At 32.8% G+C, this 105793-nt stretch overlaps 17 protein-coding genes, 2 long non-coding RNA genes and 1 pseudogene across 27 annotated transcripts; 8 read left to right on the top strand and 12 right to left on the bottom strand.

Annotated features, from left to right (window-relative positions):
• LOC109343837 (homeobox protein knotted-1-like 2) lies at window positions 780-2470 on the bottom strand. Its single transcript, XM_019582322.1, has 3 exons — window positions 1565-2470; window positions 1309-1434; window positions 780-1180 (listed from the first exon to the last, which is right to left on the bottom strand). The coding sequence occupies exons 1-3, from the start codon at window positions 1979-1981 to the stop codon at window positions 908-910; spliced, it is 816 nt and encodes a 271-aa protein (XP_019437867.1). The 5' UTR covers window positions 1982-2470; the 3' UTR covers window positions 780-907.
• LOC109343830 (protein EARLY FLOWERING 3-like) lies at window positions 8817-12367 on the top strand. Of its 2 annotated transcripts, XM_019582312.1 has the most exons (5): window positions 8817-9115; window positions 9431-10236; window positions 10810-10861; window positions 10981-11665; window positions 11725-11841. In XM_019582312.1, the coding sequence occupies exons 1-5, from the start codon at window positions 8897-8899 to the stop codon at window positions 11733-11735; spliced, it is 1773 nt and encodes a 590-aa protein (XP_019437857.1). In that variant the 5' UTR covers window positions 8817-8896; the 3' UTR covers window positions 11736-11841. The 2 variants fall into 2 exon arrangements, with proteins under 2 accessions (XP_019437857.1, XP_019437856.1); XM_019582311.1 differs by having other exon boundaries at window positions 10981-12367.
• Window positions 12481-13797, bottom strand: LOC109343835 (diphthamide biosynthesis protein 4). The gene is made up of 2 exons (XM_019582319.1): window positions 13696-13797; window positions 12481-13103 (listed from the first exon to the last, which is right to left on the bottom strand). The coding sequence occupies exon 2, from the start codon at window positions 13060-13062 to the stop codon at window positions 12544-12546; it is 519 nt and encodes a 172-aa protein (XP_019437864.1). The 5' UTR covers window positions 13063-13103; window positions 13696-13797; the 3' UTR covers window positions 12481-12543.
• On the bottom strand, window positions 14479-19742 carry LOC109343833 (vacuolar-processing enzyme-like). Its single transcript, XM_019582316.1, has 9 exons — window positions 19496-19742; window positions 18529-18693; window positions 18304-18460; window positions 17313-17398; window positions 17021-17220; window positions 16454-16502; window positions 16053-16262; window positions 15123-15329; window positions 14479-14973 (listed from the first exon to the last, which is right to left on the bottom strand). The coding sequence occupies exons 1-9, from the start codon at window positions 19697-19699 to the stop codon at window positions 14791-14793; spliced, it is 1461 nt and encodes a 486-aa protein (XP_019437861.1). The 5' UTR covers window positions 19700-19742; the 3' UTR covers window positions 14479-14790.
• Window positions 21762-25113, top strand: LOC109343834 (ferrochelatase-1, chloroplastic/mitochondrial-like). Its single transcript, XM_019582318.1, has 9 exons — window positions 21762-21933; window positions 22559-22895; window positions 23027-23170; window positions 23351-23452; window positions 23605-23708; window positions 23792-23918; window positions 24086-24238; window positions 24329-24429; window positions 24568-25113. Exons 1-9 carry the CDS (start codon window positions 21863-21865, stop codon window positions 24881-24883), a joined length of 1455 nt encoding a protein of 484 aa, XP_019437863.1. The 5' UTR covers window positions 21762-21862; the 3' UTR covers window positions 24884-25113.
• Window positions 25752-29154, bottom strand: LOC109343832 (homeobox protein ATH1-like). Of its 3 annotated transcripts, none has more exons than XM_019582314.1 (6): window positions 28654-29153; window positions 28319-28423; window positions 27000-28131; window positions 26419-26777; window positions 26252-26312; window positions 25752-26097 (listed from the first exon to the last, which is right to left on the bottom strand). In XM_019582314.1, exons 3-6 carry the CDS (start codon window positions 28062-28064, stop codon window positions 25942-25944), a joined length of 1641 nt encoding a protein of 546 aa, XP_019437859.1. In that variant the 5' UTR covers window positions 28065-28131; window positions 28319-28423; window positions 28654-29153; the 3' UTR covers window positions 25752-25941. The 3 variants fall into 3 exon arrangements, with proteins under 3 accessions (XP_019437859.1, XP_019437858.1, XP_019437860.1); XM_019582313.1 differs by having other exon boundaries at window positions 28876-29153; XM_019582315.1 differs by having other exon boundaries at window positions 27000-28075; window positions 28319-29154.
• On the bottom strand, window positions 28365-36546 carry LOC109343829 (glycine dehydrogenase (decarboxylating), mitochondrial-like). Of its 2 annotated transcripts, XM_019582309.1 has the most exons (16): window positions 35844-36540; window positions 34734-35399; window positions 33970-34215; window positions 33812-33889; window positions 33619-33719; window positions 33337-33532; window positions 33094-33219; window positions 32610-32795; window positions 32374-32487; window positions 31913-32065; window positions 31509-31697; window positions 31353-31430; window positions 31135-31260; window positions 30934-31032; window positions 30547-30664; window positions 30199-30438 (listed from the first exon to the last, which is right to left on the bottom strand). In XM_019582309.1, the coding sequence occupies exons 1-16, from the start codon at window positions 36417-36419 to the stop codon at window positions 30344-30346; spliced, it is 3147 nt and encodes a 1048-aa protein (XP_019437854.1). In that variant the 5' UTR covers window positions 36420-36540; the 3' UTR covers window positions 30199-30343. The 2 variants fall into 2 exon arrangements, with proteins under 2 accessions (XP_019437855.1, XP_019437854.1); XM_019582310.1 differs by lacking the exons at window positions 30199-30438; window positions 30547-30664; window positions 30934-31032 and adding an exon at window positions 28365-28375 and having other exon boundaries at window positions 31098-31260; window positions 35844-36546.
• LOC109343828 lies at window positions 41705-42942 on the top strand. Its single transcript, XM_019582308.1, has one exon. The coding sequence runs from the start codon at window positions 41876-41878 to the stop codon at window positions 42665-42667; it is 792 nt and encodes a 263-aa protein (XP_019437853.1). The 5' UTR covers window positions 41705-41875; the 3' UTR covers window positions 42668-42942.
• On the bottom strand, window positions 48145-50024 carry LOC109343827 (acyl-lipid (9-3)-desaturase-like). The gene has a single exon (XM_019582307.1). The coding sequence runs from the start codon at window positions 49851-49853 to the stop codon at window positions 48489-48491; it is 1365 nt and encodes a 454-aa protein (XP_019437852.1). The 5' UTR covers window positions 49854-50024; the 3' UTR covers window positions 48145-48488.
• LOC109343826 (ATP-dependent zinc metalloprotease FTSH 4, mitochondrial-like) lies at window positions 55226-64106 on the bottom strand. 2 transcript variants are annotated; one of them, XM_019582306.1, is made up of 8 exons: window positions 63905-64106; window positions 63033-63120; window positions 62514-62777; window positions 61149-61385; window positions 60925-61049; window positions 60244-60720; window positions 58879-59623; window positions 55226-55622 (listed from the first exon to the last, which is right to left on the bottom strand). In XM_019582306.1, the coding sequence occupies exons 1-8, from the start codon at window positions 63929-63931 to the stop codon at window positions 55486-55488; spliced, it is 2100 nt and encodes a 699-aa protein (XP_019437851.1). In that variant the 5' UTR covers window positions 63932-64106; the 3' UTR covers window positions 55226-55485. The 2 variants fall into 2 exon arrangements, with proteins under 2 accessions (XP_019437851.1, XP_019437850.1); XM_019582305.1 differs by lacking the exon at window positions 55226-55622 and having other exon boundaries at window positions 58482-59623.
• On the bottom strand, window positions 65675-69657 carry LOC109343824 (ATP-dependent zinc metalloprotease FTSH 4, mitochondrial-like). Its single transcript, XM_019582303.1, has 6 exons — window positions 69455-69657; window positions 68583-68670; window positions 68064-68327; window positions 66699-66935; window positions 66475-66599; window positions 65675-66270 (listed from the first exon to the last, which is right to left on the bottom strand). The coding sequence occupies exons 1-6, from the start codon at window positions 69479-69481 to the stop codon at window positions 65752-65754; spliced, it is 1260 nt and encodes a 419-aa protein (XP_019437848.1). The 5' UTR covers window positions 69482-69657; the 3' UTR covers window positions 65675-65751.
• Window positions 72628-76785, top strand: LOC109343819 (probable ADP,ATP carrier protein At5g56450). The gene is made up of 2 exons (XM_019582300.1): window positions 72628-73362; window positions 76008-76785. The coding sequence occupies exons 1-2, from the start codon at window positions 73033-73035 to the stop codon at window positions 76638-76640; spliced, it is 963 nt and encodes a 320-aa protein (XP_019437845.1). The 5' UTR covers window positions 72628-73032; the 3' UTR covers window positions 76641-76785.
• On the top strand, window positions 78579-82896 carry LOC109343817 (cytochrome P450 711A1). Its single transcript, XM_019582298.1, has 5 exons — window positions 78579-78894; window positions 80283-80435; window positions 81340-82135; window positions 82264-82359; window positions 82453-82896. Exons 1-5 carry the CDS (start codon window positions 78653-78655, stop codon window positions 82780-82782), a joined length of 1617 nt encoding a protein of 538 aa, XP_019437843.1. The 5' UTR covers window positions 78579-78652; the 3' UTR covers window positions 82783-82896.
• On the bottom strand, window positions 83454-87573 carry LOC109343818 (mitochondrial substrate carrier family protein P). The gene is made up of 7 exons (XM_019582299.1): window positions 87119-87573; window positions 86090-86175; window positions 85801-86008; window positions 84980-85109; window positions 84601-84785; window positions 84355-84483; window positions 83454-83915 (listed from the first exon to the last, which is right to left on the bottom strand). Exons 1-7 carry the CDS (start codon window positions 87317-87319, stop codon window positions 83814-83816), a joined length of 1041 nt encoding a protein of 346 aa, XP_019437844.1. The 5' UTR covers window positions 87320-87573; the 3' UTR covers window positions 83454-83813.
• LOC109343823 lies at window positions 86090-86334 on the top strand. The gene is made up of 2 exons (XR_002107263.1): window positions 86090-86200; window positions 86253-86334. It is a non-coding gene; the product is annotated as an uncharacterized LOC109343823 (long non-coding RNA).
• On the top strand, window positions 88962-93460 carry LOC109343822. Its single transcript, XR_002107262.1, has 3 exons — window positions 88962-88974; window positions 92392-92395; window positions 93089-93460. It is a non-coding gene; the product is annotated as an uncharacterized LOC109343822 (long non-coding RNA).
• LOC109343820 lies at window positions 92462-94641 on the bottom strand. Of its 2 annotated transcripts, none has more exons than XM_019582301.1 (3): window positions 94453-94641; window positions 93829-93920; window positions 92462-93012 (listed from the first exon to the last, which is right to left on the bottom strand). In XM_019582301.1, exons 2-3 carry the CDS (start codon window positions 93909-93911, stop codon window positions 92706-92708), a joined length of 390 nt encoding a protein of 129 aa, XP_019437846.1. In that variant the 5' UTR covers window positions 93912-93920; window positions 94453-94641; the 3' UTR covers window positions 92462-92705. The 2 variants fall into 2 exon arrangements, with proteins under 2 accessions (XP_019437846.1, XP_019437847.1); XM_019582302.1 differs by having other exon boundaries at window positions 93829-93915; window positions 94454-94640.
• LOC109342448 lies at window positions 95228-96696 on the top strand (annotated as a pseudogene).
• LOC109342623 (leucine-rich repeat extensin-like protein 5) lies at window positions 96873-97561 on the bottom strand. Its single transcript, XM_019580565.1, has one exon. It carries the CDS (start codon window positions 97490-97492, stop codon window positions 96950-96952), a length of 543 nt encoding a protein of 180 aa, XP_019436110.1. The 5' UTR covers window positions 97493-97561; the 3' UTR covers window positions 96873-96949.
• LOC109343816 (U-box domain-containing protein 34-like) lies at window positions 98241-103228 on the bottom strand. 3 transcript variants are annotated; one of them, XR_002107261.1, is made up of 10 exons: window positions 102913-103228; window positions 102683-102768; window positions 102469-102587; window positions 102132-102329; window positions 101768-102005; window positions 101517-101618; window positions 100593-101021; window positions 98889-99686; window positions 98638-98718; window positions 98241-98527 (listed from the first exon to the last, which is right to left on the bottom strand). XR_002107261.1 is itself a non-coding variant. In XM_019582297.1 (9 exons), the coding sequence occupies exons 1-8, from the start codon at window positions 103033-103035 to the stop codon at window positions 98889-98891; spliced, it is 2097 nt and encodes a 698-aa protein (XP_019437842.1). In that variant the 5' UTR covers window positions 103036-103228; the 3' UTR covers window positions 98241-98718. The 3 variants fall into 3 exon arrangements, 2 of the variants coding, with proteins under 2 accessions (XP_019437842.1, XP_019437841.1); XM_019582297.1 differs by having other exon boundaries at window positions 98241-98718; window positions 102909-103228; XM_019582296.1 differs by having other exon boundaries at window positions 98241-98718.

Here is a 105793-nt window from a genome sequence, read left to right as displayed (position 1 = left end):
ATCCAATCAGAAAATCTTATTTAATTAAAAAGAAAAATTATAATAACAAAAATAATATTTATACATTATTATCCTATGTAATTTGATTGATTTGATACATGCAGACAAGATCTTTTTGGGACAAAAGATTCTTATCCGTGTTGAGATATTCAATAGATTATTATATCACTAGACTAATGTCTTCGTGGATGAGTAATATATGCAAAAAAATAATATTACACTACAAAAACCCAATGATTCAGCTTAAAGCATAATCATACATGGACTAATATGTTTTAATTATCAGAATACATAATGTATTAACTAGGAAGCCCTAGATAAATAATTTCGTCCATACTCAGAAGTTTATTTAGGAAAAAGGAAAAGAAGGAGCTGAGTGGGGACCCGAACAACGTGTGTAATTTGCAAAGAATTGACCGTACTAGTAAAATATAATAATATAGAAATAGAATTATACACTAGCTGAGTGGTGCTACATATTTTGTATATTCCTTCTTTTAAAAGGTAAATTAAGAAAATAAATGATATGTAGGTACTAACTACTAGGCAAGTAGTTAGGGTTGTGTGTTTGCACAAATCTTCTCTCTATTTCTATCCCAAAATCTTCCCGTCTCTATGTCTCAAGTCAATCATATTTCACTAAATCACATAAAAATGTTATATTATATTTTTTTAATTTTATTTTTTAGTATGTGTCAAATTTTCATTGGATTGGGACACAATAAGACACAGAAAAGTGAATAGATGATCCCTATTCCCTACCCCAAGATAAATGGAATTTGGTCAAAATTTCCTGGACCTGAGTGCAGAAAAACTCAAGTTTCCTAATACCAGTAATCACAGACAATACAGACCAAATTTTATTAGTGCAGTGTCATATAATACCTACAGGCTATAGATTATTATCCTACATTATAGACTTAATTAATTTGAACTCAAAGGAAATTTCTGTAGCAGAAATTAAAGATGATGAGTTTGGAGAAGGTATAAGAGAGAATAAAAGGGTTCTCAACTTCAACAAAGAGAGAAAGATGAAAATACCAGAGAAGATCCTAAGGGGTCCATTGCCATTGCAAAGCGTATTGAGCTGAGTTTCTATCTTCTGCATGAAATCCATGGCCTCTTGAATAGGCCTTGTTAATTCATCTCTATACTTCACAAGCATGTCATAGTAAGCTTCCTGTTTTCACCCCACACCATATAATATATATAAATATATATCAAATTATCAAACACTTCACAGTTAGCAAATAAAAATTGTAAAGGACTAAAGGGTTTGAAGGAAATAAGAGTGAACAAAATCCTAACCATGAATTGGTCAAGTTCAGGGTCCTTGGAACCTTCCAGATTAGACCTAACTGAAGATCGTTGTCGTGCCTCAAAATCTTGTTGAGCTGCAGCCATACGCGCCACCACTTCCGGCGGAGCTCCTACCTTCAAATATTCAGCCACTGTCAGAGATACATTTATTAATGGAACCCATATACAAAAAGCAAACAGTTAGATATAGAATTAAAAAGGGATTTAGGCAGGAACAAATATGAGTTAATTAATAATTCAAGACCTTTTGGCAATCCATGTAAACTTGTAAAAGATTAGAGTACTGAGGATGAGCAATGATTTTGGCTTTTATATCTTCTTCAACTTCGTTAGAGCTATGGCTCCCTCCATGTTGAGTTTGATGAGGTTGTAGAATACTTCCTCTCAATAAGGGATAGTGGAAAATCGGAGTTTGTAGCTGCTGCGAGGTGTTGTTGTTGGATTCAGTTTTCACATTAGAGTCATATCGTACCTGATCGGGTTGAAAACTGTGACCCGATCCACCCGATTGAAGATGAAAAGTGTTGATAGGAAATTGATTATGATGATGATGGTTTCCACCGCTTGAATCACCAACTGCAGTGGTGTATAAGAAATTTTCCCTTGGAACTTGACCTGTGTTTTCTCTTATATGATTATTGTTGTTAGTGTATTCCTCCATTTATTCACTAGAAGTGTCAAAACTCTCTCACTAATACTCAAACATCATGAGGACCAAGCCATGGACACAAACCCTACGTTATTATAAGTTCATGGAAAGTTCTACAACTTCAAACCCTAAGAAATAAGTACAAGTTTGCTAGTGAATAATTTAGTATGGACTATGTACCACAACTTCATCAGCATAAGTGAGGTTTAATTTAGGTATATATAGGTGTTATTATAGTTAGAAGGGTGTGGTTTGAGGATTTTAAAGGAAAAGTAGAGGTTTTTATGGGTGTCCCTTAGAATTAGGGTGATGATTGCAAAATCAGATTTTGGGTGTGGACTAGGTAGTGATTAGAGAAGAGAAAGGAGTAGAATAGAGAGAAGGGTGGTGAAGTCTAAACTAGCAATAGCTCCTTGTTATGGTGGTTGACAAGACTCTTGTTCATTTGAGAAAAAGAATCATTTGAAAATTATGAAAAAACCTAGTATAGTCTAGAAGATAAGCCCAACGATTGCTATTGATTTTCTTGCTTCTTTTTCTGTCTCTCTCAATTTATTTTCTTGATTTATCGTTTTTTTATGGAAACTGTAATGATAATAACGTCGTTGTTTAATAATTATGATGTAATGAATTCAGATCTTATTAAGAATTTTTTGTTTGTGGAGTAATGTTATATCTATTCTTCTCATATTTCACTAATTAAGAGGGTCATTTTTCAATATATGAAACTTCTTTTGTTTATATGGTAAATTATAAATTCTCATGGGTTAAGAAGTGAAATCAAAAGTATATATACTTGAATACCATGAATTCTAAATTATCATGATATTTCAGACAAACAAAAGCAAAATCCCAAACTATAGTTTTACTAGTCATTCTCCCCTCCAAAAACTTAAGTTCCTAATAGATTTTTGGTCTGTGGATTAATACACAGGCTCCAACTTTTCTTGTGTTTGCTAATTGGTGTAACGATCCAAAAACTTGTATTATATTAACTTCTAAAAAAAATTAATATTTGATCTTTGTCTTGTATTGGGTTAGCACCCCTTGTACTGCTTTTAATACAATTTACTTAACAAAAAAAACATTGTCAAGTTTTAAAACTATTATTATTTTTTATGACTTGATGGGCTAACACTCAAAAAGCAACAACAAACTAAGAGCCTCTATCAAAGAAGGTAGGAGCAGTATCCACAAGCAAATATACAGAAAGAAAGAAAAAAAGAGTTACATCAATAAGATATTCTCATATCATAAATTCACAATTCAATGAATGACCAAATTTAGCTAGAGCATCAACAACTAGATTTGTCTCCCTTAAGATATGCATCCACACATGCATTTCATTCTCATTTTCCTCATTACATTGAAACCATGATCTTCTATTCCAAAAAATTTATCATCATATCTCAAACTAATCATATGCTAACTTTCAATTTATCATCATATCTTAAACAATATCAAAATATTATTTTTATTTTTCTTTTCAAATATATGCTAACTTTCAATTTATTTAAAACACAAAAATAGAACAGCTTGATCCACATTCTACTAAAGGGATGGTCTCTCACTTTTATTTAGATTATGAGAGAAAATGGGACCCACATGCCATACCCATTTCATCTTATTTCCCAAACACCCCCGAGAGTTCCGCGCTGCACTCTGTGCTAGTGAGGGCCAAAACTTCACCCCTTTTCTTTTTGTCATATACTTTTCATGTTCGATTTTTTATGATATTATTCTAAATAAATTTTGATAATTTTAAAATTCGATGTATATTTATATTTATTTTTAACTATACCATTATTTATTAATTATTCATATCTCCATTATTTTTTAATTTAATTTTTAATATTGACTAAATAAAATAATTTTAGTCAAAATGAGTTGTATTAATTTCCTCTCTGTTGAGTGATTCTTTGTGATGAGACAGATTGGACATCTCCAAAGTTTGAATGTAAAAGCAGTGTGTGTATTTGGTTGAGATACTCTTCTTCCATCCTCATTTGTCATTCAACCTCACTATTCTTCTCCATTTCCCTATGCTACCTCTTCTACAACCAAGGGCCTTATCCTCACACCCACCAATTATATGTATTTGGTTCAGAAATGAATGAGTTGAGGCCAGTACTAGGGTTAAATTAATCTCTCTAAATTAAACCTAGAATCACGGGGAATGAGTTGATTGTAGTAAATAATGATTATGATACTTAAGGTTCCTCACTTGAAACAGTGATGATTCTATTATTGGAGCCTTTGCCTTTTGCCAATCACTTCACCATCTACATCATATCATATGAATGACCTGTTCTTGTCACGTCACTCACAAATAATACACTATTCTTCTAATTATTTATCATAAAGATAATTGTTACTAAATATCTCAGTGTTAAAATATCATCATTTGTAAGTACAAAATGACATGGTGTTAAATATATTTAAATAATAAAAAGTTGTAGAAATGTGAGATAATATAAGCTTAAATTTGTATAAATGTTAATGTTAATTAAGTAAGAGAAGTGGTGAGAGTAGGAATGGAGATTTTTAACTTCAGAGATATAAGTATTTATATAGGTAGTTAAGGTTGAAATAGAATTACAGAAATTACCTAATTTTAAACTCAATGGTTCTAATTAAACTTATATCGTGCCACAACTCATCTATTGATTCTTCACCATCACATGGTTTGGACTTCCACTTGGTTTCACTACCCAAGCGTGTCTCATCTTTCTTGGAGAAAGCATAAACGTTGTGCTTAGAGTTAGTCTAATGTTTTAAGAATTGTTCTACCATTATTTACATGAGGTTTTGAGATGAAACTTTAATATGATATCAGAGCTAAAGTCCAACTTCTTCTCAGTTGCCATATGTCCAAAGATGTCGTTTAGTTATGGGTCAAAGATAACCATTTGCCTAGTCTGACAGACTTGCATGGAGGGAGCATGTTGGAAAATAAGTCTCATATCTACCTCATTGTCTCGAGAATAGTTTAAATATCTGTTGGATTATTTCTCTCATGGACAATTGGTTTTGAGATTAAATCTTAACTTGGTATCAGAGCCAGAACCCAACTTATTTCCGGTTGTCATAAGCCAAAAGATGCTCTTTAGTTATGGGTCAAAGGTAATCTTTTCGCCTGGTTCGACAAACTTATGTGGAGATGACATGTTGAAAAGTAAGTCTCACATCGCCCAACTCAATGTCACGAGAATGATTTAAATACTTGTCTCATAAACACTTGGTTTTGAGATAGAACTTTAACAGTCCAGAGTGAGTTATAAGGTGGTATGATAGTGGAGATGAAGTGCTTAAGGAATGGAAAGTATGAGGTTGTGGATTCGAGTTCCACCAACAACAAAAAATGGAATAATAAGATGCTTTAATGGTGCGAAGGAGGTTGTTAATTCAAGTCTCACCCACAACAAAAATACTAACATACTAATAATTTTCGATAAAGAAATATGAGCTAGATAGTATGGATTTGGCCGGAATATATGAGAGATATAAGTTTTGGGACTAGATATAGTGAATCCTTAATTATTTTGGTAAAATAATTAAGAATTAGTCAATAGTATATGTTGAACAGAAAATAGTCACCTAGGACCCATGTCTGCCATTAAATCCTATCAATATGTTTAAAAGTATAGCAGCCACCTTTTTATATTAATTAATGTTAATATTGCGTAAGAAACACAAAGTTGAAGAAGTAATATCCATTTTAACCATTTATTAGGTAAGAATCGGTGGGTAAATAATGTTTAGCTTTTGATTCACAAATTGATCAACAACATGCCCCACTGATAAGGAACAATAATATATGATTTACTCTCAAGGCATGTTCCCATAAAATCTTACAAAAATATGTTCCTATAATTGTAATTATTACTTAGAAATATGAAAGACAAATTGAACAAAAAAGGAGAAGAATTGGCTTACTTTAACAGGTAAGTTATTCTGTTTTGCTGTCAAACAATGAACAAAAAGGAGGGTCAAGTGTCCTAATTAAGCAACTTAATTAGTCAATAAAGGTTTCATTTTCGATCATATTAATTATGAAAAAGAAAGTTATTGTGTGTTTAATCACGTAAGTTGACAATAGTATAGCAGCCATCACCATCTTCAATAATTCTAGCTAGATACAATTGCACATACTTCTATTCACATTTGTATCATTCTAATTTAGGATTACATTTTATATTTCTTTATTTTCTACTTATTTTCTCAAATTTTGGATCTTCTTAATTGTTTTATTCTTTTTTTCTCAATTGTTTTGTGGAGAAAATAAATAAACATAAAAAAATTGTGTCCAATTAAGGTTTATGATTTTTTATTATCATTTTTTTGTTTATATCTTCCATTCACTTAATAAGAAAATATAATTGAGAAATCCAAATCTTACCAAATGCACATCATTTGAAAATGTGATATGTAACTCACATTTTTCCTTGCTAACTAAAATATAAATATATAAATGGCAAAAAAAAAATCTTTACATCAATACTAGATATAGAGATAATATTACTCATATATTTTATTTAGTATAGTGGAGGAGAAGAATAAGTATTTTTTTCATCAATGAAGAGAGACAGATACATGTTTCTCATTTTATTTTTAATGACATAAATGTAGTTTCATTATAATTAGAATGAGTCATTAAAATTTGCATTTCCTTTTATTTTTTGAAGTCTCTCCATTAATATAAAGAATTGAATCTTACGGTAGAAGCATTGAAATAACCTTGTCCCTTTCCCTCCTTAAATATCTAAACCTTGTTGTCTACGAACATGAAAAAATTGAAGTCCAGCAAATAACACATAATCATTAAGTCAATACTAGAAGCAGACCCTAGATAAAAGAGGAAAGAAATATTTGCACTCATATGATAATTTATGACTTCTATATATTATTATTGTATCATTTATTATTCACATTTAATCATTATTAACTTTTAAAAAATAATTCAAATAAATAGTAATTAATATAATGATCGTATATAAATCTTTACACTGATTATGATTATGCATAAATATGACACTCTAGAACATAACTTATGATGGCTGCTTTTCAATTCTAAAGGACCCTCCAATTCATCCATTGACCCAGTGATTATGAACACTAAGAGCATTATTCACATTTTAAGGCCCACTGGATCCTGAACCAATTCAAACCCAAGCAGATACTTGATAAGTTAAGAGCAGTTTCAGTTTCTCTTTTATCATTTGAGCTTGTAACAAGAATGTAAAGCCCACTTAAGGATTCATGAGGCCAAGAGAGTCTTTTGCCATTGGTGGAATTAGACATGGTCAACCATTTCCAACACTCAATGTACAATAAAACCAATATGAAACCATGTATTTGTCCCCTTAGCCAAATCCCTGATCTCTATTGTACTACGAGTTTAAATCTGTGTATTGACAGTGTAAACTTTTTTACATTATTAGTACATCATCTATCGTTGATAAATAATTTGATGAAACTATCTAGTACATCATCCACTATTGATGAATAATTTGCTAACAGTGTAAAAAACACTTACACTGTCAATGTATATATATTAAATCGTTATACTAACCCCAACTACAAAGCAAAATCAATTTTAGGCCCTTGAAACATACACAATTGACCATACAAATAATCATAACAAGGTAATAGTTATGTATTAAATATTAACAATGATTATGTAAAATGAAATTCAAGGGATTGCTATATAAAGTAATTTAAGGAAACATTTTGAAAGTCCAACCTCAAAATCTGGGGGTGTTGAAGGCTGTGTGTTTAGGAGCATGTTTTATGACCAAATCTTTAACTGTTGTCTGCACACTAAGTACACAGAAACAGCAATTAATGTTAATGGAGCTTTCTAATATAAACTTATTCACTATTTCTAGAGAATTCAATCTTACAGTACTAATCCTTGTTTCTTTTCTTTTGTATATATTTACCTAGAACAAAAGCCAGTGGTCTCTAACTCTCTATGTGAAAGTTAGTATATATTTACCTTGACAACTTTGATTTTATTTATAATACAAAGTGGTACTTTGTGTTACATGATATAAAGTTGTTAGATTTTATGGTGCGAAAGAAAGATTGCTGATAAAGAATAATAAAGACAGTAACTTAGCTAATAATAATTACAGAAAACAAAGTCCTGTGTTATAAAATTCAACTACTTGTGTGATAACCCTTTCATAAAATAAAAAAAACGTTTGAAAAGTTAAAAGATTATGTATCTTAAATAAGTACTGTTTGAGTACTTAGTACCCTTAAAAAGATTATCCATATAATAAAATTTGAGTGCTAAAAAAGCAGCTTCTAGTTCCAGTTCTATCCAAAAAAGGACCCACTTTTCTCTTTTCCTTTTGTGATTGTAAGATCACTGTCTCTTCTTTGCTTTTAGGATTCTCTCTCTTTACCTCATCTCTTCACTTTTATATCCCTTTTCCTTTTTCCTTCGAATTTGTTCTTACTCCTATGTCCCACCAAAACAGCCTAAACTCTCTTTTTGCTCTGAAATTCTCTTCTTTTTTCATTATAATTTTTGCCGTTGTAAACTGACCCTGTCTGCTTCATTTTCTTCTTGTAAATCCCCTATTCCACATAGCTCTATTTGGATTTCGTAGCTGTGATAATTTTAGCTGAGTACAATTTTTTATCTTAAAAAAATATTTTTGGTACTTTGATCAGATTTTGAGTTGTTGCAAGTTGTGAGAAAGATCAAGGGTGTATTCATAGGTGTATCTATCACCCAATTGGAAAAGTTTAAATTTTTTATCATATTGAGATACTGGGTTGCATTTATTCATTTGGGTTTGTTAAACAATTGAAGTTTTCAGGATTATGATTTGATTGTGTTTGCTTCATGGGGTTATGATTTAACATAGAAATAGAAAAGTTTTTGTTTTGCTATATTAAGAAGAGAGTTATAGAATGAAGAAAGGTAAGGATGATGAGAAGATTGTGGGGCCCATGTTCCCTAGACTCCATGTGAATGATAAGGAAGATAAGGGAGGGCCAAGAGCACCACCAAGGAATAAGATGGCCCTTTATGAACAGCTTAGTATTCCTTCTCAGAGATTCAACCATGGTGTTCTGCTACAAAATCCAGATACTTCTAGTAATAATGTTCCCCCAACATCCACAAGCCAGGTAATGTTTCTATTCCATGGCTAAGCTTGGTTATAGTCCCAAACTCCCAATTGTTGTTGTTGTTGTTGCTGTTGTTGTTAGTTTGTAATGTTGCAAGTGTTTCACTTTGTTTAGTTCCTTTTGAGTTTGGTAATTTTTTATCCTTTTACCTCTAGGGAAGTTAAACTAAGTTTAACCTCTGAGGAGGTTGTTGTAATTTACGCTCAACTATGTGTACCAACTACTAATAGTTTGTAATTTCTAATTTTGTGTGTACTGTGTACATTAAGAAATAGTTGTTATCCCTTCTGATTGTATGGATCAACATATTTTCAGGGTGCTGGCCTTGAGAGGAATTATGGCTTCCCGGCTTATTTGCCTTCACAAACATCTACTCGACGAGCTGAAAAATATACGTCTCGCTCGTATGGGGCAAATCTGAATGCTTCTCCTGTACAATTTCAGAAGAGAAAGAAGGTAGATGAAGATGACCTTAGGGTTCCTGTATACATTCATTCAAGGACTGGTCAATCTAATAGTAAGAATCTCGAGAGTTTCGATTGGAAAAAACTCACTCTTGCTCCTAAGGGCTGTAGGTATATTGGTTGTTCAACAGCAGGACAAAATGATTTTGAAAGGGATCCAAAACAATTTGGCTCCCTTTTTGTCAATATGAGAAAAGATGTGAGAAGTGAGACTAAGGGTCTTGTACAAGTCACCCCAAGTAAGGAACAGCCAATAAAATCTGTCAGAGACTTATCATCAACTGGAGAAAATGTTGACACATTAGTGAGGCAAGCCAAGGTGACTCCAAATCAAGAGTTTCGAGATTCTCCTGCGTCCAAACATAACATGTTACACCAGGGTGATGATACTTTCTTACAACGCGAGCGTGAATATGGGTCACAATTCAATGACACTAGACAGGGTGATGGTCTTGTTGAGCCTACAAGGGAGACAGACAATGGAAATGCTGCTGTATCAAACCAAACTACTCCTACTGTGGCTATCAATGACACTGAATATCATGTCATTAGGGCTGGCAAGTTGGAAAGTGTTTCAACTCTGAAAGTTTCTCCTGATGATGTTGTTGAGATAATAGGTCAAAAACGTTTCTGGAAAGCAAGAAAAGCAATTGCCAGGTAAGTTTATTGCTTTTCAGTAGCATCCGTTCCAAGTGTGACCGAAAAATGCGTAAGTGTTTGCTTGTGAATTCTTTTTCTGATGAGTAATGGACTTTTTTATATGCTTCAACCTGATGTTGGTATCTTTATTGCTGAGTTTTGTGAATTTATATTCTTTGCTTGAAAAAAGCCTTGATTTGTTTTCCATGGACATGCATAAAGAGTTAAAATATTATACCTAAGCTGCTATTTTATGATGGAATTTTATTTGTTCACTGATTTGATTATCCTTGCATTTGGTGGAATGGTGATATTTCCTTACATTCTTTACTATTTTTGCCTGCATGTTTGGTTAGCTTGAAAGAGTCATGTTAAGATTTCAATGAAGATATGATATATTTGAGTTATAGACTAGAAGATATTTTGCTTAATTTGGTTTGGGTTGTTGACAGTTTACATATACCAGTGCTTTGAACATGATCATATCTAGTTCCAAATACTTAATTTTCCATTTTTATTGTGCCTGTTTCAAGTCCTCATTGGATGAGTATTGTGCAATTTTATTGATCCATCTCATATTCCTCTCTACAGTCAACAGAGATTGTTTGCAGTCCAAGTGTTTGAGTTGCACAGACTGATAAAGGTAAATTGTGACCCTATTCAGTGGCTTGTGCTAGTCCAAAATGGGAAGCATGTTAGCTTTTCTTGCACACACACCTTTGGAAACTATCCACACGGATTAATTTCTATTTATTTTAACAGGTCCAAAAGCTGATTGCTGGATCACCTGATCTCTTACTCGAACATGCAGCTTTTCTGGGAAAGTCTCCCCTGAAAGGGTCCACTCCCAAAAAACCTGCACTGGAGTTTGTTGTAAAACCGCAGCCACAAACTCTTAAGCGCAAACATGAATCTGAAAAGGCGAATCATAAAATGGAATGTTCAGCAGAGAATGCAGTTGGGAAAACATCTCTTTCGCCCATGAAAAATGGTAGCCATCATTCAAATTACACTCCTTTTTCTCGAAACCAACACACTGCAAATGTGCCTGCTGATAGTGGAATGCCCCCTTGGTGTTTCCAACAATCACCTGGGCATCAATGGTTAATTCCTATTATGTCTCCTTCTGAGGGGCTTGTCTACAAGCCATATCCCGGACCCGGATTTACAGGAACAACTTGCGAAGGAGGATACGGGCCTACTCCTTTAGGTGGTACTTTCATGAATGCTGCCTATGTAATCCCAGCTTCTCATCAAGAAAATGGGGTTCCAAAAAACACTCCTCCAAGCAGCCATGCTTACTACCCTCCTTATCGCATGCCTGTTGTGAATGCAGCAATGTCAGAATCCGCTGTTGAACAGGTGAAACAGTTCTCCGAACACGCTTCTCATGGGCAAAATGGTCATTTAAATGGACGAGAAACTGATATTAATACAAATAATCAAAGCTCATGTGATTTGCCAGTTCAGAGAAATAGAGCAATATCACATGCCATGAAAAAATATCAGACATCTAAAGAGGTCGAGTTACAAGGGAGTACAGCAAGTAGTCCTAGTGAAATGGCACAAGGAATCAGCACAAGGCAGATTGCTGAAGGAAGAGATGCACTTCCTCTTTTCCCTATGGCGCCAGTAGCAGCACCGGAGGAAGTTCCTCAGTCTCTAGAAACTGGACAGCAACCTCGGGCAATCAAAGTGGTGCCTCATAACCCAAGATCTGCAAGTGAATCAGCTGCTAGAATTTTTCAATCGATTCAAAATGAGAGAAAACAGCATGACTTAGTATAATGCTGTTTATTGATATGGATCATTCAAGTAGTTAAGGAAATATTATGTATAGTACTGTACTTTCTCTGGAATATGGCATTGTGTAAAATGAGCTAGCTATTGTATTTTATATTTTAGTTTTAATCTAACTACAGTAGAAGGTGAGCTTTGACCGTGTGCCTTGCGACATGGAGGTAATGATTTCAAATCCTGGAGTAGACTTGAACTCAAATTACTCGATAACTTTTCCTTTGGCTAGAGTTGCAACTTGACTGAGATTTCCTGACTGAAAATGTGTATATGATTGCTACATGAACTATAAGGTGCTTCTGTCGACTACCAAGATTGAATCTACATTGACCAAATTTGCTGTTAGGTATCCTATAACATTTATATGGTTACCTTGAAAATTGTACTTTCTGCTAATACTAAACAGCATTATAACCACATTCAGATTCCTGCCACATGGTTTTTCATAATCATTACCACACTATCTTCATAAAAAAGATATTAATAATCATAATCATCAGTATTCATTACAAAATTGTTGTATTAATTTCAATTGTGATCAATACTGATTACAAGACGAGCTTTAAGTGAACAAGATCCACAGGGAAGAATCACTGATCCTGGTAAAGTATCAGCATTGAGTGCCGATATACTAATTCCTTCCCTCAATAAGGAATACCCCATTTGTTGCAATTCGAATGAGTCTACAGAGAAATAATCACCACATCTGCACTGATAAAACAGTTCCAATGCTTCTCCATCATCTTCAACTGTCATATCATCTAAGCTTAAATCTTCTGCAACATCAGCAGCCAAGATATCCCGCCTCGAATTTCGCAGCTCCTTGTCATAAGATAACCGAGAGCTCGAATTGCTGAGAATTTCCCATGCCTTCTGTACCTTTAGAAATCTGTCTCCACTTCTTTGATTGACACTGGATGTCTCAGATGTCCTCAATAGCTTATCAGGATGTAAGCTAAGTACAGCGCTACGGTAGCTAGTACGAATTTCGTCATAGCTTGCATCTTCCTTGACATTGAGAACTTCATAATGGGTTTCTTGAACCATTGCTGGATGCTGCTTGTTCTCAGAATAGAGTTCAAGCTTGTCTTTATTCAGCAGAGCAAACAAACATCATAAACAAGCAAAATGTCATAACATCATCATCACACAAAAAAACACTACTCTAATTATAACTACTTAAACCAAATTTCGTGAACTCTCATATTTGGAGCAAATCTTAAAAAACAATGTTGAATTCAATTACTCTATAGTTTGGAGTGCATTTTAGTCATTTTAAAATATATGAAATTGTTATAAGGCATGAGAAGGTTGCTTACATAAGATCTACCCCTCCCGACTCGTGCACTAAACCGCCATTTTTTTTTTTTGCGAGATTTAGTAACTAAGTACAAACCAGAAAACAACTTATACAGGCATACATGTGAGTTAAATATTAACCATGTATGACATTTTCAAAACTTCCATCAACTATAACTCAAAATGACAATCCTATGATATAAGATTCCAGAAGCACAAAACCAATACAGCATTAAAATGAGTGAAATAATAGTTTTCTGAGACCGTAGTGGGTATGAAGAAGAAAGACATATAATTACAAAATACAGAGCAATAATTGGAATCCAAACATATTAACGAAAAAGACACTTAGAATTGAATTGGTTGGTTTGCAAATCATACATAGTGATGGAAACGTCTTCAATTGCGCACGAATTCCAGGAGCAATAGAAGAACGCCTTAATTGGGGAGGAAAGGGATTACACGAAGGGTGGGTTAGGGTTTTATTTTTATTTTTTAAAACAGCGATAATTATTTAAATATTTTTCATTTTTTATCTATGGATCTAATCCCTCTTTAATATGTGATTTATGCATTCAAATCACAAATTTATCCAAACTAGTGAATATCGTCCAAATTAAATTTAAATTTAAGAAGGGAAATCTGGGTTTATGTTTCCGTAATTTCAAATATTCGGTTTGGGTTTGATATATATGATAATCATGTCGAACCGACAATAAATACGGGTAAAGATATTATCCACATAATTCTATATGTATCTATGAGATTGAATATGAAATTTTATTTACTCACTTGAAATTGAGCATCTGTTTCCCCCTTTTCCTACTAAGATAGGAAATCCTGTATTTTACATATCCATGCGATTGAGTCCAGCTTTTTGCTATTCTAGATTGTGTTATGCTTTGGGGCTGCCTCCTTTCTTTTTTGTGGTTTATATTTTAAACTATTTTTTTATAGTTATAATTAGAGTTAGTTTTAGTTAATAAAATTTTGTTTTCATGTATATAAAGTTTATTTTCATAGTAAACTATCATTCAGTTCCCTCAATTCATTCATTCATTCAATATTCATTAGGTGAATAAAATTCACATCCATATTTCTTGCTATTTGATTTCTAACAACAAATTTTACTGTGTTCATAATTGATATTAGATTAAACAATTGGAACAACATAATTTTACCATATACATTCTACTAAAAAGCACAACTGGATTACTATAAACAAAGCATTGGCATACATATATTCATGATCTTCTGCCCTATCATATTAGACATTCCAAGGCACTATCCCTTCTTTAAGAATGCCTTTGTTAACAGCATCTGTTTGCAAATTACAATGTAAGAGGTCCCCCAAGAATCCCATTTGTATTTACAAAGTGTATATATAAGAAATCATAACCAATATATATTCACATAATTATGAAGCATAATGCTAGTACTATTATACATGTGTCTTTAATGTGCGCATTCTAGGAATTATGCACTGAAACCCTGGTGCAGCGAACTCCACGGATTGGCGGGAATGGTGGTGCATGCTTGTGCTGAGGCCTCAGCCATTTGCTCATTCAGAAGTCCTGCATTGCAGAAGTTTGCAAAAGACCTCATGTGTTTCATTCCATACTGAGACAAGGACCCACAATGCATTTCAAATGTCCTAACCTGCATCAACAATAGTTCAACTTGTTCTCAGAAGTCGAAATTATAATATGTAAACTTGAGAATTGATAGCGAACAGAAAGCTACTGTTCAATTATATTCTTTAAGTATCAGAGAATAAACTCAACAAAGTAAATCGTGGGAAATGGTACCAATGTTTTGAGGCAGTTCCAGTCATCAACAAGTGGTTGCCCGGCAGGTCTAACACTGCTGATCAATTCTGTACCCTTCTCAACGCCAAATAAGAGTTTTCCAATAAGTTTAACGCTGCTGTCTACATGCATTCTGTGAGACATTACATCCAGGATCTGTTTCTCGGCTGCAGCTTTCCTAGGGGAACCCTGAGGGGCTTTGCGGAACTGACAAAGAACAGTGAAGGTGAAGTCAAGGAGAAGGAATAAGATAAGCAAATATTATTGGCTAATAGGCGAAAATAAGTGCTAGCAGTTAACATCCCTTATTTTCTTGTAGTTTTGAGATTAAATTAATGCCAATATTTCAAGAAATGAAAAAATTACTGGCTATTCACTTGTGTTTTCATAAAGGCATGGGATTCAGACAACTTTTCCAGATCTGTCCATTTTGTTTCATTACTATTTCTCTCTCTGTTTTATAAAAGTTTTACATCCAAATAGCTAAAATATCTGTTTAGTGGAATCCAGTGCATATACTCATGACACATTTTGTAAAAGGAATGGATGATTCCATGGAATGTGTTAAAAAGAAATGGTAATTCCCAGTCTAAGGCTTGGTAGCTTTCAGGAATGGAGTGGCATTATATTATTTGGTACATGGAATAAATGTGGAATGGATGGGATCTTCATTCGACGAAATGGAGAATCACCATCCCATATACCAAACATGAAGTTAGATTTAAACTCTCAATACTGAATGGTGAGTACTGAGTAGTATGGCATGTTCCCCTTATCACGTATCTTCATTGTTCTGTTGTTCCCTATAAGAAGAAATATAACTCAACCATGTCTATAGTCTATACCACTCAAAATTTAAACTGGGAATAAAATCATGATGAAGACATGATTATCCAATTATTTCATTAAATTGACTAAAACATACAATACCTTGTCCCAGAAATGGATAAGATCTGCATCACGTTGGTTGACAGCTTTAGAAGAGGGCCTCAAGGAGTTTTTGCCCAAAAAGGTAAAATTATTGTTAGCAGGATTTGTCCCCAAATAGAGAAAGAGATTATTCTTGCTAAGCCCTATGTCACCATATTGCATCACGTGAGAGCCATATATTGAATTTCCATTGACAGTCCTTTGTTTAACCTGTGAGCATAAGAGTAAGAAGACATACACAATTCAAACACATCTTCTACCGTGTTTAATCCATAAAACTGTAGACCTATCAAAAACACACAAAATTTACTCCTATGTACTTTGCAACCAAGACATCAAACAACACTACAGTTTATATAAGTTGATTGTTTAAAATAACCAAGTCAGTAACAGGATCTTACCGACTCGTATTGTTGGTGCAAAGTTTCTGCTCGCAAATTGTGTATGTCACTGTTCAAGATTTTAGAGGGATGAAAAATCAGTCCACAATAGAACTTGTGACAATTTATATATGAAAAAAAAAGAACTTAAAACATTACTCATTAAATAAATAAATTAAAAAACTTTCTTTTAATAAAAAAGGTGCAGGTGCAAGAAACAGAGGATAATAACTTTTCAGAACAAAAGGACAAATAATAGGTAGCACCCAAAAGGGCACAAATAATAGCTATACAATTCTCATAGTGATATGCTCCTACCACAACAATCACAAGCTTTCAACTACTTTATGTTGAATGCCAGTGCATAAGGCTCCAACCTAGTGGAGTCTGGGGAGGGTAGACGTACATAGCCTTACCCATGTAGGCGAAAAGGTTGTTTTCAAGATTTGAACTCATGATCTTCATGTCACAAGGCAAACAACCTTATCATTGCGCCAAGGTTCACTGTCTGGTGAATGGCATTGCACCTGGTGAATCTTATTTATGACCAGCTAACAAGTTTTTTTTATTATGCTCATATGGCCTTACCTGTCTTCCATCCAAGCAACACTGTACAAGTCACCCAGACAGGTTTCATATTCTGGAGGAGGACTAGGAATGTCCCCAGGGCAATATGTTCCCCAACTGCTTTCTTCTGCATTTGAAGCTGTTGTTGCATATATATTTAGACCTTCGGGAAGAAGACCTTCAAAAATACTCCCAGACTCACATGCCTCAAGATAAAATACCTGAACCATCATTATATAAATTTTGGGAATTAGTAAATAATTTTGACAGATTGATACAAACACTAAGCAAGTGATAAATAGTGGAAACTTACAAGGCTTTTATACGTCCCAGAAGCATGCTTCTTCTTCAAGACCTCAATCAGATCAATTGCATATAAGTAAGGATTAGTAGGCATCCCTGAAATCCAACCCAATCCCCCACCCCCAACAAAAAAAGACCACATCAGAAATAGAAAAGGGCAGATGTTATTGGTGTGAAGAACACTTTGTCGTGCAAAGATGTAAAACAAAATATTAAGAGAAAAATCACACACAAAAAAATGTTAATAGAAGAGATAGTCACCACAATGATCTAGACAAACTTAAGGACACTGACATTGATTACCATGTATTACATCTCTCTCGATCTTTTTGTTTTCCTTTTTCCTCCGGTTCTTCCTATTTCTTTTGGGTACAATTTACTCTGGTTTTAATAATCACCCTTCATGTATTGCATCAGACATGGTAAATTTATAGTATAATTATTTGTTTAAATAGGTGTTTAGGACATAAGATAACATAGCATGAAACCAATCAACAAATTTGTTACATTGTCCAGCTAAGCTCATGATAGCAGCTTCCCCATTTCCCACTTACAATAACAATCCAAATTAAGATCCAATTCCAATTTGGTCAGCATTGGAATTGGTTCAGAATCATAAACCCTATATTTATATTGTGCATAGAATTAGAGCGAAGAATATAATTCTAAGTTCCATTCCATCCTTACCACCATTTATCAGTTCAAAGTTGTTAGTTTATTGTGCTTATCTTGATCAAAAAATACAGTATTGATTGGACAGCATCTAAACCAACAAAAAATACAGTATTGATTAGACACTAAAATGTTTTAAGTGTTCAATTCTACTCACATGACCAAGCAAATAAACACAAGACGAACAAAAATATAACAGGAAAAACACCATTTTCCTGTAATAATTTCTAAAACCAGAAGACCCATACCACACGGAAATGCATATAAACCACATACAAATCAATGATTTTAATTAGAACTTTTTTGCTCAAGAGTACAGATCTACTAACCAAGCATCCCTGGACCCCCATGATCACTGTAATAAATGAATATATGATCATTGGGACCACTATCCACAACCTTCCCACTGCCACCTGTCAGAGCTGACTTGTTTCCAAGTAAAGCAGCAAAGAAGTTGTTGACAGTAACATCTTCGCCAGTGTAATCCTGCCAAAATGAAGTTCATATCAGGAGACTATAAAGGTTGAGGGATACGAAAATCTAGTATATCAGACCTTTGAAACTCCTTTGTAAACATCATCTCCATGAGGGCTATTAATGATCACTCCAGGCCGGGGGTTCTCTTCATCGAAAGCAATGTCATCATACATAAAAACAATTATATTTTCTTCTTTCAGGCCACCTTTTCTCAGTATTTGATGCGCATGACAAACATCAGCCTGATCCAATGATGAAGGCTCATCAATCATCATTGAAATTAACCAAGTAATACAAATCGAAAAGGTGTATTAGATACAAGATAAATTCAACAAGATATATAGAGCAGAGAATAAGTTGTTGCCCCAATTGAACAACTTAAGCAGAAACATATAACTACACAGTATACATTGGTCAATAAAAGAACATGTTTGCCATCATAAGTTCATAACTACAGACACTATGACAATGGTAAATAATTTGTGATCCTCACACTGCATAAAAAGCTATTTGCTATAAATAAAGCAACTATATTTTCTTCTTTTAATGTACATACCAACTACATACTAATTGAAGAAAAAACCAGTACTAACAATCTATACACATATAAACCCGAAATTTAAAAAAAAAAACAGCAATATTTTGTGATGGTGCAGCATCTTGTATAGAGTTTTGCATTTAACCATGAAGAGTTCTTCAAATATCAAATTTAACATCTTCTTAATCCAAGGTTCACAACACAGCTCACAAATTACCTTAAAATCCAATGGCTGAAAAATTAATCTATGTGAGTTCAGAATCTTCATCAAACACATTCAAATTAAGCTTATGACTGGTAAAAAACATAAAAGCAAGAAAATATTGAGCAGAAAAATAAAACACGAAAACAACATGACAAGGATGAATAATAATTCAATTTCCTACTAAAGACAACATAAATAAAAGAATTTAATATCAATAACAACAAAAGTGTTTCTTAAAGAGAAAGAAAATGAATTAATCCGAAGAGAATGAAGAAAAAAATGAAAGGAAGTGAATGAGTACTTGATGCCTATAATTCCAGTAACCATTGGAACCAGCGATTAAGATGGCCCATCTTGTACCTTCCTCGTTCTCATCGCCATTACGTGCTTGGAAGAATCTGGAAGCTTCTTCGGAGGGTAATCGGAGAACATCGCCGGTTAAGTCACGGCCACCGGAGACGGCGGCGATGAGGGAAACGATGAGAAAGAGGAGAAAGCGATCCATGGAGGATAGAGCAGAATACAGCTACAACATATTTATCAAGGAATAGCTTCTAATTAAGCCAACACTTTATTCAAATTAGAATATATATATATAAAATAAGAGGATCTCATAACACTACACCAATATCTTTTGATATAATAAGTGCATTAGTTAATATGATTATAGTGTAAAAAATTGTTATAGCATTCATTTTTTCTCATATAAATAATCTACATGCGACTTTAAGTGATTTAATCTAGTTGGGACTGACTAGCTCTCCCAAATATAATGATCTTAATAATAGGACACTATATTTAAAAAAAAACTTAAGTTTTTAAGTAAATAATTATTTATTTTGATAGCTTAATTATTACCCAAGAACAATGGATTAAAATATTATAATATCCTTAAGTCTTATGCTATGGAATGTGACGGGTAATTGCTTGGATTAAAAAAACACTTAATTTCTTAGAGAGAAAAAATATATGATAAAGTAAAAGTTTTGTAACATAACTATCTGTCGGATTAAACCATTGAAATTTTCGTTTTTCTATCTTCTGTTTTTCTTATAAGCAATCTCCACTTTTTTATTAATTGATTTTTCTTAGCTTTTACATCACTTACCTTTATCTGTTTTCGAGATCATCACCATATCACTAAAAAATGATATATATTTTTGACCAAAATTCCAACAAATATCTAAAACACAATTATAACATTTCTCTACAAGAGCTTCATAAAATACTTGGTTACAATCATTTTCCTTCCAACAAAAGATATTGAATTTATTGTTTTAAATTATCTCTTTTGCCGGAAAGCTAATGAATAATTAATGAAATTGAATGTGTCATGAGCCACTTGTCCAACATGGTGGCAAGCATTAGGTTTCACTCAAATAATATACTTTTACCATATTTTATCCACCAATAACTATCATTTCCATTATTGAAAAAACATGTATTTTCTATTTTTTATTTTCAATTATAAAAATGTTATTTCATTATATTAAAAAATAAATATACTATAAAAATTATTTTTTTGAAGTACTTGTTTCTTCATAAGTAAAAAATATCGAACTCTTTATCTAAAAGATTTAACCTCCTTCCGACTAACTTTTTAGGCAACTCCCAATTAATGGATCTTAAGCACAATAACCCAAATGAATGGACCCATAAAGAAATACAAATAAAGACAAAAATATCTACTTATTGGACTCTAACTTTAATTTTGGACCCCAATAATCTTGGTAATTTCAAAATTCCAATAATAGTTCATTCTCATTTTCAGCATCATCATGTCTACTTTTTATGCTCACCATATTCACTCCTCCTCTTACAAATCATTCACTATTCATTTTTCATAATTTTATGTTTGTTTGTTTTTGTTCATTTTTAGTTTTTTAGTATTTTCTACCAATGTTAAAAATTATTTTAAACTTATTCTAATACATCAAAATTGATGAGATAATCTTATAAATGAGTGGGGATTCACGTATTCCAAGAGTAAATTTTTTAAACTTACTCTCCGTCATAGCTATCAATTCTATGGACATCTAATGGTTTAGATATACTTACTAATTTCAACGATTGGATTTTCCTATAATTGAGGGTTAGGATGAGAAATAAGTTTAAAAAACTTAGTCTTAGAGTAAATGGACCCTCCTCTTTATAAATTTTGTTGTCTAAGAAATTTATACATTTTAACATATGATTTTCTGAAAAGGAATAAAAAACGAAACAATTGAGAATATGATAGCAAGAAGACTATGTATCATCAAGGTTTTAAATAATGATTTTTAAAAATAACAAAAACTTTAACATTTCAGATAATTATAAATATTTGTACTCAATAAAGCTATAACAACAAAAACATTGAGTCATAAGAATGGTAAAGTATAATTGGAAATCCCCAAAATAAAAAAACTCGTCTTGCCAAAAAAGTCATAAAAGAATAAAGAAGCCCTTTCTCGAATTCAATAATCTATTCTTCTAATTCAATGATTATTATTAATCCAACGCGATGAAATTAAAAACTGTTTCCAAAAGAGTTTCTGTGGCCAAAAAATCATAAAATATAATAAATAAACCCTTTCTCAGATTCAATTCAATATTCCATTATTCTAATTTCTTTCTTCACCGTTTCTTTGTTACTGCGTCGAGTTCAAGGAGTTTCGATCCCGCCACCATGATCGCACCGTCGTATAATGGTGTTTTGTCCAATCCTAGGGTTCAAACTTTTCATTCCAAATTTTCACCGTAAGATCGCACTTTTCATCTTTTAATCATTCAATTAATATTTCCTCGCGTTTGTGTTTCTTCATTTTCAATTTTTACTTCACCAACCGATTTTTGTAAGTTTCGTTTGTTGATTTTGTAGTTTGATCAATTCAATCATAAACCACAACCAAACCCTATTTATTTTCTGCACGTGTCAAATTCCAGTATTTTATATTTCATTTCTCAAGTCCGGTTGGAAATAATCTAATTAATTACAGGGATGCCATTTTTCCGTAAATTTCATAGCTTCAGCATTAGACAAGTGTCACGCGCCGGCTGCAGGACTTTCTTATAGCCCTACATTTTTTGCCATAAAAAATGTAATGGCGATTCTAAGAAAGTCGTGCAGCCGAAAATCGGGGACGCGACAATAAGTTTTTGTATAGGCTTAATCATATGGGTTATTTCTTGCTGAATTATTTGAAAATCCTTCATTCCTTTTGATACAAAATGGAATTATGGAAACATCAACACTGCAGTGGCACTACTGATAGAGTTAGATTTCATATTAATTTAAAGTAGTCCTTGGGAGGCAAATGTAGGATTTTTTATTTATTTTTGTGAATATTTTCAAGCAATGGATCAATTTTGTTCATATTTGCAGGTTAAGTTCTGAAATCAGAAATCTTACTTATGTCACCTGCCACTCAGATTCTAACAAGTTTACATCTCAAGCATCCTTGTTTTTGTGTCCTGCTTCCATGAATAGAGCAAATGGCGTGCTTCGGGGCGCTTTTTGTTGGGATCGGAGAAACTTGATTGGTCAAGCATCTTATTCTGTGGGTATGACCACTTTGGATGGGGTTCATTTAGAAAATCCTTCCCATGTTGGAGAAGAAAAGGTTGGAGAAGAAAAGGTTGGAGTGCTGCTTCTCAATCTAGGAGGACCAGAGACACTGAATGATGTTCAACCTTTTTTGTTCAATCTTTTCGCTGATCCTGTATGTTAGTTTATTATTGTACTTTTTTACTGTTTCAGTGTAGAGTTTATTTCTAGTGGCCAATATTCTATATTAGCATGAATACATTTTCATATAATTTATATGCTAAGATATTTCTTGTACTGAGATAGGATATCATTCGTCTCCCAAGGTTGTTTCAGTTTCTCCAGCAACCATTGGCAAAATTGATTTCTGTGCTTCGGGCTCCCAAGTCCAAGGAAGGGTATGCTGCTATAGGAGGTGGCTCTCCTTTGCGCAAAATTACTGATGATCAGGTGGACTTTTAATTCTCTTTTATTCTTTTTTCTTTTGATTGTTCCATTATATGTTTTTTGGTGTTTTTACTCTTCTGCAAGATGAACACCTTTTTGGCTTTTTTCTGACATGTTCGGTAACAATTTTGTCTACTTGTGGTTTAGACCAGAACTAATAGTGCTTTTGTGGTGCTTGTGCAGGCACTTGCACTTAAAAAGGCTTTGGAAGCAAAGGGCCTCTCTTCAAATGTCTATGTTGGGATGCGATACTGGTACCCATTCACTGAAGAAGCCGTTGAGCAAGTAAATCCTTGTACATTTTGGTTGAATGTTACCATTTTGAATTGTCAATATTATTCTCATCACTCATCTATGTTTTCATTTCATAATTAAATGACATACCGTGTTTAATCATGAGTTGAATCTAAAACTAAAAGTTTGTTATGCCGTGATAGATTAAGAGGGATGGAGTAACAAGGCTTGTGGTGCTTCCTCTTTATCCCCAGTTTTCTATATCCACAACTGGGTCAAGCATTCGTGTTCTTCAGCAGATGTTCAGGTACTTTTTGGTGGCACTTTGTGATAGCTTTCAAGTAATTTAAAGATCATTACGAGTTGTGAATAGATATTGTTAATTTTCAGGGAAGATGAGTATTTGTCCAGCCTTCCTGTTTCTGTTATAAACTCTTGGTACCAACGAGAAGGTTATCTTAAGTCTATGGCTGACTTAATTGAGAAAGAGCTCACGAGCTTTTCTGAGCCAGAGGAGGTGGGTTTTGTTCTTGTGTTTACTACTTTCAGTATGATTCTTTTAATACGGTAGAAGAAACTTATTTTACCATGGAGCCTGTTATCAGAGCTTGAAAAATTTGAAGGTTATATATAACGTTTTATTGCAACATTAACCATGGCATAGCTTTTTCCCCTATATTTCAGGCAATGATATTTTTCAGTGCCCACGGTGTGCCTGTCAGTTATGTTGAGGATGCGGGGGATCCATACCGAGATCAAATGGAGGAGTGCATTTTCTTGATCATGCAGGAGTTGAAAGCTAGAGGAATTAATAATAAGCACACTCTTGCTTATCAGGTTTGTTTTGTGTTTAAATAATGGTTTGTGCTTTCCTTGGTTTCATTTTATTTTTCCTATATCTTACATTTTTGTTGGATGATTTTCTAGAGTCGAGTGGGTCCTGTACAGTGGCTGAAACCGTATACAGATAAAGTTCTCGTTGAGCTCGGCCAAAAAGGTGTTAAGAATCTATTAGCTGTTCCAGTGAGGTACATACTTATCGGCCTTCTACTCTATGTTTGCTGATTTTGGTTCAAGAGAGTACCATATGGAATTTAAAGTATGATAATCATAACTGTTGAAAATTGTATATAGCCTAAGTGAAAGTCCTTTCTTCTTGTATCCAGCTTTGTGAGTGAGCATATTGAGACACTTGAAGAAATTGACATGGAGTACAAGGAATTGGCTCTTGAGTCTGGCATCGAGAATTGGGCACGCGTCCCTGCCCTTGGTCTAACCCCTTCCTTCATCACAGATCTTGCAGATGCAGTAATAGAAGCTCTCCCATCGGCAACAGCGTTGTATGCTCCAACTAGCACCTCTGAAGATGTTGATGATGACCCAGTTACATATTTCATCAAGATTTTCTTTGGTTCAATCTTGGCATTCTTCTTGTTGTTGTCACCAAAGATAATAACGTCATTCAAAAATCACGTCTTCTAGAAGAATTAAAAAGTGCTTGCTGCAAGCATAGTAGTTTAAACAATTGATAACAACCTTATTATACACTTGGTTTTCTCTTTCTCTTTGGTCCTTTCAGTCTCTAATCAGTCTAATGTATATACATATGAAGAAGAGAGATTTGTGTGCTTGACCCCATAATGGGAAGCTGGAACAAAAGGTTCCCATGATTGTTATAAGTTTTTTTAAATACAATAAAATAACTTTAGCAGTGATATTGTTATTGTCAGGAAAATAATATACTCATGTTTGTTATTATAATTTGATAGCATCACTCTGCTTGCACATAATTTATCATTGCTATAGCAAAATTACTATCTTTTTATCCACACACCAGACTTATCAAAACCCAATTTTCAAAATTGCAACTAAGCATTATTGTTTTATTTTGAGAGCCTAAGAAACTCGTTATTAATACATAAAATAGGAGCCATTTGATTGAGAGAGAAAAAAATATGAAGTGTGAGGATTTGGAGCGAGTTTTCCCACTTACTTGGAGTCTATATATCCCAACTATATATACTTATATAGAGTTTAGAAGTTATGACATTGTAAGGTATCATCAACCAAACAAGCTGCAGAATATTCTAAGATTCTTGTTAATATTAAATATTAAAACATGTTTTCCACAACAGTAATGACATTCATGCTAATAATATTCCTGTATTTCCAAATAAAAGTTTAAACCTTGAAATGTCCCTGCATGATTGGTACAACACCCTAATACTTGAAGAGATCAGACCCCAAGTTTTTCCACTTATTCTTGGAGTCTATATATGCATGATAGGTGCTATAGTCATTAATACAACATTATGGCATCATTCGATCCATAGTCGATCACACATAATGGGATAAATGTTTGATTGTTGTTGTTGTATGGCTACAATTACATTCCGTGTTATTTACTGAGAATTCTATATATTGTTCAATGAGATATCCTTATATAATATCCAAATATGCGCAAATTGTGCTTTGAGTTGTGCTGTATTTTCTACTTCAAAAGAAACAAGTTATGCAACTTTCTTCATCACTTTGAGGCTTCAATTCAGATGGGTCATGCTTATTCTCCTGTTGCCATGGCTGCTCTCCATTCCTTGTTCATTTCGACAAGCCTTTCTTTGACTCATTTCGGCGTACATCTCGTCAATCATGGGTTTCCACAGCCGAACTCGAGCATTTATAAACCAATTAGATACCTATTCAACCAGCAATAAGTAAACCAAAATGTTTTATGAACAATAATTCTCAACCACTTTCAGACAACTTTTGATTTTTCACACCACCTTTGAGTTATAAATTATGAAGTTGTCTAAATTCTTCTCTAAACAAGGATCGAAAGGTTGTAGTTACCTGGCTTCTTGACAATCCACTTTTTACTGCAAGTAAATGCTTCTCTGCATCTTTAGGATACCTGAAAATCCATAACATTATATTTATACATTTCTTAAGTTCACTGATCATGACTGCATGATTAGAGCCAGGCCGAGAAATAAAGATACGCTTGAATTGAAACTCACGGATGGAGGAAATTCTGAAACATCCAATCCCTTAGAACTGAGACAGATCTTTCTGGCAACCCTCTTTGGGGTCTCCATAACTGATGATTTTTTCTTTTCAACTGCTGGAGAGCCCATTGCTTTTGAATGAATGAAGTTTCAACACACCGGTCATTATTCTCGTCTGAGCAAGACTTGTTAAAATCTGATCCCATCCCGAGTATATGACTGCTAATCCTTTCTTGCATCTCCTTGTATAGGATAGAGATCATTCGAAGAGCAAAATGAGCATGTATTTGAGGGTCTAGTTCTGTAGCAGCATGGAATGCGGACACAACAGTATGTATCTCATCCAAACACTGGCTATATCGATCATCAACCTGAGTAAAACAGTTGCTAAAACTATGTCAACAATTTAGGACGAAAACTTTTATGTGCTACAGTTCAACTTCGATGTCAATTTTAGAAACTTACCTACCATCTATGAATTTTAATATGAAAGAGTGAAATGCAATTAATTAAATCTCCCTACTATCTCTAGGACCATAATTGATACCACAACAAAATGAGGTAATTGAAGGTGTACTGATGTAGAATCATACCAGCTGTAGAAGTACCAGCAGTTGGGATTTCTTTGATTCAGCCGCATGCCGTTGCAAAGGAGATTCTGCATGAGGTTCTTCAAACTTCGAATTTTCCTTGTCATTTACCAACACACTTCTCATGGTTGGGAAAGCCGAGCTTGAACCATTCATCTGTTCTACATCTTCAAATGAATATCTCGCAATTTGAGCAAGTATCTGTTGGATTCCAACAAGATATCTTGATCCCAATACTAACGGTGAAAACTGCACATATTTCGTAGAACCCATAGCAAGTTCTCTATTGCTGCTGACATCAGGGAAACTGGCCTCGGAGCACTGTCCTGCGGTTCGTGATGTTGTGAGACTTAAGGAGAGTTCGTTACTAAAGTTAGAGGAGTTGTAAGCATGATTGGTCAAGTTAGAAATATTTGATGTCCATCCATTTGGATCCATGTTTCCTATGGATGAATAAGGCTGGCACACAGTTTCAACAATCTCTGTTGCTTTAGGAAACTTGTTGACATTGTTCCACATATTACCACCCGTTACTTCATCATAACCACGATGCGGTACTTTCTCGTAAACGTGATTCTGGAAAGTTTCAGACAAAGGGTCTGAAGTAGCTTGCCAATTATTGAAGACATATGGCTCCAATGCCCCCATTGAAGGAGGCAAAACTGTTGAATTATCTAAACTTTCATCAAGATCAATTCTAGCAGCAAGTGAAACAGGAGTGATATGCATTCCTGCAGCTAAATGCTCTTGATACTCAGTGTTGTTTATCCGATTCGAGGAATCTCCGACAACATTCTTTCCTTGTGATGTGACTAATGAACTAGAGTTAGCAATACTTGCATGATTTATGAAGGGAACATCAGAAATGATATTACTTATAGGTTGTTCACCATGTTCTCCAGCAAGGATTGAAATTCCATTTATGATATGAGTTTGGTTATTAAGATCAACAAATGAATAGGATTGAATGAGTGGATTTGAGGTGGAATGTTGTGATATTTCATCTATTACAGAAGAATCTCTGACATAAATGTTCATTGGAGCATTGTACATAATAACAGTCTCCATTGGTATAACAACTAGCAAATGTAACAAGGGACTCTTGGTACCTCAGTGTTCTTTTAGAGAAGCTTTCCTTCAAGAAAATTGGAAAGAGAAATAGAGCAAAATGAATAGATAATTATGCAGCATATATGAATTAATTAAATATCCTTTCAAAAACTCAAAAGTAGATTATATACTCAGAAATTTCAGGTGAAAATTGATTGATCAAGAGTGTTCTTTTAGACTAGCTACAAGGATGCAAGTTAGCTTCAACTAACCTTCCAAGTTGAAGTGTTAAATCATAACATGAGACTTTACTTTTACACACCATAAATCTTCCAAATATTTGAACTCCTTGCCAAGTTATCTTATCCTCCAAGACCCTACAAAAATGAAAATCAAAATGAAAAGAATATGCAGAGTGCAGTGTAAATATCAAGGCTGTTTTTTTGAAAACAAGAAATCTTGCTCAAAGCCTAAAACCATGCAAAATAAAAGACCACTACCAAAGTGTGTTAATTTCTTTAGCATGAAAAGAAGCCTTTTTTACCATTTCAAGTACCCAAAACCTTAAAAACTAGTTTCATTTTCAGCATTCAATGTATCACCTTACCTCTAGCAAAACCTTAACACTCAAAATATCATCTGGTCTTGCAAATAAAAGACAACAATCTCATGAAAACCATTTAATGGAAGAAAGTGTTTGCTTAAAAAGCCAAAGGAGAAAATAGCCATGAGACAAAAACTAAGGTTTAAACATAGTCAAAAAGTGTGGTAGAAAAGAAGATGCACAAAAGGGTAAAAACAATAAAAGGAAAGGAAGGAAACACATTACTCTTTGGTGCAGTGCCACTCATTTATGTTGCAGGCTTTACTGGCCCCATTCTCTCTCTCTCTCTCTGATCTCTTTTGCCTCATCACCACCTCTTATTATCTGTTCCTCTGCAATCATCATAATCAAAATATCTGCATTCTCTGTTGAAACTCTTGTTCATTGCAGAGTGCCTCAGAAACATTTTCAGAAAAAGCACTTTTCTTTTTAGCTATTTTTAAAAACCAACAAAGCTAATGTGATGAGAATTGAGAAAGAAGAGTAAATGGAGTAAAAAAGTCTTTGGCTTTTCCTTCAGAATGTAACAACTAAAGCAAAGAATGTTGGCATTAGCTAGTTAAGTAGGTTACACTTTACATAATCTAGTATCAAGTGCCCTTGGTTTGTCTTTGTGTGCATCAACAAATCCTATATGAGTTCCTAAAACATTACTAGCGGATAATCATCATAACTATAACCATGACCTCTCTATGTTCTTTGTGGAAATAGTGCCACTATGAGGGTTCTTTATCATGTCTCATTTTTATCTATTTCATTCTCATTTTCATAGGATGTTTGGTATGAGTACAAGGTTCATTGGAGAAGAGTCATTGCTATTTAGATTTAATTAAATATTGTGGATTCAATATTTCTAAAATGTTCTTCCTCATTAGGATTTTGGCATTGTATGACTATCCATAGTATTAAAATTTATTATTCTATCAATGTTCATTCAATATCAAGCAATATGAATAAGAATTTAGTTTTTAATCTAGTTTATTTATTTTTAGCAGTTGAATAATTTTAAAGTATTTTGATATACTATCACTCTATCACCATATAAATGCAAGGTATTCATATAAAAAGTGCTTCATTTTTTGGGTCAAAATCTGCTATATCAAAAAAATGTGTCACTTCCTCTAATTCGTCGAAAACATAAATTTAAGTTTAAAATTTAATAATAAAGTAATTTTCTACACACATTTTGGGTGCCTCATTTTTTATGCTTTCGATTTTCCTTACCCTGGATGTATTTTCGACAATTCGATGTTGAAACTTATGTTTAATGTATTCTTATTATAAACCTCAATCGGAATTTAAAAAAGTTGGCCCTCATAGTTTTGTAAAGAACCCAACATCAGATTGTTGAAAAATTATACATTCCAACATATGATTGCTAGAATGTACAAGTTAATGAATGGGATCTAAAATAATGTATTTCCACAAACTTGTTACAGTATATAGTTTCTTAAAAAGAGAAAATATGCATCCCAATACTTAATCATCACAATTTATAATTTAATATAAATATATATATATATATATATATATATATATAATATTAAATTTAGGAGGGGAGTTTATTGATTTTAGGTAATTGTGGATGAATGAAACATAAGATTGTCATCATTATGATATGATGATGAAGAAGCAAAGTAGCGATTGTATAGTAGGAAGAGAGTTTTATGTACAAATTATAAATGAAAGAAGATTAGGCTGTAGCTGCAGCTTGTTCTTCTACAACTTGTGATGTTTGTTGAAGGGTGCATATCAGGTTGCGGTCACCATACACATTATCCACACGTCCTGTTACATCACCAACAAAGGTACATCAAAATCAGTGTAATATATATGCACGGTCGGCATAAACATTTATACCATTCATTTATAACAGTGTATAAAACTCATATATACCTGTGGTAGGCCAGAACTTAGAAACACGGAGCCACGAAGCAGGGAAGGCTGCATAATCTCGAGTGTATGGTTTTGTCCATGCATCTCCCATCAGAAGTGATGGTGGGTGAGGTGCTCCCTGCAGTGCAAAATGTTTTAGACTATATTCACTATAAACTGCATGAATTATATTGAAATTGTAATTTTTAAGTATTGAATATAATGATACGTGTCCAACGGTATATGCGCTAAAACTTGAAACTAATACAAGACACGTGTCAAATACTATATGGATTTAAGGAGATAAGCTATCTCTTGATATGAGGAGATTTTTTATTCTCTTTTCTTATTATAGAGAAAGTAGATGGAGAATGGTGCTACATAGTCAAAAACAATAATGTCTTTTACCTTGAGTACATTGTTGTTGATGTCAGCTTTTCCTTTCTCAATCTCAGCAATTTCTTCTCGGATGGAAATAAGTGCATCACAAAACCTGTCTAACTCAGCCTGCAATGATGTAAATTTAGTTGAATTAGGGACAGAAAAATTACACTATATACTAGTCGTGCAACCGAAAATCGGGAAAGAGGCTGGAAAGTTCACTCATACCTTGCTTTCACTTTCAGTAGGCTCAATCATGAGTGTGCCAGGCACAGGCCATGACATTGTTGGTCCATGAAACCCGTAGTCGATAAGGCGCTTCGCGACATCTTCGGGTTCTATACCAGCAGTATTCTATAATGGAAATATTTAGTATTTAAGCATGTGCATAGAAATGAATAATGCTGATATATTGAAAAACAACTGCAATGATCAAATGGACTTACCTTAAAGCCTCTTAAGTCAATAATGAATTCATGAGCACATGTTCCGTTGACTCCCCGGAAAAGAACAGGGTAATGATTCTGTAAAACATACAAGTATAAGTTTTAAGCGAACGAAAGACATGTAGTCATGTAAGAAATCTATGATATTGCACAAACCTCCAATCGTTTTGCCATGTAATTTGCATTCAAAATGGCTATCTTTGATGCTTCAGTGAGTCCTTTTGAACCCATCATGGCTATATACGCGTAAGAGATCGGCAATATCAGTGCTGAGCCCCATGGTGCAGCAGAAATTGTACCAAGTGGCTGAGATTCCTCAGGTGCAGGAATGCCCCCAGTAGCAATCTTCAAATATAGTAACAGAATAATTAAATACAAAGAAAACAAAGATATTACAAAAAAACAGTTTGTTTATTTTTCCAAGGATCTCAGTTCAAGCATACAAAATATGGAGGAACAGCACGTTCAGTTTGAATCACGTTAAAGACGAACTTTTTCTGTGGAAACAATGTGCTTATATGTATCTTGAACATAATGTCGAACAAAAACAAAAACATTACCACCGGATGTGAAGGTAGAAATGGCGCCAAGTGCTTCTTTACACCAATAGGACCCATGCCAGGGCCACCTCCTCCATGAGGGATGCAAAATGTCTTATGGAGATTCAGATGACAGACATCGGCTCCGATCCAACCTGGGCTTGTAAGTCCCACCTGTAAACATGAACCGAATACCAAATATAATTTAGAACAAACTTCGTATAAAAAGGCATGAAATGTTAAATTCGGAACCATCATGATGCAGAGTTGTAAGAACAAAATCATTTATTGTGTATTGCCTAACATTAGATGACAATATGATTGAACAATTTGGATTGAGTCACAGAAAGATCTCAATAACATAACCACTCTAGCAAAAAATTAGATTCTGGAACATATATCTCATCCAAACCTACTAACTTACTAGAGTGTTGGTCTAACATGAAGTACATGAATGTAAAGAAGTGCATCGAAAAACAAACCTGTGCATTCATGTTAGCCCCATCCATGTATACTTGGCCTCCATTATCGTGAATGATCTTGCATATCTCATCAATACCCTCTTCATAAACACCATGTGTTGAAGGATATGTAACCTGTAATTGAAATCAAAACCGTCGAGTCGAATGTATTAAAAAAATGTTCAGGATCCTACCAATCCATGGTATAGTTTTCTGAAAGTGGCAAGTCAACATCCAATGTGGAAAGCAAATTGTACCATAAATGCAGATAAGTTGTCCTTATTTGTTTCAGCAGCCTTCCTCAACTCTTCAATATTAATGTTTCCCTTGGCATCGGTTCCAATAGTTACAATTTTCATTCCACACATAGCAGCACTAGCAGGATTTGTACCGTGCGCAGAAACAGGTATGATGCAAACATTGCGGTGGTGATCGCCTCTTGCCTAGTGTCGATTTTCCAAAATAAGTAAGCATAACAGAAATTTAAGAATATTTATCAAATGCAGATGTACTAGAAGGCTCTACATCTCTTCTAGAACAAAGGAGAGAATAAAACACAATTGAGCTAGTAGTTGAACTGCAAAATTCAATCATTAAAATTGAATAGCAACCGAAAAACTTCAATATCTTTGAAGTAATTAGGAAGAAACCATTAAGGCCCCGGTACATCAACTCAGTAATTAATAACAACATTGTCCATAAAATTAACCAAACATGTCCATAATAACTAGAATAACATACCTTATGATATGCACGAATAACCATCAACCCGGCATATTCTCCAGAAGCACCAGCATTAGGTTGCAGAGAGAAGGAGTCAAAACCAGTGATGGTACACAGCAGGTTACCCATATTATGGAACATTTCCTGATACCAAATTTGCTTGTTTAGACACAAAAACAACTTCTATCGCATACTTTACATGATGGAAAATATCCTCTTTTGTATCGTTATTGTTGTAATTTTATTTAACCATGCAAGTACCTGATAACCTTCAGCCTGTTCAATTGGTGCAAAAGGGTGAATGGCTGCAAAGCTAGGCCATGTAACTGGCATCATTTCAGTTGTTGCATTCAACTTCATTGTACAAGATCCCAACGGTATCATACTGTGACACAGCGAGAGATCTTTCGATTCCAGCCTATGAATGTACCTAAGCAACTCATGCTCAGTGTGGTACCTATTATTAAGAGCAAGTGAAATTCAAGTAAACATTCTTAATGCAATCACATCAATTCAAATATTGTCGAAAGGGATAGGATATACGTGTTAAAGATCGGGTGTGTCAAATAAGGGCTCTTCCTAATAAGTCCGGAAGGAAGTGCAGTCTGAAACTCTGGTGCAAGGGATGCAGCAGTGAAGGAAACCTGCATACAAGTTAACGTTTTAGATGGACGTATATTGCATGATGAGTAATATAGTATGTATCGATGAAAAAGACATATATAATAATGCGTACAGGCTTTCCACCAGCAAAAACTTTGAAAAGCTCATCAACATCTTCCAAGGTGGTGGTTTCATCAAAGGCAACAGTGATCTGAAAAGCAACCAAGCTTCATAATCCAAAGACATGAAAATAAAGTAAACTGAGTTAATGGAATAAGAAGCAAAACTCACAGTGTTCCCATCGACAACTCGCAAATTAATTTCACTTTTGCGAGCAGCATCAGCAATCGCATGGGCATTGGAAGTCTTAACCTTCACAGTGTCAAAGAAGGGAAGATCCGGAACTTCCACATTTCCAAGCTTCTTCAATCCTAGGGCAAACACCCCAGCAAGACCATGAACCCTTTCCGCAATGATTTTAAGGCCTTCAGGTCCATGATACACAGCATACATAGCAGCCATGTTTGCAAGCAGTGCCTGAACAGAATCAATAAGGACTAAATAAAACCAACCAGGAATACACTTATACCAGGATTAGTCCATTATAAATGGTACACTCAATGAACAATCAATCGAAACATTGAATAGATCGTGAAAAGTTAGTACTTAAAATTATTTGAATAGTTTGTACAGGCAACAACAACAAGCATTTTTCCACTAAGTGTGGATAACTCCATGAATCAAATGATGTGTTATCACAAACCATGTTTCTAAACAAAACATTTACATCTAAATCTCTTAATAGTTTCGCCTTAATTGTTTCTGGGTTACCTCTACCTTAAGTGATCGAGCTACCCACCAAGTACCCTCCGTACTCAAACTTCTACAATTCTCCACACATGCATGGATCAACTAAGGCAAGATTCTTTCATCTTTTCCACAACAGATGTTGCCTCAACTTTCTCTTTATGCATTCATTCTTAATAATTTGACTATAATTTTTGCGCATCATAGAATAAAAATTGATTAGACCAAATAAGGAATGAGGTTGTTACCTGAGCAGTGCAAATGTTGCTGGTAGCCTTGTCCCTACGAATATGCTGCTCTCGAGTTTGCATGGCCATCCGCAACGCAGTCTTTCCAGAAGAATCAACACTAAGACCAATAATTCTTCCAGGCATCATCCTCTTATACTCTTGAGATGTGGCGAGGAACGCAGCATGAGGACCTCCATAACCCATTGGAACCCCAAACCTCTGAGCAGAACCAACAACAATATCTGCCCCGAATTCACCAGGAGGTTTCAGCACAGTCAATGCCAACAAATCAGTTGCCATAACAACCTTAACTCCACTAGCATGAGCCTTCTTAATAAACTCCCCGTAATCCAAAACCTCGCCCTCAGTACCCGGATACTGAACAAGAACACCACAAACATCACCGGATTTGTAATCAATATCCTTAAGATCTTCGGTAACTACCTTAAGATTAAAACCAGCAGCTCTAGTCTTACAAATATCGATGGTTTGTGGATGACAGTTAGAGGCAATGATAAAAGTTTTCTTCTTTCCCTTCAGAATGTTATTACACATAGACATTGCTTCAGCTGCAGCAGTTCCTTCATCAAGCAATGAAGCATTTGACATAGGCAAACCAGTGAGATCAGTGATCACGGTTTGATAATTCAGCAACGATTCAAGACGCCCTTGAGATATCTCAGCCTGATAAGGAAAATATTTTGTTGAGTAACAGCCCTTCAAAATCACTTTTTAAAAAAATTATTATAACATAATGAAACATGTTTATGTAATATTATTTCCATAATGAAAAATCACAATCTACATAGAGTAGCTTTAGATTATTATAGACAGTCATAGATATGAAAGAAACATGACCCAAATCACTTTAAAAAATGATAAATTTGGTTTTAACCAAACACAAATAGCTTCGGATTTACAGGAAAATTATATAAAAACAACAACAAAAACAAATCACTTATTTTTAATCTTAAACTAACAGGTTCTATGGTATATTGCAATATTGTTTTTGAAATGCATGCATGCATAATAAGAATAATAAAAAGGTAACTAATAGGCATGGATAAATGTATAGGATTTGCATCAAACAAGATGTATAAAATTTGATGTAGAAATATCAGAACTCACCTGATAAGGAGTGTACTGAGTGTACCAAGCAGGGTTTTCCAATATGTTCCTCAATATAACTGGTGGAACATGTGTGTTATAGTATCCCATACCAATGAATGATTTGAAAGCTTTATTCTTTGAAGCTAAATAATTCATATGCTCCAACATCTGACCCTCCGTTAACCCTTCATCGAACTTGTCGAACTTCATCTTGCTCAAACGTATCGATTTCGGCACAGTTGCATCTATGAGTGAGTCAAGGTTGTCAAAGCCAATTGTGTTAGCCATCTTGCTCTGTTCTTCTGGTGTGGCTGAGTTGTGTCTACGAGGGAATGTGTCACTTGGTTTCAGTGCCTCAACAGAAATGGACCGAGTTTGAGATGAAGAACCAACATTTCTTGAAAGAAAGTTCTCTGTTTTGGATCCCCTGTTTCTGAAAACAGAGGAAGAGGGAATTGATGAAATGCATTTGGATTGGGTGTACAAAACAGGTGTTGATGAATTCAACAGAGAATCCTTATGGCGATTCTGCTTTGTCTCGGAAACAAGGCGCTTCAGAATCGCCCTGTTCGCGAGTCTACGAGCACGTTCCATGGGTGAGAAGGGAAATAAAGCAGAGTATCAAAAACAGAGGAAAAGTAGTATCCAATGATTTTTTCTTTCTTTCTATGATTCCATTAAGTGTATGAGTTGGGGTTGTATATAGTGTAATGGGTATGTATAAATAAGGATAAAGATTCAATTTTTAACTGTAATGTAATGTGAGTAAATTTTATGAGGGAGAAAACAAAGATAAAATTATAGGTATTAAGATTTGATGTAAATAGAAAGTGGTTGGTGAGTGCTCCTCCACCTGTTAAGGAAGAAAAAAAGGACAAATTCATAAAGAGATGTGATGTCATTGTCTGAATCAAAAACAACATAATCTCTAGAACAAATGAATGGAAGACATTGAAGCTATATGGATTGAGTTTGAATGGATCAAAATGTGTTACCTTTACATTCATAATTAGCTTTAAAAATCTTATTTTTTGGTATATTTATTTCATGGTTTTATGAGGTTTTGAAATTGGCATGTGTAGATTCTAATGATTCATTTTGCTGGCAGATTCTCTTTCACACTAGGCTTATCTTGGTGAAGTCAGAAACAGACAAGTTAATTTGGGGTTAGGATTTTTGGAACAAGTCAAGGGCTTTGATTCAATCATATGGTATGGAATGGTGTGTGTGAGTGCACCATATAAAAATTATGGGAATATCATAATAAGGTTGTGACTTGTGAGATCTAGTTTTCAGTGTTTGGTGAATGAAGGAATTAATTAATATGAATAATTTTGTTCATTTGTGGGGTTGTTGCAGGGGAATGTAAACTTTAACTCTTGAATTCAATGACTCAGATGTTATGTTGTTGCACTTTATGATGAGACTATGTGGTTCCATGTTATAGAACCATGTGTTATTTTGTTTTATTTTTTTGGTGAAAAGGGAGGCAAGATAAATTATTTTGGAATTTTTAATTTTATTTTAAAATTGTCAAATTATATTAGTAATATATTTTGTCTAACATGGTTGATAATGTATTGTTTTAAGTGTTTACTGCACTGATTATGTGAAAAAAAGGGATATAAATCACTTAAAAAGAAATAATTAATTATGACATAATATATATATATATAAAAAGAGGAATCAGTTTAAGTTTCACGTCTATGATAAGTTGGATATAAAAAGAATGACTACATAAGATTAAGTATAACTTAACTTTGGTGAAAACGAATTTTTCACTTATAGATATCGTATTGGATGCTCTAGTTAGATTAGACTTAGAGCTAAGAAGATAAAGGTTGTTGGGTCAGAAATTATTAAAGAAAGCCAGTACAACTACAAAAAAAAAGGGTGAGAGGAAAAATATAATATTAGTAATAACTAATTTTTAGAGTTTTATATATTGTCAGTCAATCATTTATTTTTAATCATTATTGTTTTTTTAAGAAAATAATATAAATGAATGGTGAATAATATATTGTCCTATAATGTCGTAACTCCTACATCATCACGAGTATATTACAACAGCTACATGCAATATATATAATGCTGTTTTAGATGTGCTCATCACTCACCATAGTGGAAGAAAGTGAAAGGGTCATTTTATATAATTTTTTAATTGGATCAAATGGGTCGAAACTCAGTTTCTGAATAACCAGCATACACTACTTTAGTGTGTGGGCTAGAAACATCCGATCAAAACAATCACGAGTTGGGGCTGGGACAGTTTGGTTTTAGAAACGTTTATAGGCCTCATGCACACTTCACTCTATTGATTTAGGACTGGGTTTTTAAATAATAGTGTTTAGTTAGATGTTCATATAAAATATATGGATGAATATTGTCAAATCTCAAATAGTATATCAAATCAACATGTTTGTGTAATAGTTAAGATCTCGCTAGATTCTCAAGATAACCAAAATATCAATAATTCGATTCCTGAAAGTGTCACTTGTTGTGAGTAACAATTATATACTTTAAAAAAGATTAGATCCTTGTTCAAAAGGTAAAAGGATACCCTTGATAATACTAAAAAATAAATAGTGTATGAAAATTTCTTTCATATAGATGCACACTATGAATACTAAAATATAATTCTTTTGCAAGAATTTCTATTAAAAAAATACACATAATCTCAAACAATAGGAATAAATGCATATTAACACACACTGCAGTGTCTGATGTCTATCAACATACCATTTAACAAATAATGTATAAAGTTCAACATTATGTGTGACTAATAGAATTCAACAAGTCCTAAACTAAAACATATTTTACAATATAAATTTCAAATGAAATAATATTAATATAAATAATCCTTATAGCCAATTTTTTATTTTCAAGAAGAGAAGGTGATAGCACACTTGGTTAGGATTTGAGTGTTCAGTTTTCATATCAAGCAACTTTATCAATTAAATTGACTCTTACGCTCTTTCACCCTTTACAACTCGCTTTTGTTCAATTATAAAATATAAGACATAAGACAATACAGTTTGATGGAGATTTATAACATATCGCCCTTATCCCACCTCTTTATTCCCTTTACTCGTCGTAAAAAGAGCTTTGAAGAAGAGATGGCGTCTATAATATCCCTATAGGCTTTACTTCTTAAAGGCATCAATATAAACAGATTAGCACTTGGGATATAAATAGTTATTGATAAGTCAAATTTCTCATTAGTCATACCTAACAATATGAAGTTATTCTAGTGATGTAAGGTTCACTAAATCTTTAGAATGATCAATTTAACAGCAAAAAAGAGTAATTAAGCAGGATTTAAGTCAGAAGTGTTCCACTGATTAAGTTGGGTGACTATTGACTTTGGAGTTACTCAAATTTCAACATTGAAAATGATTACCAAACTAATACTTAAATATATAGTTATAGTATCGTGTCAATCTCAAATGTAGTTTATTTAGCAATGAGTATATTTTTTTTGGTTTCTCACAGATATCCTCATGTTGGAAGCAATGTTGTCTAAGCTGGGAACATTCACAGGTATATGAGCCTAACTCTCTCAGCGAATATTTTTTTCATACACAAGACTCGAACCCGAAACATGTACAACTTGAGTATATAGTATCATGAAAGAATTAGTTAAAAATTAAAATAAAGCTATCAAATAAAACTAGTTTAATATTTTGTGAATTCTAAAGTATCTAGCATTTTTTGTTCATAAAAATATAATTAAGATAGTTTGTGAACATTATTAGCAAAATCTGATCATATAAAAAGCTGAAATCTTTGGAGTTTGAGCTACATGTAGTTTCTTCCTATCAGTTAAACTGATTATCATGGTGGGTCACTAATAATCGTAAAAAGTTAAATTTTTATGTAAGGAAATTTTTATAGAAATTGCACTATGCTAATGTTCCATTCATCACAAGTACTGATTGTAGCTCCTATATAACCTTTTAAACAAAGACTATAAGTACAATTTAAATATATTAATAATACAGGGATGTGCTACCCAATGCTTATATACATTGTTTAAGAAATATTTAATATCTTTACTTAGATCAAATAATTAATTTTAATAAAAATTTAATATGTATGTACTGACAGTGTAAATATATTTTACACTGTCAATAAATCATTTACCATTGATTTTTTAACCATCATTGACTCTCAAATAAAAGTAATACAAATCAATGGTGAATAATGAGTTGACATATTTTAAACTCTTTTAATAATTTTGATCCTATCATTATAATAGTAAGTGTTTTTGCCCGTTGCCATGTGTCAGCCAGCTAGACGAACCAGTTGCCTTACCAACTATTGATGATTGCAAAATAGTGAAATGATACAACAAAAAATGATTATCAAGGTTGATGCTTAAACGTTTAGGTTGAGTTTGATGTCTTAACAAAAAAGGGGATAACACATTAGAAAAATATTTTACTTATTTTGTTATTGCCTGTTAGGTTAGTATTTGTTGTGAGCAAGAGTCGAACATTCAATCTCCTTTATTGTATACCCTTCTTATAATTCTTTTTTTCATATATTTTTTAGGCTCAAACACTCATAACTTTTTTCACTACTTTATCTATTAACATAGTGTTCATTTAGCTGTTAGATTGCGTAGCTCTTGAGCTCCATAACCCTCTTCACATTCTCTTAAATGAAAAGTGTCTCCTTTTGACATCTATTAATTATTATTGTCCTACAAATAATAATGCTTTTGTAAAATAAGTGTTTCGGGAGCTTGAACAATATAAAAAATTTGAGCCCACAAAACCAATAAGGAAAGAGGAATAAGCTATAATCTTACACTCAAAGAGGAAAAGCTTAAAACCGCAAAAAGACATAAAAAAAAACGACTTATGATGAAAAGCGTATAGAGATAAAATTCTTGGTGGGGTTGTGACTGCTTCTCAGATCTTGTTATCAATTTCATCAAAGTCTTCATTTTCAGCCATGTATCCGTGGATATAGATAACGTGTTCCAAATTCTCTACCAGACCAATGAAAAAGTGACACTTCATTAAAAATAAAAATTCTAAAAACATAAAATAACATATTTGTATTACTTGGAGAAATCTCATTGACTAGGGACATGAGAACATACTCATTTTGGGACAGCTGATTCCCATTCTATATTTGTTAGCTAATTAATCAATTGAGAGCTAAAAATAACGAAAGAAAAACAAGAAGGTTGATTCTTTGTAATAAAATGTATAAAAAAGGAGTGGACCCAATGTTCCTGAGAATTCACTCAATCACATGTTACTAAGCCAACAAAACCAGTTGAAGGTAATAGAAAAGCAGCAAGCAACGTGTGTGTAATATAAACAAAATTACAAGACACAAGAAACAACCTTTGACTTGTCATTCAAGTTTTATAATAATAATTATTATAATTTTTGAATAATCACATTAAATAATTAATCATTCAAGTTTTAAATAACAGATTTTTTTTAGCCTAATAGTGTAAGATTCCGCTAAAACTTCACAATAACTAAAAGGTCAATGATAGCAAAAGAATAACAGTTTTGATATCGATTTTAGAAAATTTAAAAACTTTGATGTTATAGATTATGACAACTGATGCTACTATAAATTAGTCTTAATACACATTTCCGATAATTTCTAAAAGTTTAATATATTAATATCGAAGAGTATCTTTTTCTAAGATGTAACCAGGCCTTCTAAATAAAACAAATGTCATTTATAGAAATTAAATGCTTAATCTTTTGATCATCATATAAATATAAGATAACCTTAATATTCACAAGTTTGTCATTAAGACATATGAGGTTAGATTATGGATTAAGAGAAAAAGAGATTATATATTTTTTTTGGTGGGGTGGAAGCATCCCTTTTGGTTCAGGGTACCTATCTCTCCCTCCCACTCTTCTCTCTTTTTTGTTCTACAAAGCTTCTTCTTTTCTCTACTAACTCACTCACTCCTCTCTCCTTCTTCTTCTTCTTCTTTCTCTAACCTCTTAGATCTCACTCAAACGTTTCTGTTACTATTACTATTACTATTATTATTGTTTTATCTAAAAATGTCTGAACCATCTTCCAAACCCAACGGCAACGCTACAACTAACGGTAACGGCACCGCACCCGCCGCCGTAAATGGCAACACCGGTGCCGTCAAATCTCAGCTTTACAACCCAAACCGCCAACTCCACCGTCCACAATCTAACTACCACCGCCGCCAACGCTCCAACCGCAACCTCTGCTGTTGCTGCTGCTTCTGGACAATCCTCACCCTCCTCGCTGTTGCACTCCTCGCCGCCATCATCGGCGCCGCACTCTACGTCCTCTACCGTCCCCACCGACCTGAATTCTCCGTCACCAACCTCCGCATTGCGAAAATGAACCTAACCACCTCATCAGACTCACCCTCTCACCTCACCACACTCTTCAACCTAACCCTCATAGCTAAAAACCCTAACAACCACCTCATCTTTTTCTACGAGCCTTTCACCGTAACCGTTTTCTCAAACTCAGTGGTTATTGGGAATGGAACTTTACCTTCTTTTGAGTCCAACAAGAATAACCAAACGAGTGTGAGGAGTATAGTTTCAGGGTCAATGGATCTAGACACGGAATCGTTGAGTAGTTTGAGATCAGGGTTGAAGAAACAGAAGGGTTTCCCGTTGGAGATTCAGATGGATACTAAGGTGAAGATGAAGATGGAATCTTTGAAGAGTAAGAAAGTTGGGTTTAGAGTAACGTGTGAAGGTATTAGAGGAACAGTGCCAAGTGCTAAATCTCCTTCATTGGCTTCAGTTATAAACTCTCAGTGTAAGGTTGATCTCAGAATCAAGATTTGGAAGTTCTCTTTTTAAGCTTTTTGTTATTAATTCATTATTGTCACTAATAATCAAACCAATCATTGATTCAAAGAATTGTTTTTTTTCCTTGTTTTCGATCATATTTGCCTGTCTTGTTTTCTGGGGCTTTTTTTTAGAGGGAATTATGGATTGATTATGATATGGTGTTGTAATTTCAAAGTTTTGTAGTAATGACGCAACTGCAAATTATATATACCTGGTTTTGAAATCTACCAATTTCTATTCTTGGATTTCTTTAATACATCACTATATACATTTCATTAATCCTCCACTCTATGACAGTGGTCGAATGATACATTGCTTTGATTGAATGAATTAATGATTTGGAAATGGAATAATACACAAGCCAAAGAATTAATTATAGTAAAAATATCCTTTCACACCATCTTTTATGATGAATTTTTCTGACATTTTTTGGTACTATCAAATGTATTCCCTCAATATTTTGGAAAGGAATTAATCATTTTTGGATTCATGACTATTGTTCTAAATAAATGTCATTCTCATAAATTAAATTTTTAACCTTAGTAATTTAGTGGTCTTATACAACTAGATCAATGATCGATTTGTTGTACATGTTTGTTACAACTTTACTCATGCCCGTATTAACTGGTGAAAAAATAGGGGGAAATTAGTACATGTATTTCTCTTTTTTGCTAAAAGAAAATATAAGGTGTGTATTTCTTTTTCTCTCCTTATTTGTTTATTCGTTCTCTTTCCTAATCTTAAAAATGAAGTAAATGAGACTAGTGTAATAGAAATTACGTGTAATTGTAAATGTGTCGGTAGGTATAATAGAACTATTATATTTCTTGGAAATGAGGGTAATGTACTTTGTTTTGCTTGTTACATTAGTAGTATATATTCTTTACTTCTTCCATTCATTGAAAGTGATTAGTGTACTAGAATTAGTACTAGACTAAAGTGACTTTTGGATACCAAGAATTTAAAATAAAAAAGTTACTAACAAGCTAAAAATAATTGAATTTACCACACGTAACCTCAACTCTGCGTCCGTGTATGAAAAATAGACTAGAGACAAGAGGTATAGTCTAACAATAAAATTTGGAAGAAAGAGATCAGTGATGGCTACTGTATACATTTTCTAGACTTAAAATTCTTTTACGAGTTCGGTTTTGGAAGGGAAAAAGAAGACTTTATAATCGTGTCATATTTGTATTTTAGAACTTTTTTTTTTGTTCTTCTTCAAAATACAGCTTGTAAACAAATCTTTAATATTTTGATCTAAGTGCACCAGATCAGGTGCTGTTCTATCTTTTATGAATTCTATACATGTCCACCAAGTGTACCAGCTACAGATCTGGTTCTACTATTAAACTACACACACCTCTGCAATGCTACATTATTAGTCCATTTCTTTTTCTTCTTTCTACAGCTTTAATTTAGATTTGGATCCTCTAACATTTTTTTTTTAACATTGTGCTATAGTTCCTTTTATTTATACATAAAGTGAAGAGAAAAGTTATTATTTCCATAAAAAACTGTTACAATGTTTAAAAAGAATCTACATTAGATCATGAAAATCACTTGAACTGCAACAAACTACTGGCACAACAGTGTAACTAGGTTTAGTTTAGTTATTGATGTCTTCATTGCAACTTCTTCACTCATATGTAATAGTACTAGTAGGTGAGGATTGATCAAAGTAAAGGAACATATTCATCACCCTTTTGTCAGGTGTGTATGGTGAACATTTTAATTTGGGGGGGCCAAAGCAGAGATCTCAAAAACTTTTAATTGGTGCCCTTTGATCTTAGGGCAGTGGGTAGTGTACAGATCTTTAAATGCATTCTATTTTATAACCTTCCTATGGTACCTCTTACTGTAGGGGAAATCCTATGGTCCTATGTGTTAAATATTATTGGTGTTTTAAATTGCATTTTCGGTTATACTTATACGACTTATTTTCCTATAAAATAACTATAATTGTTATTGTAACTTTTTTGGTATTATCAAGGGTATTCTTTCACTTTTTGGGTAAAGAATTGTCTTTTTTGGGTTTGTGGCTGTCTTCCCAACATGAGTCACTCACAAAAATTGAACTCTCGATCTTAAGGATCCAATGAAGTCTTAAACAATTAAACCAACACATGTTATTACAATTTAAAACACTAGATATTAACCTATTTAAATCATATTAGACAACTGCCTTAGCAAACCCATTGACCCATTTTTTATAACCATGACCGTAATTTAAAACACAAGAATTTAAGAAAAAAAGGCCTAAAGTGAGGAAGGATATATAAAAGAGAAGAAGTTGTTGAAAGAAAACATTAATGAGCGTGAAGGGAAGTGCATGATAGTGATGGGGTGTTTTAAATTTAGGTGCATGTGGTTATTATGGTAGGTTCTGGCTCTAGTCGGCAAGGCACAGTTAGAGTTGGATCTATATATATTCCAATTCTTTTGCAGTTTGTGTCCCCTCTTTATAACCATTAATTCCTTTTATTTTTCTTCTTTCGTCTCATCTTACTTTTAAGTCTACTAGTCAATGGTGGAACCAACGAGAATACAAGATTCCCTTATCTTCACTACCAATGCAATTGTCAATGGTTTTAATAATACTATTAAAGAAAAAATTACTGTTTCAGTCTTTAATTTGCAAGTACATCTGCACATTTTACATTAGTTTATGGTTTATAGGGAATTATGATTTGCTTCTTGAAATTGTAAATATCAGACGAGTTAGTAATAGAAATTATGATTTCAAATAGGTATTTACATGTATAGGTTAATCAACATGATTAAAGGTTAAAATTCTAGGGATTAAACTACAGTCTTTTAAAATCAATAACTAATAAAATGAGTTCCTAAGGGTTAGTTTGACAATTGTATTTTGGAAGTAAAATAATGAAAAAAAAAGTTTTGTAAGCCATGAAATATATTTGTCAGATAATATCCAAGTCTTCAATTTTTTTTCTTTTCTCTCCAAAATTCAAGTCTCAAACTAATCATAAGAATTAACTCAATGGATAAAATCATACAATATAATGTATTAGTGTTTTAGTTCTAACCTTTAAAATATGCTTTTCTTATTCACTTAAAAAGGAACAAATGCTTATAAAAAAACTTGCAAATTTAGAGAATAAAATAATAGTTTTATCTAATCTAATAGAAATCCACCTATGCAACATTGCAACCTATTTAAAGTAATAAATGTACTTTCTCAAGTTACACAAGTAAAAGTCTCACTATCCAATCTCAAGGAAGAAATTGCTCAATCATATTATTATAAAATAGAGGGGGGGGGGAATAAGAATGGTTATATATGAGGGGGAAAAGAAAGACCATTTTTATAAGTATATTTTATATTAAAAATATTTCTTCTTTACATTATCCTCTAAAAATCAATTTGTAAACGAACCCTAAACTACTAATCGACACTGTCAAAATCTTTTATCGCATTGTCAATTTTTCTTCAACATATGAGAAGGGATGAATTCTCGTTATATATATTTTGTAGGAAGTTAAGTGGGTTAGATTAGACACCCCATCTTATGTTAAAAAGTTAAATTTATAACTCCGATCACTTGGAAAGTTCTCCTATTGTACTAATAAACAATGTTTTTTTTGTTTCTTATATGTATTTTCACATTTGAGATAATCATATCCGAGCTGAAAATAACAAATTATATCCTTGATGTGCTTCATGTTTGTGGTTTGGTGAGAAACACATCTTGGGCATTATTAGAAAAGATAAATGTGTAGGAGAGTGGTCGTTTTTTATGATTGTGACCTTAAAGCAAAGAAGAACAAATTGTTTGCGCTTTGTCTAATGGTCCATGCAGATAGTTTGATTATGCATTGTCAATTAAATGATTTACAAATATCATTTGTTTCAGCTGCATTATTAATAGCTAGCTTGGGACCAAAGAAACATGTATATATAGCTGTTTGCAAGAATTTAGGGATGGTTGTTTGTGCCTGGCCCAATCAAAATCTATTGTTGTTTTGGTTCCCAACTTTGTTTATGTTGTGAGTATGGCTTATAAATGTGGAAGCATAGGAAGAGGATTACTTGTCTCAATTTGTTGTCTCTATTCATATCTCGCTCCACTTATATCTAAATATGCGTAGTTAATATATTATTTCAATAAAATAAAATTAAAATAATATATTATTTTTGACTTATTGACAAACATTAAATGATCCGGGACACGAGAATGAATATTTAAGGATAGAGGATCTTGTTTAGGTCTCGCCGTGGGCACTACGAAATAATTTTCTTGAGCTTCAGGACACATGTTTTCATAGGGATTTATGGCCTAACTGTTTCAGCTTCCATGGCAGTGAATTGGCACGCTTAGTTGTGACATTTGTTGGCTAGCATTGGCAATATGCATTAAGCATGTGGGTCCCATTAATTCGTTATTATTGGGCGGACATGATATGAAAAATGTGTTCGATTTAAACATTATGCTCGTCCATCATGCCCATTTCAGCTGTGGAGTTTTTTGGTAGGCAAAGTGGGATGCTCAGCGGACATGTTGAAGTATTACATTTATATTTTTTCACTCACGATTTCTCAAAACAAAGTGGTCGTTTATTATTTCTAATTACTTCAATATTATATATATGTATTGTCTGAAAAAATAACACTATGCAACAAATTATTCTTTTTCATCCCCTTGGCAACAATTCCCTTACCCTTCAAAGCTTTGAAGCATCGAAATTATACCTCACAATATTCTAAGAGTATAAAAATAAGAAGAAAAGAAAGTTGAGCACAAACTTAAAGTGAGTCTAGTATACAATCTTGACCTCTCTTTTTCATTCCAATCCCAGAAATGAGACATGATGTTGTTAACAACTTAGGCATGACAAAATTCACTTCCCTAATAGTCTTAATACTCTAAAGATTCTGCAATTATTAGCTTAATAATTAAAAATTATTTAAGTTAAAAATTTAATAATTTTCTAACCAATCATAAGCAGCGGCAGATATAGTGGTGCGCACTCTTTTGAGAGAGAATTTCTTCAAAACATTCCTTAAACATTATAACATGTAACAAATTTAAAGGTTTTTGGCTTTGCTTTCCTTAAAATTAAGTTCCAGTTTCAATGACAACATTGTTTCATTGTTCATCTAGAAACAACATGTCCCTCTATTTTTTGTTCAAGCATGAATTGCTGTCTGATCATCATATCCATATTGATACATGTATCGTGAAAATTGTGAACAAATTCGGAATCTTGGATGTATAATTTGGCAAGGAGTTTTGCTATATCTTCATCCAAAATCCAAATACTACTTAATATTGAATCAAAATGGTCATTAAAAAGCTGTTACTTTTGTCTGTGTGTAATTCTTTTATAACAAAACATATAGCGCCAATTTCAATTTGGCATCTCATTCCTTGATGCAAGTGCAATTATCAGATCACTCTCATAAATTGACCATACAAATACAGCAAAAAACATCATATATAATAACGGTAATCATGTAGTACATGAAATAAGTTTAACAATGTGTTATAAAATTGCTAAGTTCAACCGAGTTGACATGAAAAACAAGCAGGAAATGACAAATAGAGGATAATTCAGCACATTTGAATCTAACAAATGTTACATTTGTTGCTCTAAACAGCGATGAATTCCCAGAAATGACACAAATGGCTATACAGAGACCAATTTTTGCATAATGAAATCAAACTACATCAACCAAAATGATACTTAAACAATCCATTGTCTAGCATAAGTGCTTATTGAAATAATAACAACAAGATAAATACCTGTATTAGCCTGCATTTCAAGGACATCAAAATTTTAGCGAGCTCCTCCACCCAAGTTCAAATCATCCATGAGTATTAACAGCTTCCCAAACTAAGTTTTTCGGAATGGGATTGGACAGATTACGAGCCAGCAAGGCCGCATTTCGGAGAGTCTGAATTGTTAGCACATTGGCATTCCAGAATGAGACACAATGGTAAGGCACATTATGTTTCTTGCACAGCTCCTTAACGAAAGGTGAAACTGTCCGAAGATGATTCCTTGGCATCCGAGGAAACAGATGATGTTCGACCTGAAATTGCAACCCGCCATGAAACCAATCCATCCAAGGTGAGCACTTCACATCAAGAGTCCCATTAGTCTGCTTCTCAACCCACTCACTAGAACTCGGGTGACCAAGATAGACGCTTGAAGAGAAATGATTCAAGCAGAACTGAACATGTTGGATCCCAGTGACCGAAAAACTAGCAATCACAAACAATATTCTTTCACTCCAATTGGGCAAGTATGACACCAAAAGAGGGTACCAAATCCAAAAAACAAGCAGCCCTAAAAGTTCCTGGACCCTATTCGGTACATTTCGCTTGGAAAACAGCAAGATGAACGATTGTGCAAATAAATTGAGTCTAGCGAAACACATAACCGGATAAAAAGTCCAATGCTGGTAACTAACAAGGAACCTAGTAAAACCATCAAAATTCATCTTCCTGTCATAGAAGTAAGAAGTAATGGAATTGAAGAACTTATTAGATACCACAAAAAATGGCATATGCTGAAGATCTGGATCAAAATCAAGACTATTACAAGCAATGTGATGAGCATTGTGATTCCACTTCCACCATGCAATACTAATCCCTGCAAGACAATTCCCAGATAGAACCTGAGCAAAACGAGTGAAACCCTTTGTTGCCATAATCTGATAATGACCAGAATCATGTCCAATCCAACCACTCTGAATCCAAAACAACCCCATCAACCCACCACAACCCAAATGCACAAAAGGGTTGTCATTAAAGAAAACACCATAAACACTAGCACAAAACAGAATTACCATGAACCACAATGTGAAGAAAACACCATGTCCTTTTTTCTCAAACAACCCAATGGATGAAAAATGGGACAAGAGTTTTCTATAGTCTTTGGAAACCTCAGAGACAGCGTAATCACTGAGATAATACCCATTGAAGAAGTTTTGAAGGTATTTTGATGCATTAATGGGATGATAGGCTAGAAAAGCATCAGTAACATCTTGACCAGCGAGGTTCAACAATGGAAGATCACCACCAGGGTGATGTTTAGCCCAATTGGTAACATTGTAGATCTTTCCATGGATTGAGATCCAAAGATCATCTCTTTTGTTGTGTTTCTTCAGTTCTTCCAATGAAATGTACTTTTTTGATGTTGGTTCTGTATCAGGAAGCACAGCCATTGTTGATGATGAAGGTGAGAACAAGAGAGAGATCAATGAGTTATGTTTATGGAATAATGGTTGTTTATGAATGAGTCAAACAAAACCCTGATAGATAGAAGGGTGATGGGGATTGAATTTTGTAGCCAATGAAATGAGGATGATATATGAATAGAAGGGAAGAGAATGCCGGAAAGATACCAACCTATCAAAAAAATATTCCTCTTTCAAAGTAGGTTAGGCCTATCAAGCTGAACTATATCGGGCTATGATAATTTATTTTAAAAAATTGAATATCAAATTAGAAGAGAATTTATATTAAGTTTAAATGGTTAAATTTTCTAGTCGAGTTAGATGATTTCATATATAATAAAAAATATCTATCAATCTGTAATTCTATATAAATAGCAAATTTTATATAATTTTATTGAAGTAATATTTATTCATCTTTTTTGGATCGGAGTAGAACAAAACATTAGATTAGTGTTCTGCTTTTTATTTTATTTTAAGTGAACTGTCTGGTCCAGTTTCCAAATTATTCCAATTTAACTCGGTCAGACCAAGATTTAAGACCGTAAATCAGAGTCATTTTCAAATCTAGTAGATGTCTAATCACCCATGATCCTCACAACATTGATTTAGCTTAATATATAAATAAGACTTTAACTATTTAAAGACCAACAGCTTTAGTTATATTATAATAATATTTATTTTAATATAATTAATATTAACATAATGAAATTTTAATATAAAATTATACACAAGAATATAATTTAATTGTTAGTATAAGATATTCATGTTTAAAAAAACTCTTTTAATCCATTTAAAGAGATCGAATCAAATCAAACTTTTAAATATGTGAGACATATGCCTTAATTTCTTTTAATACCTAAATAAGTTTAGGTGGAAACTCCAGTTTTTTTTGTTTCTCACATGTATCCTCGTACTTAGAGATAATCTTATCTAAGCTGATAATATATATAAGTATATGAGGCTAACTCTCTTAACTAGTATCTTTCATCCACAAGACTAAGACATAAAATATTGCTTAAGGGAATCAAGCATGTATCACTTGAACCAATACTCGTTGGTTTGTGTTATAAGTTTGGTATGTTTTTACTCTTACTTTGTTTCCCTTAATAAAATTACTTTTAGTATATGCCAATTAAGGAATGTTGTTAGAATTATTATTTTTTAATAATTATATGTATTATTTTAAAATTGTTTTTTCGTTAATGTGACTTATCCATTTTCTCATGTCACTCAATTAAATAATACCTTTTTCCTTCCTAATCAATTAATATGTATATTTTAATAACATAATCAATTAATATGCATAAACCTCTAAACATTGTCTTATAAAAACTATCAAAACTAAAAATCTCAAATAATTTTTAAAAGGAATAGAGTAACATTTATTTACTATATAATTCATTTAATAAATATTTCAGTTATCCATATTTTTATATTTAATTTTATGCATATAGTTTAATAATTTTTTAATGATATAAAAGTCCAATACATTTTAACTAAAATAATCCATATAAGGCATTTTAGAAATTAGATTAAAAAAATAGGAGATAAAAAGGAGGAATAATAGATAAGAATACAATTGGAAAGTAAAATAAAATGTATATTAAATTTATAAGACCTCAAAATATTTAGAATAACATAAAAAAAAAAGTAATCACAAAAATATGTAACTAATATAGGAATAAAATCCATTTTGGGAAACATCTCTTCTTAGTATTTCCATCTTCAATTTGGCATGATAATGTGTAATAATTGACTAATGACACGTTGTTTATGTAGTAAAATGCTCGTTTGACTTCATACAAGAAAAGACACTAAATTAAATTCCACTTTTCCCGCTACTAATCAGCAGTTGAAATAAAAAGATTGAGTAATGATATATTCTCATATTAAATTATTCTATTAATCCTCCTAGCTATAAAAATGTAACATGTTACTTGTAAATCAATCATCAACAAATAATGTATCACCTTTTGACATATGTTTCTTTAATGTGGTACGAGAATTAATATGAGGATATAGAAGAAGGATATATCATTTTCTAAAAAATCTATAGTACGGCTCCATTATTACACATAGTACTCAAATTTTTTTTTGAAGGGTTCAACTTTTTTATTATTATTTAATTAAAAATATAAAAAATATTTCATCCAAAACATTCTAGTATTGAAGTGTCCAATTAGGGGTGAGCATGACCCGATCATATTCATTCATTTGTTATGGTCTGATTATGAGTGGCTTGAATATGATCAAGTCTCATCAAGTTTAGGGTCAGTTCGGGTTTAAAAATAGACTTGTCTCATAGTCACTCACTCATCAAGTTTTTATGTGTCTCCAGAGTAATGACATTGTTTTGGTCGAAAGTATAATTGATTCTCTAATTTTTTCATCATATGTACATCAATAATAATTATATATTCATATATCATTTTATATGTCAAATTACATATTCATAATAAAAAATAATATTGAGAAATTTTTATCTAAAATGAGTATGCATTATATTTAATCGGGTCTATGGTCAGGTTTAAAGGCTGACTAAAACAATATTTTAGGTCGAGTTAGCTTCGGGTCTATGACCAGAAAGGGTTCAAAAAAATGATCCGACCAACATTTAGGAATGGGTAAAGGATAAACTTTAACTCGACTCATTATTTAGTTCAATAAACTTTATTTATGATCCAAATGAGTTAAACTTAAATTAAATTTTGAATTCATTCAATAAACGAGTCGAACTTGAGGCAAGTAAATTTCAACTTATTATAATCATCAAATGATTTGATTATCTACATATATATACAGAGAGTCACTTAAGTGAAAATAATTCTTACATAAAAATTGTAAAAACAATAAGTTAGAATCATACAACTGTATGGATGATTAAGATTAAATCTTAATTAATGTCATATGATCAATTAGAAACATTGTGCACATTTATCTTTTAATTTTGACAATTCAAATAAAATTAAATAATACATATTTTTTCTCATTTTTCACATTGACAATTATTATAATTTGAGTTACTTTATATACAAATATACATGTATAAAATCATTAGTAGTATATTTATTATTAAAATTCATAAACTTTATCTGCACTTTTAATTTATATAAACCACCAACATTATTTAGGTCTATAACTTTATGCTTACTTTGAAATATAAATTTAAGTTAGTTAATCTACTCAAAATTTCATGAACTTTAATTGAGCCAAACTTCAACTAAAAAAATAGTTCCATGTTGAGCTCCATTCAAAAATCAACTTGACTCGATTCTTAAAGAGTCCAGTTGAGTCAAGTTGACTCAATCAAACTCATTTTATAGCAACAAAAAGGAAGACTTATTACTTGAGCACAAGATAATATATTATCATTTTTTTATTTCTCATGTATCCTCGCACTGGAGGAAATCATATTTGAGCTGAGAATATCCACAGGTACGTGAGACTAATTCTCCCAGCAGACATTTTTTCCATCCACACAAGACTTGAACCCGAGACTTTGCTTAAGGGAAATCAAACATATACCACTTGAACCAACGCGCGCGTCGGTAATATACTACCATTTTGCAACTAAGACCGAATATTTCTACATCCCGTGGTTTTTCCACAAAATTTTCTTTTAATTTAATTATTATTTTGAAAGTTTAAACAATATTAATTACTTATCAATTATATTTTTATCAAAATTATTAGAAGAGGACTAATAGTAATGAAATAAATTGAAGACATTAAACGAGAATGATATAAAATGATCAACAATAGTTTTTCTTTAAAAACAAAAAAAAAATATCGTTAGTTTGTGCTAAACTAACTAGTACATGACTTATAAAAGAAGACATGGAGTGATGGATAACATACCAATTTTATTGAAGTAATAGTTATTTCATGTTAACATATTCTTTATGGATTAACATACTTGATTTCTTGATACAAAATATTAAAGGTATAAATTTATGGCTCACAAGCAAAGTAAGTAGGTTCATTATGGGCCGACTAATAGAGTAATCCCTCATCTCGGATCGGAAATGCTAATGGGGCAGAAATTGAAGTGAGGGACCAGTCTACTTCTTGTGTCAATGTCCTATCAACTATGCTCTTCTGTATGCTAACTCATACATGAAAAACCAACATTTTTTTAGCAAGTATGAGGAAGTCTTTTCCTGCTAGGATTCATGGAGGAAACACCTTAACCATGCATGAGCCTGAACTACATGTGTCATGTGAGACATTCATAAATTTTAACCGAGCCGAACTAAAGCTAAAAAATGATTCGTATCAAACTCAAGTCGAGTTTTGAACTGAGTAAATCCTTATCAAACTGAATTGAGTTAAACTCTGGTTCGATTCAGTCCAGCTCGTTTCCAACCCTAGTCTTAAAATTTTAATAATTGAAGTATTTTGTTGATCAATCATAAAACAATGACATGTGGAGTGATACTCTTTTTGTGACAGAAGATGTCCACACAAGCTAAGAGTATGCACTACACCAAGTTATTTAAACATTATTATCCAAATCAATATAACTCATTTCCTAACAAGTTCTCTATTTTCTGCTTGAATAAAATGGTACATCTCTCATCATTTATATACAAACTAAAAAAATTGTTACATACTGTATTTCAGAATATTTATTACTTTCAGTGCCATTATAAGAGAAATTTCATGGAGTAATGAACTTGGTCACAATACCTTAGGACACAAGCCATGAAAATTGGTGAAAATTCTTCCAGCTATGCCTTGACCTCATCAACATCTTTTACATCATTATATTTAGTATTGGATTCCTCACTGGGTTCCACTTCTTTGCTCATACCAAGTCCTAGGAAAGTTGAAAAGGAAACCAAAGAATGTGCAAAATAAATTGAAGTTGAATAATGAATGAACCTGAAGCTCATAAGTTATAATGATATTGATACCTTTACTAATTCCTTTATCCTCAATGAGTGCTCCTACACCAGAAATTCAGAGAAAGACTCCTATGCCATAGCTGATCCTTAAATTCTCACCTTCTGCAGCCACCATATGAATGTTTAATTTGATCATTTATCTATACTTTGTTTTTTAGCAAATAATTTGATCACAAGATGATTACTATGTAGGTGGATGTAAGGTAAGTGACTTAATAAACTAATTGTTTGATAAAAATAGTTGAGATTTGATAAATGACTAAAAATATTCTATAATATATTGCCTAAAGCAAACAGTCTCGAAAAAAGGAATTTTTTTTTCAAAAATAAATAATCAAAATAAACCCATAAAGAACCAAAATAAACATTAGATAAAAAACAAAAAATATATTTAAACCTTATTAATATGCTTTACTCTTTCATTGAAGGAGTAACTTCATAGAAGGCCCAGAATGAGAAGTGGAAAATGGAGAAGGAAATGAAAATTTTGGAGTGTAAAAAAAACTTATATAAAATGTACCAAAAACTATATCAAAATAACGAGCTAATAAATAGGAGTATCCTAAACGAGCTAACTCACAACAATATAATACATGAAATGAGTTGGAGTCACAGAAGTGGAACCACAAGAACCCCAAAAACATCAAATCTATCTGCACATTTCAATTCGGTAATAGTTGTTTTGTAGCATGTGTCACTGATGCCTTTTCCTGCTAAGATCCTACTGGGGCAATACCCTGACCCTTGGTCACAGCAGAAGCTGCAGCAGCAGCCGCTGCCGCTGCATTGGACCGTGAATTGCCACCCTGAGCTTCAACTGCATGCCTCTTCTGCTGCTGCTGGGAGTTAACTTTTGCAAGCGGTCTATGGTCAGGTTTAAAGGCTGACTAAAACAATATTTTAGGTCGAGTTAGCTTCGGGTCTATGACCAGAAAGGGTTCAAAAAAATGATCCGACCAACATTTAGGAATGGGTAAAGGATAAACTTTAACTCGACTCATTATTTAGTTCAATAAACTTTATTTATGATCCAAATGAGTTAAACTTAAATTAAATTTTGAATTCATTCAATAAACGAGTCGAACTTGAGGCAAGTAAATTTCAACTTATTATAATCATCAAATGATTTGATTATCTACATATATATACAGAGAGTCACTTAAGTGAAAATAATTCTTACATAAAAATTGTAAAAACAATAAGTTAGAATCATACAACTGTATGGATGATTAAGATTAAATCTTAATTAATGTCATATGATCAATTAGAAACATTGTGCACATTTATCTTTTAATTTTGACAATTCAAATAAAATTAAATAATACATATTTTTTCTCATTTTTCACATTGACAATTATTATAATTTGAGTTACTTTATATACAAATATACATGTATAAAATCATTAGTAGTATATTTATTATTAAAATTCATAAACTTTATCTGCACTTTTAATTTATATAAACCACCAACATTATTTAGGTCTATAACTTTATGCTTACTTTGAAATATAAATTTAAGTTAGTTAATCTACTCAAAATTTCATGAACTTTAATTGAGCCAAACTTCAACTAAAAAAATAGTTCCATGTTGAGCTCCATTCAAAAATCAACTTGACTCGATTCTTAAAGAGTCCAGTTGAGTCAAGTTGACTCAATCAAACTCATTTTATAGCAACAAAAAGGAAGACTTATTACTTGAGCACAAGATAATATATTATCATTTTTTTATTTCTCATGTATCCTCGCACTGGAGGAAATCATATTTGAGCTGAGAATATCCACAGGTACGTGAGACTAATTCTCCCAGCAGACATTTTTTCCATCCACACAAGACTTGAACCCGAGACTTTGCTTAAGGGAAATCAAACATATACCACTTGAACCAACGCGCGCGTCGGTAATATACTACCATTTTGCAACTAAGACCGAATATTTCTACATCCCGTGGTTTTTCCACAAAATTTTCTTTTAATTTAATTATTATTTTGAAAGTTTAAACAATATTAATTACTTATCAATTATATTTTTATCAAAATTATTAGAAGAGGACTAATAGTAATGAAATAAATTGAAGACATTAAACGAGAATGATATAAAATGATCAACAATAGTTTTTCTTTAAAAACAAAAAAAAAATATCGTTAGTTTGTGCTAAACTAACTAGTACATGACTTATAAAAGAAGACATGGAGTGATGGATAACATACCAATTTTATTGAAGTAATAGTTATTTCATGTTAACATATTCTTTATGGATTAACATACTTGATTTCTTGATACAAAATATTAAAGGTATAAATTTATGGCTCACAAGCAAAGTAAGTAGGTTCATTATGGGCCGACTAATAGAGTAATCCCTCATCTCGGATCGGAAATGCTAATGGGGCAGAAATTGAAGTGAGGGACCAGTCTACTTCTTGTGTCAATGTCCTATCAACTATGCTCTTCTGTATGCTAACTCATACATGAAAAACCAACATTTTTTTAGCAAGTATGAGGAAGTCTTTTCCTGCTAGGATTCATGGAGGAAACACCTTAACCATGCATGAGCCTGAACTACATGTGTCATGTGAGACATTCATAAATTTTAACCGAGCCGAACTAAAGCTAAAAAATGATTCGTATCAAACTCAAGTCGAGTTTTGAACTGAGTAAATCCTTATCAAACTGAATTGAGTTAAACTCTGGTTCGATTCAGTCCAGCTCGTTTCCAACCCTAGTCTTAAAATTTTAATAATTGAAGTATTTTGTTGATCAATCATAAAACAATGACATGTGGAGTGATACTCTTTTTGTGACAGAAGATGTCCACACAAGCTAAGAGTATGCACTACACCAAGTTATTTAAACATTATTATCCAAATCAATATAACTCATTTCCTAACAAGTTCTCTATTTTCTGCTTGAATAAAATGGTACATCTCTCATCATTTATATACAAACTAAAAAAATTGTTACATACTGTATTTCAGAATATTTATTACTTTCAGTGCCATTATAAGAGAAATTTCATGGAGTAATGAACTTGGTCACAATACCTTAGGACACAAGCCATGAAAATTGGTGAAAATTCTTCCAGCTATGCCTTGACCTCATCAACATCTTTTACATCATTATATTTAGTATTGGATTCCTCACTGGGTTCCACTTCTTTGCTCATACCAAGTCCTAGGAAAGTTGAAAAGGAAACCAAAGAATGTGCAAAATAAATTGAAGTTGAATAATGAATGAACCTGAAGCTCATAAGTTATAATGATATTGATACCTTTACTAATTCCTTTATCCTCAATGAGTGCTCCTACACCAGAAATTCAGAGAAAGACTCCTATGCCATAGCTGATCCTTAAATTCTCACCTTCTGCAGCCACCATATGAATGTTTAATTTGATCATTTATCTATACTTTGTTTTTTAGCAAATAATTTGATCACAAGATGATTACTATGTAGGTGGATGTAAGGTAAGTGACTTAATAAACTAATTGTTTGATAAAAATAGTTGAGATTTGATAAATGACTAAAAATATTCTATAATATATTGCCTAAAGCAAACAGTCTCGAAAAAAGGAATTTTTTTTTCAAAAATAAATAATCAAAATAAACCCATAAAGAACCAAAATAAACATTAGATAAAAAACAAAAAATATATTTAAACCTTATTAATATGCTTTACTCTTTCATTGAAGGAGTAACTTCATAGAAGGCCCAGAATGAGAAGTGGAAAATGGAGAAGGAAATGAAAATTTTGGAGTGTAAAAAAAACTTATATAAAATGTACCAAAAACTATATCAAAATAACGAGCTAATAAATAGGAGTATCCTAAACGAGCTAACTCACAACAATATAATACATGAAATGAGTTGGAGTCACAGAAGTGGAACCACAAGAACCCCAAAAACATCAAATCTATCTGCACATTTCAATTCGGTAATAGTTGTTTTGTAGCATGTGTCACTGATGCCTTTTCCTGCTAAGATCCTACTGGGGCAATACCCTGACCCTTGGTCACAGCAGAAGCTGCAGCAGCAGCCGCTGCCGCTGCATTGGACCGTGAATTGCCACCCTGAGCTTCAACTGCATGCCTCTTCTGCTGCTGCTGGGAGTTAACTTTTGCAAGCAAAGCCTTTATCTGATTTCCTGTAAGTGTCTCCTTCTCCAAAAGAGCATTTGCAAGGGCATGAAGCTCCTTATTGTGGGTGGTTAGAATAGCTTTTGCATTGTTGTAAGCCCTTTCAAGCAAGTTCTTCACCTCTTTCTCAATAAGCAGCCTAGTTTCTGAGCTCATGCTTCTCCCATCATCATGGTATTCATGTGTGACAAGTCCAACTTCATTGCTCAGACCATATTTAGTAACCATTGCCCTAGCCAGATTAGTTGCCTGTGAAAGATCTGAGGATGCACCTGAAGTAACTTCACTTTCTCCAAAAATTATCTCTTCAGCAACCCGACCTCCCATGCAAACATCAAGCCGAGCAAGCATTTGTTTACGGGAGAAACTGGTCTCATCTTTGTCAGGCAATTGAGAAACCATGCCAAGAGCCATCCCACGTGGAACTATAGTAGCCTTGTGAACAGGAAGTGCACCATCAGTATATATTGCCACTAGGGCATGGCCACCCTCATGGAAAGCTGTAGTTTTTCTTGACTCCTCAGATATGACAGCCGACTTGCGTTCAGTTCCCATGATAATCTTGTCCTTCGCAAACTCTAAATCATTCATGTTCACAGCTTTAGCACCATCCATTGCAGCCTTGAGAGCAGCAACGTTAACCAGGTTTGCAAGCTCGGCACCAGAGAACCCAGGTGTTCCTCGAGCAATTATCATTAGATCAACATCATCAGCCTTCAGAATCTGAATTTTATTGGAGATGAAAAATCAGTAATAAGTACATATTGATCAACATATATATCAGTTTACACAATGGTAACTTAAAAGGGGAAAGAGACATCTAGACTGGCAGACTGACACTGCAAAAGACCAAAATATATCTCATTTAATATGCCTACATATGTTTCCTTCTACTAAGATCACAATACAACAATCAAGCCTTCGTCCTACCAGATGAGGTCAGCTACATGGACCGAATGACACCATAATGCTCTATCATAAATCATGTTCATTGATAAAGCATTGATCTCTATATTTTCCTAATCCTTTCCCCTAGGTTTTTCTTGGTCTTCGTCTGACTCTAGAAATTGGACTAACCTCCATTTGGTTTACTCTCCTACTAAGATCACAATCTTGTCACAAAAATATGATGCAATTAATATTACAAAACTTAAATGAGAAAATAGATATGAATAGAATATCCTAGGCATAAGTGTATACACAAAGTATCCAATGGACACTCAATTATATCCCAAAGGAAGCACACTACAATGTTTTGCACCAATTTAGTGTGAGCACTAACAATGACCATCTAACCGAAGCTACAAATTAACATAGACTCTTTTCCACAAGTAAAAGCATACCTTCGACATGTGGGACTCCAAAATCTGTCTCCTTCCTTCAACATCTGGATTGGGAACAACAACATGGCGATCAAACCGCCCAGGTCTTACCAAAGCCTTATCTAGTGACTCTGGAAAGTTCGTAGCTGCAATCACTATTACACCTTCATTCTGCTTGAATCCATCTAGCTCAACAAGCAACTGATTTAGAGTCATCTTCATATACATTTGGTCCTTTGGATTTCGGCTTCCTCCAATAGCATCGATCTCATCGATGAAGATTATACAAGGTGATCGCTTCTTTGCAGCAGAAAAAAGATCCCTCACCCTTCGTGCACCAACACCAACAAACATCTCTTCAAATTCACTTCCACTGCATGAGAAGAAAGGAACTCCTGCCTCTCCAGCAATAGCTCTTGCCAACATTGTTTTACCAGTGCCAGGTGGGCCAACAAGCAAAACACCTTTCGGGAGCTTTCCACCAAGACGAGTAAAGCGCTATCACAAAGGAAACAAGTCATCCAAAATAGTACTGAAAAGGGGCGCCTTGTATGCTCAGTAAAGAAGTATATAGATTATAACTAACAAAAGTATGATATAGAAAGGTGACATTGTTCTCTGGAGATACAAGTTTAAACACTCAATCATTAGAGGAATAAATCTTTGCAAAAGAGAGAATATATCTGTGCTCAAGATGCCTACCTTAGGATCTCGTAGGTAGTGAACAATTTCTTCCAGCTCTGCCTTAGCTTCATCAACACCTTTTACATCATTAAATTTAGTATTGGACTCCACACTGGGTTGCACTTCTTCACTCATACCAAGTCCTAAAAGTTCAAAAACAAACCAAACAATGTGCCCAATAAATTCAGGTTGAATAATGAGTGAACCTGGGCAGCTTATAAGTTACAATGACATAGTAATACCTTTACTAATTCCTTTATCCTCAATGAGTGCTCCTACACCAGAAATTAAGAGAAAGACCACTACAACAGACCTAATTGTACGCCATAGCTGATCTTTAAAATTCCCACCTTCTGCAGCCACCATATGAATTGGAAAACTTGCAGTTCCAAGCACTGCATCTTTTGCAGGTTTTCCCGCATTTCTAAGAGCAGAAAAGCCACCTATACTCTCTTCCTCCCTCACTGAATTAGAAACACCTGAAAAATCAGACACCGCTTGGTTATAACTGTGTCCTTAAAGTGTGCTAAGAAATAAATGCTTATTTTTTTCTTTTTTAGATAAATAAAGAAATTCCGTAAGAGAAGAGAATAGTACATGAGAAGAGGATAAGACATCCTCACAGAACAAAGCGAAAGAAAAACAACTATGCTAGGATGTAGAATATGCAACAAAGCATACCAATCCCTCTGAAAATCATACCCAAAGAAACACCACAAAAAACATATGGGCAGAGCTCCAAAAAGATGCCAAATAATAACCCTCTCCCAACCATAGCCTGAAGAGGATAAGGAATTTCTAACAGTGCTATCAATGGCGGGTGGCGGTTCATGTTGATTTTCCAAAAATCGCTGGCAAAAGGCGACTACTCGCCATGGCAGATGACAATAATATATATATATATATATATATATATAATATACAATGACGAAAGACGAATCGTGAAATCAGCTATAATACAAAGCTGAATCTGAAAGAGTGAGGGTTAGTGATGTCCTACGCAGTTTAGCAGAGTGAGAAATGATCATGACTGAATGATAAGTATGACATCATTTCACAAAAAATATTATAAATTTATGTTTATATATAAACGCAGATCTGAAACTAATGCGGCAACCAAATTTGAAACAAATAAAGAAAAGGAGGAGGGATAGGAAAAATAATTGAGAAAACGATATGAAAGAAAAGGGGGGTCAGTCTTATTATCTCCTCCCCCTTTTTTCATTGATAATATTGCTAGGAAAAGCCCTAATTTTGATTTTAGGAATTGGGCCACACGAACCCAAGCCATATTTGATTTTAGGAATTGGGCCATATTTGTTGTGAATGCTGGCAGGGGCAATTCGGCCATGTCCACACCATTATGGAACATTAATCTAAATATCTGCAAATCAGCACACACTCAAAAGCAAAACTCAGAGCCAGAAGAGGTAGAAGGAAGAAAACCAAATTTAATTGCTTGCTTGAGGAAAATCTTCATTCTATAAGAAAAGCAATATTGACAAGAAACATTAGGCAGAGTATTAGACAAGGCAAAGTAAATACATATGCAAAATTGCAAATATAGTCAAAATAAAAGGAGAGCAGTTATAGAGCCAAACAGTCACCTTTCCGTAAAGTCTTCAGCAGTTGACTTTCATCCAGCCTATCAACTTTCACTAATGCTTTAACATATTCAGAAAGTGCAGAATGATTAGAATGCAGAGATGGCTGACTTTCAAAAGCTCTAATTACAGCTTCAGGATCATTTCGACGGTAAAGTTCTTTAAGATGAGCAACTTCACTGGCTTCATCTGCATCACGTACTCGACGGGCCAGATTGCCAACATAGCTGGACTGGAATTTCTTCTGGGCACACAAGAGCCTATTTCCTACAGAAATTTAAAGGCAAGTGTAACAGACAAAAGTTTTAGGCCAAAATTTACAGGTACTCTAGACATCAGTTAGAAACAGGCATTTACAACTTGAAAAATATCTATGTATAAATAGTTCTACTGCTAATTTTTTTTTCAAAAGATAAACCCCAAAGTAACACAAGTCAGAAAATATAAAACTACTATGAATGAGAAAAGCAAATATATATACTTAAACTACTGACGCACACTACAGGAACAATGGTTTTATACCTGCACAGCCTTCAAATTTATTAGCTGATAAATAGCTTCTAAGAAACAAATCTTTGACCTGTCCAGATGCTGATTGATTCCTTGCTACCTGAAAAAAGAAACTATAAAATTAATTTACGAATAAAACTAATACAAGATACAATCACAGATGGCAATTGCATTCGTGCAAAGTAAGACATAATTGATCATGAAATGCATACAGTTTGCTTAACTTATTTGACACTAGATAGAAACTAGCTATCATTGGTTGGAAAACTTATGTTTAAAAATGTAAAAGAAAATACACACCATCCCTATTTTCCAACTACCCAGCTTTCTAGTCTCTCTCTAGTGAACGAAAATTCTCATGAACCCTAGCAATGACCCATTTAACAACTCAATCTAGCAAATTGGACAAATGTCGATATTATGACCGGAGCCAGAATAAAATAAATAATTACTTTACAGTTCTCCAAATAATAATGAAATAAAAAATTTATGAACCTGAGCAATGACCCAATCAACAACTCAATCTAGCAAATTGGATAAATATCAATATTATGAACCTGAGCAATGACCCATTCAACAACTCAATCTATCAAAATGGATAAATGTCAACATTAAGAACATGATCACGAATAAAAAAATTGATTAAATTACGGTTCCCCAATAACAATGAAATAAAAATCTTCTAAACCTAAACAATGACCCTTTCAATAACTCAATCTAGAAAATTGGATAAATGTGACTATCATCAGTATTATGAACCTGAGCCCGAATAAAATAAATAAATAAATAAATTTAGGGTTCTCCAAACAATAATAATAAAATGGAAATGAAATAGAGAGGATGAAAATTGATGGAGTGGGGGTTAGATTGAAGAAAAAACTGACCTGAGTTATCAAACGAATCCACGCCATGTGACGAAATTAGGTTAAATTTGCAGATTATGTTGGGAAAGAGAAAACGTGATTGATGAAAATGAAAGATCGGAAAACAAGAGAGTGAAGGATCGAATGTGTCGTAGGTTCTCACTTCTTAACAAATCAACTTATTCTTCTCTTCTCTTTCTCTAATTTGTATAAGATTAGATATTACAAGAGCCTTGTCAAATTACAAGCCTATATATTCTTTGGTGGATATTGTATAATATGTGTGTATAATTATAATAAATTAAAAAAAAAATTTAAAAGGAAAAAGATGTATACACCAACCGTGTATGAGTTTTATACATTATCATTGGATTACATATTTAATAGTTATTGGATTTTCAACAACAAAAATAATCGGATGATGAAGCACATATATATAAATCTGTATACTCACCGTGCATACATTTTATACTCTTTTTTAAAATATGTGATACATAAATTTTGCTTGCATAAATCCTCTCTTATAACAAATAGGGAGATAATTTGGAGATTTCCATGTTATTAATTATAAGCAAATATTAAATGTTATTATGATAAAATTATCCTATCCTTATTAAGTTTCTATATAATTTCTCTCATTTTTAATATATAGTTCATTCAAGATCTCATGCAAACACTATATAATAAATATCAACTAGTGATAATTTAGTAATTGATATTGATTTTATTTTTTAATATATAGTTTTTTTCTTCACTTTTATCTATATCTATATATCTATATATCTATACTATATATAAAGGCAAAACATGGTGTAACTTCCACCATGGTATAATTTCTATTTCATATTTTGTCATTCACATTATTTAATTTTTACAAAAAGACCATATAATCATAAATAAACATCACTAACACATTAATTAATTATATCTTTCACATTAAATTGAACATTATCATAAATACATAAAAATTATAACAAATACATTATAATTCTAAAAATAAAATATATAAAAATTAAATACGTAGTACCATGTAAAATTGACCGGCAGGCACGAAGTGCCTGTACACACTAGTCTATATAAAGCCAAAACATGATGTAATTTCCACCATGATATAATTTTCATTTCCTCTTTTGCCTTTAACATTATTTAATTTTTACAAAAAAATATATAACTTAAATAACCACTACCAACACATTAATTAACCACATCTCTCCCTCAAAGTGAATATTATCATAAATAAATAAAAAGATATAATATAAAGTACACATAACACAACAAATACATTCTGATTCTAAAAAATAAAATATATAAAAATTAAATACATAATATCATGCAATATTGACCGGCCGTACAAAGTGTCTATACACACTAGTTTTTTATAATTGAGCTAGTAAATTTGGCATGAGTACAAATTAAATTATATGGGCCTCTAATTGCAGACAAAACTTAATATTGGTGGAATTATTTTTTAAAATCAAACTCTACACCAATGTTATTAAAACCGGATCGATCATCAAATTGGTGAGGGTACTGGTTTAGTGGTTCACTGGTTCAACCAGTGGTAAAGCATTGATCTCTATATTTTCCTAATCCTTTCCCCTAGGTTTTTCTTGGTCTTCGTCTGACTCTAGAAATTGGACTAACCTCCATTTGGTTTACTCTCCTACTAAGATCACAATCTTGTCACAAAAATATGATGCAATTAATATTACAAAACTTAAATGAGAAAATAGATATGAATAGAATATCCTAGGCATAAGTGTATACACAAAGTATCCAATGGACACTCAATTATATCCCAAAGGAAGCACACTACAATGTTTTGCACCAATTTAGTGTGAGCACTAACAATGACCATCTAACCGAAGCTACAAATTAACATAGACTCTTTTCCACAAGTAAAAGCATACCTTCGACATGTGGGACTCCAAAATCTGTCTCCTTCCTTCAACATCTGGATTGGGAACAACAACATGGCGATCAAACCGCCCAGGTCTTACCAAAGCCTTATCTAGTGACTCTGGAAAGTTCGTAGCTGCAATCACTATTACACCTTCATTCTGCTTGAATCCATCTAGCTCAACAAGCAACTGATTTAGAGTCATCTTCATATACATTTGGTCCTTTGGATTTCGGCTTCCTCCAATAGCATCGATCTCATCGATGAAGATTATACAAGGTGATCGCTTCTTTGCAGCAGAAAAAAGATCCCTCACCCTTCGTGCACCAACACCAACAAACATCTCTTCAAATTCACTTCCACTGCATGAGAAGAAAGGAACTCCTGCCTCTCCAGCAATAGCTCTTGCCAACATTGTTTTACCAGTGCCAGGTGGGCCAACAAGCAAAACACCTTTCGGGAGCTTTCCACCAAGACGAGTAAAGCGCTATCACAAAGGAAACAAGTCATCCAAAATAGTACTGAAAAGGGGCGCCTTGTATGCTCAGTAAAGAAGTATATAGATTATAACTAACAAAAGTATGATATAGAAAGGTGACATTGTTCTCTGGAGATACAAGTTTAAACACTCAATCATTAGAGGAATAAATCTTTGCAAAAGAGAGAATATATCTGTGCTCAAGATGCCTACCTTAGGATCTCGTAGGTAGTGAACAATTTCTTCCAGCTCTGCCTTAGCTTCATCAACACCTTTTACATCATTAAATTTAGTATTGGACTCCACACTGGGTTGCACTTCTTCACTCATACCAAGTCCTAAAAGTTCAAAAACAAACCAAACAATGTGCCCAATAAATTCAGGTTGAATAATGAGTGAACCTGGGCAGCTTATAAGTTACAATGACATAGTAATACCTTTACTAATTCCTTTATCCTCAATGAGTGCTCCTACACCAGAAATTAAGAGAAAGACCACTACAACAGACCTAATTGTACGCCATAGCTGATCTTTAAAATTCCCACCTTCTGCAGCCACCATATGAATTGGAAAACTTGCAGTTCCAAGCACTGCATCTTTTGCAGGTTTTCCCGCATTTCTAAGAGCAGAAAAGCCACCTATACTCTCTTCCTCCCTCACTGAATTAGAAACACCTGAAAAATCAGACACCGCTTGGTTATAACTGTGTCCTTAAAGTGTGCTAAGAAATAAATGCTTATTTTTTTCTTTTTTAGATAAATAAAGAAATTCCGTAAGAGAAGAGAATAGTACATGAGAAGAGGATAAGACATCCTCACAGAACAAAGCGAAAGAAAAACAACTATGCTAGGATGTAGAATATGCAACAAAGCATACCAATCCCTCTGAAAATCATACCCAAAGAAACACCACAAAAAACATATGGGCAGAGCTCCAAAAAGATGCCAAATAATAACCCTCTCCCAACCATAGCCTGAAGAGGATAAGGAATTTCTAACAGTGCTATCAATGGCGGGTGGCGGTTCATGTTGATTTTCCAAAAATCGCTGGCAAAAGGCGACTACTCGCCATGGCAGATGACAATAATATATATATATATATATATATATATAATATACAATGACGAAAGACGAATCGTGAAATCAGCTATAATACAAAGCTGAATCTGAAAGAGTGAGGGTTAGTGATGTCCTACGCAGTTTAGCAGAGTGAGAAATGATCATGACTGAATGATAAGTATGACATCATTTCACAAAAAATATTATAAATTTATGTTTATATATAAACGCAGATCTGAAACTAATGCGGCAACCAAATTTGAAACAAATAAAGAAAAGGAGGAGGGATAGGAAAAATAATTGAGAAAACGATATGAAAGAAAAGGGGGGTCAGTCTTATTATCTCCTCCCCCTTTTTTCATTGATAATATTGCTAGGAAAAGCCCTAATTTTGATTTTAGGAATTGGGCCACACGAACCCAAGCCATATTTGATTTTAGGAATTGGGCCATATTTGTTGTGAATGCTGGCAGGGGCAATTCGGCCATGTCCACACCATTATGGAACATTAATCTAAATATCTGCAAATCAGCACACACTCAAAAGCAAAACTCAGAGCCAGAAGAGGTAGAAGGAAGAAAACCAAATTTAATTGCTTGCTTGAGGAAAATCTTCATTCTATAAGAAAAGCAATATTGACAAGAAACATTAGGCAGAGTATTAGACAAGGCAAAGTAAATACATATGCAAAATTGCAAATATAGTCAAAATAAAAGGAGAGCAGTTATAGAGCCAAACAGTCACCTTTCCGTAAAGTCTTCAGCAGTTGACTTTCATCCAGCCTATCAACTTTCACTAATGCTTTAACATATTCAGAAAGTGCAGAATGATTAGAATGCAGAGATGGCTGACTTTCAAAAGCTCTAATTACAGCTTCAGGATCATTTCGACGGTAAAGTTCTTTAAGATGAGCAACTTCACTGGCTTCATCTGCATCACGTACTCGACGGGCCAGATTGCCAACATAGCTGGACTGGAATTTCTTCTGGGCACACAAGAGCCTATTTCCTACAGAAATTTAAAGGCAAGTGTAACAGACAAAAGTTTTAGGCCAAAATTTACAGGTACTCTAGACATCAGTTAGAAACAGGCATTTACAACTTGAAAAATATCTATGTATAAATAGTTCTACTGCTAATTTTTTTTTCAAAAGATAAACCCCAAAGTAACACAAGTCAGAAAATATAAAACTACTATGAATGAGAAAAGCAAATATATATACTTAAACTACTGACGCACACTACAGGAACAATGGTTTTATACCTGCACAGCCTTCAAATTTATTAGCTGATAAATAGCTTCTAAGAAACAAATCTTTGACCTGTCCAGATGCTGATTGATTCCTTGCTACCTGAAAAAAGAAACTATAAAATTAATTTACGAATAAAACTAATACAAGATACAATCACAGATGGCAATTGCATTCGTGCAAAGTAAGACATAATTGATCATGAAATGCATACAGTTTGCTTAACTTATTTGACACTAGATAGAAACTAGCTATCATTGGTTGGAAAACTTATGTTTAAAAATGTAAAAGAAAATACACACCATCCCTATTTTCCAACTACCCAGCTTTCTAGTCTCTCTCTAGTGAACGAAAATTCTCATGAACCCTAGCAATGACCCATTTAACAACTCAATCTAGCAAATTGGACAAATGTCGATATTATGACCGGAGCCAGAATAAAATAAATAATTACTTTACAGTTCTCCAAATAATAATGAAATAAAAAATTTATGAACCTGAGCAATGACCCAATCAACAACTCAATCTAGCAAATTGGATAAATATCAATATTATGAACCTGAGCAATGACCCATTCAACAACTCAATCTATCAAAATGGATAAATGTCAACATTAAGAACATGATCACGAATAAAAAAATTGATTAAATTACGGTTCCCCAATAACAATGAAATAAAAATCTTCTAAACCTAAACAATGACCCTTTCAATAACTCAATCTAGAAAATTGGATAAATGTGACTATCATCAGTATTATGAACCTGAGCCCGAATAAAATAAATAAATAAATAAATTTAGGGTTCTCCAAACAATAATAATAAAATGGAAATGAAATAGAGAGGATGAAAATTGATGGAGTGGGGGTTAGATTGAAGAAAAAACTGACCTGAGTTATCAAACGAATCCACGCCATGTGACGAAATTAGGTTAAATTTGCAGATTATGTTGGGAAAGAGAAAACGTGATTGATGAAAATGAAAGATCGGAAAACAAGAGAGTGAAGGATCGAATGTGTCGTAGGTTCTCACTTCTTAACAAATCAACTTATTCTTCTCTTCTCTTTCTCTAATTTGTATAAGATTAGATATTACAAGAGCCTTGTCAAATTACAAGCCTATATATTCTTTGGTGGATATTGTATAATATGTGTGTATAATTATAATAAATTAAAAAAAAAATTTAAAAGGAAAAAGATGTATACACCAACCGTGTATGAGTTTTATACATTATCATTGGATTACATATTTAATAGTTATTGGATTTTCAACAACAAAAATAATCGGATGATGAAGCACATATATATAAATCTGTATACTCACCGTGCATACATTTTATACTCTTTTTTAAAATATGTGATACATAAATTTTGCTTGCATAAATCCTCTCTTATAACAAATAGGGAGATAATTTGGAGATTTCCATGTTATTAATTATAAGCAAATATTAAATGTTATTATGATAAAATTATCCTATCCTTATTAAGTTTCTATATAATTTCTCTCATTTTTAATATATAGTTCATTCAAGATCTCATGCAAACACTATATAATAAATATCAACTAGTGATAATTTAGTAATTGATATTGATTTTATTTTTTAATATATAGTTTTTTTCTTCACTTTTATCTATATCTATATATCTATATATCTATACTATATATAAAGGCAAAACATGGTGTAACTTCCACCATGGTATAATTTCTATTTCATATTTTGTCATTCACATTATTTAATTTTTACAAAAAGACCATATAATCATAAATAAACATCACTAACACATTAATTAATTATATCTTTCACATTAAATTGAACATTATCATAAATACATAAAAATTATAACAAATACATTATAATTCTAAAAATAAAATATATAAAAATTAAATACGTAGTACCATGTAAAATTGACCGGCAGGCACGAAGTGCCTGTACACACTAGTCTATATAAAGCCAAAACATGATGTAATTTCCACCATGATATAATTTTCATTTCCTCTTTTGCCTTTAACATTATTTAATTTTTACAAAAAAATATATAACTTAAATAACCACTACCAACACATTAATTAACCACATCTCTCCCTCAAAGTGAATATTATCATAAATAAATAAAAAGATATAATATAAAGTACACATAACACAACAAATACATTCTGATTCTAAAAAATAAAATATATAAAAATTAAATACATAATATCATGCAATATTGACCGGCCGTACAAAGTGTCTATACACACTAGTTTTTTATAATTGAGCTAGTAAATTTGGCATGAGTACAAATTAAATTATATGGGCCTCTAATTGCAGACAAAACTTAATATTGGTGGAATTATTTTTTAAAATCAAACTCTACACCAATGTTATTAAAACCGGATCGATCATCAAATTGGTGAGGGTACTGGTTTAGTGGTTCACTGGTTCAACCAGTGGTTCAGTAATTAAACCGCATAGGATTAAACTGGTTAAACCGGACATACATACTTATATATATGTGTGTAAACCTGTAACAAAAATTATCTAATATGTAGATACTCAAATTTATAATCCATATTTATAGTCAAAGTAGAAATTATCATAAACAAACAACTTTAATAAATCCAAAGTCTAAATTACAAATACAAATAGTAATCAACAAGTACTTGTCTTACTTAACAAACTCCAAACATATGACGCAAGTTCATAATTCATTCTACAAAACATATTATATATTTAAAACTTTAACACTAATGAGTCAAAGTTATTTCATATTGAGGTTCCATTTCTTCACTATTTAAGTCCAAAGCTTGACTAACGTTGTCTTCAACTAGGTTCACATTCTCCACAGGGTTGAGTTGTGCATCATCATCATCTTCTAAATTTAATTGATCTACAACAATATCTTTTTTTTTCATATATCAATTTTCATACAAGTTAACAATAAAATAAATTAGTTATTAGAACCAAAACTGACAATGCAATAAAAAACATTACATGTATGGAAGAAAAAAATTAGTTATTAGTTGTGCATCATCATCATCTTCTAATTCTACGTGGATGTGCCTATGTGGGGTTCTTTAAAATTACATGTATGAACTGACTGTTTCAATCAAATTATGGCCGGTTCACCGGTTTTAACACGGTTCACCGATTTTTATTCGGTTTACACCAGTTTTGATGCTTAGCCGACACAACACTTATTTTGTACCGATTGGCCAGTTTTTCGGTCGAATCGGCCAATCTGAACAGGTTTTAATATCATTGCTCTACACCATAAGGCTATTGCCACCCTAAATAACAATCAGATTAATTTTTAAACTTAAACAACCACAATCATAATTTTAATTATAATGTATATCATTTATGTAAAATCTTCTCAATATTATTTATTCTTATAAATATGTAATTTAACAATGTATATATATATTTTATTAATCATTTATATTTATATATATATATATATATATATATAATAAAAGGATTAGTAAATCAATATCATATGAAATAATTTAGATATTGTGGGAATAAGTCAATTGCTAAAGAGTGTCCTAAATAATCTAAAAATAATTGAAAAAATACACTTAAAAATATAAAATTACATTACTAGAGAGTTTGTTTATGACAAGATACACTTTATACTTTAAACTATAATGATATTACTTTCCATATAATTGAACAAACATGTCAAATAAAACTATTAATGAGTTTAGTCAAGTCATATTTATTCATTAAATATTTGTAAATATTGATTGAATCTAATTATTAAAACCTAATTTCACTCTAATAAAATTAAGTCATATTTAAATCCAATTATAACATGACCAAATTTGGTGAGCTAATAAGGTTTGGTTTTTGCTTTTACCGTAAATTTGCGAATAGGTTATGTTTTTTTTTTTGTTTTTCACAGATATCTTCGTACCGAAAACAAATTTTATCCGAGTTGAGAATATCCACAGATACATGGGGCTAACTCTACCGGCGGACATTTTTTCTAGAGGTTATGTTTCCTTTTGCTTTGATTTCTCAGGTTATATAAGCACTTTAAGGATAAAATGACTTAAATAGACTTACCACAAAAACAAGATAGTGGATAAATATAGACGTGGAAAACATCTAGAGAGAGAAAGGAAAAATCAAATGCAATACTGCAAAATTATCTCTATCCATTAAAGCCGACCAGAAAGTCAAATGGAACAACCAACCTTAATCAACCATAATTTCTTTATAAACTAACCACAATTCACGATTCCCCAATTTTTCTATATCCTAATACATTACAAAATTATAAACCATTTCCCATCTTTACGTGTGGGTTTTGATAAAAAGGGATAACCTTTATTTTCAACAACTCTGAAATTGTTGTTTGGGTCATTGTATTCGTTTCAATTCATCGATTTAAGCAAAAAAACCATAATGGGTATAACCCCTTTTGAGCAAAGTTTGTAACTTGGGAAAAATCAGAAGAAATCGGTGTAGTTAAAGGATTGAAGGATGAGCGGTGAGGATGAAGACCCAGATAGAAAAGGTTTGAATTTGAAGCAATATTCATGGCGAACCAACTTTCAACGTGATCTTATAGCTGGGGCTATGATGGGTGGAATGGTTCATACTGTTGTGGCTCCAATTGAAAGGGCCAAGCTTTTGTTGCAGACTCAAGAAAGCAATTTGGCTATTGTTGAAAGTGGTCGTCGCAAATTCAAGGGTATGGTGGATTGTATAGTTCGTACTGTTAGGGAAGAAGGTGTTTTATCTTTGTGGCGTGGTAATGGTAGCAGTGTTCTTCGTTATTATCCTTCTGTTGCACTCAATTTCTCTCTCAAGGTTTGTTCTTAATCTTATAATATTTTCTTCTTATCAAATTTATAGGCAAACCCTTTTCATTTTTGTCTTCTTTCTTTGGATTTTTTATGTGTCTATCTCTAGTTGCCATATCGTTATTATTTAGTGCATTCGTTGCCCCATTAGTTGAGGTAATAGATTAATTGAATTTTTTCATATCACCATTTGAGAGTGTTGAACTGATATTATTAAAATTGTAACTGATATGCCATTGCTGAGAAAATCTATTAGTATTAGTTTATTGCTTTGTCTTAATCTGCTGTGAGTCTGTGACAGCTTGTGTCAAATAGTCCTTGGAGTATTTGCAATAAGCAGATTCTAAGAAAATCGAATTTGTCTTTACTATTCTACCTTGTGTGCTTTATCATTAAGAGTTTATTTTATGTTCGGAAAGATGAAATCAAAATAAAGAACTTGACGAGATGCCATTTTGTAATGTCCTGTTAATGAACATGTTTGGCAGAAATAGAAAAAACGTTATAGTGCAAGTTATGCGACCATTTCAAACGTATATTCCCTGATTGTCTTTTTTCCAAGCTTTTCGTGGTCTTTGCTTGCTAGCTCCAACTTCTGGCTTGATATGTTGAATGGATAATATCATTTAGTATTTAGTTATTTACATTAGTAACATACTATCATGATTTGAGAAGAGAAACAAAGAGGTTTGGACCCATCACTAGCTATTCAAACACCATTTCTGAGATCCATTTGGGTTTGGTCATCTCCTGGAAAACTGCCGTGGAGGCAATGTGCAAAATAGGCTGATCGTATACATCGTTAACTAGGGAGCTAGTATCTCATAAACAACCATATAATGATTATTGAAGCAAATTGAGGAACCTAGCTTTTGTCGTTCACTATATTATAATATTTGTTTTCACTCTTTAAAGGATTTATCTCATTCATCAAGTTCACTATTCCTAAATTTTATTGTTCTTTTCTTCTTTTTCTATCACCGATATACCCTTCTTACCTTGTAATGTTCTATCCCCTTTTTCTCCTAACCATTGCCACCTATTCTGGAGCAAAATCCCTCAAATTTGCAGACTCGGATTGGTATATAATTTCCAGACTGCAGTACTCTCCTTGTATTCATTACTTACAACATGGATATTGGACAAATACCTGTTTTGTGGTTGACATTAGATGACTCCGAGTATTAGCAGGCACACCTTTCACCCATTTAATATCAAATGGGGCTTACATTTTGTTATTTATGTTCTTGTAATTCGTTTTCCTATTTTCATGTTACAAAATATCAATGCTGATTCCTGTGACTTGCTAAGAGAGTAAGAAGTATAAAGCAATCTTGATTTGTGCAGTACCTCATTTTCACGGTGCTAGTTATATTAATCTCTTTTTTATAAATAAAATAAAATAGTCTTTTCCTACCTCCCCCGCCTTTTGGGTTGTGATTGAGGACTATTCGGTATTAATGAAAACACCTTTTCCTTGAGCTTTTCTTGATTTCAATAGATCTTTGGTTGGTTTTTTTCTTGTAGTGCGTGAAATCTAATGATGTTTGTTTATTAATTTGCTGCCTGTCTAGCATCGAGACAAATTACTTGCTGACCAGAATTTCTTATGAGGATTTTGTCTTCTAAATTTTCGTGTGTTTATTATTTGAAACCTCTTTTCTGCCTTTTGTGGGAGTAAGAACTTATTCACAAATGTGTCATGTGGGTATGGGTGCGTCTGAGTTTGTAAAAACATCAATTAAAGATAACCCATAATACATGTATGTATCAATATTTTTTAATTATATATAGCAAGAAACGTAAAAGTTTGTATCAAAAAATAGACCCATTGACATGTTTTTCATGCAAATCAAGTATATATACACAAAATTAGGGACTTAGGTAACTTCAATACACTGTCTCTGAACTTGTGTTACACAGATGCATCCATTATTCTTTTGCTTTGAAGCCGGAATCCCCGGTGGTTAGGATTTCTTCAGTCTCTCCATAAGAATTTGCACTTGTGGAAGAACAATTTGTCTCTATCCTTTTAATTATCTATGACTCACATTTTCAAGCTGGAGCAAAATAAATGGCGTAGTTCAGCATAATTTAGGATGATATAACTAGACTGTATTAAGATCAACACTGAGAGTAATTTGATACAAGTCATGATGCCATTTTCATTTTTTATTTTCTGCAATTCAATTTGGAAAAGTTAGAGCAATACTGTAAGATGCCAAACATAGCTTTATTATATAGTGGAATGTGAGATAAAGAGTTGATCATTCCTCTTAGAAAATTCCACCAAAAGTTATGTCTGACAGAAGAAAATTGAGAAAAAAATCTGAAATTTAAAACTAAATGCACTTTAAAAATTGCTGCTTTTGTTGAAGAATGTGATTTAGTTTCCTTAATATTGCAATTATAGAGATTTAGAGTGACAACAGTATTTTAAAATTTTAATTGCACAAAACTTCTCATTTAAGGTGATGCATTAGTAAAGGTGCGATAAGGTTACCACAAAATTCTGCACTTAAGTTTTTCACATGGCCAAGAATGTCTCTTTGTAACGTATTTTTTTTAAGTCCAGACGATTGCTGAACGTTAATGTGTGGCTAAATTTGTGTGCTTTATAATTGTGTGTGAAATGATTGTTTTCTTCAACAGGATCTCTACAAAAGCGTTTTAAGAGATGGGGACTCTCGTGATAATAATCCTTTTTCTGGTGCATCTGCTAATTTCATCGCTGGGGCTGCAGCCGGTTGTACAACACTCATCTTGGTATACCCCCTTGATATCGCGCACACACGCCTTGCTGCAGACATCGGAAGGACAGAAGTGCGTCAATTTCGGGGCATTTACCACTTCTTGACTACCATATTCCATAAAGACGGCGTTCGAGGTATTTACCGGGGCCTTCCAGCATCACTACATGGGATGGTGGTGCACAGGGGCCTTTACTTTGGAGGTTTCGATACAATGAAAGAGATCTTATCCGAACAATCAAAACCCGAGTTGGCATTGTGGAAGCGCTGGGTGGTAGCTCAAGCAGTTACGACCTCTGCCGGGTTGATATCCTACCCATTAGACACGGTTCGTAGGAGAATGATGATGCAGTCCGGCTTGGAAAAGCCAGTGTACAACGGCACCTTAGACTGCTGGAGGAAAATCTATATCCAAGAAGGGTTAACTTCATTTTATCGCGGGGCGGTTTCAAATGTGTTTAGGAGCACCGGGGCTGCAGCTATCTTAGTCTTGTATGATGAGGTAAAGAAATTTATGAATTGGGGGAGATTGTAACACCACAACTTAACCAACATTCATTTTGACACCCTTTCATTATATCAAATCAGACCATTATACATTTTGAGGCTTAGGATAATTTTGTAGTATAAATGTTCTTCATTACATTTCATTTGTTAATGTGATCATTGTCATTCCCTCATTGATTTGTGGCTTTGCTAACTTGTATGCTAGATTTTCCTAATACATTTTTTCAGCCACAGTGAATAACAGAAACAAGATATGATTCTGATTGGCAGAGACTTTAGCAAATATTTTTCAGTGAGAAAGTTTCTAACTTTTTAAACATTTTAGTGTTTGGTTGTTGAGTTGAAACACTAATTTCTATTGGCAAGGCTAATAAGTGAAAATCTCTCTTAGCAACATTTTTTTACTTACAAATAAATGTAAACCTTCCTTAAATCCTAATTGTTCCAAATTTCTTTGTACTTTTTTAAAAACAATGCTAGATGTTGGTCTAGTGGTGTAAGGCCTCACTGGATGCCTAAGGTCGAAAGTTATATTCCTGGAAATGAGACACTTGTTGGGAGGAGCAGTCACGAATCCCGAAAGTGATTTATTCTTTACCCAAAAAGGTGAGGGGATACCTTTGATAGTACAAAAAAAAATCATGGTAAATATAACATGAGAGCGAAAAATTGTGTAATATACAAAAGTTGTATTAAGGAGTGTTATATTTTGGAGGGCCATAAATTATAGTTAACCATTTACGTAAAGAATTAATATCTTTTTGGGTGCGTGATTGTCTCTCACAACAAATATCGCTCTCAAAATCAGATATTTGATATTTTGATCTATTTAATAAGGTTTTATACCACTAGATCAACGAACGTTTTGTTACTAGTTAATAATTTGATCATACAAGATAAATAACATTGTTGATTGCTAAACTACTATCTTAGGTGCAGCTTTAATAATTTGATTACAAGTGAATTGACCTTTTTTATTTAAGATTACACTTTCTAAGTAAATATGTGACATATATGCATGGAAATATTCGTAGCACATTGGTTGATTCCTTAGCAAATACAAAGCAGAAATGCAGATAAAGATGACGAAAATAGAAGAGGAATTTGTGGTGGTTCTAGATTATCCTTGTTCTTTTAGAATTCTCTCCCCACGACTCAATTTTGGTGAATAGGAATAGGAATAAGAATAGGAATATGAATTGGAATATGAATTGGAATAGGAATAGGATGCTTAGTGGGTTCTTTGTACCCTCATGCAGCAGGTGGGGTATCTTTTAAATGGAAAATCATTACTCCATTACATATCCACACTTTCTCTTTGGGTTTTTTTTGGGTATTACCAAAAATATTCTTTCGGTTTGCATGATTGTCTTTTCCAACAAGTGTTGCTTCTATGAATCAAACTTTTGACATTTTAATCATCGTGGACATCTAACGAAACTTTATACCACTAGATTAACCTCTTAAGTTTACTTTAATTTAATTATATATGTCAAAAATATAAGAGGCTCAGAAAGATAATTACAAGTTTCCGATAGGAATAATCCAGAAAATGAATAATTCTGTCTATAAAAGTGAAAAGATAATATTAATATACTAATCTCTATGATGAAAATATTTATTAGGTGCATATTACAATTTACTCTCATTCTAAACTTTGTACTAGTTTCCTAATTCTTTAACCAATGTTTTTATTAGAGCTGGTTAGCAAGATATTTGAGTCAAAATTCAAACAGGGCCTAATGTAATTTCACCTGAATCATAAATAAAAAAGAATATGGACAAAAAGCAAGATTTGATTTGATTATGTAATAAGTTGAATGAACGAATGAAATAGATTGGGTATGATATAGGGTATCTAATTCTCACATTTCATCATTCATATAGTGACAAAACCCATCTCCACTTTTCTTAATATAAAGCCTCACTACTCCATGATGAGTTAATTAAGACTAGAATACAATCACTTCTCATTTTTTCTTCATTCCAAAACCCTCTTCTCTTATATAACTATATAGTATATTACAGGGAAAAATAACAATGGTTTCCATTGATTTGGAATGGTTGTTTCCAATTCAGAGTTTCCCTTTTGTTTCAGTAATAATATTTACCTTGGTGGCTTTAATTGGAGGAGTATTGGGTTACTTATATGGGCCCTATTGGGGGGTAAGGAAGGTTCCAGGCCCACCATCCCTTCCACTTGTAGGACACCTTCCCTTGCTGGCTAAGTATGGTCCTGATGTGTTTTCAGTCCTTGCCAAGCAATATGGCCCAATATACAGGTTTGATACTTTTTTTTGTATTATCAAGAGTATCTCTCAACTTATAAGTAAAAAAATAATATATTTTGAAATGAATGCGTGACTGCTCTTGTTAATAAGTGATGTTATGTAATCATTTGTTAACTCGGTATTTAGTAGTTTGATTTTTAGTACACTGTTATACCAGTCCAGTCACTAGAGTCAATTCATGATATCTTCCCCTTCATATTTGATGGAGAAGGAAAAATATTGTCACTATTTAATAGATCTTGTGTATATATAGATAGATATTCAAAATCTAAAGCCTCAAGTTTCTGTCCTTCAGCAGAATCATGATGGATGGACAATAAAATTTTGACTTTTGAAAGGTGGGGTTGGTGTTTTTTGGGAGTATATATGCTGTCGACTTTTTCTACCATTCCATGTATCATCATTTCTAATTAGTTGAAAAAAACTATTTAAGTGAAAAATATAATTATTAAATATTTTTTTGGCCAATCAAATCTCCTGACACACGAAGTGAAATAAAACAACATATGTGAATCCGTACCTTCTTAGTCCTTTTTCCCATTGTAGGAGTTGAATTGTAATGCTTTTCAGGACATAGGAATCAATAAGGTGGTCTTCTCTTTTTCAACAAAAGTCTTTTCCTTAGACACCGTTGAAATTAAAGTGATGACAACCTAGCTATATTCTAATAATTATGGTAAGCCATAGACATCTTTTTTTGTACACAAATTTAATTGATTGGTTAAGGAAAGTGTAACTATGGCATGAGTGTTTATAAAAATATTTAATGATTGTTGGTATTGATAATTTTCATATGGGTAGCAAAATTTGAACTCATAATATTATTAGTAGAACCTTATAATATTAGACATTGGTTTGTATTATTGTATATATTAATATGAGATTTAAGTTATTGGTTTTCTGGACAAATCAACCTATAGTTTAATAACTTGCTTTTAAGTGAATAAATTGAAGATTCTATCTAACAAAATCATATAAAAAAGAGATAGACATGATTACTTTAAAAATAAAACTTTGGTAGCCCTATCTATAATATTGTTGGCCATTAACAACTATGATTAGGTGAGTATCATATAATCCAATTTTTTGAGAGGACTTGCAGTATTTTAATTAACACATGTTTACCTTTCTACCACCTTCTCATAAAAATAAAAAATAAATAAATCTCACTTTGATTATTGTTATATACACATAGTTATTCTAAACACAAAAGGATGGTTATTCCATTTCATGTGCACCAGATACTTTAAATTAATGTATGAAGTATTTCTTATGTAAATAAAGAGCATATTTAGTTGCTAACAATGCATTTAACATTTAAACTAACATAGTAAGTGCCTTAGTGGTGTTCATATTTTATTTAATTTAATTTAATGCAGATTTCATATGGGAAGACAGCCACTAATAATTATAGCAGATGCAGAGCTTTGTAAAGAGGTTGGAATAAAAAAATTTAAAGACATTTCAAACAGAAGTGTTCCTTCACCTATTTCTGCTTCCCCTCTTCACCAAAAGGGTCTCTTCTTTTCAAGGTATGCAAATTGTAACTTCAAAAGGTTTTCATTCCTCAGATGTTACCTCCATTGCAAAAAGAACAATAGGAAAATATGAATGCCAATACTCTTTTATTTAGTTTTTAAATAAGATATGAAAGTCAATGGTATAGTTTTAATATATAACAACATATATTCATATATACATAGTGCCATTATATTATATTATATTATATTATATTATATTATATTATATTATATGCACCTCATGATAGAATCACTGTCATTACATAATACATGGTTCATATACCTCCACATTAGCACCAATGTTATTGAGGATGAAAAAGGAGAGAAGGGTAATGGTGGTTAGAGGAGTGTAAAATAGGACAGAAATATTACATATGGAAATAAGATTTCCTATGTAAATGTCAATAACATGAAGTTTTAATGGTTCTGCTATAAGTTACTTATAGATATGGGATAGAGAAGACTACTATAATATTACTTTGTTGCTGAAATAAGATAACTACAGTTTTCAGCAAAGGCTTTAGGATGGTTTTTACAAATTATCTAGCAAGAAAAATTAGAATCAAACTTTAAACCTTTCTCAGGCAAAGTGCTCATCCTTATGACCTGAATCAACCATGTTGGCACAAGTTAAAGAGTGTGTATTACTATAGACATTTTGCAGAGTCAGCACTAATATCAGTAATGCACATAGATTTAGATGAAATTTTAATGGCTCTGCATAAAAGTTATAAAAGCTGTTCCTTAGATGCAATGTTCTGTCAGCGGACTAGCTGCGAAGTTAAATATTTTATCCGATTTTGTGATTATAGGAGTTATCAAATTCAGAAATCATCATAACAGAAATGTATATGACTAGGATGCAAATTCCAATTCAGAAAATCTGAACAATCAATTGTGCAACTTGTTCGTGCAGGGATTCTCAATGGTCTAGCATGCGAAATACCATACTATCGGTGTACCAGCCTTCACACTTATCCATTTTAGTGCCGACAATGCAGTCATTCATAGAGTCTGCTACACAAAATCTTGACTCTCAACAAGAAGACATCACCTTTTCAAATTTATCCCTCAGATTAGCAACTGATGTTATTGGTCAAGCGGCATTTGGTGTCAACTTCGGCTTCTCTAATCCTCATTCAGTTTGTGATTCAATCAAGAATGTTAACAACAATGTAGGGGATGCAGCAGGAGCTAGTGATGAAGTAGCAGATTTCATCAATCAACATGTTTATTCTACAACCCAACTTAAGATGGACCTATCAGGTTCCTTCTCCATAATATTAGGCCTACTAGTCCCAATACTACAGGAGCCATTTCGACAGATTTTAAAGAGAATACCAGGCACCATGGACTGGAAAATTGAGCATACGAATCAGAAACTAACTGGTCGTCTTGATGAGATTGTTGAAAATAGAAGGAAAGATAGGACTCGAGGTTCAAAGGATTTCTTGTCACTCATACTAAACGCCACCGAATCTAAAACGGTATCAGAAAAGGTATTCACACCTGATTACATCAGTGCTGTTACTTATGAGCACTTGCTTGCGGGATCAGCAACGACTTCCTTTACCTTATCTACAGTTATCTATTTGGTTGCTGGACATCCAGAAGTTGAGGAAAAGCTTCTTGAGGAGATTGATAAGTTTGGTCCGAAAGATCAGATTCCTACTTCTCAAGACCTTAGTGACAAATTTCCTTATCTTGATCAGGTTAGTCGAGCTTCTTGAAAATTTCCGGTCAAGTTTCATATAATGCAATGCATACATCATATTAAAGCTTTGCCATAGTTAAATTCAATGCATATATTAAATCAATATCCTATACTTGATTAATGCAGGTGATTAAAGAGGCCATGAGGTTTTACATTGTCTCTCCACTAGTTGCAAGAGAAACATCAAATGAAGTAGAAATAGGAGGTTACCTTCTTCCAAAGGTAATAATCATAAAAGAGATTTTCTTTCTTGGATCATAATCATAAAACAGAGCTTTTACATATGCCATCACTGATCAAATTTCATATACACAGGGAACTTGGGTCTGGTTAGCACTTGGAGTTCTAGCAAAAGATCCTAAAAACTTTGCAGAGCCAGAAAAGTTCAAACCTGAGAGGTTTGCTCCAAACTGTGAAGAAATGAAAAGAAGGCATCCTTATGCTTTTATACCATTTGGAATTGGTCCTAGAGCTTGCATTGGTCAGAAGTTTTCCTTACAAGAGCTCAAGCTCTCTCTGATTCATTTATACCGGAAATACGTATTCCGGCATTCACCTGATATGGAAAATCCCTTGGAACTAGATTATGGCATGGTTCTCAACTTCAAGCATGGGGTCAAGGTCAGAACCATAAAAAGGACATAGAGAAGTTGCTATGTAAATTGTACCTGCATTGATAGTAAATGTACTTTACATGTATTGAGATACAAGAGTGAAGAATCTTGTCATAACTTTTGTAAATCATTTCAAATTATGTTGGAGAATGTTTGTACAATATTTTAGGAGAATAATAGAGTAGTAAAACCTGTCTGGAAATGTGTTGACAGAATTGGTTTTCATAAATTGTTAGTCTTTATCTACTTTGGTTATATAGTTAAATTCAAAGAATATTGTTTAAGACTTTAAGCAATACAAAATGAATAGTTAATTTAAAAAAATTCAAGAATAGTTTCCTAAAAGTTAGACACAGCATATTTTTAACATATATTTTCAAACTTTTTGAAACATATTAACATTTCCCACACAAAAGTAGCAAGTAGATGGAGAAAAAAGGATGGTGTGGTGACCAGGATGGGAGGAAAAAAGGATAAAAATTTCACAATTTAAATTAAATAGTGTTCCAATCTTTTAAAGTTTGCATAAGTTTTTTTTTTCCAATTTGATTTTTACTTTTAATATTTACAGATTAATACTTTATTAATGAATATAAAACAATTATGATATTTTTATTTTAGATAAATCATCTATGAAGATCTTAAATATATTTTTCCCTCCAGAAAATTAGAGGTTGACCTTAAATATACAATCAAATCTAATTGAATATTAATTGGCCGTGAACATAATAATTATTGTAAGAAACAAACTACATTTACAAGCTTTCTTAACCAGGATGCATACATTCAATTGAAGTTACTTGTAAGGTTACAGAAATACAGAAATAACTGCATTTGCAATGCATCAATAGTTTAGGAATAATGGCCATGCTATAGTTACATTAAGGTTAAAGAAATAATGTGTATCAGTGTAAAGGACTTCCTAAATATGACAACTAAAGTTTAGCATTAGTTACTATTTAATCAAAAGAGGTTCCTCTCTACAGCAATAAGTTGTGGTAGTCATTTGAAGTAAAAATGGAATGAATCAGAAAGTGTCACTGTAAATTGAGCACTGATGAATCATGCTGCAGAAACTGGTCGAGATTTTTGTTGAGGTGTAACACCAAGCCAAGCTTTCATCATGTCATATGTGGTGAAACTAATTGCAGCTGAAGGGACAATCTGTGGAAATAACATTCAATGTTAAAAATGGAATCATTATAGATGCTACTAATGAAATGGTTTACAATCCTAAAGTTGGCTTTCATATTTATAAAAATATCAGCTCCTCATATATAGCATTATATATCACAATTACATTGACAAATTCAACATCCAATTTATTCAAGTGAATTTCATGTAAACTTAATCTAAGACAGATATAAGCTTTTGTACACTCCAACATAATAAAGCAGGGAATAAAATAGAAATTTGACAGCCAAAATATAGAGAACAGAAAAGACAAGAGCAAGTAGCACTATTAGCACAAATTGGAAAGAGCTCTTTTGGTCATGATTTGATTTGCATGTTATATGTAAAAGAAATAACAGCACTTGGAATATGTGAAAAATCAATCTAAAATTCAGGTCATGTAAGTTGGCATTGATAAAGTGAGCATTACCCTTATATAGTTAATGCTTACGCCTGCAAACAATTGTCTCCATCCTTGATTACGAACAATCGTCCTAAGTCCGTCAAGTGTATTTCTGTATACTACATTTTCATGAGACGCATTTTGCAGGCTGCCAACCTGCACAAACAAAAAACATGAGTATAATAGCTCTAACAAAGGATGGTAATGCTACATATAAGTGCATGTTGATAAACTTGTCCTGCTGAGTACATAAAGTTTTGTTGCAATATCTACCTGCATCTGTCTCTTAACAACATCTAAAGGGTATGTTAAAGTCTGTCCAAACAACCCAGCAAGAGCTCCACAAGAAAGGCGCATCAAAATGGACTTTTGATGTTCTTCAGGAACATGCAATTTCAACTTCTCATACATGTAGAACTTTAAACCAGCATATGGAAGAATTCCAGTAAGGGTTGGTCCTAAGGCAGAGAAAAAAGTGAGGTTTTCAATGAATGTTCTGAAAAAAGAGAGGATAAAGCAGTGAAATACAAGAGATGATAATTGAGACATGCTCTAACAAAACGTTCTCCCCACAAACAAGAAGTCCCAACCAGGAACCAATTATGATGACCAAGCATAAAGGTTGTATTGGTAGATATTGCAACATACATACCAGCACCCCTATAAAGTCCACGAAATCCCCCTTCCTTATAGACGCTTGTAAGTACACTTTTAATGCCACTATGTGCAGGTCGAGAATGAACTCCCTTCATACCATTTTCAATACTTCTAATGTCTGTCACCTGTAAAATTATAAACAACATAAATAAGAACAATAATGGATTGTCTATTACATGGCATTATAACCACAAAGAATAGCATAGGAACTTTCTATTATCCGTTTCCGCTAAAAAATCCTTCCCTAACAAGATGCCTCCAGCTAACTAAAAGCATTAAAGAAAAGATGCAATAGCATAGCACATGGAGAAGAAGTTCAAGAACAGCAACCACACAGCTTCACATAATATATAAATGGAAAATGATCTATTACTTGCATACAGCTTAAAGGCTTATAAAGCCAGAGTCTCAACTTGGTGCATGCTCCCAAGTTCCAATTTATTTCATTTACAACCAATATCAAAAGGAAAAGCATGACATAGTTCCTAAAAGAGATAACAAATAAAAAAACTATTAAATATTCTCCTAATGTGTGTGCGCTGAAGCATTCTATGACTGTAACATTGTTCTTACTTCTTAGTAGTCTCTCTTTTGGAATTGATAGATTTAAATAATTTATTCTTAATATGTATCTATTCCTTTTTCTAGTTGTGCAACGTTCCCTAAACTTCAGATTAATTTGGACTCAATGAAACAAAATAATGGATACATAAACATAATAAGAGATTCTCAATACTATATAGTTTTAGTGCATTTGCTAGACGTTTCATCAAGTCTACTTCAAACAGTTTAAACATGATAAGAGGAGATCCACACCTGATAAGCAAGTTTAGTGCGAGCAAGATCTAAGGGGTATGTGCATAAAACTGAAGTTCCTCCGGCTGCCGAGCCAGCTAAAAGATCAATAAAAGGCCCCGTCCCCAACATAGGATAATTATTCAAGATCCAACTTTTATACCGCTCATATGTCATAAAATGCAAGGCTGCATATGGAATAATCCGGATAACACTAGCTCCATTTCCTCTGAAATCACCACAAAAGCAAAAGTTAGCAATACATACTTTGTGAACCAAAATTTTTTATATTATGTAATTTGAACCTTACTTATATAATCCTACAACGCCTTCATGCTTTACTAACTTATTCAAAGATTGATACACACCAAGAGTGTGAAATCCTGCTATCCTTGTCTGTAAAAGGAAAAATCAAATAAAGGTTAAAGATGGACATACACCCATTTATGGATATTCTATAAACAGCAAAGAAGGTACAACTGAAGCAATGCCATCATAGAACATGTATATCTAACAAGTGACAACAAAGATATATTAAAAACCAGAATTTTCAGTAAAAAAAAAAAGCTCTCCTTGAAACAGGACAGGAGGTAATAACCTTCAAAAGTCACTTAATGAGATTATAGTAAGTTACAAAAGCAAAAAAGTCTCACTAGATGCCATGGACTACATGAATCAGGTGTGATTGTATTGTATCATAAAACATGTCTTTAGAAGGTCAATTAGATCTAAGTTGTTGTTAATTGTTTCACACTTTTAGTTTTAGTTTTTCTTGTCAGCCTCTAACTATCGGATTGCCCTCGTCCGCGATAAGGTCGACAAGCACAAGGCATAATAGAACCACAGAATCACATCATATATTATCTCAACACAATCTCTAACCCTTCCAACTATGTTCACCAAGAAGCCACTACATCCAAGATACCTACCACACTTCAAATCCAATTTTCTAATATAGCATCCGGTGGACATTCCACACTAACATATTACAACTTTTTCGGTTTTAACCATCCAGTTTCCACAGATAACAAGCTCTCCAATCAGGGACAGATCCAATAATCTATTTTGTACAATTATAAGAGGGTGAGTTTCATACAAAGGTTATTGCATAGTAACCGTGAGGTCACAGGTTCAATTATGGAAATAGCATATTCGCTTGCCGGATAATGTTGAGTACATCTATCCACATTTTTATTTTACCTTACCTATAATGTATATGTAGTAATTCAAAAAAGAAAAAAAATCACATATTTACTAATACCCAAATTGAAATTGGGTAGAAGCACAAGGGTGGCAATTATTCTCCGAAGAAATAGAGGAAAAGAGAGAAAAATGGTACCTGCCAAAGTATCTTGACACGTTCAAGGGGTGCAACGGTGGTTTTAGAAAGAGCACCGGCGAAACCACCGGCAATGAGTTCCTTAACATAAATAGGGATTCCATCAACACAAGTTTCATCCCTCTGAATAGATGATGCATTTTCAACCAAACCAGCCAACGTAGTTGTAGTACTAGACCTAGACCCTTGTGAAGATTCCATCCCAAAATTCAAACAAACCAAACAAATATTATGAATTCGATGATTTTAGGGTTGAAAAAGAATAATTGTTGGGTTAGTATGTTATGATTGACGAACAATTAGAGTTAACAAAAAAGAATGGTTTGGATATTGAAATTGTTGGAAAGAAAAAGGAGAACAGGTATAATGGTGAAAACAGAAACCCGTTCTCCTTTTACTCTGCGTTGATTTGATTGATTTTTTGTTCTTTCAACAAAGCTTTCTTTGATTTTGAGATTGCAATGCAGCACAATATATATATATTTCATAGAAAACGCGTCACATCAATTCACATACCTTGTTTCTGATTTGTCCACGTCAGTTCAAATAATAATAATAACTCAATTTTAAATAGGAAAAAAATAATAATCGTTGAGTTTTTAGATTATCATTTATATATCATTAAATTTAAAACTAATATTATATATAATTAATTTTATATGTTTTTTTAATTTTTGGTTCTTTAATAATCTTTTTTTTGTTCTACCAAACTATTCTCTTATCTCTTTTAGATAAAGAACTAATCTCTTTCAAGACATGTAATTGCATCTCCCAATAAAACGTTGATTTAGTAATATTTTTTCTCCATGTTATATATATGAGAATAATGTATCTCCTTATATAAGGAGATAACTTATCTCCTCTAACCAATAAAAATGTGAATTTGATTCTTTTTTAGACATAATACATAGATTGTTAGGTGAGAACCATTATTTAGATTCTTTTCTTAAAACAATGAAAGAGTCAAGGTACTTATAATGATTTTCAAATAATTTACAATTTTATTGAAAAATTAAATCAAATTCTTGATATTCAGCAATAAATAATTAATGTGAACACAAGGATTATTATGAAGGATAGATGTATGTATTTGAATCTAGACCTCCAATTATTGAACCACATGTAAAATGTTCCTCAACTAGGCATATATTTTCAATGGATATAGATACTGACATATGATATATATTTTTTTAAAAGTTCACATATTTATTTATTTTTGAATTAAATAATTAAAAATATAGTAAACTTCTCTCTACCCGCATATTATAGTACTAGAGGGTGCAATACTATATAAGATATTATTTATACTCATCACGTGTGATAATTTTTTCTGCTCTTTGGTTACTTTAGCTTTCACTTCATGGGACCATGACTTTCAAAAGCACCGTCCTATGAGTTTGGAACGAGATACACGTGTACCTTTTTTCTCCTCCAACCAAATGGAGTGAGAGTCCTCTCCATTAATAGAGAGACAAGTGTTATGTAAAAGTAAAGAAAATGCAACACACATTGACATTTATATTCCTTTTATTTAAAATAATATTATACTTTTACCCTTAAAATACAAAAAAAAGCACTTACCTCTCCATTACTTGAGAGGAGTCTTACTCAACCAAATGAGCCCAAAATCTATAAAGAAAAAAAACTTCATATAGTAAACTTATTTTTAAAATGATAAAACAATTATATATTTGTATTTACTCTTGAATAATGTAATAAAACTATATTTTAATATACCTTAACAAATTAATAACAGATATATTTTTACATTCACAATTTAGAGGAGCTATTTTTATAATAATAGTTCATATTATGTGACCATTATTATCTCTATGTTGTTCTAAAGCTTAAAGCTTGTTTGATATTTGTTCCAGGTTTCTTCATAACTTTAATTAATATGACAATGTCATTTTATTTTATGCAGAAGTTCCATTTTATTTTATTCTATTGATATGAAGAACCCTCTGGGCCATTTTATTCTATTCCATTGCAACCATGTTCAATGTTTTATGATCACAACCTCTTCCTACATGAGAATCAAGTACATAAAAAAAAGGAAAAAAAAAGATGCAATTATGATAAACCTTAAGTTCAATAGGAAAATCGATAATTTAACTCTTCAGTATTGAAGATGATTCATTTCCGAAATAATGGCATATATTCATACACTAACTATCTCTACATGACAGGACATAATAACATGATGAAGAAAAAAACATTGATTTAATGAAAAGATTCACTATTATTGAGGATTCTTTTCTTCTTGTGATTGAGATTTGGGTACAGAAATTGCATCAGGATCAATAAAAGAACACTGCCTAGAAACAGAAATTGAACTAGAGTTTTTAGGATGATATGCTGATATTTTCTTCCCTCTACCCTCATATATAACAGGATCCTCTTCATCAGGAACACATTTTTCACCTAATATAATTGTTTTCATCCAAACAGAATCCTCTGTTTTCAACTTCCCTTTAATGGTGTTGCCTTTATCCTCCATTAGATCCTTCATTTTCGCCACGGAAAAACTCCGAGGCATTTTTATGCTTAAACTAAAAGATGTTCTTCTTTCAGAAGTTGCTCTTTTCATCATGCTACTAGACCGAAACAAATCATGGGGTTGCTGCATTGAAGGTGGTAAAGGTAGCTCCTTTGTCTGTGTATCATTGTTTTCTATTGTTTCTCTCATATTTTCGTGATTTTCGACATGATCTGAGGCTACCATGTTTGATGGTGGTGAAGATGAATCTAAGTCCTTTTCTAATTCAATTGGATCAGATGATGATTGTGTAGGTGATGGTGATTTTTTCCAAAATCTAACACCACATAAAGCTGTTACAATAGCAATGGTTGCAGCTAATCCTACTGCTATGAAAGACAAATAAAAAATTGGGTGTGTCAATGAGATATTATCATGAGGGAATCTTCTTCCCATGTCAAGCATTCATTCAATTACTTCTATTCCTTTGGTTGAAACTTGAAACTTTCTATATACAATTATAATTACTTGTTGCTTGTGGAGGAAGATATTGGATAATAACTCTTGAGGACTCAGGTTTTTTTTTTGCAGAGTCCTATAGGAAAAAGGACATTAAGACATCAAATACCAGGTTTTTTTTGTTTTCCTATGGTATTGACTAAGTAAGGAGAAATTCATTGCTTGAATTTAGGACATAGTATAAAAAAATAGAGACAGGGTCAAAGCCATGTAGGGATGTTTTCCACTATTCTATTTTTGGTTAAAAAGCCAACATATTAGTGCTGTAGTGATGAATTTGCATTGTTATAAATAAACATCATTCATTATGAAAAGATGATTAAAAAAAATCAAAAGTGAGTTAAGGTGATACTAAGTTTTGGTATCTTATGTTCTTAATTGGAGGTTGGATGTGGAGTTTTTTTTGTACCATGCTAATGAATATTTTCCAACCTGTTTATTGGTTAATCAGATCATAGGATACTTTATGTTTTGTTTACAATCAATACTCATAGTGTAGCCCCTGGGCAACAATGAGTACTCAATAGCTCTCAAGGTGGAATAATTTATATTTTTTATTATTACTAAGAGTATCCATCACCATACAGTAAGGAACTAATATCTTTTGGGTACGTAACTACTCCTCACAGTAAATGTCGTTTACAAGTAGAGCTAGAAACGAGTTGAACTAGAGCTCAACTCGGTTCAGCTCGATAAGAATTGGCTCAACTCGAAACTCGACTCGAATTATTTTTTTAGCTTGATTTCTACTTGGTTAAAGTTCGTGAAGTGTTTGGTTCAGTTCAAATTGATTCATTTGGATAACTCAAATAATTAATTCATTTTAAAAAAAAATTATAAAAGGTTTTATATATATAAATATAATCTTATATAATAAATATAAAAAATAATTCATGAGTCACAATAAACACAAAAATCATTTTATGTATATACATAAATATATTGAGTTAGTTTATGAACCTAACGAGTCGAACTATATACAACTCAAGTTTAATTTCCAGCTTAAGTTTAGCTCATTTGGTTCATAAACCAAGTTTATTGGGCTAAATAACGAATTGAGTTTCAAACGAATATCAAGTTGGTTCAGTTCATTGTGAACCCTACTCACAATAATCGAGTTTAAATTTCTTTATTTTTTAGAAGCCAAGATTGGCTAGAATCAGTATTCCAACTTCCAAGTGATATTTCATTAAGTAAAGAACATAATTCTTTTAGGGCCATACTTATTATTCAATAGAAAAGTTTGAAAAGAACCGTGTTCACTAAGCTTTTAAGGACTATATTCGTCACTCATCTCTTCAACCATTCCTCAATTCAGCATGGTGTTGGGGTTCCTTGTTCAATTTGGGGATTCCTTTCTCCTTCTTGTGTTAACTATTGCTAAACCAATATTTTAAATAGAGGTTATGATACTTTCAACAATTGCATATGATCACAATTGTGATTATATTAATTATATGTTTTTTGATTTTTAACATTTGTCTACAACATGGTACCTTCAAAATTTCATGATATATGGAGAGCTCTCTTTTTGTAAAACTTATTCAATAGTATAAATAAAGAATTATAGTCAAAATTGAACATAGTAATTATCATGAGAGATACGTGGATACACCCTCATCCAAACCAATTAAAATAATAAGTTAGATGTAGAAAATGGTCATATTTCATAATAAGAAAAAAAGAATCTAATTCTCTGTATGGGTTTAAAATATTAAATAAAGGTGATAAATATATGAATTTGAATCTTAATGTACAGATAAAAAATCATTCACCAATTCATGTAAATAATATTTTAAATTATCTAATTCATCTATATCTAAGCTTAATGGATGTATTCCAATCCATTCACTCCATACTCAAATTCATTTTAATGAATTAAATGAATATTTAATTTGAAGAAAATCATTCTTTAAAATCTACTATTTCAATAAAACAATTTTTTTTATTTATAAAATCACTTTTTTTTTTGTTTTGAAAGTGTTTCTTAATTTTTCAATGTTTCATCCGTGATAGACACTCCACAGACCATAAAACAGACCAACTGAAGAATACCCTAGTCAACTAAAAAAACTTAGGAGCCAATTGTAACATTCATGATTCATGCAGTAGCAACAATGATAGTCAACATTCACGAATTAAATGATCTTAAAACCTTTAGTGGAAACTGTGCAACCAAAATTTCCTTGAAGACAAAGGGAAAGTGTGGCAAGGAAAGAAAAAGCCTAAGATCACTTTATCAATGAAGCTATTTGTTGATTAACAATTAAAAAAGTAAGGTATACAGAATTTGAAGATTACAGAATACAGAAGTCTAAATACATGTAAATTTCATTAGATTCACAGCACATATGATTTAATCCATCCCATCAAAAAATTAAAATAATGAATAAACAAATAAATATAATTTGATCCCTCAAAGAAGATCAAACATATACACAAAAGTTTTGACAAACTCAAGCAAACCAACCATAAAATCCATGAATGGTTAATCTACAAATCATCTTCTCGCGAACACAACTCAAATGTGTAAACAGAGCTTTAAATACAGATAGAGAACAAAATAACAGTACCTACTATGAAATCACTCTAACAGCCACCAACCACTTTAGTGCATTTATTCTTAAGCCACCGGAAGCTCTTTCTGAAGGAATCTTTGACTTTTCCCTCCACATAATACATTTTATAGCCGGCAACCCTCTTCTTCCTTGTAATCTCAGGATCAGCCATGCACCAAGACTTGGTCAAAAACCCTGAAATGCTTTTCCTTTTCTTCAAGTCCTTACCCATTTGAGTTTGTACATTAGAAGTACTATAGCTATTGAAATCATCAGGCCTGGGCGCTCTGTTGTAGCTCTCTATCTGCATGTTTTGTCCATTTGCATAAGAGGTTGATCTGTGAAAGTCCCCCATGGAAAGTTAGGCAGTGACAAGATTGAAGGGTTGGTTTATCTTCAACTTGAAGACTTCAGCTTTTTCTTTTATTAGAAAAGAGGATTAAAGTTTGAGGGACAATAGTGATGTGGGGTCCAACAAAGAAAATAGGAATTATAGTCTCCAATGGCTGTTGGTTTTAATTTTCAATGAATTATTACAGTACTTTTCATTCCTTTTTTCTGCTCTTAATTCCACCTACTGTTACTGACTTGGGGGAGACTTGGCATGCTTAGTGAGGAATCATTATTGTCAATGCCAATGCGGCTTGTCAATAATGATCCCAGAAAAGTATTCCACACAAGACATTTTATCTGCCACGGATTTTGATCCATTTTTACCTTCACATGTTTTGTTATACCTACTGAAACATTTTAATGATCACCTCAACACTGAATATATATAAATATCTGTAATTATACAGATTCTCTTATATATGTCATGTAATTATATTCTATTTCTTGGTTGACAACTCCTCATGCTCTTTACAAGAAATTTCAATGCATAATAAAATGAACAAAGGATTTTACTTAAATAGGTATCAAGTATATTAAAGAATGACTGACAGAGTGAAGTAGAAAATTGAATGACTAACCATCAACATAACTTCATTAATTTCACAAAGATTTACAATCATGTATCATTAATGTTTCTTTCTATTTATTCATTTGATTCATTGGCCAATTTTACTTTTGTGAATCAAATCGAAATTAAAATGATATAATTCGATACTTTCGCTTTAATTTTTGTCGAAGAACTAAATAAAAGGAAAACTTACAACTCATTCATGTTAGCATCATATTGACGAGCATCATATCGACGAGCATCAAATTGTGATCCTTCCGGTGTCAACCCAGCCATGACTGCAACCTGTAAAGAAAAATATATTACCATTCATGATGCATCCTACTTCACATGACAATACAAAAAACCCTAATTTTTCAACACTCAATACAATATAGTTCACAACACAATTACACTATTTTTTAACTACATAGAAAATGAATAATCTGACAAACACACTAGAAAACAATTAGCAATAACCAAAACACTTAGGAAGAGTATCAATTTGAAAATTTTGGCGTAAAACAGAAAGAAATAAAAACTCATATTCATCGGTTTTTCTCTAATGCTTTTAGTACCCGACAACAAAATAAATAAATAAAACGAAGCTATATATTAGTTCCAGTTTAGTTCTGAGAGGGTTCAAACGAGTTCATAACTGTAAAATCTATGATTTTTCGCAGTGTTCATAAAGTATACAACTCTTTAAATAAAAATCGATCTGAGAAAAAAATAATATAGCAATGTATATAAGAAATTATAAATTTTGGGGGAAAATCTAAACTTCGGAAGCAATGATTTTGAAATTTGAAATAAGAGTGAAGGAGCAAGTTCAAACCTTTGAAGAGAGTGGGAATCAATTCGAATTAATGAACAATGAAAGTGTGGAAACGCCTTTGATTTTAACTTCTTCGTTTTTTAAAACTGAAAATTCAAATCAGTCCAACAAATTGGGGAATATGAGTTATCACTTTATCACAATGAATATTTCATCTTTTTTTATTTATAAACCCCAGAAAAGATTGTATTGGGCCTCAAATATGGGTCATAGCGGCCCAACTTAAGGCCCTGATTGGAGGGAAAAGAGAATAATAAACAAAGACAATATAGGACTCGAGACCAACAAGATATTGATCTAGTTTTGCAATGACTTGTTAGATCTTTATTCGTATGAGGGATAGCCACACAATCGGAAGGTTACTTACTAATAGACTGAATGATATCTTTGATAGTATCAAAAAAATTTACTGTTCGGGATAAATGAGGTGCTGTTCAAAATCTGGTTTGGGCAATTATTCTCTTCTCCGCAGAAGAAAGAACCTGAAGCAATAGTAGAAACAAGGAACACCAATACAGTGGTAGAAACCCTTGGCATTTTAAGGAACACCATATTGATATAACTTGTCTTATGTTTTAAAGTAGAGTTAATGCATTAAGTTACTTTATGCACATGTTTTGTAAATATTTATTGTCAAAAGATTGGATTTTTATAATGTGAAGTATTTATATTATATTTTTTAATTAAGAAGGTAATTTTATTCACACAAAAAATCTATTTTTTTTGTACATTTAATGTTACCCATTTTTTTGTTAGAAACTATTACCTTAGGGCTTCAGATTTAAAATCTTGATGAATAAGCTTTGTACTTAAAAAAAATTGATTTTGGTTTTGATTAGTCACTTTGAATTCATCTTGTAGTTATAAAGTGATGAAGATGAGGAAGAAGGAAAAGTCTGTTGCAGAAGGGAATGGTGGTGAAGACATGGGGTGTGTAATCCATGAACATGCCTTCTTCTTTGGCAAGTTGGTTGAGCTCATCCCTGCCAAGTTTTATCTTTCAACTGATGATAAGGAGAATCCATGGTTTCAAAGATTGAACACAATTCTCTCATTTCCGTAGAGAAACGTGAATTGGTTCTCAACTAGTTCCCTTTAAGGAAGGAACAATATTTTTACCTATATTTTAAGTAAAAGAAAAGAAGAAGAATTGGTAATGTATCTTTCAATTACATGAATGAGTTACAACAGAAAAGAAATGTTATGCAGAGAGCTATAAATATCCTAATGAATATACTCCTAGCATACCGGTATTTGACAGGTGATAGGATAGCACATTAAGAAGTCTGGTAGGGACCAGATGGATCCCAGAAAGCCCTTACAACTACACTTGCCGGCTTAAGCAAAGCTAGGGGAATGAGAAGGTGGATATCAGTGATGATCGCTCGGTGACATATGAAGAACTTCGACAAAGGCTTCATCGCAAACTTGATGAGTTTCGCGCAGGTCGTAACTGTGCAAATCCGGAGGAGAAAACTAAGAAAAGGGATGAGAGGGATGCAAGGAGAGGGTATCAGGACAAGAAATGCTAGAGGGATAGTGGAATTGAAGAAAGTAAATCTGCAAACCCGATGATTCGGAAGAGAAAGTGAAGAAGGATGCTGCTCAGGCTTCGAAAGAGCTTGTGTTTGGCCATGTCAAATTTTCAAATGATGAACTGCAAGTTAAGAAGAGTAAAGTTTCCAAGTATAAGGAACTTGAGAGGGCAAAGAAGTTGGAGGAAGAAAAGAAGAAAGATCCCGAGAAGGGCGAAAGCTTTTGCTAAAAAGGAATCATGGAAAGCAGCAATGAATAGAGCTTCAGGGATTAAAGTCCATGATGACCCCAACCTGATACAAAAGAGTATACATAAGGAAAAGAAGAGGCAACAAAAAAATGCTGAGAAATGGAAGGACTGAATCCAAACACGGGACCAATTGAAGGCGGAGAAGCAGCAGAAAAGGTAAAAAAATATATAGCTGATAGGAGTCATGATAAGAAGATTCGTAAAATTGCGAAGCGAGAGAAAAAGCTTATTCGGCCTGGCTTTGAAGGTCGCAACGAAGGTTTTGTTAATGATGTTTCCGGCTAACATGGCTTCGAAGCTTGTTATCTTTTGTCTTTTCATGTCCTTACTATCTTTTGCCATCAAAGAGTCAGATAGTGACAATTTGGGGGGAGGGTGCTACAAGTTCTCTCTGGTTTTGTTGATTTCTTGAAAGTATGGAATTATATGGCATACTTTGGCAATTCAGCAGTGTTACTATTTCTTTCCATTCTGTGTCCATTTATCTCATCTAATTATATATATTGTAAAGTAACTTACCATAATCTGATTAGCCTTTTTAAATTGCATGATCATGGTCGCGTAGCCGAAAATCGGGGCACGACTTGCTAACTAAATCTCATTATAGAAGCAAAGAACATAGTTCTGCAGCACACACAATACAGGAACAAATAAAAAATAGAACATATAATGGAGGCCCTGCATTTTCTCAAACAAAATCTTTCAGCTTTTCTACATGTTACCTACAAAAGAATATCCTACGAAGAACAATAACAAGACGAAAAATGGTGCATGATTGGAAAGAGAAGGAGCACTTGAGGCATAAAAATAGTAATAATCATGTGGCATTGAGATCACTGTAGGGTGTGGCTGTGATGATGAGCTTGAAGAAGGAGAAGGAGTGTTGTACTGGTAGGACTTGGAAGGTGGTGGTGGTGGTGGTGGTGAAGCAGAATGTGATGAAGGGGTTGGTGGTGATTGTGACTTCGGTGGTGGTGGCGGTGATGAGAAGGTGAAATAAAATGGAGATTGTGGTACTGAAGGTGATATTGGAGGAGGTGAACATATTACAGGACATGTAGCACAATCACTGATGCAGAAAATATCACCACTTGAAGGTGTTTCCAATTTGTCCTCCAATGTCACTTTGCCAAACAAAACCAATCCCATGAACCAAATTTTCAAGACCAAAGGAAATAGACAATTTTTGATGAATCCCATGCTCTTGCAATTGCAATGACCCATTGGAACTAAAGTTGAAAGAGTTATGCTCATAGCCTAGTGAATGTTGTGAGTCAGAAACTAGTGCAACTTTGGATCAAGGACTTTATAGGTTTTATAGAAATAATGAAGGTAACAACTAGGTGAGGTGATTCCTTCCTATGGTGTGTATGTGGTTCTTTTGGAAGCTACTTTTTTGAATGATGTTAGGAGTCCCGCATTGAGTAGAATAACAAATTCAATGTAGTACTTAAGTCATGCCCTTTCCTTATGTGTGTAAGTCCTAACACTTATATGCTTTATTGAGTGGAGTGGTGCTTTCTGAAAAAAAGATTTAGTCTTATAACTTTAAAAATCTTTTTAACTGATTAAATGATAATCACTTCATTAAAAAATAGTAGTTTCTACTTTCTTATGTAATGAACATAATTTTGATACAACACAACTAAATTAAGGTTGATAAAAATGACAAATAATTTGTTTAGAAACTTTTGGCTGTGCATAATTTTTATCAGTTAAATGAAGCTTAATATTGCATGACACAAATTGGAAAAAATAATCACAGTGGAATGAAGTAATTGCAAATTTTAATGCTTTAATTTACTGTACCAACCGGAGCCAACATCACCAAGAAAGCGTTGATCTAGTGGTGTAAGGCCCCGCTAGATCTTTATTTGAACTTTTTGTTACAATGGATTTATTTTAATTTGATATCACAACAACAACAAATGTATTATGGGACTCATAAGTAATAAGCATAGGAAAACAGCAAAACTAACAGGTCATAATCTCATTGGACTTGAGACAATTTTACACCTTTTCATTTTCATTGTAATGAGAATCCAAAGCATTGTTTCTTTAACAATCTCTCTCTTTTTCTTATACCTACCTCCAAACATAATCCATCTTTGCATCAATTCTTCTCTCATAGTATTACACTTTATGCTGACCTTATTATACTTTGCTTTGCTAGCTGGAATTATGAACCTTCTTTTTCATTTTTTCATTTTAGAATGGTTCTTTTGAAGTTCCAGCAAATTATTCTATAGTTTAGTTTAATGGAATATATGGCACTATGAAAAGACATTAAATAATTTACATAATTGATCTGCTTCACATGCCAACTCATGCAATTCATAATCTTAGTCATTTTTGCTTCTTGGATTTGTTATGAAACACTTGTTTCTCCTAGTCTGTTATCTTCAATATTTAACTGCTGCAATATATTCCTTTCTTGGGGCAGGTTTGAATTCCTCATCACCATCCTCAGATATTGCCTCCTATATAATCAAATTCATATCAATTACAAATTGTTAGAGGAGAAAAAACACAGACATTTACACATTACAAGTAAAAGATATTCTAAAAACTATGCATTGATGGATCAAGATTGGCTTTAGTATAATTTGAATTGCATCAAGTATATTTTGAGTTAGTAATGCATGCATACCTAGCTTGTACTTAGAGTCTTTGAATTTAGATTTGGAGATGTAGAAGAAAGATGGTAGTCAACATAGCTATGCATTTGATCAACGCCGCATAAAACTCGATTCCTGTGTGAAGCATTTCCAAAATCTCTTAACCGACTAAGCGTTGGCAATACAACTGTTGCAAGATCTGGCCTGTCCTTCTTGCTGAGCTCTGCACATTCCAATGCTAATTTAGCAAACTCAAGAGCCTTTTCAACAGGCCAATCAGTGACAGCAGGGTCGAGTATCTCCGAAAACTTGTCCTTTTCGATTGCCCTTTTAACTTGATGAGCAAGTCCCATAGCAGGCTTAGCTGTGATTATTTGCAGTAGCATTATCCCAAATGAATAAATATCTGATTTTGGTGTTAACATTCCTGAACTTTGATACTCAGGATCAATGTAGCAAAATGTTCCGGCAGCCGAAGTCATGTAATATTGTGTAACAGAATCAGCTACAGAAGGAGGGACTAATCTTGCAAGACCAACATCAGCAATTTTACTGACATAATTCCGATCCAATAAAATGTTTCCGGGTTTAAGGTCTCTATGCACAAGAGGCTCTGGCTTTGTTTGATGAAGGAAAAGGAGTGCTGTTGAAATCTCAGCAGAAATTTGGAACCTTAACCTCCAAGAAAGAGGTGGACTGTTATTTCTTCTGAATAATCTGTCATCTAAGCTACCATTGTCCATGTGTTCATAAACCAAGCATCCATACTCAGGACATGCACCAAGGAGGAGTACCATATTAGGATGTCTTATGCGGCATAGTACCTCAACCTATGCATGTATTCATGAAAGATTCAGAGGCTTCACCACCATCATAATAAGCAAGTAATAACAATCTTGTATAAATCTATAACATCTGAGTTGAGTGCACTAGGCTAATTCTGTTATTGATTATAAATTGAAAAAACATAGATGTTGTTTTTTGGGTGCTTGTGTGTTTTTTTAATAAAAGTAAAATGTGTAAAGATTGTTAAGAATACTTATTTTGGCTTAAATATCTTTTTAGTCCCTAAAAATATATAGAATTTTGGTTTTAGTACTTATAATTTATTTATTTGGGTTTTGATCTTTATATATTTCAAGATTTTAATTTCAGTCTTTGGTGATGATATGGCTAACACCAACATGTGACATATGTCATAGTAATTTGTGACATGACTAATTGTGGTGTTGATACATCGCGGACGAGGACTAAAACCAGATAATCAACTAAAGTAGGAACTACAAACTGAGAAAAATAGTTTGGGGATTAAAATCAAATTTACTTATATTTTCATGGATTAAAAATATATTTAAGTCTAACTTTATTGATGAGCTATTATATATGTCATGTTCCTATTGAAACACTACCTAGGAACAACATTTAAGTTTCATGCATGATCATTGATAGTTTTGCTATTTGCTATGACACATTTTGGTCCTTATGATGAAACACGAATGAACCAATCAGAAAATTGTAAAGTAAAGAAGTACACACTATTCTTCTGCCAAAAGATATTTGAAACATTGCTGATAAAACCACGTCCTATACAGAACTACATAATATTTGTTAGCATATGAAAAGTACTTGTTAGCTTCAAGGAAAGTATGTTAGATTCAGTAGCATTTTTAACTATTTCAAAACAACTAAAATGCATATCTATAACATGTAGAAAAACACTGCATATATATCATTACCTCTTGTTGAAACTGCTTCCTTCCCTGAGAAGCATCAGGGCTGAGGATTTTGATTGCAACTGGAGTGTGATCAAGTTTGCCTTTATACACAGGTCCATATCCTCCTTCACCTATTTTCTTTGATGCCGAGAATTGATCTGTAGCTGCTTCGATCTCCTCTATGGTGTATCTTCTATATCGATTATCACTTCGAGCTAGCGCGTTTAATACCCGATCCTTCTCTTCTGACTCTTTCTTAGCCTTTTTCTCTGCTTCCCTTCTTTTTTGTGCTTCCTGTTCAGCCTTCCTCCTTGCTTCCTCAGCTTCTTCCCATGCAGCTAAGGCTTTTAACTTCTCCTGTGCTGCCATTGCAAGAGCTGCCTTTTGAGACAACCTTGATTCTTCGACCATACGTTCCTCTTTCAGTTTCCATTGTCGAATCTGTTCGGCCTGCATGCCAAACAATCACAAATTCTTGAGTCATTTCATGTATTTTCATCTTACACCCTTGAAAGTTAAAAAACATAACAACCTTCAAGCAATGTATTTTCATCTTACTATGATACTTCATGCTTAATGGTGAAGCTTATTTATATCTTCTATATCAGTTAGTGTATGGTCATGGTTGTTTTGTTATAAACAAGATATGCGAAAAATATCATTTGTCAATACTTAACATTATGCTTCTTGACATAAACATCCTGCTACCTATTGGCAAAATAGGCTCTTTAATCTTCAATTTTGGCAATGGTCCTGTTAGATTTTTCCCCTTCAAAATTCAATAGCCATTGTAGTTATTTTTAGCAATTAAATCAATTTCTACTTGGAAAACTTTCCATCATATAAGGATATCCAAACCAGTCTAAACAAAAGTCGTCGTTTCGATTATAAGTTAAAAGGGTATATTTGCCCTCATCATTTCTCCTATTGCATAATGAACATCACCTGATTTTTGGCTGAGATTGCTTGTTTGCAAGCTGAGCTGTACATATCCATAGTTTGCTTCAGCTCAAGCCTCAATCTCTTCATCTCAGCTTCCATTTCGCGCTGTAATGAAGTAAAGACTCGATAGTTAGGCTCGTAATTATTTGATTTCACTGTCTTCATTTGGTTATACAATAGCTCTCATTCTACACAACAATGACTATTCAAGATGCACTACACCAAATCAGAAAGGTTTGGTTGTTTACACTTACTGTGGATTGTGATATTGGTGAATAACCACTGGAATCTGATAAATCCATATCCTGTTTACTTAAATTCATTGACATAAGCCCTGAAATATCTTTTTCATCCATCGACACGTGCCTTGAACGCGATGTTATTTCAATAATATGGTCCATTGATTGATTACTTCCTGCACTCCTTGGTCTTCTAGATACATTATTATTGTTCCTATCATAAGACATTCCATTTGGATGATGTGGTGGTGTCCTGTTTTCAACCAAATCAAAACCGAAACAAAAAAACAGATCGAACTAGTTTAATTTCACTTAACTTAACAAGAGAAATGCATTTCTATTACAAAATTTGCTAGCTTATAACTTCCATTCTTGTCACCTTATTCCATTTTCTGATTCATTATATGGGATTGCCTGCACAAATGAGTTTTTCGGTGGGACAGGCGCGTTTGCCATTTGTCGAATCGCTGATCGAGCTTGAACAATCTTCCATTTAGAAATCACATATACAGAACTATAATCCGGGGCTGTTTTGAGCATAGCTGTTGGTACATCATATCCTTTCAACTTTTTGAAACTGCCACAACATATGATGAAACATTAGTCCAATTCATTATAACTTATACAAAATAATAACATATGCACATACTTATAGAATTCCAGATAAATATTCATACTTATTAGGGAACACAACACATGGGTATATAGAAAAAGACCTTGACAAAGGGTTCCTTGATGCACCAACAACAATACTATGTATTAAATTCCTGTGTGCATATTCTTGAAGTCCTCTAACAATATCAATATCATCAATTACAGCTTCTTTTACCTCCACCTGAATTTCAAGTATAATTGAATTATATAAACATATACATAAATGAAATGTGAACTATATAATATAACATTATAAAGAAAATGTGAATCACTTACAGCTTTACGATTACACATTCCACGCAAGGAACTGAAAACATTGGCCATGTCTTCTTCATCAGGTGGATGAACATTTGTGCCTCCATCTGCATTTATGCATAAGAAATTATAGAATCAAAAATGACAAAAATATAATGTACAAGGTACAATAATGTTTTTTTTATGTAAAGAACATAGTTATTAAGTTACATGTTGTAAATTGATATAAAGTAAGATAAGAGGGTACCTACTATGATGAAGGTTTTTGTGTTTGACATGGACAACAATAATGACAGGGTTATCGAGATGATTAATTGCCCAACGGAATGCATAAGCACTATTCTTGTCTTTGTCAACCGCCACCATTGTGGCATTTATCGGTGACACCTGTTGGAAAGACATTATTGGATGAAATAAAATTTGTCCAGACAGGGGTCACCAGCACCACAATGGTGGCGCTCGACAAAACGAGAAATAAAAGGAAGACAATGTATGAGAGGAGAAATGAAAAATGGAATGAAAGTAAACTAAACAAATGCTTGAAGGTGGTATGTTATCTTTTGTTTACGTTTAATTTAGCATTTGAGCATGCATGTCATCTTGACCCACACCTAGTTTCCTAATTTTCCTCTTTTATTATTAGCCATTAATAATTTCATTTTACTTTTAATTAAAAATACCTTTCAAATAATGCAAGATTTAGTTTGAAGTTCTGTAGAAAATTAACTTATTTGAGAATTTTTATATGATTTCATAAACTTTAAAATGAAAATTTTGTACTTGAACTTTTAATTATTAGTAACTTTATCATTGGGTTAGTGTATCTTCCTATCATTTATAAACTTTATGTGCATTATGATGTGTTCACATTTCTTCTCTAAATGTGTTTTAAGTTTTTTGATAGCTCATATTCTATAAGGTAAGGGTTATGATGTTAAAGGGATGGATCAAGCTCTACCCAATCAATGAGTCTATGAGATAATTCTAAGTCTTCAATGATTCTATTACCTCTAAATAAACAAGAAAGTGTAATATAAAATTCATAAGATTATTTAATTAGATGGTTGGTTTGCAATTTCTACATGTATCAAGTATATTATTATTGTATTTTGTAAAAAAAAGTATATTTGTCTCTTACTATATATTATGAAATATCTCACGTATTAAATTAGTAAACTACCATGATATTATTAAAATATGAGGAAGTGACAGAATGTTGAACATGTATATGAGGTAACACTTTTTGCAACATCAAAATGACATATGGAGAGTACCTTAAAAAATGACATAATTCACTAAATACTACAAATCAAAATATATACCAAAGTATATCTATTGACACACTTCATTAAATACTAGGCATGCAATATAGTAATTTGCTACACTAAGGGTGTGTACAGAAATGTTAGGATGAGTCACACACGTAACTAAATTTTCAATATTCAAATATTAGGCATGAACTTTATTAAGTGCACCTCATCCCTCCATTCAATCTATGATTACAAATTGTCAATAGTGGTGTATATTGTCCAATTAACGTATCAAGGTAAAACCCTTATGGAGGATCTGAACATGCATGTTCACCTTAAAGTTCAAGTCTACCATGCCATAGAAAAGAAGGGTGAAAGCACCAACTTCAATAGTGTACTCTACCCTCACTACAACTATTTGTCATAAGGTGGTCTGATGGTGAAGACGGTGAACTTAAGGAATGGAGCGTAGGAGGTTGTGAGTTTGAGTCTCATCATCAACAACAAAAATTAGAGTTATAAGATGATTTGATAGTCAGGATGAAGAAGGTTGAGTGTGAATTCTCACCCACAACAAAATACTAACAACTAATATGTTAACAAATTGTCAATAAAAAAATATTTGTTATATATAAAAAAGACATAGTCATTTTCAGAGACATCAATGTCCCACGTACTATGCAGTAATTAGAAACTTTTTTGAAGGCTGAAGCGTTCATACTTGTTGTAAGAGAAAACATGGTACAAAGCCACATAAGACAATACAAACATAATCTCTAACCACAATGTCCAACCTATATACATGAAGTAACTGGTTTTAAAAATTTCTATATTTTTGAAGTAACATATTGCTTCCTATATTTTCTTTTCTCATATTCAATAGAATGTCACATTTTAATCTATGTGTTAGTTACTACATCAGGTTAATTAAGTAATAATGTTATATCATTATATATGTTACTCAATGTTATTTAATTTTTTATTTTATTAGGTTAAGTAAGCAACGATAATATTTTTTATCAAAACTGTTATTTTCGTCCTTAAGTTAATTTGTTTTCTCAATTTTTAAGTTCTAACATTAGTTTCTCATAATCATAACAAATTACTTCCATCTAGTATAGTTTAACATGATACATGTGAGATTAAATTTTTTAAGAGAGCACATAATCATACATCTACCATAGTTTCTGAAACATAACATCTTCTATCCCAAAAAGTGTGTCATCTCATATGTCATTTATTTTGATTGTTCAAATATTAAATTTTTAAGTTAAATATATTTTTTTCAACCAATTAAAAAAAGTAGTATATGAAGTAACATACTTTTATATGACAGTAGATGTGAACTCAGTTTTTCATATTAATAAAAAATTAAATCTCCTTTCACTTATACTATATTGTTTGTTTACTACATGAAGATGTTGATATTCCAAACTAAAAAACTTCAAATTGTTTTCCTCCAAACCATTTTGCTAATTTTAGAAAGGACTGTTTTGTGGGATAAATTGTTTCTCATAAATGATTGACAAGAAAATAAATTGGAGGTGATTTCTTTTAAATAAGGAAAGAGCATCTGCACCACCAAATAAAATTTTTATTTTTATTTTTATTTGGGTCTCACACATTATTTTGTAATTTATTACAACTCCCCATAAAATAAGAATCACATATATTTTTTTCTCACAATGACAAATATTATTCTTTTTCTTATTTGGGTCTCACAACATTTACATTTTTTACACAACATTTATCTCTCCTTACTTTTCCTTAGTTAAGAACAACTAAAAATTGTTTTTATTTAAGAATAAAAGTTAGAAAATAAAAATAGCACAATGAAAATAGAGTAAAACTGTCTTATTTATTTAAGATCATTGTAGTTCAT

This window comes from Lupinus angustifolius, chromosome LG03 (assembly GCF_001865875.1).
Source record: "Lupinus angustifolius cultivar Tanjil chromosome LG03, LupAngTanjil_v1.0, whole genome shotgun sequence".
NCBI classification, from domain to species: domain Eukaryota; kingdom Viridiplantae; phylum Streptophyta; class Magnoliopsida; order Fabales; family Fabaceae; genus Lupinus; species Lupinus angustifolius.
This window is presented reverse-complemented; position numbering and strand designations above follow the sequence as displayed.

Bases quoted from the DNA above. Each gene is read 5' to 3' on its own strand.
- LOC109343837 (XM_019582322.1), bottom strand. From the start codon at position 1,981: ATGGAGGAATACACTAACAACAATAATCATATAAGAGAAAACACAGGT. The intron at 1,435-1,564 runs GTCTTGAATTAT...GAATATTTGAAG, and splicing joins TTTACATGGATTGCCAAAAG to GTAGGAGCTCCGCCGGAAGT. The intron at 1,181-1,308 runs GTTAGGATTTTG...GGGTGAAAACAG, and splicing joins CTGAACTTGACCAATTCATG to GAAGCTTACTATGACATGCT.
- LOC109343830 (XM_019582311.1), top strand. From the start codon at position 8,897: ATGAAGAAAGGTAAGGATGATGAGAAGATTGTGGGGCCCATGTTCCCT. The intron at 9,116-9,430 runs GTAATGTTTCTA...ACATATTTTCAG, and splicing joins CCCCAACATCCACAAGCCAG to GGTGCTGGCCTTGAGAGGAA. The intron at 10,862-10,980 runs GTAAATTGTGAC...TTATTTTAACAG, and splicing joins AGTTGCACAGACTGATAAAG to GTCCAAAAGCTGATTGCTGG.
- LOC109343835 (XM_019582319.1), bottom strand. From the start codon at position 13,062: ATGGTTCAAGAAACCCATTATGAAGTTCTCAATGTCAAGGAAGATGCA.
- LOC109343833 (XM_019582316.1), bottom strand. From the start codon at position 19,699: ATGGATCGCTTTCTCCTCTTTCTCATCGTTTCCCTCATCGCCGCCGTC. The intron at 18,694-19,495 runs GTACTCATTCAC...TCATTGGATCAG, and splicing joins ACTGGAATTATAGGCATCAA to GCTGATGTTTGTCATGCGCA. The intron at 17,221-17,312 runs GTAAGTTTCCAC...ATGATGGTTCAG, and splicing joins CTGGGACGTATAAAAGCCTT to GTATTTTATCTTGAGGCATG.
- LOC109343834 (XM_019582318.1), top strand. From the start codon at position 21,863: ATGATCGCACCGTCGTATAATGGTGTTTTGTCCAATCCTAGGGTTCAA. The intron at 23,453-23,604 runs GTAAATCCTTGT...ATGCCGTGATAG, and splicing joins CTGAAGAAGCCGTTGAGCAA to ATTAAGAGGGATGGAGTAAC. The intron at 24,430-24,567 runs GTACATACTTAT...TCTTGTATCCAG, and splicing joins CTATTAGCTGTTCCAGTGAG to CTTTGTGAGTGAGCATATTG.
- LOC109343832 (XM_019582315.1), bottom strand. From the start codon at position 28,064: ATGGAGACTGTTATTATGTACAATGCTCCAATGAACATTTATGTCAGA. The intron at 26,778-26,999 runs GTATGATTCTAC...TGTTTTACTCAG, and splicing joins TGCTGGTACTTCTACAGCTG to GTTGATGATCGATATAGCCA. The intron at 26,313-26,418 runs GTGAGTTTCAAT...ATGGATTTTCAG, and splicing joins TTTCAGAATTTCCTCCATCC to GTATCCTAAAGATGCAGAGA.
- LOC109343829 (XM_019582309.1), bottom strand. From the start codon at position 36,419: ATGGAACGTGCTCGTAGACTCGCGAACAGGGCGATTCTGAAGCGCCTT. The intron at 33,533-33,618 runs GTATATCCTATC...TCTTAATAATAG, and splicing joins ACACACCCGATCTTTAACAC to GTACCACACTGAGCATGAGT. The intron at 31,698-31,912 runs GTAATGTTTTTG...CTATATTTGAAG, and splicing joins TTCTACCTTCACATCCGGTG to ATTGCTACTGGGGGCATTCC.
- LOC109343828 (XM_019582308.1), top strand. From the start codon at position 41,876: ATGTCTGAACCATCTTCCAAACCCAACGGCAACGCTACAACTAACGGT.
- LOC109343827 (XM_019582307.1), bottom strand. From the start codon at position 49,853: ATGGCTGTGCTTCCTGATACAGAACCAACATCAAAAAAGTACATTTCA.
- LOC109343826 (XM_019582306.1), bottom strand. From the start codon at position 63,931: ATGGCGTGGATTCGTTTGATAACTCAG. The intron at 61,386-62,513 runs GTGACTGTTTGG...CTGATTTTTCAG, and splicing joins GCTGAAGACTTTACGGAAAG to GTGTTTCTAATTCAGTGAGG. The intron at 55,623-58,878 runs TTAACTCCCAGC...CGCTTGCAAAAG, and splicing joins AAAGGCTTTGCTTGCAAAAG to TTAACTCCCAGCAGCAGCAG.
- LOC109343824 (XM_019582303.1), bottom strand. From the start codon at position 69,481: ATGGCGTGGATTCGTTTGATAACTCAG. The intron at 68,671-69,454 runs GTCAGTTTTTTC...TTCTTTTTTCAG, and splicing joins GGATTCGTTTGATAACTCAG to GTAGCAAGGAATCAATCAGC. The intron at 66,600-66,698 runs GTATTACTATGT...TTGAACTTTTAG, and splicing joins GGATAAAGGAATTAGTAAAG to GACTTGGTATGAGTGAAGAA.
- LOC109343819 (XM_019582300.1), top strand. From the start codon at position 73,033: ATGAGCGGTGAGGATGAAGACCCAGATAGAAAAGGTTTGAATTTGAAG. The intron at 73,363-76,007 runs GTTTGTTCTTAA...TTTCTTCAACAG, and splicing joins CACTCAATTTCTCTCTCAAG to GATCTCTACAAAAGCGTTTT.
- LOC109343817 (XM_019582298.1), top strand. From the start codon at position 78,653: ATGGTTTCCATTGATTTGGAATGGTTGTTTCCAATTCAGAGTTTCCCT. The intron at 78,895-80,282 runs GTTTGATACTTT...AATTTAATGCAG, and splicing joins CAATATGGCCCAATATACAG to ATTTCATATGGGAAGACAGC. The intron at 82,360-82,452 runs GTAATAATCATA...TCATATACACAG, and splicing joins GAGGTTACCTTCTTCCAAAG to GGAACTTGGGTCTGGTTAGC.
- LOC109343818 (XM_019582299.1), bottom strand. From the start codon at position 87,319: ATGGAATCTTCACAAGGGTCTAGGTCTAGTACTACAACTACGTTGGCT. The intron at 84,786-84,979 runs GTATGTATGTTG...TCTCTGCCTTAG, and splicing joins TGGACTTTATAGGGGTGCTG to GACCAACCCTTACTGGAATT. The intron at 83,916-84,354 runs GTAATGCTCACT...TTATTTCCACAG, and splicing joins TAAGCATTAACTATATAAGG to ATTGTCCCTTCAGCTGCAAT.
- LOC109343820 (XM_019582301.1), bottom strand. From the start codon at position 93,911: ATGGCTGGGTTGACACCGGAAGGATCACAATTTGATGCTCGTCGATAT. The intron at 93,013-93,828 runs GTAAGTTTTCCT...GGACTTTCACAG, and splicing joins GATGCTAACATGAATGAGTT to ATCAACCTCTTATGCAAATG.
- LOC109342623 (XM_019580565.1), bottom strand. From the start codon at position 97,492: ATGAGCATAACTCTTTCAACTTTAGTTCCAATGGGTCATTGCAATTGC.
- LOC109343816 (XM_019582296.1), bottom strand. From the start codon at position 103,063: ATGTCTTTCCAACAGGTGTCACCGATAAATGCCACAATGGTGGCGGTT. The intron at 102,588-102,682 runs GTAAGTGATTCA...CTTGAAATTCAG, and splicing joins GAATGTGTAATCGTAAAGCT to GTGGAGGTAAAAGAAGCTGT. The intron at 102,006-102,131 runs GTGACAAGAATG...GGTTGAAAACAG, and splicing joins GAATCAGAAAATGGAATAAG to GACACCACCACATCATCCAA.